The sequence below is a fragment of the Uloborus diversus genome, chromosome 7 (assembly GCF_026930045.1).
Source record: "Uloborus diversus isolate 005 chromosome 7, Udiv.v.3.1, whole genome shotgun sequence".
NCBI lineage: Eukaryota > Metazoa > Arthropoda > Arachnida > Araneae > Uloboridae > Uloborus > Uloborus diversus.
The window spans coordinates 151932832-152077010 of NC_072737.1; the positions used below are offsets into that span (position 1 = coordinate 151932832).

General features: G+C 33.6%; 4 protein-coding genes across 4 annotated transcripts; 2 read left to right on the forward strand and 2 right to left on the reverse strand.

Moving 5' to 3' along the window:
- Positions 1–9512: 9512 nt before the first annotated feature.
- Positions 9513–44090, reverse strand: LOC129226021 (ubiquitin-related modifier 1-like). The gene is made up of 6 exons (XM_054860594.1): positions 43904–44090; positions 31697–31766; position 30983; positions 20385–20466; positions 12177–12225; positions 9513–9689 (listed from the first exon to the last, which is right to left on the reverse strand). The coding sequence occupies exons 1-6, from the start codon at positions 43924–43926 to the stop codon at positions 9621–9623; spliced, it is 294 nt and encodes a 97-aa protein (XP_054716569.1). The 5' UTR covers positions 43927–44090; the 3' UTR covers positions 9513–9620.
- Positions 44091–45728: 1638 nt separating this feature from the next.
- LOC129226137 (metal-response element-binding transcription factor 2-like) lies at positions 45729–86042 on the forward strand. Its single transcript, XM_054860733.1, has 15 exons — positions 45729–45991; positions 46866–47125; positions 49205–49286; positions 58274–58369; positions 59291–59391; positions 60745–60775; positions 60867–60907; positions 62833–62909; positions 64283–64335; positions 65893–66004; positions 66688–66814; positions 68277–68347; positions 70916–71089; positions 71967–72126; positions 84980–86042. Exons 2-15 carry the CDS (start codon positions 46904–46906, stop codon positions 85538–85540), a joined length of 1908 nt encoding a protein of 635 aa, XP_054716708.1. The 5' UTR covers positions 45729–45991; positions 46866–46903; the 3' UTR covers positions 85541–86042.
- Positions 86043–88825: 2783 nt separating this feature from the next.
- On the reverse strand, positions 88826–114333 carry LOC129226378 (probable dual specificity protein phosphatase DDB_G0281963). The gene is made up of 7 exons (XM_054860981.1): positions 113976–114333; positions 112246–112359; positions 112016–112137; positions 109176–109263; positions 107062–107236; positions 94105–94153; positions 88826–89055 (listed from the first exon to the last, which is right to left on the reverse strand). Exons 1-7 carry the CDS (start codon positions 114269–114271, stop codon positions 88931–88933), a joined length of 969 nt encoding a protein of 322 aa, XP_054716956.1. The 5' UTR covers positions 114272–114333; the 3' UTR covers positions 88826–88930.
- A 15770-nt stretch (positions 114334–130103) lies between these two features.
- On the forward strand, positions 130104–141466 carry LOC129226946 (uncharacterized). The gene is made up of 4 exons (XM_054861575.1): positions 130104–130220; positions 132863–133058; positions 140188–140696; positions 141392–141466. The coding sequence occupies exons 1-4, from the start codon at positions 130209–130211 to the stop codon at positions 141464–141466; spliced, it is 792 nt and encodes a 263-aa protein (XP_054717550.1). The 5' UTR covers positions 130104–130208.
- Positions 141467–144179: the final 2713 nt, after the last annotated feature.

A 144179-nucleotide genomic window follows, 5' to 3' on the forward strand; every position in this document is an offset into this window, starting at 1 on the left:
ATTAGCAGGCATTCAGGAGCTACTCGATAGGAGGTCACTGTGAACTTTCGTAAACTTTTCTTTCCCAGAAAATTTTGTCTGATGAATCTTCAAATTTCAAGCAGTTTTTTTTCTGAAATATTGCATTAAAAAGATATTCTCATTAGATGTAGTGATGTGGGTAATTAGGAATTTCATTCGGAAAATCGAAAAGTAACCCCATCTGAATAGTATAAAGTCGGGGAGCCACTGCATGTATTAAACAGAATGGTACTTACCTATCACGGTCTTTTGACTTTTTGAAGATGGTTCCGTGATCCGTGGATGTTGATGATGATTCAGTAGTTAAAAATTTCTCAGGTTAATTTGATGTAGAAGGTTTGCTACATTTTCCCGTTTCAAGCCACCTCTCCATAGCCGTAATCGAATATGTAAAAAAAAGTATTTTTACCAAAATAGGAGCGTTCTTCAAGTCACCTACTCTCAAGGAGACCAAAAGACCACACGAAATTATCTTTATTTTTGTCGAAACGTTTCCCAATAGGGAAGCTCCTTTCATTTCTGTCTTTTTTTTTTTTTTTCTGGTCATCTTGCGCTTCTTTTTTCGTTGGTCTATCGGAAGTGACATCACAGTATCCATCGTTATGCTGGATTCCGATTTGCACGTTAATTTTTAGACTCCTCCTCTTCTTTTTCTGTAACGTAACGCTTTTTTGGTCAAATTTGAGATGCCGCAAACACATTTGAGAAAGCGCGCTTCGGTAAGGTACTTTGAAGCCACGTGTTGAATAATGTCAAACACATGACACGTCTCCTTTCCCTTTCTACCCCAAACTTAACCTTTGACCAGCTACGTGGTCTTCTAAATTTTTGTGCATCCTTTGGCCAGGGTGTTGCCAGCTGCAAAAAACCACCAAAGAGGTCTGGTATCTCATTTTGTTTGGGTAACATCGGGGTCGCTATAAATTGAATCGAATCGGAGAAACAAACACTGCAAAACTCGAAACAGAAACCTGGAAGCGCCGAGAAACGAGATAAGAAAGAAAGGGGTAGCCCCGTCTGACTTCTGTTGACTTTTAGCACGAGAGTCGTAAAAAAGGGGGGGGGGGGTGTCCATCTAGTTTCAGCACCTCAAAGTTGTCCCGTTGTTTCCCCCTAAATAGCAACAAATACACTGGAATGACTTTCAAGCTTTGGAGGCCGGCGACACGACTATGAATGGTTGACATTGCACTCTGGAGAAGGTGTCCCCTTTCTAGCATCCTCCACTGAAGCTAGTGTGTGCAGAGAGCAGAGCAAAGGCTTGTCATTGGAGTTCACTTTCCGACTTTCCGTTCACTATACACATCACCCATTTTTTTTTTTTTTTTATGTTCATTTCGTTTTATTTGATATGAATTAAACATGGTAAATTATGTATTATGCAACTGTTTAAAGTCTTCACAGCAAAAATAATTTCCAAAAATAATGAAGTTCATCTTGACAATTATCGAGGGGGTCCGATTTTCAAATATTGAGGGGGTCCGATCCTCAAATATTAGGGGGGCCGGACCCCTTGGACCCCCCCCCCCCCGGCCGCGACGCCCATGATTTTAATCACACGTTCATTACTTTTATCATTTTTGGAATTATATACATAGTTAGCTATAGAATCAAAATGAGGATACGTGGGATTAACGACATAAAAACCCTCTTTCAATTTAGCTGTAAGAACGATTCGACTATTACATTTAGATTTCGCAATAAAGTTACCACCTCTACAATAAAAAGAATTACCAGCAGGGTCAACTAATGAAGCTGAAATTAAATTTCTGCGCAATTTGGGAGAATACAGAGCATTATTTAAAGTCACTCTTTCGATGTTACCTTCGTTTTTCAGGATCATGACCACTGTTCCTTTTCCCTCGATTTTGCAGGTGGATCCTTGAAGAGCGGTAGCCATACTATATTATTTCACGGGCTGGAAATCTCGAAACAGTCTCTTGTTGTTGCAAAAGTGATTTGAGGCTGCCGAATCCAGGGCCCAACACAATTTTAGATCCTCTTCAGCTACTGATGCAGAACATATGAAGTTATTTTCTTTTGACCTCTTCTTTTTAAAACACTTGGACTTTGAGTGCCCAATTTTATGACAGTACTCGCACTGTTTGACTTTCGTACTATTTAAAGTCCTACGGGAGGCGGCTAATGCAGAACTTGAATATTCACTGCGGTCTCTTTGAACTTGTTGCAACCGGGATTCTTTGGCTAAAAGTTCCTTAAGAATTTTGTCGAATGTGAAATCAACGTCTTCCCACCGGTATATAGACTGAACTATTCCTTCGAATTCAGCAGGTAAGTATCGGATAAGTTGAAAAGCTTCATAGTAACTCGAAACTGGTTTACCGGCATCTTGAATTGTTTCATTATTTTTCTCAGTCTTGAAGCGTAGATATTGATTTCTTCACCTTCGTCAATTCGGCATGAAAAAAACTCGTCTGTGAGGCCCATTACTCTTGCTCTTGAATCAGGTCTAAAATGGATTTCTAATTTCTTCCAAGCTTCTTTCGGTATTTATACATCACTGATTAGTGGTTTGTACTCCGAACTTACATTTAAATAAATTAGGCTGTACGCCTTATCGCTTCTTTTAAGGAAATCTTGAAATAAGGCAGAATCTTTTGCTGGCTCTACTTCGCTTCCGGAAATTAGTCTCCAACAGTTCTTTTACATCAGGACTGCCTTCATATCTTCGGTCCACGTGGCGTAGTTGTCCCGATTTAGTTTTCTGATTTCCATTTTGAATTTTCAGGGCCCGCCGTCTGAGAAATTTCATAAATCACCAGGAAGTGCCAGTTTCATTCATCAACTCCAAATAGAAAACGCAAGGAGGGCGCTGGGCTCCCATAACCGTATTGTGCGATGAGATTTTGTCAATGAAGTTATGAAGCACCGATGACTAATTTAATTAGTGCCCTTTTGAATTGCAGAGTGCAATTGGAGTTCTTTGCAGAAAACAATACCTGTTGTTGAAATTGTTTCTTTTTTTCCCCCCATGGTGATATAATACAGTGATATCCTTGGCGAGCTATTTACATATGAAATATGAAATTGCAAAATAAGTTCTCACGAAGCATAGATAATTTAGTAAAACATGCAAAACCATTATTTGTAAATTTGTAATATGACAAATGAAGAGTCATTTATGTAATCGAGGTTTCAGTAATTTGAACTTAAGGTTTGCAGATCAAGTTTACAATTATGAAATGCCTAATCGAGAGCATGACGACAAACAGCCGACTTGGCTGACCATGAAACTAAAATACGGCGCCTTAAAAAAGAGAGAGAGAGACTGAGCTACAGAAGCAACATACGAGGTGTGGCTAGAAAAAAACCGAACTGATGCTATAAAAAATTTTTATTTTCGATTATTTACAATTTGATGTTATCTCCTTCAATGTACTCTCCTCCTCGGTCTATACACCGCTCCATACAAATTTTCCACTGTTCATAGCAATGCTGCAGATCATTTTCGGTAAGTCCATACATTACTTCCGTCGCTTTTTCTTTTACTGCTTCAACACTCTCAAATCTAGTTCCTTTCAAAGCTGACTTGACTTTAGGGAAAAGAAAAAAATCACAGGGGGCCAAATCAGGTGAGTAGAGTGGATGGTCTAAGATGGGAATGTTGTGATTGGCTAAAAACGTCTTCACTGACAACGCATTGTGAGCTGGGGCATTGTCTTGGTGCAGGATCCATGTCTTTTTTTTCCACAAATCATTCCGTTTTCTCCGTACTCGCTCACGTAGGGTAGTCAGGACGCTAATGTAGTAATGCTGATTCACTGTTTGTCCCTCTGGTACCCAATCAATGTGTGCAATCCCTTTGACATCAAAAAAAAAAAAAAAAAAAAACAATCATCATTGCCTTGAATTTTGATTTTGACATTCGTGCTTTTTTTTGTCGTGGAGAATCAGGAGATTTCCAATGCATCGACTGACGTTTGGTTTCGGGATCGTAAGTAAAAAACCACGATTCATCACAAGTAATAACATTTTGTAAAAAGGTGGGATCTCTTTCAATGTTTTCTAGGATGTCAGAACAAATCATTCTTCGGCGTTCCTTCTGTTCAATTGTGAGACACTTTGGAACCATTTTTTCACACGCTTTGTTCATGTTGAAACTTTCATGAAGAATCTGCCTAACACTTTCCTTGTCAATTCCTGTCAACTCAGACATTGCTCTGATTGTTAAACGGCGATCTTCTCGAACAAGTTTACCGATTTTTTCAATGTTTGCATCAGTTTTTGCTGACAATGGTCTGCCAGTGCGAGCGTCATCACTTGTGTCTTCGCGGCCATCTTTAAATCGTTTAAACCACTCAAACACTTGTGTTCGCGATAAACAATCATCCCCGTAAACTTGTTGCAACATTGCAAACGTTTCACTTGCAGATTTTCCAAGTTTGAAAAGAAATTTGATTTGATGTTAACACGCTGTTCTTTCTGTACTCTCAACATTTTTCCGACGCACAGACAAAACGTCAACTACTTAGAACAGACGCCACGGGCAGACTGAGTGCAGGAGGCAGATGAAACTCGAGCAGTAGGCGGAGCAAGAGTCACGTGACAGGCCAGGCGACTTTCAGCCTTATTGCATTCGTTTTATTGTTTCACCTGTGCTAGTTCGGTTTTTTTCTAGCCGCACCTCGTATATAGTCAGCCAGAGTCATTTGCATGTATTTCAAGACATGCATTTGAAATGCGCATTTCCGATGTTAGAACGGCGGCCAATGAAATGGAAAAAGGAACTTCGTCATTTTATGACGTTAGGCACACACGTGTCTAAGATCGGGAAATATATTACATACATTGAAATTAGCATTTGTGACTTTGCAAGATAAAAGAAAATAGGGATTTAATTAAAGACAAATATATCAAAATAAACGTGAATAATTGATATTATTTGGAATTCCCAACAATAACTTCAAAGCAGTAATTTTCGAAAGCGACTCTTTGAATGGTGAAAGAGCTGATGCCCTTTAACAAGTCTTCGTTTAAATTTTTATGGCTTTGTTTGTGTTGTAGAGAGCTTTACTCTATTAAAACATTTTCAATAAACCTAACTTTAATTTTCGGACTGTTTAAGCTTCAGTTCAATCTACAATTGAAACTATTAACAGGGCCGATCCTAGCAGGTGTGCAGAGTGTGCGCCGCACAAGGGCGGCCGAAGGCCGCATCATATAGTTCTTATAATCAAGCAAAATTCCTCAAGAATTTCTCACAAGATAACTTATAATAAGTAGAATAAATATGCTGATTTTTAAATGTTCAATTGTCAAAGTATGTGTCGATTTCCCGACAGCATAGCATATAAGAAAAATAGAATGTTAGGGAACATTGTGTTGGTTTCATTGTCCATTAATGTCTACTCTTAACAACATGTTTCATTTGGTTGCAAAGTTTGTGACAGAACCGGTAATCAGGCATGGATACAGGGAAGGGGAAAGGCCTCCTTCTGAAGCATGAAATGGTGCCGTCTAAAAGGAGTACCGAGGGCGGCCACTAATGTTTACCCCCAAGCTTTTATAGACCTAAACAATGAAGAACATATTTTATTTAAATTATTAAAAAAAAAGCTATTTTGATTAGATACTCTCGCAAGCATTTCAAACAACAAACTATGTAACAAACTCTGTGTTTAACCATCGAGGATGCGTGGAGAGAAAGTGGAAAATTGCGACTCCCTTGAGAGTAACATATATGAATGACGAACAAAAATGTTGTACTGTTCTCCCTTTACGACAATTTTTCTGATTAAAATCTTGAATGAACTGTTCGGTTTCAGATCAGGTAGGAGGACAGGGCCCTTGCAAGGGAAGCAAATTTAAATGTAGCTCCAAAACGAAGATCCAAAAAGATGCCATGACCTCCTTGACGAAACTAAAGAAGGCTTAAAATTGCGTTTCTAGGACTTTACTTTCAGAAAATTTCGCTGTTTGAACCATCGATCTTAAAAACCCAATTAAATCTCTGATTCACCTCTTCCACCTTAACTTAATCAAACAAAGCCTAAAAATGTTGGCTCCAAAATCCAAAACGAGTTTTCAGACGACAGCCCTTCCTATCATCAAAAGTCATAAAAAATTGCTTTGGCATTTTTCGAAATTTTTGCGATGGAGAACCCCGAAATTCATTCGCAAACATTACTACCAAAGACAGTCTCAATTAGTGTCTTTAGAGAAGCCCCTAATTCCACCCTCAAAAATCCCCTATTCCCTCCCCCCTTCTTCTAACTTAACTTATTGAAAAACAAGCTAAAATTTTTTTCAAACCTCAGTTTCAAGAACTTTTGGGGAAAGACCCCAGATTCCCCTTTTCTCCAACGCAATATCACTACACCTGAAAATTTCGTTTTTAGACGGTTCCGTGGAGCTAAGCTTTCTGTCTAAACTAGCCTGATATTGACTTCAGATTCAAAAACACAGTTCGTGAGGGCACAGTGAACCTCTGCCCACTCTTCGTCCCATCGTTATCAAACAATGCTTAAAATACGATTTTGGGACTTTTTTTCCTAAAGAATTCAGGAGGAGAACTGCCAGGCTTATGTAACTTTTTACGGTGCTAGGGCATAGCCATCAATCGTCGAGGTGAGGTGGACAAAAGTCTATAGTTATATTTTTCAGACATTAATGTTGAAAAATATCCGAACCGTAGAAGCTTCCCAGTTTTGTTAAAGTCACCAAAGATAATATAAAATTGTGATTTTAGAAATATCTGCTTAAGAGCTCCAAAACCCTTCCTTCCCCAAAAAAGCCTATAATGGATTTCAGTTCCGAAAAATATTTTGTTTCGGAATATTTTCGCGTTTCCCCTATTGTTTTCAAATCTAGCCAAAAACGGATTTTGAAAAAATAGTGCCGAGAAATTACCGGAGGATAGCCGCGAGATCCCCTACCGTCACCAAAGACGGCCTAAATTTGCGTTTTAAACATATTTCAAAATCTTTCGATGGGAGACGATTGAATCTCTCTCCCTCTTTCAACGTCAACAAAGGTAACCCAAAATTTTTGGTTTAAAATTTCAATTTCGGAGATTTTTCGGGAAGAACGCCGATCCTTCCTAAGCTACAGTCTTAAAAAATAGCTTCAAATTGATTTCCATTTTGAAAGAATTTTAGGAAAGAACTGCAACATTACTTTCACCTAAAATCTCGAAAAAGTTCCTAAAATTCAGATATTTGACGTTAATTTTCTAAAATTTCTCCATGCACCTTGAATATACTTGACTCTTTTGTCCTTGCAACCAAACACAACTAAAGATTAACTAAAAATATTTGTCATACGCCAATTTCGACAATTTTCTTGGAGCAATCCTCCTCCCCTGAACATCTGACACCTCCCCCTCACGCTTCCCCTTCCACCGTCCCTTCTCTGATGTTACCGAAGAAAGATCGTAAAATGCGTTTTTACGACTAGTATATTTTGGTATCTATTACTTTCTTCAAAGATATAAATTGTACCTAAGAAGCTTCTTATTATAAAAAATTTCTTCTTTTTTTATAAGATCATTCTTCTGTCCCCCCCCTCTCTTCTTTTTAAATTCGAATTTGGCATAGAAATTTAAAGAAAGATTTATATAGACGTTAAAGATTGGTCAAAATATGCAAATTAAACTTGAGGGGCCGCACATTAGGTCTTTGCACACGAGCGGCAGACACCCTAGGATCGTCCCTGACTATTAATGAGTTTTACATAGATGTATATTGCAACCAAGCGTGGGACTTTTCAATTAAATTTTTTTTAACTTCAAGCCAATTTTGAAAAGGTGCAAAGAATATTCAAACGAATTAAGAAGAGGTGACCAAATGCACATGATGATGTAGAATCAAACATTGGTTTAATATTTCGTGTAAAATAATCGATTCAATTTCTAATGAAATTAACACAAGATTTGATGATAAACATTTTTTCGTATTGTTGGTTCTATAATATCTGGATTGGATATTGAAAAAAAAAAAAAATCTTTAAATTATGAGTAAAATTTATAGCACGAGGCAAGAAGGATTGTCTTGCGGACAGACAGTAGAGAGATTCGACTAGATTATTCAATGATGAAAAATGAAGATCATCAAAATTTTTAAAGTTACCTGCAGTCTTGCATAATATAGACGAACGTGCGAACGAATTTTTGGCTCTGCAGAATTTTTTTTTCAAACTGCTAACGTTGATTAAAAAAAAAGAAAAAAATTTTTTTTTGAGCAATCACAATTGCTTATTGTTCTCATTTGACTGTTTTGAATTCCTATTTTATTTTCCCACCACCTCCCTCTGCCAGCACCACCGTCGCATTGACCAAGCACAGACACACACACACACATACTCATGCCTGCACACAGACACAAACACATATGCCTACATACAGACACACACACGCGCGTACGTACACAGCACTGCATACACAACACGCACACACATGCATACACAACACGCACTCACCCACACACATGCGCCTACACAAACACACACGCCCATTCATACACACACACACGCTCATGATTGCAAAAAACATAATTTGAATTGAAGATGCCAAAAATTTAAATTAATAGATTTTTTTTAAGGGAATTTTTAAGAAAATCCAGAGTTTTTTTTCCATTGAAAGTTTTTCTCCAAAAGCCTTTTAAAGCACATGTGTAAAAATAATAATGGTTTTGGCAGTTTTCTTCAGTTGGTGAAAAATAAGCAAACTGTATGTTATTGTAAAAAAAATTTAAATGATTTAAAGCACTTTTTTTGTCTCTTTCCTATTTGAATATAAATTTAATTTTTTATTCAAGGTTGAGTTAGGCAAAACAATTATTTGCCGAAAATTTTCCAGTTGGGATTTGTGTTCGCAGAAAGCTTTTCATTTTATCCAAGTCTGGTTTACCTGGGGGATTTTGTAAGGCAAGATCTGAAAGGTATGCTTTGATACGTAACTTTGCTACTTCAATTATTTTTTAACTATTCCAATTAGCTCAGCTAGTAGAGAAAGATCATATTCGGGTCTTAGCAGGTTAGAGAATTATTTTTGAAGCAGAATGGGCAAAAGAAACTTTTATCTGTAGTTGTACTGACAAAGGAGCATGACACTGGGCATTGATGGCTCACTAACAAGATTTCCTATTCTTCCGGATTTCAAAAATCATGCATTAAAACTTAATTAAAGGGTAAAACTGTGGTATCTTTGCATGATAACTTATTATAAAATGAATTACAATTATCGTCACAAAAATTTAAATTGTTTTTAAACACTAATTTTTAATAATATTAAACCCATTTTATGATTGCTTCCTGTTAGCCAATATGTGTTTGGTTCTATACCGAAGTAATTCACATTTAAGAAACTCAACTCCCCAAATGAAGTACTGAAATGCGCCCCTGGTTTAAAGCTTCACTCCGTTTTGCAAATTTAACATAGGGTCAACTTTTGGAATTTTATTTTAAATTGTATTTTTAAAATCACTTTAAAAGAAATATTTTAAAGGTATAATTAAAAAGTATAATTAGACATAGCAAAAAAAGTATTTATTTACACAAATTTAGCATGTGCAACACATTATTAGATCTTCATAATGGCACAAATCATGTGTAGAATTGCTTCAATCTCATAGTTTAATCTTCTATCCACCATGAAGTGTAGATATGAAGAGAATGTTGTCAGAAGGTTGAATTTCATACTCTAACTCCCCCTAAATTCAGGACAAGAAAAGGAAAAGAAAAAGAAAATGTGTGAACTGACCGGAAATTATTTTTTACATTCACAATTCATCATACTAAAATTAAATTTTATATTACATAGTATATAGGAGAATCTGAGGTAAAGTGAGATAGTAAATTTTTCAAAATAAAGAATTCATTTTGAAAATTACTGAACATATCTCGAGAAAATTGTATTTTATAGCTGAAGTTGTACTGAAATGTAATTTTACATTTTAGGCAGTAAATTTGTACCTTCAAATATCTGAGGAAAATTTTAACATTTTATAATAATAGAACTTATTTTTGATACATCACAAAACATTACAATATAAGCGTCAAATTTTGAAAATGTCCTGCATTATCGTACACTTTTATCCTTGGAGGTTAACATTTTATGACTAAATCAACAAGTATATATTTAATTACTTAGTTGAAATATTGTCAGAAAAGCAGCACTGCAAACTGAGTAAAATATTTTACCATTTCACTTTGCCCTACGTTCCCAAATGAGTGATGGACCTTCTCAGGAGAAAAATAGAAGCAAATATTAAGAATATATGTATAGTAACATAAAGAAAAACCAACAGGGGGGCAAAGCAGGGGTGCCCATCTCCCCCAAATTCAATGGCGCAAATTCCCTCCCAAAAAGTTTCTCAATCCTCTTTTTCTTTTTTATTTTTTAGTTTATTTTTTTTTAATTTATTTTTTTTAAATATTTTTTATGAATTTTTTTTAATTTGTTTTTTTTTTATATTATTTTAAAAGAAGAGTTGTGTACTTTGCCAAAAACATATACACATTGCACACACAAACTAAATAAATGAATGAATTAAAATATAAACAGAATAAAATAAAAATAAATAAAATAAACACTTTAAATAAAAAATAAATCAATACATAAATTTAATTTTTTTCCATTAATAAATTTAAATAAATAAGTAAATAGCTTTTAAAATCCCCCCCCCCCCGAAAATTTTGATGGCGCAACTTGCGCCATAATCCCCCATTGTGGGTACCACTGGCACAAAATAAATGTTAAAGTATTTACTTGTTAACTTATTGTATGTATGTATTTATTTATGTTATTATTATCATTGTTATTTTTTTTAATTTCAAATGCAGCAGGCTTAAAAAACCACAACTCTTAAGCTAAAACAGAAAAAATAATTATAAAAAAGCACAACTAAAAGGAATGACAGCAATAAGGAAGTAAATTAAACAGTTAAACAAAATAAAGGTCCTCTAGCTTCCCAATAAAAGGAGTAGATATATTTTTCTTCAAAGCAGGGCACAGAAGAAGGTGGTCTGCTCCCTCATCACTGCCACAGAGGGGGCAAGTAGGGCTATTGACAATTTGAAAATGATGAAGGTGAGCATAGAGACAGTTGAGCATGGTAGTCAATCGAAAAGCACTTACTGGCAGAGCATAGGCATAATGTGCTTATTCAGATGAGTAGCAAAGATTTAAATAATGCTTGTTAATTGAAACATAGACAATATCAGATAAACACCAACTTTACTTATATTTGTAATACTTACTAAGAACTAGCAGCAGAGCTTTTAATAGTAGCCAAGAAATAAAAATCTCAATATTTTAATTTCTACAATTACATCTACAGCAGAACCTCATTAATCTGATTTATAAGGGATTCAGGATAAATCAAAGTACAGATTAAACAAAATAACCTACAAATTGAGTCAAGGTACATAAACAAACAACTGCATACAGTAGATGTTGTATTTTGAATTCAAGAGAATCCTCATATAAATAATAGCCAATGAGGGAGTAACCCGCGTGTTTCAACAATGAAACTCACGCCACGATATGAAATTTGATAATATTTTTTGGTAATATTTAACATGCAGGGAAATGCTTTATTGTGACAAATCTGAATTCGATCAGGTGACTTAACTGTTTTACTGGTAAGAATATCATTTCAGGGGAATGAAGAAACGTAAAAATTGGTCAACAATGACCGCTATCTACTGGAGTTTATGTTTAATTCACTGGAATTAGGGTTAAACTACCAAATTTAACTTAAACTACCAAAATATCACCAAACAGGCAATCGCTGTGTTCAAATGTACATAAGTGAAATATAAAAGGCACAAGAGAAAATTACAAAAATATATTAAAAATTACAATACAGTCTACAAAAACATTGTTGCAAAAACTACCCTTTTGTTTATACAGTAGGTAGATCCCAATGGCTGTCCGGATTTGTCCAGAATAATGAGGATTTACTACTGTATTAGCAATCTGGACATGTGACTGTCCCTGCTAACTCAGCTTTTATTTATTAGTAAGTACATCTAAATGAGCAAAATCTAGTTTAATAGGGTGTGGATCAATGAGGATTTACTGCATTAACATTGCTATTCCATTCTGTGAGGGGTAAAATGCAAATAAAGAAAATTCTGAAATACATCATAGGATTACGTATAGAATATGAATAGGATTAAATATATCATATTACCAGAAGTTCCCAGTCGGAATCATTCACAAGAACTAAAATTCCAGGCCTCCTGTAATACAACATTAAGAGAAAGATTAATGCATCAAAATAGGATATTATTAAAAGCAACAGATATCTGAATAAAATAAATTTCAAAAGCTATATATGAATTGGCAACAATTATTAACTACAAAAAACGTCCTAAAATAGTATTATACTGATAAATCAAAACTATTTCATCCTCAATAAATCTAACAGACACTTTAAGTTTACAGTGAAATTGTGCTGCATCTATAAATCAAAGTTACAAAATGTGGGTACAGAATGAATCCATTTACTCTCCTCAGTCTTAAAAAATAGAAAATATTTCAACACATTTTAAGATCAATTAAATCATCAGGTAAAAATGATTCAAGGAATTCTTTTCTTTGAAATAAATTTATAAATAGACGGAACATTTTAACACTGGAAAGAAAGAAATTTAGCATTGACATGTGGTCTGCCTAAGCAAACCAAGCAGAGATTGGGCACGTCAAAAAATAAATTTTCATTTTTCATTTGTATGCTAATAATTGACAGGAAATATGAATTATAAGTTTTTTCTCATCTTGACTTTGAAGGGGTGTTGCCATGGTAACATTGTGACACCGTCGCTCCTATCCAATGAAAAAAGACCGCTATTGGCATTTCTTCGGATTCAAAACCAAGCAAGCAGTTCCCCGCATGGGGAAGCAGGGCTGCCAGATTGGCTTTGTTAAAGCCAAATTCAAGAAATTTGGCAGTTTTTGAAATCGGTTGGATTGAAAAAAATAGCCTGTCTTCTTGGCGTTTTTTGAACTTTGAATCATTTTAAACAACTTTTTCATAAAAGATGAAGTTTTTCAGCTGAAGACATGTTTTAAGTTCTTCATACCTTTTTAAAAATTTTATTTGGTATTTTTTAACTGTGCTTCAGCTTGCTGTTGTCAATTTGATGAGAAATAATTTTGTCTTCACAATGGTAGTAGGTGATAGTTTTCGGTCGCTGGAGTATTTATTATTCCAAGATGGTTGATAGCTGTTCTCTATCACAGAATGAAGATCTTTGATCTGGTTATGCAAATACTTTATAAGGGTTTCCCACCAACATAAGCGGTGGTGCAGGTGCATTTTCCGAATGAGAATAAAGGCCTTTAAAGCACTACACCGCTAAAAATTTTAATGTCCGAGTCAGCTCCACATTAAAGATGAGAGGGGCTCAGCCCGGGCCTGACTGCCTGAGCCTGAAGCGGGCTCGGGCTCAAGAACCGAAAATAAGTTTCGGGGCTCGGGTGGGCTCGGACTCAAACTAAGATATTCAATCGTCAATCTCCAAACAAATTCAAAGCAAATAAACATTTTCCTACTGTGAGAAACAGAAAGGAACATTTAAATCAGTGCAGTCAATGAAAATGTAAGCAAAAAAGAAATCGGAAAATAAATTAATATTTAAGATAAATAAATACCTTTGTGCTGAACAGTAAAGTAAGACAAAACAATGTTAGAAGAAGCACAAATTTGTAAATTACAGCAGACACGTGTTTCGGCGTAACAGGGAACGCCTTTTTCAATGCAAAAAAATAATGAGCTTATGGATGAAAAGACATCCGACAAAAGCGACAAAGCTTTTGTCGGATGTCTTTTCATCCATAAGCTCATTATTTTTTTGCATTGAAAAAGGCGTTCCCTGTAACGCCGAAACACATGTCTGCTGTAATTTACAAATTAATATTTATTTATAATATGTTTTTTCGCGATTGCTATTGCAATATGTCATACAGTAATGCATTTAAAAAGGAACATTTTGAGAAAATTTAGAAACTTTTGTTAATGAAGAACATTTTGACATAACATTTTTCATTAACAGACAGATCATGTCAGACTGTAGAAGGCTTGTTTTTTGATTCAAGAAAGTTTCCTTCGGGGCTCAGATTTTGGTCCAAGACAATATCACCCAGGCTCGGGCGGGCTCGATTACAAGTTTTCGGGCTCAGGTGGGCCCGGGCTCTCAAAACTGAGCCTGAACTCATCTCTACTCCACATAGACTCCTTCTCCCCCCGTTGTACTAATGCTTTAGCTGTTATTATTAGAAATACAGTCCTAGAATATACTCTTATAAAAACAACTCACCTAACACATTTTTACATTTTGTAATGGAATATTTTGCTGCTACAAACAAAGAATGGAATTCATTTATAAGTGAACAGTTAAATTAAATGCAGTATTTATTTCCAAAAACTCTAAACTTGGTAGTGTTATAGTAGTATTATATAGCACTGCATATTTTTGACCCCAGTTTCAGTCATTATTTGTTATCTTAACTTGTTGCAGGATTTGTATGCTTGGGGAAAATCTGGAACTGTCAGCGAAAATGACATAGTTAAAAATGTCAGGGAAATTTCCAATTTTGCCCCCAAAATTTGTTTTCCCAATTTTTTCCCTGGGAATTTTGCACCACCAGATCTAATCTTCGTTTTCATAGTTGTTTCCTGAAAAAAAGTGTAAATGTTTTGAGGCAAAATGATGCTGGCAAGTGGCAATATAAAAAAAACAAAAAAGGTAACCCAAAAAAACTTTCGCAGACGCCATTTTTGCCCCCAAGAGAAAATTTTCTAGGGTGAACAGGAATTATGCACAAACTCAAGAGCGGATAAGACAATTTACTGCTTCTGAAGCACAAGCCTTCGGATGGTAGGGTGGGGGGAAAATCGTTTTTTATAGAAAAGTCTTTTTAGCTATGTTTGAAACGTAGTCACCATTTTTGGTCACTTATAAGATGGAAGTAGACACGATGCTTAAATGCCTAAGTTTACAAAAACAAAGCAGAATTGGATGTTTTCTTTAACTGCAAACTAATGAAAATAATGCAAAATGTACTGCAAATTGTTTTTTTTTTTTGAGCAATCACGATTGCTTATTGCTTTTATTTGACTGTCCTTGATGTTGTGGTTCCTTTTTCAGCTTGGACCAGGCACACCAGCACCACCGCCCACCAGCCTCTGCAAGCGCAGCTCCGAGCACTGCCTCCTGGAATCCGTTTCTCCTGGTCGGTGGCGTCCATGTCCTACACATGCGCGCACACACACGCCTACGTGCATACACACAGATCTATGCACACACACAAGCCTATACATGCACGCACGCGTGCCTACACATACACACACGCCTGCACGCACACATAACTATACACACGTAACCGCCCAGGAGGAGGGGTAGGCTTGGGGGGACAGGAACTGTTTTAAGAAACAATAGCCTCCAATGAGTAGGGCCCTGTCGCAACTCGTGATTGCGAAAAACATAATTTGAACTCAAAATTTCAGAGTTTAAGTTTTTTTTTTTTTAAATTTTATTTTAATTATGTAATTGCCTTCAGAAATGAAAAATTTTGTTTTGTAAACTTAATCTTATCCTCATTGCCTTGGACGCAAATATGATAAAAACTTTCCAACTGAATTGTAGTTTTACGAAGATTTATTATTTTAAAATTGTTTTCATGCTACAAATTAAAAAAAATCTTATACATATAAAATCTGAGTATCTATCTATCTATGTCCAAGCTTCTTCTCCCGAACGACAGTGAACTGACCATCGAACCAGGTATCGATGGATTCGTCATCCTCCCGTCTTCATGTTTGGCTATTTAACATAATTCTCCGATAATAATTAGCGGAGATATCAATTAAAAACTTTTAATTATGACTCTTAGATTTCAAAATAAAATCCATATTTTTCGAAGGCTTTCCTCCATTCAAATTATTATTCAGTGCTTCATCTCAACTTTTCGCAAACAACGCTTTTATTTAAATGTATAGCGTGAAGAAAATTATTGAGATGAAAGATCTGTTGCCATTTTTTTTTCTCGAATACACACAGGTAAAATTCTTGTTTTGTTTTGAGGCTTTTCCTGTAATCACAGGAGATTTAAAATGTTTACTTTTTGGGGTTTTTTCCGCAATCTGCCGCAAAATTTCACTGATTTTTTTTTGTTTTGGTTCAAGCCTGAGTGTTGAACTCACGTCACTTGACATAACTTTTATTTTCGAGGTGGACCGTGCAAAGCCGGGCGACGCAGCTAGTTATTTCTTAATTTTTGTTGTAGCCGCCATATTTGGTCATTCCCAAGATGGCAGTACACCAGAGTTTTTAAGTGCCTAAGTTTCCGAAAATGGCATTGGATTTTTATTGCAATGCAAACTATTGATAACAAAGCAAAATGTGATCTTTTTTCCAGATAATTAGTAATTAATTTCTGGAAAAATGCGAAATTTTATCTCCAGAACATTTTTTTAATTCTAATTGATTTTCACTCAATAAGTTTTCTGTTACATACTAATAAGAAAATAAAAAGAAAAATTGTAAACCAAAAGCAGAGAAAGATTGCTGCACGATTGAAGCAAAAACCTAATATGCATGATATGTGGCATCAAAGAAACTCTAAAATAAGTTGAAAGTACTTTGTTTTCAACAAGTAGTAAACAAATAAAAACAATTTTGCAAAAAAAATGTTCAAAAAAAAAAAAAAAAAAAAAACTTAAATTGTGAAAGAAATTTTTTCAAAAGATCCAAGATTTTTTTTTTTAAATCTACAAGTGGAAAAATTTCAGTTCTTACGCATTGCTACTTTAAACAATTTTGATTACGGCGGACTTTCTATTCTGAACACTCATGGAGCCGAACAAAAGTGTACAGATTAAGGGGGTGTTCATTATAGAGGGAGACTGGACAAAGCATGTGTATGATGTGTATGTATTCTATTGCATTAGTTGACTATGTTCAGTACTTTGCCCAGTGAGCTATACCAGTAACTTAAGTGGTGGCTAACGCAATGTCTAATTCAAGACCTAACCTCTTGCATTTATTTATTTCTTTTTCAGTTTGAAAAGTTTAACATAACATTCAACAATAAAATATTACAATACAGCTATCGGTACAATACCTGAAAAAAAATATATTATTTTAAATCTGTTTTTGCATTGTGTATCCTCATACAAAGTATGTGCTATCATCCAAGTGAAAATGTTTCCGGGTAATTCTCAGCCGCATTTTGCCTAAAGGTAATCATACTTTTTAAGGTCTTGAAAACAACTTGATACAATGGTTGGAGGTTGGATTCTTGAAATATAGTTCAGGGGCAGAAACTTCAGGCTCTTATTGCTCAGCTGAATGATTTCATATGATGCAGTAATATACTAGAACATAATTTTTCTTCCTCTATCCATTTTCTCATTAATGCCACTCAATCAGTGATAAAATCGTGAATGTATTTTAGGCTTTCCAATTTGATTTCTAGGAATTCCCGAGACTGATTGTGAACATGTTCAGTGTAAAATGAAGTGATAATTGAAGGAGATTGAAAATAGCATTCATAATACTGGGGTATTCAGAGTACAGAGAGGTCAACGTATGTTAAGTTTATGTAGTTTCGCTGGGATCATCAAAATGTGTTCAGAATATAGGGATGTTCACATTAGAGAGTATTAAAATAGAGGGAGCCCACTGTATTTTGAAAATATTGTTACTTAAACTTAATTTTGAATGAAGCGAGTAATGTGGAATTTTCTAAAAAATATCCTGGAAAACCTGAAAAAGTCAGGGAATTTTTTTCAACCACAAGTGTATGAACCCTGTGTTGCTGTGATGCTTCATTTGCCAAATCGATTAACTCCATAAAACAAAAAATTGAGAAAAGTGATGATGAAGATAGTATTATCCATAGGAGTGAATGGGCCCTTGTGTTACATTTTCTGCCATCGCATGATCAGAAATGTACTGAACCAAAAGTTTAATTTAAATTCACATTCTAAGCACTGATTAAGCACTATTAAACAGAAATGAGGATTTTTTTAAAAAGTGGAGTTAATCGATTTGGAGACTGAGGCATCCATACATTTCTTAGGTATTTTTTAATTTAAGTTTTTTGTATTACATATTTGTTTTTGCTGTATAGAAAATGCTCTATCCAACATGACAGTTACTAGAACTAACCCGATTTACTCAGAAAACACAGATATGCTACCAAAAATATCGTAAAGCATAAGTAATAATATGAAGAATTGAACATTACAGCTGCTTGGGCACTCGCTTGGAGCACCACACGTAACTGAAATGCAGTTCTGCAATCAATTTATATTTTACTGCCAGAGTAATAACAATATAGGACTTGGAAGGGACTTTGATTTAACTTTTAAGATATATGCACACATGCAGGGCCGGATTTGAAAGTGTGGAGGCCCCGGGGCAATGAAGGAGTGGAGGCCCCTAATCAGGGTTCGAAAAAATCATATTTTCGAAAATATCGGATACTTTGATATATGTCCGAATATTTTGATATATATGTGTATATCCGACATTTTCAACCCTTGAAAGTTGGAATATATTGTAAAAAATTTTATTGTGGGGGCCCCCTTGTTGTGGAGGCCCCAGGGCAGTAGCCCTGCCTGCCCTCCCCTAAATCCGGCCCTGCACACATGCCCAGATTTCTAGTGCTCTTTCAGCACGTGGTTTCTTCTCAAGCCAACTACGGCAACACAATTTTAAAGTGAATTTCCAACCAGAACTCAACTTTAACAGGTCTGCCATATGAACTGAAGCATCTTACATGGAAGACAGTATACTGTTAATGTTCCAGTAAGAGTCTTTTTCATCATACTTAAAATTTATTTAGGATATGCAATCTACAGCTTTCTAAACATAATACTTAGAAATTATGCAGATTCCACAGGTAGTATTGCAACATTTTATAGAATTTCCAACTGACAAATGGTCTGTCCATTGACATTTAAAGCAATGTTGAAAGTTTTAATTTTTGTACAGCATTATAAACTGTAGTCATGATTTTATCAGATTCTGCATGCACAAGGAAGATGTAAAACTTTTACTACATGTAACAAAAATTTAATAGAAATTTCCCTCTAGAACTCAATTTCACCAGGTCTTAAATACAATTGGAGCATCTTACATAAAATAAAGTATGCTCTTAATATCTCTATAAGTGGCCCCAATCTTTTCTCCCTGCTCAAAAAAGTTATTTAGGATATACAATCCAGTTTCCAATGTATAACATTTGGAAAATAATGCAGATTCTTCGGATATTTTTTCAACATCTTATAGAATTTCCAATTCCTAAATGGTCTGTCATTGCCACTCGAAGCAATTTCAAAAGTTTACATTTTTGTACAACACAATAAAACACAGTCACGATTTTATTTAACTCAGCAAGCACAAGCAAAATAGATGCCGAATTTAGAGGTTTTACTTAATGATTCCAATCAGGCCAGTATCTCACATGAATATTCATCAGTACACTTCACATTGTTTAATGATTGATCAAAGACAATGCTAAACATCTCAACCTTATTTAACGAATTGAGTCAACACATTTAAATCGATTCTTTCAGAAAGGGGATAAGTCCTACAGAAATCCAATGCACTAACAGCCTTTCTGAAATAGTTGATTAATTTTAAAATGAAGTGCTAGGCCAAAACAACAAACATACACATTTATCAGGTCAAACATTAGTGCCATTGCACTATTGGGGAACATTGCAGCAAATAATTTGTTGGGTCCTTCACATGCATTGTTAGAACAATGGTTTGTGGCACATATTTATGCCAACTTGATCTCTGCATTAAGAACATCACTCTGAGATATGTGAGATGTTTTCGTAGATGCATTTAGACCACCGGGTGCTAAAGAAGTGTCTAAGAATTTGGAACAATAACAGCAGGAGCAGCCTATGCTGTTTGAGATTCAATTATATTTTTTTGAGTCTGCTTTGGGGGGGGGGGGGAACCCAAAAAGACTTGTTATTCCAAGAGATTTTTATTTGTTTAAAAACAACTATTCAAACTTCATTCCTAAATTGAGAACAATAAACAAGATTTTGCTTTAAAAGTAGAACTTTTTTTTTGAAGTTTATTTATGCAAAAGTAACTAGAAACCTAGAAATAAGAAGAACACCTAAAATAATTAAATAAATAGATAATATACAATTGTGGTGTAGCTATAGTGTAGCAACAGAACAAAATTTCCTCTAAAACTAATGTACAAAATCTCAAGTTTAATAATTAAGAGTTTATCAATTTACTAATAATCAAGCCTGCAAAATATATTAACAGGGAATAATACAGATTTTTATTGCATTCAGAAAATTACATTTGGAATCACTTAAGGCAACATTCAATCGAAACTTAAATGACAATAAACTCACACTGAATCTCCTTGAACAAAAAGCTCTGGTCTTTCCTGCAATAGATTCGACTTCAAATAAGCAATAAGTGCTTTTATCGTCCCTGAAATTAAAGTTTATAAATAATTTGAACAACATAATAAAAGAAAATAATGAAGAAACAAATCAAACTAAGTTTTTTTTTTAAAGGTATGCATTTATAAAATGTGTGCAATGATTAGTGATGTGGATCGGGTAAATACCCAGTGGGTAGGTAAATATTTTTTGGGTATTTACCCGGGTATTTACCCAAGGCCTGGGTAAATACCCAAAAACTGGGTATTTAATAAAAAATGCAAAAAAGCAAATGAGAATTTTTTTTTTAAATCTAAATATGAAATAATTGGTAAAACTGATATATACATATGTATTACACAGTTTATAATATTTTTTATTGGAAGACTTGATGAAATCATGAAAGAAACATATCGTGAACCAAAGAACCTTTCTTTTCAATGTCATAATTGGAGAAGTATAAGCAATTCATTATGAACTTCAGGATTTCAAAATCACAATCTAGGTTAGTCATATCCAAAATGAAAAAAAAAAGGAAGCATGAGGGATGTTTGGAAGAATAAACTGAGAAGTTTTTAAGAAACTATGGTGTTATTTATTTTACTGATATTTAAGTGATATCATGGAAAATATAGAAACAGTTTTCACATTAATAAACAAAAAAAAAAAGCAAAATTTTCTTTTCTGTTGCCTTGCTCATTTGCATTTGCTCCCCTGTAGGGTGGGAAGGTAAATATTTTTTTGGGTATTTATCCGAAGGCAGGGTAAATCCCCTAGTAATTGCGCATTTTGCAAAAAATTTTTAGGTAGTATTAAAAGGTGACTATTATCTTTTTTAAACATAAACCCTAAAATAAAAGATTAAAAATTTTAAATGAATTTTAAATGTTTATGTATACTATGTGTGTGTGTGTATATATATATGTGTGTGTGATACAGAATACACCTGAACAATTGAACTAAGTTTGGAGGAAATTTCTGCATAAGATATAGGTAAATAAATTGTAATAATAGATTGAGCGACATTTCGTTACATTTTGATGTCATGCAAGGACATATTACTGGGTTATAAAAGACTAGGACCTTAAAAAATTGATGTTTGCTTTTTTTTTTGTAACCAGTTAAGCTTTTTTTCTTTTTGTAGAATGGCTTTTTATATCTGAAATTTGGCTATCAACATTGATTAGGCATATCCAACACATTTAATGTGAATATCATATTAGATTGCTAAGCTGTTTTGCACAATAATTCTTTAAATATGTGATCAAAATACAATTTTTGGGCAAAAATTTATTGTTTTGTATATGGTTGGTTGTATATATACATAATGGAATACATACAGAAAAGTATTTTAGATGAATATAAATTTTTGAAATAAATACCCAGGTATTTACCCATTTTGGGTATTTACCCGGGTATATACCCTGGGTATTTACCCCTAAAAATAAATACCCGGGTATTTTACATCACTAGCAATGATAAAATGAATATTATGTTAATTGTCTTTACTAAATGAATGGGTAAAAAAAAATTTACATAATATTCCTTTGAAAAATGAATTTCTCTTGTATGATATTGAAAACATACAAAATCATACACAAAATGTTGTTTGAAAAATTGTCTACGAAATAAGTTTTCAAAACTTTTTTTTAAGTGATTGAACAACCAAGTATGCAATAAAGTCCTGCTAATCCAAGCTCTGTAAATCTGAGGTAGCTGAAAAACTTCTTGTTTTCCTTCTACACCAGAAAGTATTGAAAAAATAACAAAGGAAGAAGTGACACTAGTTGAGGAGTAGACGACGAAGAAAAAAAATAACTAGCGGAGTGCCCGAGATTTAACTCCTGATGATTCTATAAAAAAACAGAATAACAATGTGTGAAAGTGATTATAAAAAGTATGTTGGTGTCTCTTTATATGGTTTTCTGAAACTCTTCATTGCTTTTTTATATTTACAAACCTGTGGGTTTGTTTCTTTCTTTGTTGTTTTCTCTCTAATTTTGAGTTGAATAAGCTTTCCTTCAATTTAATTACATAGTTCACACACTAGCGCAACCAGAAAAACCTTCTGGAGGGTGTTTTTGATCAAAAATACCAACTGGAGTGTTTTTTCATACGATGTGTGAAAGTAATCATTATTAAGTTATACAAGAAAAAATTACCTCCGTGGAAAATGAAATAATGCTACATTTTACTTTCAAGAAGAACTAATTAAATTTTAAAAATGTGTGGTTAAAGCAAAATTTGCCGCCCCTGAAAATTTTGCCGCCCTAGGCAGCTGCCTTCTCTGCCCATTGGGAAATTAGACCCTGCTTCTGGAGGGGTTTTTGTTTTTTTTTGGACCAAAAATACCTTTTGAAGGGGATATTTTGATCAACAATTCTTTCTGAAAGTTTTTTTTTTTTTTGATAAAAACAGCCTTTTCATGTGCATAAACTACTGCATTAGAATTTGCATTTATGTTAAAACCAATGGCTCTGTTAGGGTGTTTTCACCTCCAAACCTCCCCCTCGCTGTGCCACTGAGTTCACATAACCCAAGTTTTATGCTAACCAAGTTGGTGTATGTTGGTGCCAATCAACTAGGGGGACTTGACTGTATTACTCAAACAAAATACGCTTTAGGGGGGGGGGCAACAATATTTATTGTCTGTTTATCATGGGTCAATCCAGGATTTTTTCTCACTACCTATTTTTGCAAAAGTATTGCATCAACATTATATTTTTGGGCAGTTTTTGTTCATCTACTATTATTTTTAACAGTTTCTTCTTTTTTTTTTTGGGGGGGGGGGATAAAAAGCTAAGAGGTACAAAAAATACCATCATACAGCTCAATAGGCTTTGTACTAGAGACGTACCGAGTACTCGGTACTCGGCCTACTCGGCCAATTTGCCGAGTACTCGGTACAAACCCAAATTCTGATCAGATACTCGGCCAATACCGAGTAGTTGCAAAAAATTGAATATTGTCCAACGCAGTACTAAAATTTATAAAAAAAAAAAAGAGCAAGCATTATATTCTGCAATCATTTACAATTAAAATTTATAAGTCAAATTTAAATTATGAGAATAATGAAGTTTGTAAAGCTTCAATGGAATAACTCTTTATTTTAATGTCCCCAAAGTTAATAAAATTATTTATTAAAAAATATGCAAAAAAGGTAAGTATAGAAAATATGGAATTTTTATATTAAAAATGGATTTTTGCTACAAACAAAAATTAAGTTATAAAAAATATAAAAATACCTTTGCTTAAAAAATAAAAGGAAATAAAACAACATTAAAAGTACAATGCAGGAACACTGCAGACACGTGTTTTGGCATTACAAGGAATTCCTTTTTCAATGCACAAAATGGAAGCTAGTGGATTTAAAGGCATCCGACAAAAGTCGGATTTTTTTGTGGAATGTCTTTACATTCTTTAGCTCACATGTTATGCACTGAAAAATATGTTCCTTGTAACGGGAGGGGGGGGGGGGAGAAATACGTGTCTGAAGTGATCCTGCACATTTGATGTATCAAAAAAATTATTTATGTTTGGCAGACTAAACTATAATTGATTGGTATACAGTGAAACCCCTCCTAACGGACACCCCTCTTATGCTGACAATTTTTAATTCCCCAGTTCCAATGCAAGTAACATTATTAAACCCCAATCCTGCAAACATCTCTCTATTGCGGACAAAAAAAATTGTTCTGTTAGTGTCCGCATTAGAGGGATTTTACTGTAATTTGTTTTAATTCCAACTTGATTTAACCTTACCTTTTATTTATTTATTTTTAATTTTAAAAATAATTTTTTTGTAAAATTTTTGACACAAACAAAACAATATTACGGCCTTTTCTCTTTTTGTTGATGTACGAACATATTGTTACATCATCAGTGATTCCAAATAAGGAAATTCATATCTCTCAATATGTAGACAATAATATTTCAGTTGGAATATATTATCTGTCTTTTTTGTTGAGTATACCAACGAATGTCAGACGGAATGACAGCAAAGGTTGAGCAAATGATAGTGAGGATAAAAATTACAGATAATATTTTTCGGTACAACAGGCCTATGTGTATATGGTATGAGCTTTGTGGGCCTCATGTGGTTCGCAGGTCGTAAGTTCAACATCACTGGTATAAATAAATAAAATACTACGAATTCACTATGAAATACCGAAGTGTAAAATATAATACATACAGTACAACGAAAAAACTGGAGAAACACATTTGTTTCTAACAGACAATTTAGCGTGAAACGTAAACATAAAATGTTGGACATGGCCATTAAAGCTATTATTTAATAAGCCATTTCGTTTTTTGGTAAAAACAGGATACACAAACTTCCCCAGATGAGGGTGGAAGAAAACGTTTCAATTAAATAGAAGAGGTGTCAGAAAAAAAAAATTCTGCTCTAAATCTTGGAAATTCAAAATGGGTACCAGGGTACCCGGTTATTGAAAGTAAGGGAAAAGTTTGGTCATTGACGCTAGGGTTAAATAAAAATAAAATAAAATAAAATATAGGGAAATTCCATTACAACAAACTCCATGTCAATGGGACCAATAAAATTTGTCCTTGTAGCGAATTTTAGAGCTGATGCGAATTCCTCATCCACAACACGAATTTTTTTGGAAGGAAGTATCGGCTTCATAATTGACAACTAAATGTTGATTTCGTGAATGTTATTATATCTCTTTAGCATCACTGACAGCGAAAGTTCCCACACCAAACTAATCTACGCATTGCGTTGTTAGTGCGGGTAGTTCTCAAAAGGTGGGAACAAAAACATTACTTCTAAGCCATTTTTGAAATTTGACATCAATTTTGCTTTTATTGCATAGTATGTACACCTAGAACATCCTACACAAACATAAAAAGACAGCAAGTATTTATAAAAATTAATAAATAGCAAATTTAATGATTGGTCTGTAGGCAATAGGTTTTGGACATCATCATAAGAACTTTTCCAATGAAAATGTTACCTATTTTTTAATTCTGAAATGAAAAATAGAGGATTTATGAAGTACATGAATGATTTTATATACTTTAAATAATAAAATTTTGTTATGGTTTCGTAGAATCCGAAAAAAAAAACCCATCCATTTTGCCAGCGCAGGTGATAAAGTCGTCAAAACCGACGCTGTTGGCGAAAACCAAAATTCCTCGCTGGTAATCCTTTGTTTATCGTACGCTGTGAGTTGTCACCAATCAAGGTTTGCTTGGCAATTTTTACCGCGTTTGCTTACTGTTCATTACGATCGAAACTTGTGCTTCTGCTGTTATTTATGTAATGTTTAGTGCATAACGTATTAATTGTGCAAAATACCAATGGATTAAAGAAATTAACATTATAATAGCCTTTTTTATTAAGGTTACAAGACAGAAGATCACTTCTAGCATTGAATAAATGGTCAGAATTATCGGCATCTAGATCATAACGCAATTTGGACATCTGACATATATGTTTAAGAAAAATGATTTTGCTTCAAAGTTACTGCATAAAAACACATGAAACCACTTAAAATAATCATATACCGTACAACCTCGATATCTCAAATCTCTCGGGACAGAAAAAAAATTCGAGATATCGAGTTTTTGAGTTACCAAGATTTTGAAAAAATTCCACTAGAAATTCTCACAATTACATATACATATGCTATATGCATTTATATATGTAATATGAGACCACTTTGAATTACGATCAATAAAGTAGTCTTCAATATTTTACTAGATTTGAAATTTTATAATTGTTGAAAGTGCACAGGAAGAGATTTTGAAATGAAGAACAACTTAAACTTGGTTTTTCACCTAAAAATTCAAAAATCCTTATCTTCAACTAGTAACTCCCCACATTCAAAAAAGTTTTCAGTAGCCATTTTGTACGAGTTAAAAAAGCAGAATAATAAAAATGAGGAACGCATTTTCCGTTTTCACTTGAAATCTGACTGGTGAAAAATCAACCCCCTTTCCTCAAAGTGGACAACATGTTCAAGAGAAATGCAAAGATTCTAAACTCTGGGGAAAATACAGCACCCCTTTCATACCAACACTTCCCTATTATCTTGCTTCAATCCCCTAATCAAAGTTTCCAAGAAGAGAGATGAAAACTGGTCCTTAGAACTGGTTTTACTACAAAAATTGCCTAAGGAAAACGACAACTGAAACTAGCTTTTGTGCAAAAATTTCGACATATTAAGGGTTTCGAAAAATAAATTTCGAGATAACTATGGAAAATACATTGGGGTTTTACATAAAATGCAGGGGAAAAATGTTTTTTTGTGACATCAAGGGTTTCGAGATATCAAGGTTCGACTGTATTTAGTTCTCAAATAATAGCATTGTCCAGATCGTAACTTTTGGACATTCATCAAACTTCCAACTTCCTTTTTTTCTAAAACCCTTTACAAAATAAATAATATGTCTTTACTTTTGTAATTTGTGGAAAATATTATCAAAAAATTATTTAGTTCGAGATTCATACCCTTAATTTTTTTTAAACCAATAGAAATAATTTAAAAATTTTTTTTCTTTTGATGGTTCATTTGCTCAGTTAACGTTTGCAATGTCCAAAAATGTGCCTTTTAGAAGAAAAAAGGTATTTGAAGAGCATTTTTTCCATAATTTATGTTGATTCCTTGTCTCCGTACAGTATTATATTTTAACTTAAAAACTAAATAAATTATTTATTAATATGAATGTTAATTAAAATGAAAGTTACTTGGTGTTAAAGCTTCAAAGTTGAGGTCATGGGTGCAAGTTTGGTGATGTGTTCAAGACGGAAAATATTTTCAGTCCCCCCCCCCCCCCCCCCCGCCCGCATGCGGACTTAAGGAAAAATTTGTATGTATAAATGTTGCAGATCTTAACAATGCCAGTTTTGGAATCTGTTTGATTTAAATTTTAAGCCATAAAATTGTAATATTTAAGTGTTTTGACATCATAATTCTAAAAAATCTAAAATCCGGAATAAAAATTTTTTTCGGAAATTTTTTCAAATTGAAGTCCAAAAAACGCTGTGGTAGGCCAATTTGGTAAAGGAGGGGTTCAGGGACTCTTACATCAATTATTTCAAACTGATAGTCCCAAAATCACAATATTGGGCAACCTTCAAAAAATATTAAACAAAGAGGGGGAGGGGGGAGAGGCTATGGGCTTTCCCTAAATCGAAGATTTAAAAACGAAATTGTAATTTAAATTTCATAACGTTTATACTCTTTTTGAATGCACTATTGAAAGGATGGAGTTCAGCAACCCTTCTTCGGCAATATTTCGAAATTGAAGTTTGAAAAACGCAATTTTAGACGATGTTGGATAATGTAAGGGATAAAAGCGTTTGCAGCACCCCACCATTAGTTTTTTGCCGATCCTAAACATTTTTGTTGTAACAGTAAAATCGCTTAGGACATAAGATTTTCACTTTTGCATCATAAATCAGTTCTGATTTGAAAGTCTACCCAAGGTAGCGCCAACAAACTAGAAAAGAAGGAAAGGTGGGGGAAGGGTAAGACCGACTAATGATAATAAACTGTCATCATTCCCCCACAGTCTTCATTTGAAAAAGAATTTTTTTTATAGGATAACAGGTGGTGAAATTAGCAATAAAAAATCGCTTCAGTGAAGTAGATGAATTTTTTAAACAAGGTACCCTTTCCAACATTCATTAATTAAAAAAAGAAATAGGGGAACTGAATCCTAACTCCAGGCAGGGTTCCCGAATCACATCCCTCTTAAGGCACTCAAATATAGCCTAAAGTGGCGCTTTAAATATTTCAGCATCAAAGAATTTTCGGAAGAAAACTCCCGAACCTCTTCCTCTGAGTTCACCACAAATGTCCTAAATTTCAGTTTTTAAGGCTTCAGTTTCTAAATTGTTTTGTAGGAATAGTACCCCTCTTACATATAAACATGATTTATGACCGCCTAAAAATTTTAATACTTTAATTTTGGAAACTTTTTGAAAAAATCTTCCTACACCCTTCCCCCTTAAGTCATCCAAAGATAGCCCAAACCAAAGCTCTTAAAATTTCAGAAAATAAAATATTTCGGGCTGGGGGTGCGGAATAACCCCCCCCCCTCTCATTGTGTTTACTAAACGCAGTGTAAGTTTTTGTTTAGGATTTATTTTTCTATTGAGAGAGCAACTCCCTTCCACACATCGCCAAAGACAACCCAAAGTTTTAAGACTTCAATTTCGAAAATGTTTCGAGAAAGACCCCTGAATTCCCTAAGTCTTAACTCACTCAAAAATAGCCAAAATAGCATTTCAATACTTCGGGGAGAGAGACCCCCCCCCCCCCCCGAACTCTTTCCTCTAAGTTCACTAAATTTTACTTAAATTTGCGGTTTCCCCTTTTCATCACCGAAGATTTTAGAATTTAAATTCTAAAACGTATTGAGAGAAAACCTTCGAATTCCCTCTTCTTAAGTCTTCCAAAGATTACCTAAAGCCGAGTTCTGAATACTTCAGCTTTGAATATTTTTTGGGAAAAGAGAACCCCGAACCCCAAGACGGTCCAAAGTTGCGCTTTTAAGACTCCAGTTTCGGAATTTCGCCTAAAGAGAGGCCTCCCTCTTGACATTGCCAAAGACAGCCTAAAAGATTTAAGACTTCAATTACAAACTTTTCGGGAGAGGGTCGCAAATGCCCTTTAACTTAAGTCATTTAAGTATAGCCTCAAATAGTTTTTAATACATCAGCTACAAAACATTTTCATGTTAAAACACCAAAACCATCTCTCATAAATTCACCAAAGATTGCCTAAATTAGTGTTTTTAAAACTCCAATCTTCGATTCTTTTTTAAAACCCACTTTTACATCATCAGAGACAGCCTAAAACTTTTTGACTTTTAAATTTTTAAGAGTTTGCAGTGGAGAAATATCGAACCACTCCTAGCTTCAAAAATATTTTCAATTCAGTTTTTCGATATTTTATACTGTAACGCGTGAGTACCCCCCCTAGATTGTCCAAGATATCAACGTTTTAAGACCTCAGTACCGTGGGTTAATTTGCGGACAGATTACCCTCTTTGCAAGAGCAGCGTTTTTTCGCAAACTCGTGCTGCCGTTATTTTTCTCCTTTCCTTTCTCTCCCCCCCCCCTTCCCCCACCTGTATTTCCATTCTAGCGAATGTTCGATTCAATGACATTAGAATTTAGTGATTCCTCAAGTCTGTCAAAAATGCAGGATCGGTTTGCCCATCGGTGTTTCCAACCAGCTTGAAATCCCCCCCCCCCCCGATTATTTCCAAAATTCCCATTTTTATTAAAATCTTCAAAATCCTTGATAGTTTCTGTTTTACCTGGTATGTGGATGACCTTTGCTGTGGCGAAAATATTTCATCTTGTCAGCAATCACTTTCAATCGGTGATGCAGATTCAACTTTTAAGACATTTTAAGAGCGTACATAATTTTCATTTATGCGTGTAAAGTTTGCAAAAAAAAAAAAAAAAAAAACCCACAAATGAAAAAAAAACGAAAGGATGATCGAAAATAGCATGAGAAAAGGCTAAATTTTCAATTACAGCCGATTGCTTCGAAAAATCAGGGAGAATAGCGAGCAACTCCTCGGTTTGCAATGCAGTGAGTTGGAAATAACAAAGCTATACCTAAAAAAAGTCAAACGGCGCGAGCCGAGAAGCCACTCCTCCAAAAGCACGTTGCAAACAAAACAAGCACATGGCGGAAAACCGAGAGAATGTCGATGTAAATTCGTGGTTATGGAACGGTCCAGTAATATTAAAGCATATTTTTTCAAACACTCAATTTTTTCTTTTTTCATTAAAAATTAAAAGAAAGTCAGTGAATTTCTTTCCGTCCCGACCTCCGTCTCGGAAATTTTGTCAAGACGGAAATCCGTCCTGAGACGGAAGGTCTTGTACCCATGGTTGAGGTCTGTGTTTGCTCCCACCTTTTGAGAACTGCCCATGCATGAAATAACCGCTCAGTGTCTTTCATTTATTTATTTTTTTTTCAATCTAAACATTCAAGTTGATGAAATATAATAGCACCTTAGTGCGCTGTTTCATCTAACGAGCAAGTTTCTGAAAAAAAAAAGTAGCTTAAGAGTCTGGATATGCTTGACAACTACAAAACGTCGACGGTAGCAACGCAATGAGTATGAGTGAGTCGTCCATACATACAATTAAAAGTGAAAAAAAAGATATCCGTAAAAGTTCAGAACTTAGTTTCAATATTGAAGCTTGCAGAGTTTAAGCAAAGAAGAATATGAAAATGGAAGCTGTTCTGAGATCCGGAAGAGGAGATGCTGCCGTAAATGAAAACATTATAAAAGAAAAGGCAAAGTTACCGTATTTTAAAATGTATTAGATAAGAATAATGATCTGATCATTGAGCATAAATTATCATCTTCATTTTTTAACTCCAAAATATTGTTACTGTATCTACTGCACAATACTATTATAGTGCAGCACTTTATTATTACTACATACTGTGCGTACCGTGTTGTTTTATTTTATGTGTTTCCCTCCCACCCATCGATCATTCATTTTGTACATGTTAAAGTATTTTATGTTGAATAACACAACTTTTTTATTTTTTAAATACAGTAACAGTTCTATTCTTTATGTCAGAAACTCTAATGTATTGCCGAGGAATGATTTAAAGCAGTTTGAGGGGTGGTTACAAATGTCTAAAAGAATTTGGTACGTTTCTAAAGAATTTGCATACATACATTTTTCCACAACGCGAAATTTCGACTTACGCGAGGAGCTTTGGAACACATCCCTCGCGCAAGTCCGGACTCAGCTGTAATTCAATTTTCAACATTTGCCATTACAAACGAGCTAAAATATAACTAACATTATTTATTCTGAAAAAACAAAGAGGAAAATATTGAACAAACGTTTTATTCATTGGTCATCTTCATAAAAAGTGTTATTTTCTTTTGTATGAGAGATTTATTCCCAGAGAGGACATTATAAAAGATTCTAATTTATTAAGGTCACTTTACTGACCACAAGAAAATCTAAAATCTTGCTCCCCCCTTGCGAATTCGCAGGGTGTCTCTTGTCCAAAATTATTTTAACTATAAGCCAGTTAAATCATGTGACAATCAGGCCCGTCATTTAGGGGGCATCAGGGGAGGAGGAGGTCTATTGTCCTTCCAGGTTTTGAAAAATTAATGTTTTTACACATAAGTGGGCATGGTTTCTGTTGTTTTCTGATAAAATTTAAATTGCCTCCCCTCTCTGGAAAAGCCGAAATGACAGGCCTGATTTTAGTTCAAAAAGAGAAATACAATCGGAAAATTAATAAAAATTACATTTTTTCTTCTTTAGCTGGTAGCACAAGATCAACTGTCTTCTGATTGTTAAATAGCAGCTCTAAACCACCACTGAAATAAAGATGTATATATAGCAAGTAATTATTCATACAGTACATAAAAATAATAAGAATTAACAACAAATCAGTTTTTACCACTCATTTTGTATGAAATTTTATCAATAGCTAAGGGATGTTAAGATTTGGTAATATTATTACCTCACAAATAACTCAATGATCATTAATTAATCTGTTACACTCTGAATCAGCGTTTCTCAAAGTTTTTTGACCCACAGACTGGCAAGAGCTTTTAAAACTAATTTGCGAACTAGTAACATATATATATATATATATATATATATATATATATATATATATATATATATATAATAAAAAAATTGAAAAATATTGAAAAGACCACACCAAAAGCCCATAGATGTGCAACGCAGCAAAACTAAAAAGTCAAGTAAATATAAAATAAGCAAGCCAAATTCCAAATATAAAGCAAATTATATAAAAATAATGATGATAAAAAGGAAAATTGCAAATAACTATTAAATAGGAAAAGATAAAGTATGAATCCAGAGCTCATCAGCCGTGGAGGATTCATTAAATATGGTCAAAAGACCAAAAATTTTTAACTATGAATTAAAAGAGAATGTTTAAGTTCCAGTACATGCAATATAGAGTAACATTGGGCAAATGCACCACATGCTAAACTATAAACAGTAAACAAGAGTTCAAACCTAAAACTAAAAGCAGGTGGTTTCACCTCGACTAATTAGGAAAACAAGTTCTGATAATCAGCCATCCACGGTACTTATCGGAACTTGTTTTCCTGCGGTTTTGCATTTAATGTCGCAGTTTCTTCAGCATATTTGGCAGTTTTTGCAGTTAATCATCAAGTTTATGAATTTGGAGCTTTTTTTACGATTTTTGACTTAGTCCTGATTTTTTTGCGCATTTCGAAATCTGATTGCATCTGCCTTTGAAGATCGTTTTCATTTACAGTAAACTCCCGATTATCCGCGGAATTGGTTGGCACAAGTGCCGCGGATAATAAAAAATCGCGGATAACCGCACAAAGACTAAAATGGGGGACAAATCAGGTAAAAATTGTCCTATCTCAAATTCTTAACTGTATTGATGCATAACACTTTCTGCAAACAGTGAAAGTATATATAGAATACAGTACAAATGTTTTGTATTTTTGCACAACCGAACTTAACATCAATAACAAACAAGTGTATGTACGATGAAGAACGCACAAAAAAAAAAAAAAATAATAATAAAATCAAATCAATCAATCAAGCAAAAACAACTGAGTGTAAATTTGCAATTTTTCAAAAAAAAAAAAAAAAACAGCCACTGGTATTCGCTTTTTACTGCGGAAATACATGTTCGTGATTGTTGATTGATTCGCGGATAATCCGCCCCGCGGATAAACCGCTCGCGGATAATCGAGAGTCTACTGTATTATGTGATTTTGTTCCTTTGACTTAAAAAGTTTTGTACTGACCATTAATTTCAACTATTCTTATCTTTTGTTTTAGGAAGAAGAGGACTTGTAAGTTTGTCTTCTTGCCACTCAAAAATGTCAATACAGTTGCATTCAAATTGCTTTAAACGAATGCCATCTGTAAAAATTAATATCATTCACCAGCTTTTTATCTTGGGTAGAAAGGGTATCCTTGGGTATCCTTGTGGTAGAAAGTTGCTGACACGGCGACATTGTCGCAGAATGAGCGAGAGTTTGTGCAGAAAGATTTTGCACTAGGGAGGGAAAAAAGGGATAGGTAGAAGAAAAAGGTCAGCAATAAAATCATTCTGCAGAACAATACCGAAGGATAGCTGTATCACAGCAAAAAATGTAACTCGACTATGAATTAAGGAAATGGCCTGAATTTCTGCGAAAAATAAAATAATCGCGACATTTTACAAAAAAAAAAAAAACTTTGTCGAGCGCCAAAGCGAGCGATCATTGATAATTGTGGTAGTCAGCAATATCGGAGATCGGCAGGTATGCCATGGATAGAAACCAGTTCTAACCAGAACTTCTCACCACATGGAGCGATTTCAAAGCAACCCTGTTTTGGTCAAAGAGGAGAGGCTCGCAACGCACATGTTTGTGTGAAAGACTTGTGCCAACTTGCCTTATTTCACCTCTGTTGAAAAATTAATTTAAGCCTTTAAAAAATTGCTTATTTGCAGTGGGTGGGTGGGTGGGTGTTGCAGGCTGCAGCAACAGAAAACAGATGGAATACTTGATAAATTTCGTGGTATTTTGGGCTGACCAATCGTTATTCAGATTAGAGATGAGTTTGGGCTCATTTTTGAGAGCCCAGGCCTGCCCGAGCCCGAAAATTTGTAACCGAGCCCGCCCGGGTCTGGGTGATACTATCTCGGATCAAAATCCGAGCCCGCCCGAGCCCGAAGGAAACTATTTTGTATCAAAAACCGAACCTTCTACAATTTGAGATAATCTCTATGTTAATGAAAAATGTTACGTCAAATGTTCTTTATTAACAGAAGTTTCTAAATTTTCTCAAAATGCTCCACTTCAAATGCATTACTGTATGACATATTGCAATAGTAATCGCAAAAAAAACACCATGAATAAGCGTTAATTTATTATTATTTTTCTTTTGGTTAAAGTTTCACATTGATCGAACTGATTTAAATATTCCTTTCATTTTCTCACAGTAAGAACATGTTTATTTGATTTGAATTTGTTTGGAGATTGACAGTTGAGTCCGAGCCCGCTTCAGGCCTGGGCTCGGGCTGAGCCCCTCTCATCTCTAATTCAGATAGGGGTGCTTGCAGTGGCGTAGCTAGACCCGACTTTCGGGGGGGGGGGGGGGGGTTACTTCTTTTATATATATATATATATATATATATATATATATATATAATAATGTATATACATACATATATATATATATATATATATATATATGTATATACATACATATATATATATATATATATATATATATATATATATATATATGTATATACATACATATATATATATATATATGTATATACATACATATATATATATATATATATATATATATATATGTATATACATACATATATATATATATATGTATATACATACATATATATATATATATATATATATATTGTAACGGATTCGGTGCGACTTCCACTTTCTTGAAATGAAGACACAGTTCTTGATAAAAGCACAGGAAATTTATTTACACTATGTACAGGAAAGATCGTCAACAACTGCAAAATTATTCATCAGCAATTAAGCAATTATCACGCAACACCGTAAACTCAACGTTTACACACGTATTTACTTCCAAATACGAAAACAACACAGCGAAATGCCTCGCTATAAACAGAGCTAATACACACACTCAGTTCGAAATCTGAATCGAAACTAACTGTTTATCCATCGCTAACGGCTTTTATACACCGAAAAGAATTTTCCACAACATTCTTACCTCTTCGCGAAATGCGTAGACCGTTATCGAACAAAAAGGAAATAGAGGGGTCGTATACTTTAGCCATATGAAAAAGGGGTTGTATATTCATTACGGGAAACTATTTACAGGTTACGTTCCTACAATAATTACTATTTACAGGATTTGTAACATTGCCCCCTTCCTAAGGACTGCACGTCCCGGGCAGTACAATCCCCAGAAAGGGTGCCAAACTTCTATCACAAGTTTACAAATATACACATTAATTAATAACTAACAGATACAGAAAACACAATAATAACAAGAAATATTACTAAACATTAAAAGCAAAAAAATTATCTACAACTTTTATGTTATCAACCATGGTTGTTTACGTAATACTCATGAACTATGGCCATAGTATGGGGCTAACCGATCATAATGTACAACCCTAGGTTTTGCATTAGGTGATTTTTGGATCCTCACTACGACGTCATTTAGTCGGTTAAGGACTTTGTAGGGTCCATCCCAATGCGACTGCAATTTGGGTGACAGACCTTTCCGTCGGATGGGATTCCATAACCAAACCTTGTCGACTTCGTTGAATTTATGTCCAGTAGACCTTGTGTCATATCGGGTCTTCATCTTCTCCGCCGCGATGTTGATTCGCTCTCGTGCGAAGTTATGAACGTCTTCCAACCGGGCCTGGAGATCCTGGATGTACTCCTCAGGCGATGAAGGCGCATCCGGAGGACGACCGAAGACGAGATCACAAGGTAGCCGAAGCTCTCGTCCGAAGAGCATCTGAGATGGGGCATATCCGGTAGTCTCGTGGACAGCACTGCGGTAGGCCAGCAGGAACAAAGGCAGCTTCTTGTCCCAATCCTGTTGATTTCTGGAGACCATAAGTGAGAGATTATTCAGGATTGTGCGGTTAAATCTCTCCACCATGCCGTCCGATTGTGGGTGTAGTGGTGTTGTCCTAGTTTTCTCAATTCCGAGAATTTGACATAGGCCCTTAAACACAGCAGAGATGAAATTCCTCCCTTGATCGGAATGAATCTGCAAAGGTGTTCCATATCTCGAGATCCAGTGTTGGACTAGAGTCTCTGCTACGGTGGTAGCCTCTTGATCTGGAATGGGATATGCTTCCGGCCATTTGGTGAAGTAGTCGATGGAAACAAGAATGTATTTGTTCCCATCAGCAGTTCTTGGTAGAGGACCCAGGATGTCGATCCCAATTCGTTCGAAAGGAGCTCCAACGTTGTACAGATGTAGCTTCCCTCTGCTTCTCTTCTTCGGTCCTTTACGAGCAGCACAGGCGTCACAAGAATGGCACCACTTCTCCACGTCATCCTTCGCCTTGCTCCAGAAGAAGCGCTCCCGAACTTTATTGAGGGTTTTCAAGACACCAAAATGTCCTCCAGTCGCACTACTATGTATTTCTTTCAGAACATCTGAAATCCTGGATCGAGGAAGTAGTAACTGCCACCTAGATGTCTTGCCGTCGTCATATTCCCATTTCCGGTGTAGCACGCCGTTCCGTAAATGGAGTGAGTTCCATAAAGCCCAGTATCTTTTTGTTGCAGGACTGAAGATGGAAACGTCCTGCCAGCTAGGGCGTCGACTGTCAGTTTCCATGAACTCTAAAATTGGTTTTATGTCGGGGTCTTCAAGTTGATCTTTTCGAACTTGGTCATCACTCCATGGATCAGGTTCTGATGATGTTGGAGTCACTGTCACCTGATAGGCGGTAGGGCTAGTCGTTCCAAACTGTTTCTCGATTCGGGAACAATAGTGGCAGTTCTCAGAACAGGGTCTCCTTGATAAAGCGTCAGCATTACCGTGAGATAACCCTTTTCGATGCTTGATCTCCATGTCATATTCCTGGAGCCGCTGTATCCATCTGGCTATCTGGCCTTCCGGATTTTTGAAGTTCAAAAGCCAAGTTAATGAGGCATGATCTGTCCGAAGCAGAAACTTTCGGCCGTAGAGGTAATGATGGAAGTGTTCTACAGCTTTCACTATGGCCAGTAACTCCTTTCTGGTGACGCAGTAATTTCGCTCCGACTTTGATAAGCATTTGCTCCAGTAAGCGATGACATGTTCATTTCCGTCAATTTCTTGGGATAAAACAGCTCCGATGCCCTCGTTGCTCGCATCAGTGTCCAGGATGAAGGATTTTTCAGGCTGAGGATAGGCGAGGATAGGCGTTGATGTTAAAGCCTCCTTCAGTCGTAGAAATGCATCTTCGCATTCTTTGGACCATTCGAACTTTTGCTTGCTCTCCGTCAGCTTATGCAAAGGTCGTGCAATGTTGGAAAAACCCTTTACAAACTTCCTGTAGTAGGTGCAGAGCCCCAGGAAACTTCGCAGCTGATGGATGTTTTCGGGACGACTCCAACTCTTGACAGCAGACACCTTTTCTGGATCGGTTTGTACACCCTCAGAAGAGATGATGTGACCAAGGTAGTTCACTTCCCGGCGGAACAAATTACATTTGGACGGGCTTAACTTCAGATTGGCTTCCTTAAGCTTCTGCAGCACCTTCCTAAGATTTGCCAGATGTTCTTCGAAACTGCGTCCCACGATGATGATATCGTCTAAATAGACCAGACAGGATTCGTAGGAAAGTCCTCTTAACACTGTCTCCATAAGACGCTCGAACGTAGCTGGTGCATTGCAGAGGCCGAAGGGCATAACTTTAAACTGCCACAAGCCTTGTCCAGTTGTAAACGCTGTCTTCTCTCGGTCGTCAGGGTGTATTTCAACCTGCCAGTAGCCGCTCTTCAAGTCCAGGGTCGAAAACCACTTGTGTCCGGAAAGAGTGTCCAAGGTGTCGTCTATCCGTGGAAGAGGGTAGCTGTCTTTCTTGGTGATTTCATTCAGCCGTCGGTAATCGACACAAAATCTGGTGGAGCCATCTTTCTTTCGGACTAAGACGATGGGAGAGGCCCAAGGACTGGAAGACGGTTCGATTACATCATTCTCCTTCATCTCTTTCAGGAGGGTCTCAACCTCTTCCTTCTTGGCGAACGGTAGTCGTCTTGGATGCTGTTTAATAGGGGGGTGTTCTCCAGTGTAGATCCTATGCTGCGTTAAATTCGTACGGCCAACATCCTCCGATGTAGATGAAAACAGATGCTTGAAGTCATCCACCAATTGTTCCGCATCAGTTCTTTGATCTTTCGATAAGGGTGCACTCCCAATTAACTTCGATGTCAAGGACTCAGAAGACACAGTCTCGTGGGAATTGATTCTTCTAATGATGCAGTTTACTGGAGTACAAGTTGCCAGCACTTCACCTTTCCGGATATTCCTTGGCCTTTCACTCACGTTGACGACTCGCACAGGAATTACATCTTTAGAAAGGTCCACCAGCGTAGATGCTACCAGCACTCCTTTTGGGCTATTGCTTAAGTTGGGGTATTCAATGAGTCCAAATCGAAAACTATTGCTTTCTTCAATGGAGCCAGGTATTAATGATTCTGACCTTGAGGGAATCGATAAATCTGTCTGGGCTATTATTTGATGAGCGGATTTTACATCACTTTCTGCAGGGAAAACGGCTATGTCTTCTCTCATCGAGTGCAGCTCGTTAGTCTTGAAGTCGAGAGTGAAGTCATATTTCTTCAAAAAGTCCAATCCGAGAATGAAGGGGTCCGTGATAGCAGCAACGAATGCCGTATGATGGTAAGTGGCATTTCCAAACACAATTTCTAAGTTTACTTTACCCTCAATCTCGATCTTGTCACCTGTCACAGTTTGGAGGGTAACGCAGGGCGGCGTCCATAGAATGTTGAGTCCAAATTGACGAGCCACATCTGTTCTAATGAGTGTAACATTGGCTCCAGTGTCAATAATCAGTTCGCAGGGAAACCCGTTTACGTATGCGTAAACAAACAGTCCATTACTGCCGCCACTCGTCGATGAAATCTGGAAAACTTTAAGATGGGGCTCATTCCAATTTGGCGACCTCCGCCCCGCGAGATTGCCATGGCTTAGTTTTCCTGGACCTGCGAGGGAGAGGTGCTCTTCCCTCTGGTTTCTTGGCGAGCTTCACAGTTTCTTCGTAAGTGACCCTCGCCGCCACATTTCCAGCACTTAAGTGATTGTCCATTTTGGTCCTTGGGAGCCGAAGTCCTTTTGAGGATTCCTGCAATTTCTTTTATTTGCTTTTCCAGTTCAGCAAAGCGTGACGAAACCGGATCAGGCTCATCAGTTTTCACGCCGCGGATTGAATGACGATCCTTGCGGGTTGCTTGCTGGGCGGCCTCCAACTTCATCGCATACACAACAGCAGAGTTCAGGTCTTTGACATCCGCCATCCGTAGAGCTTTCTGGATTTCCGGATCTCGAACCCCGTCGATGTAGTAGTTGAGTGCCAGGTTGTCTCGAACATCCGCAGGACAGTCGCAAAAAGCAAGATGAGACAGTCTCTCGACGTCCGCCGCTAGCTCTTGCAGGGTTTCCCCGGTTTTCTGGAAACGGGACTTCAACTGGAGTCGGCTGAAATCTTTCTGGCACTTCTCACCGAAGCGAAGCTCCAACGCAGATGTGAGGGCGGCGAAATCCAGGCACTGGCTGTCCGGAAGGGTCTGAAGAATGTCCGCTGCGTCACCTCTCAGGGATGCTGCAAGATGGCAGGCCTTGGTAGCAGAGTCCCATCCGTTCGCTTCCGCCACTATCATGAACTGAGTTTTGTAAACCTGCCACGAAGTTTTCCCATCAAATGCGGCAAGTTTAATGGACGGTCGAGCAACCGATGTGGGAGCGCCAAACTGTACAGAGCTGCTTTCCGCGGTCGCCAATCTCCTTTCCAGGTCTTTAAAGATGTCCTCTTTAAGTTGATGAAATTTTCTATCTTCTTCTTCCAGTTTATTTTCTACAGCATTGCATCGGCCTTCAACGGAACTTAATTTTTCTTCAAATTTCTCTTCGATTTTATTTTCCACTGCGATGAATCGGCCTTCAACTGCCTCAAACTTTCCTTCAATAGCATCAACTCGATGCTCTATCTCATTAAATTTATTTTCCATCACAGTCTTTACCGAAGTAAGATCGTTTTTAATTTCCTCTTGGTTAGAAACTAGGTCATTTTTCAGCACCGTTAAATCACTTTTCAATTGGTTTTGATTAGCCGCCATATCATTTTTTAATTGTTCTTGATTAGCCGCCAAACTTTCGGTCAAGTCACTTTTCACAGCATTAATTGCTTCCAGAAGTTGTTTTAATTGGTCATCCATTGCGCGAGTAATCACCATAAAAACAAAGTCTATAAATTCAAACAGTCTTTATGAAAAAAAATGTCCAAAGTCACACTTACTCCAAGAAAGTCCAGAAGAAGCCCCACGTTGGGCGCCAAATTGTAACGGATTCGGTGCGACTTCCACTTTCTTGAAATGAAGACACAGTTCTCGATAAAAGCACAGGAAATTTATTTACACTATGTACAGGAAAGATCGTCAACAACTGCAAAATTATTCATCAGCAATTAAGCAATTATCACGCAACACCGTAAACTCAACGTTTACACACGTATTTACTTCCAAATACGAAAACAACACAGCGAAATGCCTCGCTATAAACAGAGCTAATACACACACTCAGTTCGAAATCTGAATCGAAACTAACTGTTTATCCATCGCTAACGGCTTTTATACACCGAAAAGAATTTTCCACAACATTCTTACCTCTTCGCGAAATGCGTAGACCGTTATCGAACAAAAAGGAAATAGAGGGGTCGTATACTTTAGCCATATGAAAAAGGGGTTGTATATTCATTACGGGAAACTATTTACAGGTTACGTTCCTACAATAATTACTATTTACAGGATTTGTAACAATATATATATATATATGTATAATCGCTTGGAATTTTTTCCTTTTCTTCTTTTTTTTTTCTTTCTCTTCTCGCTTCCTTTTTTTTTTGAGACTAACTTTTCGGGGGGGGGGGGGGGGGTTTGTCCCCAAAACCCCCCCCTTAGCTACGCCCCTGGGTGCTTGCATGAATGAAAATCTTCTCTCTTTGGAGGAGTTATAGATTCTTTTTCTAAATCCATATTCTAATTAAATTATTTTTTCTTAGTATGGAAAGTGAACTTTTGCTTGCTCCAGTACTTGATTTAAATTCTTTTTCAAACAGGGCAGGGTGCCCAGCCTGGGGGGGGGGGGGGAGAGGGTCATGGCGCGGACTGAGACATTAAAATTTGTAAGTTTTTTTGGGGGGGAGTTGTTTTGAGGGGTATTTTTTTCACTGGGGGGGTGCCCTTGCCCTTGGGGGGGGGGGGCAATCCCGGGGTGGGAGTTCTTTTTTGCTTTGGTATTTTAATAAAATCCTATTTTCTTCTGGGGAATGGTTGAATTTTCAATTTGTTCTGACTAAAATGTGTTTTTTAATTAAATTTATTTTCCTTTTGGGGAGAGGGGATACTTTGTTTATAATCTTGTGTATTGCATATATTATTATTTATTTTTTTTATGGGAGGGTGCCCTTTATTTATTCATTTTTTTCTCCAATTCACATGCATGTTTTAGTTTTTTTTTCCCCAAACTGTAATGCATATTTTAATCAAATTCCTTTTCCTTTTGGGGGGAGGGGGATACTTCGTTTTAATTGTGTGAAATGTATGTTTTAATAATTTTTTTTTTGGGAGGAGGAGGGGTGATCCTTATTTATTTTTCCCAATCACGTGCATGTTTTAGTTTTTTTTTTTTTTTTTGGGGGGGGGGGGGGGAGCCTACCGAACTGTAATGAATATTTTAATTAAAAATTATTTTTTCTTCCGATCTTATTTCTTTGAGTATTGAATAGATAGTGCATCTGTATTTTTCTGGTATTAAGAACTACAGATAAGTAAGTGAGTGTGTGTAAAGTGAGTAACTTAAATATGAGAGTGGCATCTCTGTTTAAACAATTACCCCCTACTATAACATAATAATTTACACTAGCATTACATAAATTAGCATAATAATTTACATTGCTTTTGGTTTTTTCTGTACTTACTAATTGCTGTTACCATGGTGTTAATATTTACCTTATAGATTTAGCTCAAGGTCACTCACTCCCCCCCCCCCCTAGCAAAAACTGAAAATCTGGTGGAAGCCCTGATATTGAGCTTTAATGCTTTTTGTTTTGTATAAAGGAATTTACCTAAACAAGAAGTTATGTAAAATTCGTTAATAAGTAAACAAATTTTTCACTTTTGAAATGAACTGCACTTAAGTTTGTTCATTAGTTCATTTTTCACTTCACAGAGCACTCTTGCAGAAAGAAATTAGGTCCAGAAAATTTGTCGCAGAAAGTAAAATAAAATTCTGCGACAGGGCTTAAGATTTCAGGACAGAAAAATGATCTCTAATTTTGGTTGGGGGACACATAAGATAGCAAAACTCGGGGAATTCTAATGATCTGGCACTGAATATGCAGATATTTCAAGTTTCTTAGATTCAGGCATTTTTTTTCCATTCTTAGCTTGTCTTAATTTTTTTTCACGTGTATTTTAAAATTCTTTTTCTTATGGCATCATTTCTCAAAATTCTTTTTTTTTTTCATTGTAGTTTCATTATTAATTTTTGTGATTATATATCAAACAGTTAAAAATAAAAAGTTTTATTACAGAATTATTTCCCTAAATATAAGTTAGGGGACTTGAGGACCATATAAAAAGTTAATTTCTGTATTTTTTGACTTATTTTTATTTTTGCTTCAAACTTAACTCTGCATCTGATTTTGAACATTTTTGCAGTTGGAAGTATACATCTAGGACTAACGATTGCGAAAATACAGGTCTTGCAGGTTAAAACGGAACACCTTGTATATATAAGGTCAAATATAAGTAAATAACTTACAAATACCATTAAAAAAAAGATTAATTAATAGCTCAATAAAACTCACTTGTAACTTGCTGAGGTAAAGCTTTTAAATTTTATTTTTTTTAACCTTTTTGAATATGTTTCTGAGTTTTATGTATATGATATATCTTATGCCGTTTACATATATAGACTACATAACAGCAAACAAATTTTAAAAATAGGTATCAAAGCACTATAATTTAAATGTGCACTAAAGCAGAGATGTATTAAGCAAAGTAAATGTGTGAACTAAATTAACTAATTAAATCAGATGTGTGAGAAAAAAATAGAGCAGGACAGACAGGACTTGTCTTTTGTGAAAAATATTAGACAAAAAAAAAAGGAATAATAATAAAAATGTAACGAAGAAAGCTTCAATTAGTAGTTGGAGTGTTTTTGCATCCTCAATCTCTTTTTATTATTTTATCATGTCACACATGTTTTTGTGCGTGATACCTTTCTCCAAATTAATGCAAAATTTAAATTTTTGCTGCTACAAGATGCTCCAAATATGCAATTTTACTGCTCCAGGCTGCTCCAAATTTGCAATTTTACTGCTCCAAATTCAGTTTTACTGCTACAAGCTGCTCTAAACTCACCATTTTCAAGATTGCTCCAAAAGCGAGTTTTGGTCGGCACATCCCTGAGCTTGCATGTTGTCTGAATTGATATAATAAGGTATATTTCGGTCAAGATTTGCTTTATGCTGAACAACGAAGCCAGTTTCATGATGACGCATTTCAAGTCCATGAAAGACAAAATATTGCAAGAATTTTGTTCAATTCAAAAAAGAAAAGAAAAATCCCGCATCGTTCATGAAAAATGGAACAGTAAAAAGAGAAAAACCTTCCGGATCGAGATAAAAACATGTTCACAATGTTCCGAACTGTAAAATATTCAAGATTTTGTTACTGTAAATTACCTAAATTGAATTTTTACTTCCATTTTGAAGGAAAGGCTGCATTTGCTGTTAGATAATTTTTTTTATGGAAGGAAGATAATTTTAAGACAATCAGAAAAAGTGTCAAGAACGAAATAAATTCATCGTGACGACATTTACAAATCTATGACAGCGCCTCCATTGTTTACATCACGCCCAAACATGTGCACATTAGTTACAGGAACAGTTAATTATTTCTTGTCTGTGGGAGTGTTCAGACCTTGGTTGCGTTCGACGAGCTTAACCGGTCTACCGGTGACTAACCGGTACTAACCGCAGCGTTCTTTAAAGCTACCGGTTAACTGGTTGCTTCTAGAGTCCCTACTTGAAAACGTAGTTTTCATACAAACTACGTTTTCATGTAGGGACGTTTCTTGTCTATGTTTTCATGTAGTTTTCATACAAACTACGTTTTCATATAGGGACTGTAGTTGCTTCCGATGTTTTTCTATTATGATCCTCACCGGCTCATCTACCGGTTATCCTCGCAATGTTTGCAATTTTTTTCTATTTTGTTTCTGATTTTATACAAATAAGAATATCATTTTATAAACATTTTTACTAATGCTAAATTTATTCCGAACACCGAAATAAAGAGTACAAATGACTTTAAATCAATTCATGCAGAAAAACATCGAGGTACGTATTTCTTTCTTCAATTATTTCGATATATGGAGATTCAGAGTACTTCTTTTTAACCATCTGTTTATGAAGTTAATTTATTTTCTCCACTTGATTTGAAACAGCTTAAATATGAAATTTTAAATAATGTCGAAACAAAAACATATTTTGACATAGTTCTATGTGTAGAAACCATTTTAAAATTTATTGCATAGATTGACGTCAAAGTACGTCAGTGTTACAATATTCTTCTTTCGATATTAAAAAACTCGTTTCTCGATACTTGCAATAGTATTCTATTTATCCTCTGAATTGCGTATTCATAAGAAAATTACTAAAGTAAACCTTTTAATATGGTTAACTTTTAAAAACGCCAAAACAAGAAGTAAAAACGATTTTTTAAATAAAACCGACGAAAAAATATACTTCGACATAATTCTATATCCTCAAAACCGTCTCCGTTATCAATCGGGATTCAAACGTCGGTCTATGTCGGCCTACATCGAGCAATATTTTTGTGCTACTTGGTTTTTTTACATGGGCCAGAATAACCAAAAGACTTTAAAAAAAGAAAAAAAAAACTTTTTAAAAGAATGAAGAACAAAAAAATCATGCATGGGAACTAACATTTCTGTCATTTACTAAGTTTCGAAGCAATTTATACGTTACGACGTGCGTTTGTTGTTTTACCTTTTTCATCGGCCATTATACAGTGGCTGCAGCGTTACGAATTACGCAGCGAGCACAGGTTTTTGAAAACTGCAAACTTTTAGATTTACACTTCTCTAACTGACCCAAACAACATATTAAAAAAATCAAAATTACATCTTGTTTTGCAATTTTAGCCTTTTTTTTGTATAATATGACTGGTTTATATATGTATTTTTTAAAGATTATTTTGCAATGTTAAAATTAAGTTTTTCAACAAATTAACTCCGATAATATATTACATCGAGATCTTTCTTTTCGGTTTTAAAACATTTGATTGCCATTCGTTATTTAGGGACTTTAAAAATTGATAATTGCTGCAGGAAGCAAGAAATTTTTTTTTTTTTTTTCACTTTCATTTAATAGATGGCGCTAAACTAAACCCATTTCCCATTAGCAAAAAATTGAGTAATCGGTCGGTAGCGCAAAGAATGTATTTGACTTAATTTATGTATTATTAAAACATGTAATATTGATGTGTGTTAAAGTTGTTTCCTCTTTTACAGAAAGACTTCAATTTCAAGTGAATTTATACGTTTTGTGTTCAGGATCGAGCAGAACTTTCGTGTCATAATCTGAGACCTCGCCGCCAAAAGCCAACCTGTTTACTAACGAAAAAAAATAGCATTCAAAATCTGGACAGTATTTTGGCGGGATAGGGAAAGGGATTTTTTTCCTTCATAGTTGTGATTTTATAATGTTGATGTTGCATTGAATTTTGAACTTAAGGTGTGTTTTTCGGTAAGATATGCAATATTTCTTGAAGTATTTTTATGAAGCTCTAATTTAACAATTTTCATTTTTCCGATTATTTTTTTCTTAATTTTCTCATTGTTTATTAAAACTTTTCCTCCAAGCGGGATTTAGTGTTATTTTTTCCCATTTTTTTGTTTTTATGACTATCTTACTCATCAATCATACTTTTCATAGGGGCGGGAACCAAAAGAGACATCAAGAATATTCTTTGGTACGAAAATTTAATGAACTGTTTTTTGGTCCTTGAAAAGTTACGGATCAGCTTAAAATAGTGTGCTTGACAATGTAATTTACCCTATTAGTTCAACTTTTAACAAAACTTAGTACAAAAGCATTTTTTTTCTTCCAAATGATCAAGATTTATATAAGTCTTGCCTTAAAACGTAATTCCCCTATTTCCCTTAGAATTTGATTCAAATCTTAATTTGAATTTTCCAAGATTTTAGCATAATCTTAAACTAATTCAAAATCTTTTCATAATCACAGCAGTTGTTATTAAAAATTATGATTTCCATTGAAAAATGCTTGAGTTTTGTTTACTTATAGTATACAAAAAAGAAAAAATAGCACATTGTATTCTACAAAATTCTATGTAAAAGTGCCATAAATGAAATTTAAGTACTGTTTGTTTTTTTTTTGTCTGGAAGCACACTGTCCGCTTTTTAAGAGAGCTGCAGTTGGGACAGAATAGCCAATGAGAGTTTGATTAATATTTATTGATTCCTACATTTGTAACAGCTTTAATTTTTCTATGATTAGGTTATGTTTGATTTGTGCAAAATGATTTCTATTTTCAGTAGATTCATCGCCTCTGAACAAAGTGTATGACTGCAATGTATGTCTATTTCATTCTTTTCAGGATGCAATGCCTTGGTTTTTGTTTCTCATAAAGCTGAAATGAATAATCCTCTGAAAGACTTTAGACCAGAAAGTTTGTGCCTTCTGAAAGAAAGCCAGGAAGATTACTGGCGTTATGCTAGGAAAGGTCCTCACGATTTTTCTGTTTACACGGAAAAATCCTCCATTTATGAACCTCCGTCTAAGGAAAAATTCAGAGAATCATCTGATGTTTTAGTGAGGTGGACAGATGGCTTACTTTACTTAGCGAATATAATTAAGGTAATCAAGGTTTTAAAGATTTAATATAATTTTTTACATGCGTGACAGTTTTTTTGAAAAAGTTTGAAAGGTGCCATACCATATGTAAAAAAAATATTTTTTGGCAAATTGTTATGGGAGAAGTAGTTCAAAGATCTCCCATCAGTGCAAATTTTTAGTACTAACTTGATTTGTATTTCAGAGCTCGGAGTTCATAAAACTATTTTACATGTTTTTTTTAATTTAATTTTCTTATTTAATTATTAATTGAGCTTCATTGATTGGAATTTCTTATGGCTTTCCTATATAGTTTATTTTTGCCCATTTTTGCTGCCAAAGAGCCTAAAACTTCTGAAATTTTGCTTAACCTTTCATCTAGAATTTGCAAAATTGAAAGAAAATGTAATTATTAGTACCCCTATACAGTGCATCCTAATTGAGAAGTTAAAAATTTTAAGCTGTTAAAAGTTTTTACCCAACGCCAAAATATTTTCCAGTTAATCTGGGAGCATAGCTATATAATGTAGATGCATAGTGCACATGCTGTGCGTGGAACATTTGTTACTGTGCACAGATATGTTTGCTGCAGATACGTACATCGCCCAATAATTTTTCATTAATAACAATAATAAACAATGGTTATTTTCAAAATCTGTTGATAAACTGATGAAAAAACTAATTTTTTGAATATTACATTACTAAACATTTTACCTACCCTCTGTACAGTTTTACATATCCGGGGTCACAGAGAGGGCATGTCCTCCTAGTCGGAAACTCGGGGTCCAACTCGGAATCAGAGTAGTACAAATTTTAATTATTTCATGGAGGGAGGGGGTTTGTACGATCAAACTGACAAGGGCCCACCTTGGCTTTCAGCAGCCCTGTGCATATCTGCAAATAGCTTTGAGATGTGTGCGCAGATACTTTATTTATCTTACTATGTCTGGGAGTTCCACTGACATATTGACAACGAACTTAGTTAACAGTTGTGAATTGGAAACTTTTTAATTAAAGAAAAAGTTTTGCGTAGTAAGTTTGTATTTTCTGTGAAGTCAAGTAATTTTTATCTATTTAAAGTTGTTACTAAATCTTACTTTGATTAAAGATAACTAGTACCACTTTTTGGTGAGGAGATCTAACCATCTTATACAGATTTATAGCATTTAAAACCATTTTAGTTCTTTGTAAAATTAATGCATGATAGCAATAGTATCTAATAAGTAGCAATCATTTTTTTTAGCTTAAATATATAAATGAACTCTAGATTTGCTAAAATATTGTTTTTTAAAAAACAAAATATAAAAGAGGTAAGTTTTTGTTTATTACAAACATTTCACCTTGCAAAAATCAAGCTTTCATGAAAGAAAATAATTAATTAAAATTTACCATTGTGGAATCTTTGCATCTGAACTGCAAAAAACTTGAACATGTAATGCATGGAGAGAAAGAAAAAATAGATTAAAAAATCCAAACCACCAACTCCTCTTTTTTTAAGAGCTATATCGTTGGTACCATGCTAAACCAATGAATGCGAAAAATCGGGTTAGCGCGTATTTAGCAATTATGTTTAACTAACGTATTGCCCCGCATTAGCTGGCATGCTGCAAATTTCTGGGGTCATCAGATTTTCAACAACACTTGCCTGGTCCTTTTTGGTATGCCGGAAAAATAGAGGTTAGGAAAAAAAATTAATGCTTTAAAAAATATATTTTCAGCATAAAGAATAATAAAAGTTCCATACATATCTTATTAGTAAAAATGAACAGTTTAATTTTGTTAAAATATTAACTAACTGTGTCACAAAGCTGCACCAAAGGGTGTGCCACAAAGTTTTTTCTTTTTTTGAAAGAATGTTACTTTTGGAATTTATATTTTTTCCTTGCGGTGGTTTGCTTTCTGATTGGAACTGAATGGAGAAATTTACATTTGTTTTGTTGCAAAATAAACCTTGAATTGTTCAGCATGCCGGAAGATTCGAATTTTCCAGCATACTGGTCAACCTCGTTTTTTTTTTGGCCATGCCGGCTAATGCGGGATAATACGGTATATATTTTTGCCCATAAGTCTTTTTTTTTTCTTCATGTTCTTTTGTTTCTCTAGGTTGAAGATGAGTATAGCCGTTGTGCTGTGAAATTTGAAGATGGTTCTCAGTTTTGGGCTCTGTATAAAGATATATACAAAGGTAACTGTACAAACTTTTGTTTGTTCGAACTAGGATGTGTATACATGAAATACCACCGCCGGATCAGTAAATTTCAGCCGAGGACTGCAGTTTCTTTCTTATTAGCACTCATCAGCCCGGCATAGGAAAGTGATTGAGCTGCAGGTGGAAAACCTATTAAGGAAGCCAAGAGTGCCAAACAAACTAATATACCTGCCTTGCCTTCAATCTTCGAGTTGAACCGAACCATGCTTTGGTCACTCGTCTGGTCAGTGCTAATTCTGTATTGCTACCAGTTTATTTGGCACTCTTGGCTTCCTTAATTAGTTTTCCACTTCCAGCTCAGTCGCTTTCCTATGCCGGACTGATGAGTGCTAATAAGCACGAAATTGCAGTCCTTGTCTGGAATTGACTGAGCTGGTGGTGTATTTCATGTATTTATGCCTCAGCCCTGGCTATAGGGCACTACTAACTTACTGAATAGGATATATATGGGCAGTTCTCACAAAAGGTGGGAACAAAAAAGTTAACTTCGAGCAATTTCAAAAATTTTGAAATTTGACATCAATTTTGCTTTTATTCTGTAGTATGCATACCTAGAACACAATATATGAACATGAAAAGACAGCAGGTATTTGTAAAAATTGTTAATTAGCAAATGAAATCAGCAGTCTGTAGGTAACAGATTTTGGACATTGTTGTCCTGTGAAAGAACTCAGCAGTTCCAATTTTGGAGGTTTTAAATATTGTTCGTAAATCTGTTCATTTGGTCAAAATGTTACACAAGTAACCACATTACAACCATCAACTAAAACAAAACTAACTTTTATTAACATAAACAAAATAAAATTAAAACCATAGGAATGGTTAATGCTGGTATTTCAAGGGCCAGCGGCTCCCTTCAAAATCCACATTAATCGAAATCACAAAACCTAAAGCAATCTTTCAATTTAAACTTAAACTTAGGTTTGCGTAAAACTGGCGAGATATTTTCTCGCCAAAAGAAACAAAAAGGGAGATTCAACACACTCCCCCAGGATGAACAATTGAAATGTTCTGCAAAATTCAAATATTTAACTTTTTTTAACATAATAGCAATCAAACAAATTAACATACTTACAAACTTGGTGTAAACTTCAAATGAATAACAGCTAACTAAAATATATAACAGTCTGAATTAGACATGAAATAACATAAAGTTCAATTTAAAAGTAAACAGAAATGACATTTTTATGCGGAAGATTTTTTTTACTGAGTCACTGACTCAATGTCAAGTTCTAAATTATACAGTAATTGTATAGGTCTCCTCACAACGCCTGAAGGCGTTCGAACAGCACAAGATCTAACTTTAGAGTCTCTGCCGAAAAAAAGGTCTTTAACAACTCCTATTTTCCACATGTGTTTTGGAACCTTGTCTTCATAAACTATAACTACGTCTCCAATTTTGAATTTTGTAGGAGTATCCATTGGGACGATGCAATTTGCAGATCGAAGTTCCAGTAAGTACTCCGTTCTCCAACGCTTCCAGAAATGGTTTAAAATTTGATCTCTGTATCTCAGTAATTTCGTGAGGGTCTTTTTGTTGGATTTTGGTTCTGCCACAGAAGGAATATCAGGAAAGAAATTTGGGCGCTTGCCTATCAGAAAATGAGAAGGAGTTAGGGGAAATGGCTCGTTAATTTCATCATACACGTAAGTTAAAGGTCTTCCATTTATAACAGCTTCGATCTCAGTGAGAGTGGTTTGAATCTCTTCATAGCTGAAGCAAGATCGTCCTAAAACTTTCTTCAAGGGCGTTTTGACAGAACGCACCATGCGCTCCCAAAACCCACCCCACCAGCTGGCTCTAGGTACAATAAATTTCCACACAATTCGGTTTTTAGTAAAATACTGTTGAACCTCAGCTTTGGAAATCTTACTCCAAATCTCCTTCAGTAAACTATCAGTTTTGATAAAAATCTTGGCATTATCACTGTATACAATTTTACAGAGTCCTCTACGTGAAACAAATCTTTTGAAAGCTAAGATGAAGGTTTCAGTGCTGAGGTCAGATGCTACTTCCAGATGAACAGCTCTAGTAACTCCACAGGTGAAGAGCACAATGTAAGCTTTTTCCGGGCCCGATTTAGTTTTGATAAAAATAGGACCGGCGAAATCAACAGCACAGGTCTCAAATGGGGGTGATTCAATTATCCTATCCTTTGGTAAAGGAGCAATTTCTTCTTTGCCAGGTCTAACTTTAAATCTTTTGCAAATAATGCAAGATTTCAGCACAGATTTAACATATTTCCTTCCTTTGATGATGTAATATGTTTCTCGAAGATGCGCCAAGGTTGTGGCTACTCCATAATGATAAACTTTTTCATGGGCCTGAAGAATTAGCAGTTTGGTGAATTGTTCCCCGCCTGGGAGTATCCAAGGATTTTTTTCCCTTAGAGGCAGATCAGATAAGCGAAGTCTTCCCGATAAATATAATAAACCATCTTCATCCAATTTAGGGTTTAAATTGTATAAAGGAGAATTTTTATTGATAGGTTCTTCCCGTTTCATTTCTTCAATCTCAAGAGTGAACACAGTTTGTTGAGTTAACTTTAACCAATATTTTTCCGATTTTGTAATTTCTGCAGTAGTAAGCTCACCTGACAGCTTAGTCTTTTTCTTATTAATGTTATTAAGGAATCTGAAAATCCAAGCGGTGATGTTGTATACACGATTAAGTTTACTAAATTTTCCTAAATCCAGCAATGGTTCTGTAAGTAATTTAACATTGCAGGAAAGCTGAATAGAATTTAATTTGGACCTCTTTTCAATCAAATAATCATTATTGCTGGGAAGAATGTCATGCTTCGGCCACCTTTCTTTAGGCATTGATAACCAATCTGGACCTTCAAACCATAATGTATTTTCTACAAGACTAGTTAAACTTTCCCCTCTGGTCAACAAATCTCCAGGATTGGCTTTCCCTGGAGTAAAATTCCAAATTCTGGGGTTAGTCAAAGACTGTATTTCTTCTACCCTATTTGCCACAAATGGCTTCCAGTTTATCGGTGAACCCTTTATCCAATGTAGCGCGACAATGGAATCTGACCAAATATGGACATCTAAAACATGAGAACTAAAAACAGTTTTTAAATATTTGCACATCCTAGCAGCTATTATCGCACCCATAAGTTCGAGGCGAGGGATTGTCAAACGTTTTATAGGGGAAACCCTACATTTTGCCCAAACAAGACTGGTCCGAATTTCATTATCAATTTTGGCACATCGAAAATATGCAACAGCACCATAAGCCTTAGGACTTGCATCAGAAAAAATGTGAAGTTCTAAGGTATCAAAATTTTCTAAACCCCCCCGGAAAATATTTACGGGGTATCTCAAACTTGGGTAAATGATCAATTTCTGAACACCAACTTTCCCACTCGTATTTTAGATCATTAGGTAAGTTTTCGTCCCAAACTATACCTTGCTGCCAAGTTTCTTGCAACAAACTTTTCATCCTAACAGTAAATGGTAAAAGAATTCCAAGAGGATCAAATATCTTTAGAACAGTTTTCAAAACAACGCGTTTTGAAGGATTGATTTTGCAATCCTCGCGAAAGTCTGGAACGTCAAAATGCAAACTGTCAGAATTGGTATTCCATAGTAAACCCAAGATCTTTAAGGTATCATTACGAAGTTCAGCTGTTTCACACATTCTCTTTTCTTCCCACATTTTTCGAAGTTTTACGGAATTAGTATTAAATTTCCGCAAATTCATTCCAGCTTCTTTAAAAATATCTGAAGCTGTCGATGATATGTAATATACCTCTTCATAAGATTTCGCACCAGATATCAAATCATCTACATAAATGGATGAATTCAAAATATTAACTACTTGGGGATGATTTTCATATTTTTTAATATGATGCTTGATCGTAGAAGCCAAAATAAAGGGGGAACAGCTTACCCCAAAAGCCGCCCTCGAAAATCTCATAAATTTTAATTCACCCCTTTCGTTACTAAACCATATAAATTTCAGGTAATTCCTGTCCTCTTCCGCAATTCCAATTTGCAAAAAAGCTTTTTCTAAATCGGCGCAAAATGCAACATTATGTTTCCTAAAACTAAGTATTATATCAAGAACGTTTGGATTAAGATTTGGTCCGGGGAATAAACAATCATTCAAAGAATTTAAATGTTTCTCCTTTGAAGAAGCATCCAACACCATTCTAACTTTAGAGGTTACCTTATCCTCTCTCACTACTGATCTATGAGGCATGAAATAACTATTTTCGATTTTTGAATCAGAACATGGTTCTATAACCCCATTACGTTCCTGTTCCAAAACAATAGCTTTATAACTTTCAAATAAATTAATGTCCCTTTCAAGTTTTCTACTTAAATCGTCAAAGCGATTTCTTGCAATTCTGAAATTATTCGCAACTTTAGACTTATCTTCCTTCCATAATAAAGAAGTTTCGTATCTGTTATTTACAAACTTTAAGTTAGATTCAAATTTATCAATTATTGCCTTTTCTACTTCTGAAACATTTTCCCTAGATTGCATAATCCCGAGTGATTCCAATTCCCACAAAAATCTTAAGCTTTCGATCTCATTATCAGGGCTTAGCTTGCTACTTACGACTGAGAAACTACAAACAGATTTTCTTTCCCCTTTCATTGACCCATCCTCTACAAAACCGCAAAGCGAGTACCCCAACAAACTATCACACAGAAAGAGTGATTTTGTTAACTTTTCAACCGGTCCATAACAGATTTGGTAAAAATAATCCGCACCAATTAATAACTCGATTTGAGAACCACCTATGTTATCACAACTCGAAAACTTGTATGACACTAGCTTAGTCATAACTTCTTTGCTAAGTGGTGGGGAGTGAATACTAACACTCGAAATCACATCTGTTACTAACGCTTCAATATCAATACAAAGCGATTTATCATCTACATGAGATAACTTCAACTCAACGCCATCAAAATTTTTAATTTGAGGTTTAAAAGCTCCAAATGAAAATATCTGAAGTCTTTCTTGCCTTAAAACTGGAGGGTTTAATTCTGAAATTAAATTTTCTGTGACGTAAGTTTTTTGACTTCCCGTGTCATCAAGAATTAAAGACAATTTAGAATTTGAATCAGATTCCACCTTAACGCATGAAGTTTGCAAAATTACCTCTTTAGTATTTACATTAGTAATATTTTTCCGAAAATGAGAAACTGAAGTAATAATTGATTCTCCCCCAGTATCTCTGTTTACATTTGCGGGTTTGAAAGTTTTATTGGTACAAATTGATGTGTGATGAAAGTTACCATTGCATATTTTGCAGCTCTCAGTTTTAAATTTGCAATTTGAGGATAGGTGATATTTACGAAAACAAACATAACATCGCCCAGTCTTCCGCAATTTTTCACGTTTGTCAGAAATAGGCTTCGACTTGCATGATTTCGAATCATGTTCTGTTAAATCGCAAAATATACAAACACTTTTTGAATTTGTAGTTAATGTAGAAGTCGTGGGAATATCCCATTTGTACTTACTAGTCTGATGTTTATTTTTTTCTTTTTTACTACTTGAAGAATATTTTTCAGAATTCTGCAGATGAATTGTTGCTTCACGAGATTGAACTTCATTTTTTATAAATGTTAGAAGTTCATCGATGTCCATATCTGTCATACTTGACCGTTTACGATTGAAATCCAGGACCATTTCAGTTGGAATTAATTTCAATAAAATAGGTGCAAGCAAGTGTCCGTAACTACTGGCTGTAACACCGAGGGAGTTCAAATTTCGAATTTGAACTTCAACATTATCATAAAGTTCCCTTAAGTCCCTTATGTGATAGGAATTTTTCACTGGTTTTAAATTTAACAGCTTACTCATACGCTTATTAATGACTAAATCATTTCTACCATATCTGTTTTTCAACAAATCTACAGCTGATTTGTAATTTTCTGCCGTAAGTGAAAATCCTGCAACAGCATTATAAGCGCTGCCACCAAGTAGAGATTTCAAATATGAAAATTTGTCGATAGGAGATAAACTTTTGTTTTTATCAATGGCATTAGAAAATTGGCCCCAAAATTCCAACCAGCAACTGCTGTCCCCATAAAACTTATGTATGGTAAGTTTAGGAAGTTTCATACAACGCTCAATTTTGAAGGATTGAGAATTACTTTCATCTTTCGAGATTGATGACTCAAACAATTCCTTTTGACTTTCAGCAGCACGTTCTTTTAAAAACTTAGTAATCTTGTACCGAAATTCTATTATTCTTTCGCTATAATGTTCAGAAGTTTCTATTTCATTTTCAAATTCCGACTCGGCAGTCAGATCTTGGATATCCGAATTTAATTTTTTCAAGCAGTCATACTTATCATTTAACTGGTCTTTATAAATACTTAAAAGATCAATTTTCTGCTCTGCTGCGATTTCCTCACTTTCTAGTGCTGTATCTATTTTGTTACACAGTTTTGAAGTCTGTGTTCTTAAACCTCCGCATTTCTTCTTTAGGATTTCTAATGTACTTGTCATTTTCATTCAATGCAATATTTACAACAGGTATAATAATAAACTGAGCTTACCTGTGTAAATTTCAAGACTTTTCAGATTCAGATGATCACAATATCAAATCCTGTCGCGGACGCCAGATGAAAGAACTCAGCAGTTCCAATTTTGGAGGTTTTAAATATTGTTCGTAAATCTGTTCATTTGGTCAAAATGTTACACAAGTATCCACATTACAACCATCAACTAAAACAAAACTAACTTTTATTAATATAAACAAAATAAAATTAAAACCATAGGAATGGTTCATGCTGGTATTTTAAGGGCCAGCGGCTCCCTTCAAAATCCACATTAATCGAAGTCACAAAACCTAAAGCAATCTTTCAATTTAAACTTAAACTTAGGTTTGCTGTAAAACTGGCGAGATATTTTCTCGCCAAAAGAAACAAAAAGGGAGATTCAACATCCTGTAGGTAACGGATTTTGGACATCATCATAATGTAAGTTTCATTATTTTTGGCAATTGTTAATCTGATTTTTAACTTTCCCAATGAAAATTTTATTTACTACTTTTTGAATTTTGCAATTTAATAATAAAGAGGATATTAATGAAGTACTTGAATGGCTATACATACTGCTCTTTACATATAATAAAGTTTTGGAATGATTTTGAAGTTGATGAAAGGTTAAAAAAAAGCTTCATGGAAATTACTATACAAACTCATAGTTTAATTTATTGGGACAAATAAGGAATAAAAATGGAGACAAATAAATACGACGTATACATTTTTAGAGGAAAAATAAACAATATGCTTTAAGAAAAAATTTAAAAAGTGACATCAGTTTTAATAATGAATATTTTTTCTAATGTCATAAGAATTAAAACAATGTCTAAAAAAAAACATTGAAAAAAGAAATTCGTATTTCTATTTGGAGATCGTTAAATTATGTTTCCAGAAGAAAGAAGAGAAAAAAAAAAAATCCTAAAATAATAAAAGCGGGGGGAAAAAAATTCTAGCGCAGGTGATAAAGTCGCCAAAATTGGTGCAGCTAACGATAAGCTACATTTGTCAAACTGGAATTCCCCTCTGGTAACCTTTAGCTTATTGTATATTATGTTGTCGCCAACGGAGGTTTGCTTGGCGATTTTAGCACAAAATGGCTTTTGTTACAATCATAACCAGCCATGTTTCTACTGTAATTTATGTATAGTTCAATGTGTAACGCATTAATTATTCAAAATACCAATGGGTTAAAGAAGATAACATTATAATAACCTTTTTATTGAGGTTAGAAGACAGTGGATCGTCAAAAATTATGAATAAACGGACAGAATTATCGGCGTCAAGATCGTAACGCCATTTAGACATCTCACATGTATGTTTAAGAAACATTATTTTTCTTCTAAGATACTGCATAAAAGCTTATGAAAACACTTTTAAACAATTAAAAATTGATTCTGAGGATCGATAAATACCTTTAAAACGAAAACATCATATACTTAGTTCTCAAATAATAGTATTGTAAGGATCGTAACTTTTGGACATGCATAAAATTTCAAACTTTTTTCTAAAATCGTTTACAAAGTAAATAATCTGTCTTTACTTTTGTTATTTGTGTAAAATATTAACAAAAAATTATTCAGTGTAAGATTTATACCTTTAATTTTTTTTGAAACGTATGGAAATAATTAAAAATTTTTTTTATTAAATGGTACATTTGCTCAGTTAACGTTTTGGTATGTCCAAAATTGTGCCTTTTAGCAAAGAAAATGTTTTTTTTTTTTAAGGGCATTTGAAGAGCATTTTTTCTATAATTTATGTCAATTCTTGTCTCTATACAGTATTATAATTTAACTCAAAAATTTTTTGAGTTAATTAAAATGAAAGTTATTTGGTGTTGAAGCTTCAAAGTTGAGGTCTATTTGCTCCCACCTTTTGAGAACTGCCCATATTATGTAAATCAGGTGATTAAAATCAATAATTTCAATCGTAATTTATTGTTGTATATAATTTTTTTTGGTTGCAGTTACTTAATAGAGAAATCTGTTATTAACTTAGCTGTAATTTGTTTCATCATCAAGAGATAAAAAAAGACTTGCTGTTGAAATTGCAACATAAATTAAATTGTTCATCTTCAATTAGTATTATCTGTAACAGTAAAATCTTATTGATCCAGACTAATAAGGGATCCAAGTTGTCTGAGTTAATGAAAAGCAAAATAATCTTTTAATTGAGCCAAGGTACATAAACTACTGTACACAGTACATATTGTATTTTGAATTTAAGAGGCTAAAATAAAACTGTAAGAGAAATTTGCAAAAATACAAAATATGTTCTGCCTACAAAAATTAGTTATTGCACTAACTTGCCATATATTTAGATATTCAGTATGTTCATCTCAATGACTGACCAGATTAATGACAGTTTACTCTATTTGTACATTGTTTTTTCATTTTTTTTTTCATTAGTAATGGCTTGGTTAAAACAAGTTTTAATTTTATATTCAGGTCCTCATCCAGAAGGTGAAATTCAGTGCACTGTTTGTGATAGTGGTTCTTCACTTCCTCCTGATGAAATTGTTATTTGTGACAAATGTTCAGTTGGTAATTTATTTTATTTTATTATTATTATTTTTGAATCTTCCTCTCTAAACTTGCATATGTATTTTCAACAAATTGAACTTCTAAATGCAATACTTGATATTTCGGTTTTAACTGAAGAATAAACCATCTTATACTCTAATATTCGGCTAAATAACAAGTTGAGAGCAAACCTTCAGAAGGTTAGAAAACGGACTTTCAGATTTAGAATATATATTCATACCTAAAGCACTCTGAAGCAAAGGAATTGGAGGGGGCATGATCCAGTAATAATCCTTACCTACTTTTATATTAAGTTAAAAAGTTTTAACTGGCTTACCATGATAAATGTAATCAAACTGTAATAAATTTTATTGAATGTTTAATGGACAAATGTTGTTCACATAAATGTTTTACTGATGCGTGTTTGCGAAAATTGACAAGTATTTGTTATTTAACACTAAATATACAAATACTTAATACATACCTATTTCTGTAATAGCCGGTCAAAAGACCAGCTGTAGTAGATAACGGTATATGACGAGTATTACTCAAAATACTTATATCAATTCAAACAAAATATTAACTATATAATTAACGGAAAAAGTCATGAAGTCCAATGTGCAAAAGTAATAAAATAATATGCTCATTTTCAATTCAAAAATTCATAAGCAGTTTTCTGACCAGTTAGTGGCGTATATAGTGTTGAAGAATCAATGTGTTAAATTTCTGCAAAACTAGAGTCCCAAGCCAATATTGAAATTAGGAAAAAGTACTACTTCAAAAAGGTTTTAAGCATTTGGAGTAATTTTCCAGAAGCAGCTGTAAGTATTGAATTTGAAGTGGAAAATCTCTGCAGTTCATTTCACTGCAAACATTTCACTATTATTAGCAATTTATTCATATTTAAAATCAAATGCAAATTAAAATGTATTTTTTCAATAGGCTACCACCAGCTCTGTCACATTCCAAAAATTGATCGCTCCGTTTTGAAGCTTGATGTTTCGTGGAATTGTCGAAAATGCATTTTTGCATCAACTGCCAAAGTAAGAAATTTAGATTATATTAAATATTTTGAAATTAAAGGATTTATCTCGAAATTTGTTCCTTTTTGATATTTAATTTTAACAAGGAACCTGCTGTAAAGTGAAAATATAATCATGAGATAAAAATCAGTACAGTGATAGACAAAAAAAAAAACTGCACATTTAAAAAAAAATTAACACTAACAATTATTCTGTTATTTTGTCATATAAAAGGCAGACATGTTTCAATAAAAAGATCACCTGTGCATTTAGGGATACGGATACAAATTGATGAAACCTGAAATTTTTTGTGAACATCCTTCATTGTACATCGTTGGGAATAAGCTGTACATTTCAGCAATTAGTTTACTTATTATGTACAGTAATTTTATACATTTTTGGAAAAGTATTATATATTCATAAATGTGAACATTTCTTTAAAAAATATCAATTTTTCATATGTTTTTGGTTCATGACAAGCAGAGTTTTCCGCCCTGTCTTATCAAACTGTCAGAAAACTTGACAGCATACAAGAGAATCATTATACTGGAATTTGAAATAAAAATTCTGAAAATTTGATGAAATATAAACATTGAAAGTAATTAATCTGTACTGCGCATGCACGAAAGATGCAATATATAACTTTCAAAAATTCTTAGGCAATAGATTTGGTAACTTATAGAAAGAAATTCCAGTTGAATATTGTAAAAAGTTAAATATATATCAGCGACTGAATGAGCCACATTTCAGTTATTCTCGGATAGGTGATGAATCGTAAGGGATAATTCACATATTTACAGCACTTGCCTGCATTTGTTCAGGGTGATTCATGATAAAAGCAGGTTATTTGTCAAAGATCCCTTACAATTTGTTGCCTTTCCGAGAATGATTGAATTTGTCCCCCACTGTATAGTCTGCTTTTGGTTTATAATCCTACTCCATTTGACAAAGAAAAGGTTTCTTGTATGTCTGAAGCTTTGGTAAGCAATTGCCGCAGGTAGTGAAAAGTACTTGTCATCGTGTCAAGAAATATTTTAAACAAAAATCTATTTAATGATTTATGGAATAGAATGAATCTTTAAGCTGTGAATATCTTATGTGAGTTAAATAAAGGGTGAAATTTTATTTAATGAATTATGACATCAAAATGTTTTTAATTCATTTGCTTCTAAATTAGCATGTTATGCAGTTTAGTTTAATAGATGATACTGAAAGTGTTGGGTTGTTTCAAATATCCAGATTTCCAGTTGCAAATAACTTGACTGGAAATCTACAGGCTTTGAATTTGTCAACAATTTTCTTTTATACATTTTTAAATTGCATTTGTGAGTTCCAAGTATGTAGTAATTCAGTATAATATTTTACTTTTTTTAGACTGGTGGTGCTCTAAAAAAAGGGTCAAATGGTAAGTTAAAAAGTACTGTAAAAAATTATTCAACTGCACATTATTGTAGGAATTAATTTTATTAAACTAATGGTATTTTTTAAATTTTTAGCTCAAGTTATGATGGTGATGAAGCAAACACTACCCTATAGTGTAAGAGATATATTTTGCAATTTTAAGCATGTGATACAGTTGAGCATTTTAAATCCAGAAACCACTTAAATTGGAATTTTCCTGATTTTAGTTTCATTAAATTTCGAAGTTACACTTTACTGCATCTAATTTCCATCTTTCTCATGAAATGCATTTAAGCCCCTTTTAACTGAACACCAATGACACCAAATAAACAAAGCTATTGCATTAGAATAAGAATTAACAACATCCATTAAGTCAATATCAAATAGATTACCGGGTCGAAAATAAATCTGCAAAATCTGAAAGTAAGACTATAATAGATAAAATTAACTCAAAAGAATAAATCATAGGCATTTGCCTTCTTATTTACCAGTAATAAATGAAGCATCCTAATGTCCGCAAACTTCTCAATCAGCTGCTTTAATAGATAGATAAATGTGAAAGGGTGCTCCTGCATTTAAGAAGTCTTATTTATTCAAAATTTAGTAGCAAAACATGTCCTTATTGAATAAATGTACTTGTAATTTCTGTCCGAATGCAAAGCTTTTGCATATCATACAAACACATGCTGCCCTGACATTGCTCCTGCCATGTAATTCAACTACAGTGGACTCATTTTACACGTTTTTTTTAAACGCGGTTTAAGATTCGTCACTTTTGTTTTACGCGGATGAGCTTTGATTTTTCGCAGATGCAACTTTGCAAACGGATAAAATTTTCCCTTCATTCAAAATCCAAATTTTTGAGGTGGCAGATAACTCCAAATATACTGTGTTTTGGCATGTTAATAAGATAGTTGGGTCATTGAAGATATTTTTTGTGATTGGTTCCATAAGTAAAATAATTATTCACAAAAATCAGAGCACACAGGAAGAAGATCTTTTGAAAATGTCAAAAGAGAATGAAACCCGCGACGATACTGACACCAATGGCACACAACCAAAAGCTTTCACATTGACAATTTTGAGCCTTTTTTTTTTTTTTTGGCAATGGCTAATGATCTTTCTGAGTTGTTAGTGAAGGAATATCTTGTCAATAGAGAAGTGATGCAAGTGAGGGAAAAATAAGTAATGACTTCCAAAAGACTCATAACCAGCCTTTTTTTTGAATTTATAAACATTAATTTAATTCATTTTTCATTATGTATAGTGTGCATATGCATCAGATTAAGTACACATTAAACTTATTATAGAATTATTTGTCTCTGGAATGAAATTTATATCTATTTTGACATTACTGTGAAGTCTTGATTTACGCAGCATTTTTGAAGAACATAATCCCTGCCTTAAACAAGGGTCTACTGAACCATGCTACCTATTGAAGAAATTTGGTATCCAAATTGACGCATGACACTTCCAATGTAGTTAGCTCAAATTGACCTGAAGAACTTGAGATTGAAACTACCCTAAGTCACATATGTATTTCTGTTCATAAATGTCACATTTTTTTTCAACAAATTTGATTCACTCTTTCCCTTGGTCAAAAAGTGTCACACTTCATCATACTTACTATGTCACATTTTTCATGTTACATCCTATCTATTGTCACAGTTTCAGGAACAGGAACCTCTCTCTCCCTCAAAGTGTGACATTTGCGGATGACCCCCCCCCCTCCCCCAATAAAAGAAAATTTATATAATAAATAGTGAAGTAAGTAGTGAGAAACTTCAGTTAAATAAAGAACACTTAACTTCTAGATATTAAAGCAAATATGCTTCTATTACCCTTATTTTGTTCTTTTCTTTTTTCTTTCTTTTTTATTTTTAATGTTCTGAGTTAAAATTAATTCATTTTCATAAAAAGAACTTTGAGTTTTTTTTCCCCATTAGATTTAGATTTTTAAAAATCATTCTTTTAGATGGTGTTTAAATTGCTCTTCAAAACTTTTGTAAGACTTTATTTTTTCTATTTATTTTGCTATGTTGATATAATTATCTTCTTTAGCCGGATGCTCTTACGTGGGACAGCTCTCATCGATCAAATCTTCAACAAACATATTGTTACTGTGGTGGTCCTGGAGAGTAAGTTTTCATACTTTGCTATTTTAAAACATGCAGGAATTGAAAATCTCGATTCATGAAGAAAATGCTCCACTTTTTAAAAACTCAGTTTCAGAAATCACAAAGAAGTTTAAAAAATTAATTTTTAAAGCTTTTGTTTTTATATTTGATATTATGTTCAAGTTACGAAACCAATTGATGCAGTGAGAAGCAAAGGAATGTAAGTGGCAAAATTAAAAATTTTGAGTTAACCAGTACGGATGGTAGGTGAACGTCTCCTCTGTCTTGGGGCGAGAGACAGTACTAGTAGTCATGGTGGGTTGTGTTATACAGCATAATTTAGAAAATTTTTTTACAATGCATGCCCTACCTAGGACCTTATCTTTAAGTGCACTTTACTGAAAACTTGAAACTGTCCACTTACATCCCTTTTGTTGACCAAGTGCTATTAGTAGGTAACTACAAATTAAAAAAAATAAATAGAATGTTTCACTTTTGTTATATTTTTGTTCAAAAGAAGACAAATATTTCTAAATACAATGTAGAAATGAAAGTTTATTAACATTAAAGTCAAATCTTCACATTCCCAAAAAAATTAGAAAAAAAGCATTAATTTGTTGATTTTCCTTTGAAACAGAACATTTTTGCAAGGTTATTTTAAAATAGTACTTTGGCTATGGGGCTATGAGTAGCCTAGTGGATAGAGCATCGAATTCGGAAACAGACTGCCACTAAATACCCATCAAGTACTTGCAGAGTATGGGCTTGTTAAAAGTGTAAGGTCAAAAAATCCTGTGGTCCGTTGTTAGCAGTTAAACACAGGTGCAGAGTTGCTGGAGAGTTTCCCTGCCATTTTGAACTAGGTTTATTTTGTGGAGGCGATGCAGTTTATTGAGGCTAAGTAAAACTCCTCTTGCTTGGGTGCTTCCCTTTTTCAGAAGTCTTTCCCTTTCGCATCAATTCCTATTTGCTGAGTGTAAGGGCTTGGGTCTTAGAAGTAGCATCATTAACAACAACTACAAAATGTTCTGAATTTATACAATGGCTGATTTACACATTTGGGAATCTGCCATAATGTATTTTCGCAGTCCCTTTTCTCTTTGCCTATCGTTTTTAAAATAAGCTTTTAGAACAAGGGGTATTTTTATCAAAAATTGTTAACAAAACTAATTTTCACTTTTTAAGATACAGTGTAGCACTCATGTGGGAGGAAAAAAATAAATAAAATTTAGAGCTAGCTTATCTTTGTAAAAGTTACTTTACATTGATACATCTGTAAACAATTATTTTAACTGTCTTTGTCAGATAGGTTTTTGTTATTAAGAGTAATTAATATGAAACAAAATATTTAAATTTTCATTTACATATTTTCAATTTCTTTTTTTCTTTTGCAGGTGGTATTCTAAGATGCTTCAGTGTAGTAGGTGTAGACAGTGGTTTCATGAAGGTTTGTAAAAATTGTATGAAGGTTCAAATGTTCAACACCTCATAATGCAATTGAATCAAGTTGACTTTATTAGGCCATTGATTCTGAAATTAGCGAACATTGCTAAATGCATTTTCATTGATAATCAGTTGCTTATTCAACCCAAATTAACCTGTATTATTAAATTCATCTGAAAAAACAAGCAGAATCCTGTTTTAGATATTTATTTATTAAATTAATATTCAGGATCTTCATAAAGTTTTGCACTAATAAAGATAATTCATTAAATGGAAAATAAATAATTTCAGGAGTATAAGCAATTATTATTATTATTTCAATCATTGTCTCATCAAGTCCCCCTAATATTGTTCCCTAATGGTGTAATATTAGCTGAAGGCATGTAGGTGGGTCTAACATTGAAAACTGAAAATGGCGAATGTGAAAGGAAAAAGTCCCAGGAAAGTCCCAAGGGAGGTTTTGAGTGTCCCAGAATCCCCCAGAACCTTTGGCTTTAATGCATACTACAAATTTTAATACGACTGTTTATACCCATATAAGGAGTGTTATGACCAAAGCTTTGCCCCCTGAAAGTAAATTTTGGCTGCACCGGTGCCTAACAAAGTTGAAAATCATCAAAATCTTCTCAGAACTACATAAGTTTCACTTGTAGAAATGCATCCAAAACGCCCCCCCCCCCCCCCCCCCCAAAAAAAAAAAAAAAAGATTTTCAACGAAAGATTTATAGAGATTTTTTTTTCTGCCATTCTTAAATTAAGTCTCAAGAGCACGAAAGAAAAATATTTACTGCATTGCAATGGTTGTTAAACACTTTTGAACATTGGTCTATTTGATCACTTATTGTATTTTTACTGCTGAAGAAATAATGCATAAAATTGGAAAATCAATAGCAGATGTTGAGAGATTGCTACTCTAATTACAGCAAAGCTAAAATCATATGTGTCCATTTTCCACATGCATTGCAAATTAAGGCATTTATTCATTTGTTTACAATCTTTCCACAGCCTTTATTGGAATCCAATTTTTAATTTTCAGCTATTTATTATCTTCCGTTATGATAAATAAGTAAAATTTTTCTTTCTTTTCTTTAATTTGTTCAAATCAACAAACCCTTTAGCTGTTAAAAATGTAAACTTGATTCAGAAATTGATAAGTGATTCTTTCAAACGCAGAGAAAATAACCAGGAAGTAATAATCCTTCAAATATTATAAGATTTAACATTGAATTGTAGTTTATTTCTGTTTCAATCATATTCAGTATCCAGGAATTAGTCAATCAAAACTTATTTAAAAAAAAAGGCATTAAACATAAACATAAGAAAATAAATGGGTAAAAATTATGGTTGATTTCCAAAAAGTCCAAAAGTAGTAATTTGGTAACAATAAAATGTAAAGTTTTAAAATATATTAAGGTTCCAAAAATTATTCTTCACCAGGTGTTCTTGTTTGCATGCGTTTTTAAGTGTAAAAAATTCGCTATCAAAACATATATTCTATTTATATCTGTCCATGTGGCAAGTTCCTTAGGCATCTATAATTTTTATGTGTATTAATTTTCAGCCTGTCTTCAGTGTTTGGAGGAACCTTTGCTGTATGGAGACAGGTTTTATATTTTTGTTTGCTCTGTGTGCAATAGTGGACCGGAATTTCTCAGACGTTTGCCTTTAAGATGGTATGCAAACTTAATATTTCAAGAATAATTGCTGTTTAAATTGTCTGGTTGATATTGATAAGATTTTAATTCCTTGTCTTTTCTATTAATTTCTGTGCCCGTCTGTGACTTTAAAAAAGTAAAAACAGAAATCTCAATTTCTGGATTTTGGATCCTATACAGGCTCAAATTAAAAAATCTCTATTTATGTATCATAAAAATCCTTTTTACCCTTAAACTTTTGTTACTAAATTCATTCATGCTTAAATTTCCCTAATTTTATATATAAGTTCTCCTAATTTTTATCTTTCATTGTTGGGCAGTTATGTACTTGTATGTGTAGTGTGCATGGATTCGAACAATTTTGCCCCATTTCGGCTCTGCTTAGGTGATTTTGCCAGATATTACACGGCCAAATATTTGTACTAAATTGTTCCTAGACGATTTTTTTATTGTTAAATATACTAACAAAATATTCAATTGTGGTGAAAAAAAATAGTTTTTTTTTTAAATCTCAGAAATAGCAAAACTTTTCGGAAATTTTTTGAATCCATCGGAGGAGGAGGAAAATTCATCACCTTGTTCTTTATAAACTAGTATTTCACAATATATGAATAACTTATTCTATAATTTGCTTATTGAGCTTGCTTTATGCTATGTTTCCGTTTGATTTATTGTATTTTACCATTTGTTTTTTCTTGTAGGCCTGATATTGCTCATCTAGTCCTTTTTAACTTAACTGTAATACATGGGAAAAAGTTTTTTGAATTTGATTCTACTATCCTCTCATTTTTAAAAGACAAATGGTCACATTTCCAAATCAAAGGCGAGGTAAGTATTGGTAACTTTTCATTTTATAATTTCATTTGCAGTAAATTTAAGGATTCCTTGAAAATTAAAGTAGTATGTAGAAGAAAAGCTTACAATTTATCTATAATTTAGTTCATTTGAAATCTCTTTAAGGCATGCATAACTTGAATAAGTGGTCCTGTTTACAATGACAATAGAAAATGTGTGTCTTGTCCTTATGGAATTAGTTTTTGCTTGCAATTTATCCTTCGATACATAGCTAAAAAGTAAGAGAGTAATTTGATTAGGGGTGTATGCAACCCGGTTTTTGGTCAATGTAAATAAGAGCAGTGTGTGTAGGTCATGAAAGCCTTGAAAACGTAACAATGCATTGAGAATCGAATATTTTAAAGATTAGAAAATTTTGTGCCTGATATCTGCTTGAAGTATCAGGGTTGGCACACCACACAGAAACCTGAAAAAACAGAAAAAATACAGGAGAAATTCAGAAATTGACTAAAAAACAGGGAAAATTCAGGGAATTTTGAAAATTTCCTTAACTTGAAAAACACAGGGAATTTCATTTTGTTTTTTAAATAAAGTTTCAAACACAAATGCCAAAACATATTAACTGCCAAAAGATAAATTTAAAAAATAATAAAATGAAAAATGTGAATAGAATAATTAAATTCTAATTTTGCTTCAACGTTTTTTTCTCTCCCGCTTTTGTGTAAGGTAAATATTAAAATGTCTATACTAAAAGCATAAATTATTGAATTTTTTTTGCCATGCACCCTGAATTTCATGCTGATTTCATTTAGGAGGGAACATGAGATTTAATTTAGGGTCATCAGTATTTATTGTTCTGCTAATTTTATGCATTTTATTTCCTTTTAAGGTACAAGTAATGAATGGTTGAGAAAAGTTTTTTTTTCTTCACATAAAGTTAAATATAAATATTCAGTCACCATGCTGTTATTTCTGTTTTGATGAATACTTCTTTGTTCCCCTTATTCAATTTATGTATTTATTATATTTTTCCTGTGATGAAACTATCAGGATTTTAATTTTCTTATACAAATATAAATGTTCACTCATTTTCAATACTGTTTACTCATACAGGGAAAATGCAGGGAATTTCTCCCGCAGGATTGAGTGGCAACCCTGAGTATCTTCAAGTGTTATTAACGATTGAAATGAATAAAAGTTGGTTTTTAAATAAAGAAATTGGAACATCTAAAAACGCTGATATTATCCATCTTTTTTTCTTTTATTCTCCTCTTCGATCTTCATTTTTTTTTAAAACGTATTTATTTCAATACTAGATTTAAGAGGAAAGTTCTACTACGTTCTGTTTTTGAACCTGAATCCCTTTTTTTTTTGCCATTACATATTGAGCATGAAAATGTTAAAGAAATGCTCTAAAAGTTATTATTTGCCCTACATTTTATCTTTTATGCTTAAACATAAGTTTTATGAATCATTTTTTGAAACTTTGTTGCAGGCTATGTCACGAATGCCTGGTGATGAAAGGAAGAAAAGGTTATTGGAAATTTTACAAAAGTGTAAAAGCAGGTAAGTACACCTGACAACTTTTGCTTTTACATCATTTCACACTATTTTGGACAATTATGTAGAGTCCGTAACAGGACTTTTTTTGCCATAACTTTTTAATTTACTGTTTGATAAATTAAATAATGTCAGACATGTGATTTTTCAGTATTTTTTGAGAAAGCAAAACCAGGGTGGCGATAGATCAGGGAAAAGTCAGGGAACTTTATTAATCAGGGAATTTTGAAAAAATAACGAAAATTCAGGGAAAATTGATTAAATGAATTTTTTTTTTACTATGCAAAATTAAGTACCCTTTTTCCTATACATTTTCCGCCAATTATTTGTTTTAAAAAAGTAAAGTGAATGAGGTGCGATTATACACTGCCGCATATTTGTGTATCTTTTTTTTTCTCAAGGTCATAGTATTGAATCTTAATTACAAGATGAACTTCCTAAGATTGCCTCTGTATCTGTAAAGTTGTTTATTATATGTAGCTTGAATTTTTCTTCCTTGCGTTCCATGTTAAGTAAAATAAACCACCCTACAGGCAAAGAGGAAGCCGTCAGCTCCTTTGCCTTCACTCATTGTCTTGAAGTAATTAGTGTACTGTAATCACGATCTCTAGAAAAAATGTTCGTATTTTGAATACTGATAAAAACTTAAATTTAAAATGCCAAGTCATAACTTTTAATTGCTAAAATTGAATGTTAAATAAAAATCAACTTCGTTTTTTGCCATCGTATTATTTGTTGTCGCCTCAGATTATAAAGGGTGTCCCAAAATTAACGCAAGATTTGAATTTGCCACCATTTTTTCCATAAATTGTTGGCAGCCATGAAAAAAGAACAATTTGACAGTTGAGAGTTTAGGGTTAGTAAAAATGGGGTGTTTTTGTACCATACAGCTAGAGAGAGTGAAACATTTCAATTACTGCATAAGGCATTTCCTGGTCGCGTACTCTCTCATTTCGGTGATCAGAATTGGCCCCCTAGATCGTGTGATTTAACATTTTTAAATTTCTTCTTATGGGGTTATTTGAATTCAAAGGTCTATGTCAACAAGCCCACAACCACCCGTGCATTACCCTGTTGCAATACCGAGCGCCAATAACAGTAACTGCTTGACCAGCCTCAACTTTCATTATTTTTTGAAAAAATTGTTCAATAATGAAAGCGCGTTATTGTATCGTATAACGCTCCATTTTTGATTACCCTAAACTCTCAGCTGTCAAATTGTTCTTTTTTCAGGGTTGCCAACCATTTATTGTAAAAATGGCCGCAAATTCAAATCTTGCATTAATTTTGGGACACCCTTTACGAAGGGTTCTTTTTTTCAGACTTTAAAATTCTTTTATCTTAAAACTAAGTTATACATTTTGAAATTAATAATTTTTTTTTTTGCATTTCAATGTTGTTTGTTACAAAAGAAAACAGATTTTTTTTTTTTGCCAAATAATGAAATCATTTGAAATTGAGTTGTGTTCATAAGTAAATATTTTAAACTATTTTCAATAGTTACAATGCTGTATTCATTCATTAAAAGCCAAGTTCCCTGATTAGAGAATAGCTCAATATGATTGGTTGTCAAACGGTTTCAATTTGTTTTACATAAATATGGTCTATTATTTACTTAAGTAAAACTACGTTAAGGGAGAATGTTGTACCTTGGGACATCTGTACCATGAGACACTGCCAATTTCTAAGAATCTATTTTTAGCAGCCATGTTTTTGTAATCTCTAATAGTAGCCTTCATTGCCAAATGGTGTCACAGTAAAAATCAGCATCAAATGAGTAAAATTGACGATTTTGTTGAGAGAAAGAAAATTTCATGACTCCAAAGTAAATATTTTCTTTATTTTTATTTCATTTTTCGTCTTTGTATTTGTAAATCTAATCAACTGAATTTGATTTTGTTATAAAAGGGAAGTACTTTAAATATTTTGCTTATGAATAAACAATGATATTGCATCTGGATTGACCATCATTTTGGTTTTTCTTAAACCACTTGGTGATTGTACCTTGGGACAGAATTTTTAATTAACAGTTTAAAACGTTTAAAACACTGCATTTTATTTAATATGCAATGGTTTTCAGATAGGATAAATAAAGGAAACCATTTTCATTATTGGTAGCGTAAATCAGGGAAAAGTCAGGGAACTTTTTTTGGCAGTTCCTGTCGCCACTCTGAAAATACTGTATGCAGAAAAAAAAAAGAAGGGGCATTGGAAGCTAAATTCATCTAGTTCCATCTATTTTCATGCATCCAATTAAAATACTTTGCTATATAGGTACAAAAATACATGGGAGAGCTTTCAGCTGTAGTACAATGTAGTAACAGTGTTGTGTTAGTTCACACAGCTATGCAATTTCAGTATTTTTCACCCTGTTTGGGTCACATGTCTGTAATGTGCAAAATAAAAGAATGTGCTAACATTATTTTGTTTTGAGTTTGCCCTACCAAATAGTTACAGAAAAAAAGTATGTTACAGACCCTGTATTTGTTTGAAATACTGTGCAATTGCCCTTGTGCTGTTGGATCTGTAGTTATCTTTTTTGCCATAATTGTATAAAATTCGAACAATTTTCAGATTTACATTTGGCAAAGAAATCAAAAAGAAGACCTTGCTTTGGGGTTTGAAATCTCGTGTCCCTCCTCCTACGCCAGTAATAACTCTTCCAGACTCTGGAGCCATAACAAATGATGTTCTCGATTCATTTAGTGCTGCTTCTCGGAAGTTGAAATCTGTCATCAAGACAAACAAGTAATTTAGAATTTTGTAAAAGTGCATAACCTTTTCGAAAAGTCTTTAATTTAATGTATAAAACTTTGTTTATACGGTATAACCCTGGTTCAACGATTGTCAAAGGACTAGAAAAAATTATCACACAACAAAAGTTATCACCACAGTAAGGAAAACAAACAATGTGAGTTGTTTAATCATTTTATTTAACAGAAAGCAATACCTTTCATTACCAGAGTTCCATGTATGCACTGCTTGTGGACATGAGATGAACTTGAGTACCATTTAGATGCGGTTCGAGAAACATACAGTGGGCACATTGAACTCTGATAATGAAAGGTATTGCTTTCTGTTTAATACAATGATTAAACACCTCACATGATGATGATACAGCTGTCAGTGTCAATTACTTATAATTGCACTTTTTCTTTTTTTATGATGTCATAAAAAATCCTTGAACATGTGAAGTATTATAATGCAATCTGCATATTTTTGTGACAATTTGTTGCTTTTTTACGAGTTTTAAAAGGTGTCAAGGACTTTTCGGACACCCTGTATATTTAAGGAACTTAAAAAGTTGTAAATTTTTATTTGCCCTCCCTTACTTTTTTAAAATTTATGTTGTAGGTTAGTTACCCTTCAATTATGCTTTTTAAATTTCTTGTTATAGGCTCTTTTATAGTAGTATACAGTTTGAGTGTAAATTTTAAATATATAGGGTTTGAGAAAGTGCTTTCAAACATTTTTAAAAGGTGCATGATTTTTATTTTAAAAATTTAGTTTAAAATTGAGTAGATCAGTGCTGTAGTTAGTCAGCAAGAAAAATCCAGCTAAATTGTTTAATGCTATAATTGTGTGTGTAAATATATATATATATATATATATAATTTCTTCTTAGCTCTGATATTCCTATTAAAAAATTACGTAAACCATCTGTTCCTGATAATGAAAGCTTAATAAATGAAAGAACGGAAACCCAGTCATTACAGAAAAAAGAGAAATTGCATTCAAGTCGGGAAGAAGACAAACCTAGAAGAGCTTCACATAAACCAAAAAAAGTATGTTTTTTTGTTTTAATAATGTTTGTATAGATCAATAATCAGCTGTAAATCCTTCCGTCTGCTTGATATAAAGAGACTGAAATATTTAAAGGCATGAAAATCTACCCCTCACCCCAATACCAAATATTTTAAGATTTTCTTTTCAGATTTGTTATTTCGAACACAAATCTCTTCCTCTGTAAAAAGGCTATGCACTTTTCATCAGGGTTTTAAAGTTTCTTCCAAAGCAGCAAAAAACAGCCAGAAGGAAAAAGGTAGAAAAGTGGTGGAAAAAATGAAAACTAGTGGAAGAACTGTAAAACTTACTTGCTAAGAATTCACCATATAAATTGCAATTTTGTAAGATACAGTAAATGCGTTTTTAAAAGGAACCTTGTACATTAATACATATGGTTAGACATATAAATAATAACCATATTGAGTCAATATTTATACCAATTAATACAACTATCAACTTTAATTCAAACAGCACAATGTTTTGGACTTCTTTATTAATTGTATTTAACCAGGGGTCTGGCCAGAGGATATTTGGGTCCGTTAACGGACCCTTCACAAAAATCCGATCAACCAAAACGGACCCTTCACAAAAATCCGATCAACCAAAACGGACCCTTCACAAAAATCCGATCAACCAAAACGGACCTTTCACAAAATCCCGATCAAACAAAACGGACCCTTCACAAAATTCTGATAAACAAGATCGGATCTTTCACAAATTGTTTATTGAAAGAGCAATCTGAAAGTAAAATAACGCATATTTCTGTGTATAAACCAATATTTTTTTGAACCTTTTTTTAAGTCTAACTAGAGGGATCAGATTATACAAAATCGGCTAATTTTGAAGAAAAAAAAAAAAAAAAAAGGCACTCTTGCGATGCTCTTTCAAGCGATAAATAATTGCTACTGCCAAATAAATATAATGGTTGTTTGTTTTATCACAGCTAATCAGCAGCGGTGTTGTAAACTTTTCTGAAAAGGCATTGGTAAACACTTTTCTCCCTGCTCATGATTTAATAAACAATAATAATATATATCTGCGAAATGAACTTATAACTGCAAAGGGATAGTAAGGGTGGGGGAAAAAATATGATCGCTTCAGATAGGGTTACCAACTTCAAAATTATCACCACTTAGCGTCTGGCGTTGAACCTTTATAATGACTTGATTAGAAAATATTCTCATCATTTTACCAGCTTGTCAATATTTGCGTTTTTACGGTGGGTGCAGTGCGATGTTTAATTGTTATTTTGGGAGAAAATTATATGGGTTTTGATTTTTCGATGCTAACAAGGATGATTAACTTTAAATAAACTCTTTTAATTACCGTTTTTTTTTTCTTTAGATGTCTACATTTTGAAAAATGCAATCTTTTAACATCCGATATGAGAATCATATTTTGTTCTTTTTTCAAGCTAACTTCGCTTTATTAGGATGCAAATAAATGAAAAGTCTTTTTATTTCTGTTAAAACTCTCATTTCAAGTTTTTAAAGCAAAATTCCATTTTCTGTTATTAAGTCAAAAATTAAAATGCTGAATAGATGGTTTATTTTATTTTATTTTTTTTTTGCTTCAACTGTGTCCACAGATATTAATGAAATGTTTATCATAGGACTCTAAAATGCAATTTTAAAATAATTTTATCAAAAATATTTCTTTCACGAGCCGTTTTCATACTTTTGATGCCTTCACTTTGAGAATTGCGATCTCTTTGCATCCGCTATGGGAATCCGATTTTTAGAATTTTTGATGATTATTACGCTTTGTTAAGAGGTAAACAATTAAAATATCTTTTTATTTTTGTTAAAATCACGGAATTTATAAGTTTTAAACGAAATTCTGTGCTTTTTAAGAGTCTTGTGTCAAAAAGTTAAATGCTGAACCCTATTCTGAATTTTATTTTATTAATTTATTTTTCTGTTACAATTATTTTAAATACTGTACAGAAATATTTCTAGTATAATTTAACATAATGCAGAACAGTAGATAAATATTGATACTTGAGAGAGCGATGTCCCCCCCCCCCCCCCGCCAAAAATCAGACCACTCCAGAATGATTTTCTTGACATAGAAGAGGAAAACACTCAACTTTAAGTTTAATTGGTGCAGTTTGTGCCATCTCTAAATTCTAAAATTTCGTTTTAACAATTTCAATCAAATAATTTCGCAAAAAAATTTTTTTTTTTGGGGGGGGGGGGGGAATTATTTGATTTTTCACAAAATTAATTCATTTTTCACAAAATTATTTGATTTTTCACAAAAAACGGACCCTGTGAAAAATCCTGGACAGACCCCTGTTAACAATTTGGTCCCCTCAAATATTTTGATATGCAAATCTGAAGAATCATAGATAAATAGATAAGTAATATTAAATAGTTTAATGCCTAAGGATTAGTTAAGGATCATTTGCAAAAAAGAAATTTTTGGTTATATATTACAGCTAATGATTATTTGTTTAATCCAATTGGGATTTTTCTTAGAAGAAGCTGAAAAATACTTCCCTTACAGAATTGGGACAATGCTCCTTTCTTAAGTTGTAACAGCATTGTCTGTGAATATATATGTCAAGTTCAAAACTTATAACCAAAAGTAGTTGTTTATTTTCTCAAAAATAAAATTTCTAATATTTAAGATGTCATCTGCTTTGCAGTAGATGTAACTGTTCTTAGCATTTATTTATACTAATTTAATATTGTTTTTTCATGTGTTCTGTTTCCTCTTGTTTTTTTTTTTTTTTCCATTTCGTTCTCTGTCTTGGGAGAAACCCAACCCTGCGTTTCCTACTTGTAGCTATATTAAGTTTGCAGGGGTCTGTCCAGGATTTTTCACAGGGTCCGTTTTTTGTGAAAAATCAAATAATTTTGTGAAAAATTTATTAATTTTGTGAAAAATGAATTAATTTTGTGAAAAATCAAATAATTTCGCAAAAAAAAAAAAATTTTTTTTTTGTTAAAATGAAATTTTAGAATGTAGAGATGGCACAAACTGCATCAATTAAACTTAAAGTTGAGTGTTTGCCTCTTCTATGTCGAGAAAATCATTCTGGAGTGGTCTGATATTTGGCGGGGGGGGGGGGGGGGGTGGACATCGCTCTCTCAAGTATCAATATTTATATACCATTCTACATTATGTTAAATTATACTAGAAATATTTCGGTACAGTATTTAAAATAATTGTAACAAAAAATAAATTAATAAAATAAAATTCAGAATAGGGTTCAGCGTTTAACTTTTTGAACCAAGACACTCTTAAAAAGCACAGAATTTCTTTTAAAACTTATAAATTCCGTGATTTTAACAAAAATAAAAATATATTTTAATTGTTTACCTCTTAACAAAACGTAACAATCATCAAAAATTCTAAAAAATCGGATTCCCGTAGCGGATGCAAAGAGATCGCAATTCTCAAAGTGAAGGCATCAAAAGTATAAAAACGGCTTGTAAAAGAAATATTTTTGATAAAATTATTTTAAAATTGCATTTTAGAGTCCTATGATAAACATTCCATTAATATCTGTGGACACAGTTGAAGCAAAAAAAAATAATAAATAAATAAATAAATAAAATAAACCATCTATTCAGCATTTTAATTTTTGACTTAATAACAGAAAATGGAATTTTGCTTTAAAAACTTGAAATGAGAGTTCTAACAGAAATAAAAAGACTTTTCATTTATTTGCATCCTAATAAAGCGAAGTTAGCTTGAAAAAAGAACAAAATATGATTCTCATATCGGATGTTAAAAGGTTGCATTTTAAAATGTAGACATCTAAAGAAAAAAGAAACGGTAATTAAAAGAGTTTATTTAAAGTTAATCATCCTTGTTAGCATCGAAAAATCAAAACCCATATAATTTTCTCCCAAAATAACAATTAAACATCGCACCGCACCGTAAAAACGCAAATATTGACAAGCTGGCAAAATGATGAGAATATTTTCTAATCAAGTCATTATGATAAAACAAACAACCATTATATTTATTTGGTAGTAGCAATTATTTATCGCTTGAAAGAGCATCGCAAGAGTGCCGATTTTTTTTTTTTTTTTCAAAATTAGCCGATTTTGTATAATCTGATCCCTCTAATTTGACTTAAAAAAAGGTTCAAAAAATTAGCGGTTTATACACAGAAATATGCGTTATTTTACTTTCAGATTTGCTCTTTCAATAAACAATTTGTGAAAGATCCGATCTTGTTTATCAGAATTTTGTGAAGGGTCCGTTTTGTTTGATCGGGATTTTGTGAAAGGTCCGTTTTGGTTGATCGGATTTTTGTGAAGGGTCCGTTTTGGTTGATCGGATTTTTGTGAAGGGTCCGTTAACGGACCCAAATATCCTCTGGCCAGACCCCTGGTTTGTATCATGAAATTCCAGTAAATTAAAGGAATTAACATACTATAACCTTCAGCATAAAAAATCTTGCATCTTAAGTGCTATAAAGACATCTGAGTCCTCCCCCTCCTCCCTTCCAAATATTTCAAAAGATCATGTTTCCTGAAAATAAGTAAGCGTTTAATCACTTTGTTTCTAGGAGTGTAATATTTCATACTTTTAATGATAAATAAAAAATTAACACATTGAGTATTTTTCTTAAAAAAAATTTAAGGGCCATTTTTCAAAGCTTGATTTTTCATAATTTTTTTTCTTCTGACTTTTTCTTGAGCATTCTGTGTTTCAAGCATTTTAAATAATATCCAGTTTCATACTTCAACATGAGTTTTATCAGTTCATAGTGCTTTTTTTATTAATCTATGGCTTATTTTTTCTATTTATCTGTGTGGCTTACGTGATCATCATTACATGGGAGATTGTCCAGGTCGGGATTTGAACCACGGACCTTTGTGATGTTAACCCAATGCTCTAACCACTAAACCAAAAGGACCTCCGGGTTTAGGGGTAAAGTTAGGTTATGAGCTCTCTTACGTACACCGCATTACTCCCCCACTAAGTGAGCAGGGAAACGAGAGAGCTATTCAATTTATTAACAGATGAAGGATGCCAAGACGGCAGGCATTCTGGCTGTAGTTGTGCGGTTACACTGCAGCTGTCGTTGCGAGAGAGTCGCTGCTTGCAGGGCATGGGTGCAAGACCTTCCGTCTCAGGACGGATTTCCGTCTTGACAAAATTTCCGAGACGGAGGTCGGGACGGAAAGAAATTCAATGACTTTCTTTCAGTTTTTAATGAAAAAAGAAAAATTGAGTGTTTGAAAAATATGCTTTAATATTACAAGGCCGCTCCATAACCACGAATTTACACTGACATTGTCTGTGTTCCGCCATGCGCTTGTTTTGTTTGCAACGTGCTTTTGGAGGAGTGGCTTTTCGACTCGCTCCGTTTGACTTTTTTTAGGTATAGCTTTGTTATTTCCAACTAACTGCATTGCAGACCGAGGAGTTGCTCACTATTCTCCCTGATTTTTCGAAGCAATCGGCTCTAATTGAAAATTTAGCCTTTTCTCGTGCTATTTTCGATCATCCATTCGTTTTTTTCATTTGCGGTTTTTTTTTTTTTGCAAACTTTACATGCATAAGTGAAAATTATGTACGCTCTTAAAATGTCTTAAGCGTTGAATCTACATCACCGATTGAGAGTAATTGCTGACAAGATGAAATATTTTCGCCACAGCAAAGGGCGTCCACATACCAGGTAAAACAGAAACTATCAAGGATTTTGAAGATTTTAATGAAAATGGGAATTTTGAAAATAATTGGGGGGGGGGGGGGGATTTCAAGCTGGTTGGAAACAACAATGAGCAACTGTTCCTGCATTTTCGGCAAAGAGTTGAGGGATCACTAAATACTAATGTCATTGAATCTAACACTCGCTAGAATGGAAATATGGGTGGGGGGGGGGAGAGAGAGAGAAAGGAAAGGAGAAAAATAGCACGAGTTTGCGAAAAAACGCTGCTCTTGCAAAGAGGGTAATCTGTCCGCAAATTCTTCAAACGTTGATATCTTGGACAATCTAAAGGAGGGGGAAGAGTGTTACTCACGGGTTACAGTATAAAATATCGAAAAACTTAATTGAAAATATTTTTGAAGCTAGGAGTGGTTCGATATTTCTCCTCTTCAAACTCTTAAAAATTTAAAAGTCAAAAAGTTTTAGGCTGTCTTTGATGATGTAAAAGTGGGGAGGGGGAGGTTTTAAAAAAAAATCAAAGATTGGAGTCTTAAAAACACTAATTTAGGCAATCTTTGGTGAATTTATAAGAGATGGTTTTGTTGTTCTAATATGAAAATGTTTTGTAGCTGATGTATTAAAAACTATTTGGGGCTATACTTAAATGACTTAAGTTAAAGGGCATTTGCGACTCTCTCCCGAAAAGTGTTTGTAATTGAAGTCTTAAAACTTTTAGGCTGTCTTTGGCAATGTCCAGAGAGAGGGAGGGGGCTCTCTTTAGGGGAAATTCTGAAACTGGAGTCTTAAAAGCGCAACTTTAGACCGTCTTGGGGTTCAGAGTTCTCCTTTCCCAAAAAATATTCAAAGCTGAAGTATTCAGAACTCAGCTTTAGGTAATCTTTGGAAGTTTTAAGAAGAGGGAATTTGAAGGCTTTCTCTCAATACGTTTTAGAATTTAAATTCTTAGATCTTTGGTGATGAAATGAGAAAACTGCAAATTTAAGTAAAATTTAGTGAACTTAGAGGAAAGAGTTCGGGGGGGGGGGGGGGTCTCTCTCCCAGAAGTATTGAAATGATATTTTGACTTTTTTTGAGTGAGTTAAGAATGTTTGAGTGAGTTTGGGAATTCAGGGGTCTTTCTCGAAACATTTTCGAAATTGAAATCTTAAAATTTTGGGTTGTCTTTGGTGATGTGTGGAAGGGAGTTGCTCTCTCAAAAGAAAAATAAATCTTAAACAAAAACTCTCTCTGTGTTTAGTAAACACAATGAGAGAGGGGGTATTCCGCACCCCCAGCCCGAAATATTTTAGTTTCTGAAATTTTAAGAGCTTTGTTTTGGGCTATCTTTGGATGACTTAAGGGGGAAGGGTGCAGGAAAATTCTTTCAAAAAGTTTCCAAAATTAAAATATTAAAATTTTTAGGCGGTCATAAGTCATGTTAATAGGTAAGAGGGGTACTATTCCTACAAAACAATTTGGAAACTGAAGCCTTAAAAATTGAAATTTAGGACATTTGGTGAACTCAGAGGAAGGGGTTCGGGAGTTCTCTTCCGAAAATTCTTTGATGCTGAAATATTTAAAGCGCCACTTTAGGCTATATTTGAGTGCCTTAAGAGGGATGTGGTTCGGGAACCCTGCCTGGGGTTAGGATTCAGTTCCCCTATTTCTTTTTTTAATTAATGAATGTTGCAAAGGGTACCTTGTTTAAAAAATATATCTACTTCACTGAAGCGATTTTTTATTGCTGATTTCACCACCTGCTATCTTATAAAAGAATTCTTCTTCAAATGAAGACTGTGGGGGGGAATGGTGGCAGTTCATTATCATTAGTCGGCCTTACTCTTCCCCCACCTTCCCTTCTTTTCTAGTTTGTGGGCACTACCTTGGGTAGACTTTCCGACCAGAACCGATTTATGTTGCAAAAGCAAAAATCTTATATCCTAAGCGATTTTATTGCTACAATAAAAATGTTTACGATCGGCAAAAAACTAATGGTGGGGTGCTGCAAATGCTTTTATCCCATACATTATCCAACATCGTCTAAAATTGCGTTTTTGAAACTTCAGTTCGAAATATTGCCGAAGGAGGGTTCCTGAACTCCATCCTTTCAATAGTGCATTCAAAAAGCGTATAAATGTTATGAAATTTAAATTATAATTTTGTTTTTAAATCTTCAATTTTGGGGAAAGCCCATAGCGTCCCCCCCTTACTCTTTCTCTAATATTTTTTGAAGGTTTCCCAATATTGTGATTTTGGGACTATCAGTTTGAAATAATTGATGTAAGAATCCCTGAACTTTACCAAAATGGTCTACCATAGCGTTTTTTGGACTTCAATTTGAAAAAATTTCTGGGGGAGAGCGCCCAGACCCCTCCCACCCCCTTATTGCCGGATTTTATATTTTTTGGAATTATGATGTCAATACACTTAAATATTACAATTTTAAGGCTTAAAATTGAAATCAAACGGATTCCAAAACTGGCATTGTTAAAATCTACAACATTTATATATACAAAATTTTCCTTAAGCACGCATGTGGGGGGGGGGGGGCTGAAAATATTTTCCGTCTTGAACACATCACCAAACTTGCACCCAGGTTGTAGGGTGAGAGGTGTGCAATTACAGTTGCTCCCAAAAGTACTTGTACGCTTAGGATTTTCACTGAAATACACCCCTATCCATTTGTTCAAATTAATATTTCTGAATAGGTATTTAATTATAAGATCAATGATCAATTTCAGGGTTGTCTCATTTTGTCCAAGCCGAAAAAAAACCGTCCCGGACGAAATGTCATTTTGGCTGTAGGTGTGTAGATGGGGTAAACACTCCAGAGGGAAAGGGGGAAGTTAGCAAAAAGGAGGTTGGCATTAGCTGTGTGTTAGATAGTGGGAATATTCCAGAATTAAAGGAGGAAGTTAGTAAAAAAGATGTGGGAATTAGCTGTGTGTTAGATAGTGGGAAAATTCCAGAGGTAAAGGGGAAAGTTATTGCTGAGGCAACTGACTGGGAAACAAAGGGTATAATTTTGGGAGATTCAATGGTGCGTGAGGTGGGAAACTCAATAGGCAGAGTTAGACGTAAGGTGGCTAGATGTTGTTTGCCAGGGGCTCGGGTGAGAGATGTAAATAGGGTTGCTGAAAAGAAGGGGGTATTTAATAAAGAGGATGTAGTTACTTTGTGGGTGGGAACTAACGATGTAGGCCATAGTAACAATGATGAGTTTACAAAGGAATGGGATTCCCTGTTGGACAAAGCAACCAACTGTTCGGCAAATGTCCAAGTGGTTGGTTTGCTTCCCAGGTATGGAGTGCATAGGAGTTGGTTAAACCAACGGGCTAGGTATATGAACCTGGTACTCAAGGAAATTTGCGTTAAGCGTAGTATCAGGTTTATTGATGTGTGGAGTAAATGTAAACGAGATTTGATTGCTAGGGATGGGCTACATCTGAGCTCTACATGGGTCAAAATGGTTAGTGGTTTGGTTTTAGAGGCTTCAGAATCAAAAAACTAAGTTGGAATGGGGGGCATGGTTTAAGGAGCAGAATTCGAAAGGGTACTAACTATCGGGATTTTAGTAGAAACGGAAATAGGGTGGCTAATAAGAGAAAAGATTTTAACACTTGGGATTCAAACAATCGTGCAGCATTAAATAAAAGTAAGATGGGCTTACTTAAGGTTTTTTATACAAATGCTCGTAGTATTAGGAACAAGATGGAAGAATTGAAAAGCATAATTATAGACGAGAGGTTGGATATTATTGGAGTTACCGAGACATGGGCTACCGAAAGTGATGATGATTTATTATCTATTGCTGGGTATAATTTGTTTAGACAAGATAGAGTAGGTAAAAGAGGTGGTGGGGTTTTATTTTATGTCAGAGACACTTTAATTTGCAATGAATTGGTAATTAATGATAAACCTAATGAGATTGATATGATTTGGCTGGAGTTGATTAGTAATAAGGGCAAAAAACTACGTTTGGGGAAAATTTATAGGCCACCCAACTTAAGCCAGGGTCAAGACGAACAGATGTTTAGTATTATTAGTGACATTTCTAGCAAGGGGTCAGTCATCATAATGGGAGATTTTAATTTTCCAGGAATTGATTGGAATAATTTTTACCATAGTAATAGCAGAGAAGAGGATTTTTTGAAAGTAATTGGTGACTGTTTCTTAGATCAAATTATAACTCAGGGTACTCGACAGAACGCGATTTTAGATCTAGTTTTCTGCGACATGGAAGGCTCTGTTCAGGGGTTATGTGTAGGGGAACACATTGGAGATAGTGACCACAACAGTATTAGGTTTGGGATTAAATTTGATATGCACAAAGTAGAGAATTTTAGGTTTGTGCCCAATTTCAGAAATACTGACTTTGTGGCACTTCGGCAGAGTTTGAAAGCAGTTTTTTCTTCTGGATTGGACAATAGCGATGTGAATCTTCAGTGGGCAGAGTTTAAGGAAAATCTAGCGAATACGGTTAGGGATCATGTTCCTTTTAGGAGAAAGAGTGTCAACACTAAAATTTGGCCAATGTGGTTCTCCAGGGAAACTAAAGACGCTCTAAATTACAAGAAAGCTGCTTTTCATAGGTTTAGAGAAACAGGTCACAGTGCAGATAGGCTCCAATATTGTAAGGCAAGGCGTAAATTTAAGTACAGTGAAACCCCTCCTAACGGACACCCCTCAAAGGCGGACACCCCTCTTATGCGGACAATTTTTAATTCCCCAGTTCTAATGCAAATAACATTATTAAACCCCTGTTCTGCGGACACCTCTCTACTGCGGACAAAAAAATTTGTCCCGATAGTGTCCGTATTAGAGGGATTTTACTGTATTTGGTACGGATTCAGAAAAGAGAGTTGGAGCAAAGACTGGCAGATAACATAAACAGGAATCCCAAGAGGTTTTTTGCATACGCTAATTCGGGGAAAGTTCGAAATAGTCATATTGGGCCACTGGTTGATGAGCACGGAATTTTAATTAAGGACGATAGTGATATTGCTAATGTTCTTAATAACTTTTTTCGAGTGTTTTTAACGATAACTGTATCTCAACAGTTGACACCAACAAGACACAAGCTATAGTACAGCTTGAGGACTTTGTATTTTCCAGGGATGACGTTTTACTTCATTTGAAAAAATTAAAGAGACTAAGGCTCCGGGGCCAGATAATATTTATCCGAAAATTTTAGTTGAATGTGCAGAGGAATTAGCAGATGTAATCGCAAACATTTTCAATGCTTCTTATAATTCGGGGACAGTGCCAGAGGACTGGAAGCTGGCTAACATTACACCGCTCTTCAAGAAAAGGTCTAAAGGGGAGTGCGGGAAATTATAGACCTGTGAGTCTAACTTCGGTGGTTTGCAAAATTTTTGAAACATTGATGAAAATTAAGATAGTAAATTTTCTAGAGACTAATAATCTATTGACTAGTTTTCAGTACGGTTTTAGGAAAAATAAATCTTGTGCAACTAATTTATTACATTTCTATGACAAAGTTACCATGGCTTTGGACATTAAGAAGCCTGTAGATGTTGTTTACATTGATTTTCAAAAAGCTTTTGATAAGGTACCGCATGTTGCTCTACTTAGCAAATTAGCTGATATAGGAATAGGAGGGAGAACTTTCATTTGGGTAAAAAATTGGCTGACTGGAAGGAAACAAAGAGTAGTTGTAAGGGGAAATTATTCTAATTGGAGTGAGGTCTTAAGCGGGGTTCCTCAAGGATCAGTGTTAGGGCCTGTTTTGTTCATTGTCTTTATGAACGATATTCACAAAAATATTTCTGGGAACATGAATTGTTTTGCTGATGATGTCAAAGTTATGGGGACTGTAGAAAATGAAGAACAAGCAAATCAGCTGCAAGAGGATCTAGATCATATTACGGAGTGGGCTGATAAATGGGGTATGGCTGTTAATGTTGGGAAATGTCAAGTGCTACATTTAGGGCATGGAAATAAGTGTACAAGTTATTATTTGCAAGGTTCAGTCATTAGTCAGGCAGACAAAGTTACTGATCTGGGGGTCCTAATAAGTCAGGATTTAAAGTTTAGCCAACAGTGCAGCATTGCTAGCAACAAAGCCAATAAGATGCTTGGGTTTATCAATAGATCTATTTCAAATAAATCTAAAGAAGTTCTTCTGCCCTTATATAGAAGTTTGGTAAGACCCCATTTGGAGTATGCTGTTCAGTTTTGGTCTCCTTATCTTAAGAAAGACATTAATGTATTGGAAAGGGTTCAAAGGCGGGCTACAAGGCTAATAAGTGGACTTTCCCACTTAGATTATGATTCCAGGCTTAGAAGGCTAAAAATGTACAGTCTTGAGCAAAAAAGAGACCGAGGGGACATGATTCAGCTGTTTAAATTTATTAAAACGAAAGATGTTACGGGCTAAAGTTTAGCACTGAAAACAGGACAAGGGGTCATTGTTTTAAGCTATTTAAATCTCAGGCTAACATGGATATTAGGAAAAATTATTATTTTAGCAGGGTAGTGGAACCTTGGAACAGCTTACTGGAAGATGTGGTAATGAGCAAAGGAGTAGACAGTTTTAAGAGGGCCATTGATCTTCACTGGGGATTGTAAATTGACTAGGACCAGTCTAGCTGGGCCCAGAGCCTGTCGCTGGTCGTCGTATTTGTATTTGTCTATTTCGTCCACTTCATCAGTAAAGTCAAGTTTTGAGTTAAAAATTTGAAGTTTGAAAATAATAAATAATTGTATAGATTTTTCCTATTCAAGTAATATTTTAATGTAAAAATAGCTGTATATAAACAATTGATTGTAAAATATTTTAAAGTGAAAATAAAAAACCCCTTAAATTCTGATGATTTTGCCGAATCTGTAATCAACCCCTCATAATTACAAAATGTTTTTCACACGAGTCACTTTTGTTTGCTGTTCATTCACCTACAAGCTTGCTTCTTTCCCACTGTAAAAACTGTTCCTTAAAACCTTAAAAACATGTATGAAATTCTTTGTTAATGATATGCTTTATCGACATAGGTTTTACCCTTTATTACTTCATTCTTTCTTTTATAACAATCTGTATTTTACTGTGAAACTTCATCTTTCAGGATAAAACTGTTTTTACGCTATTAGCAGTAGTTATGTTGTTTTTTTGTATTCCATTATGTTTCGGCTGATAAAGAAGAGTAAAAATACTTTAGCATAATACTCAAGAGAATTATTGCCATTTGTATGTTTAATTAATGTAAAATATTTTACAGGAAAAAAGGAAGTTGCCCCACAGGCAAGCCCGGTGCAGACAATCTAATGGAACTAGGAAACTCTTAGATTCTTCTGTCAGTACCATTGAGATATCGGACAGTGAAGATACATCATCATCATCTCAGGGTACTTTAAATGCTATCATCCCCCACCCCACCAACTTTGAAGGGGTCAACAATCCTTTCTTGAGTAACTACAAACGGAATAGCAAGAAATCGGTATCTGTGAATTCCACACTCCAAATTGAATCTAATAATGTGATAAAAAACGTGCAACGCATTCAGCTCCGAGTGAGGCCCCAACGTAAATGCATCAGTAACAAAACTTCGGTTATTGAAGGACTTCTGAATGGCACCAGCTCTAAAATTGTGAATAATAAGTGCAAGGTTACAGAAACAAAATCTCCTACGAGCAGCAGTGTAAACTCGTCTGTGAATACATTCTTTGGTGCAGTGAATCAAATAGGTGATAGTGAAAAATACTCTGTACTTGCTAAACGAATTGCTCCTGATGGTTCAGTACAGTATTTAGTTGAGTGGGATTCTTTGAATCCTTCCTGAGTATTACCAATTTTACTAATTATAATGCATTTATTCCGTCAAAGTGTTCATGAACTATAGAGAATTGTCTAGAAGTATTTTTAGACAAGTTTTTTTTCTTCCACTTTTCTCCAATGTTTTTAAACATATGCAATTCATTATGCTTTAAGTTAATAATTGGACAGAAGATATTTTCTTTATTTCCTTATCATAACATTTTTAAAGATACAAGCCACCTTTATTATTTCAAACACTGAATTCAGTAATGAATGAATTAAAAAGTTCAGAAATGGGGTTAATTTAGTTAGTTCTTAACTATGTTTTTCTTTTATTTTAATATTGAGTTTACCTTTGCCATACTGAAATGCAGACCACATAGAAATTTTAGAGGCAAAAGACTTTAAAAAGTTAAAATTATTCCTTTATAGGGATAAACTTATGTTACATTTAAGAAAAAATATTTTTGTGCAATTTTGATTCAAGACTATTACAAATTTAAATTGAAAAGGTCGCAAAAGATGCATCTGAATATTTCAATATTTCCTCATTCCATTTGAACAAGTGGTTGAAAATATGTTCCTTTGATATAGCAATTAACTACAAAACATTGAAATGCATATAAAGGTAATTTGAGGCCTTAAAACACTTGCATGCAATTGTTTCATAATTATGTTTTTCCAACACATTTTAAAACAACATTTAGATATTTTTTTTCCAAGTTATGAAATATTTCTGCTATAAAAAAATTAATGTTACATTTACAGACACCAACATGTCTTCAAAAAAAAAAAGGGGGGGGGGCACAGTTTGAGAAATTAATTTTGGAATCAAGAAAGAAGGAGTAAGTTCATGTATTAGAACTTTCAATAACTAGAAAAGACATACAACAAAACAAGTTAAAAAAAAAAAAAAAAAAAAAAAACTTGATTCTATGTTCAACATCTTTTGATTTAGCATATTATAGTGAAAATTACAGTGATCATTTACTAAATATGTTATTAATATGTACACACTTCCTAATTTTGTTAAGATCAGTTTATTTGTGGGGTTAAAAATGTGTAAGTGTAAGTGCAAACTTTTGTTTAAAGATGAAACTCTCCTTTTATTATATTAACAGAGTTAGGCTAACATATTTTAATAATTTCAAATAAAGCATCAACTAATTTTAAGGAACATTATTATAAGTTTTAAACATTTATTGCACTCTTGTAAATTTCATACAAATCCTTTCTCTGAACAAAAAAAATCAAATTGAAAAATTGTATTAATTGTTCTTATATTTCTACATTTTCTATTAGTAATAAACGAAGAATTACAAAGGAATTGAACTGAAAGTGTCCATTTTAAATTTACTAATTTAATTTAAATGATTTTAATTGTATATATTTTTCACATGCTTTTACAAGCTAAATTTTGTATATTCCATCATTTAAAACTTCAAAACTTCATCACCATTCCTTTTTCTATGATCATAATTCACTTTTACATTTTCGAAACATTTACAATCTACTGTAAATGCCAAGTTTTAGCCAAAAGATATTTCGATCAGCATGGAATATTAGTTGTTTTGGTCTGAAAGGTACTGAGAAGTATGTAAAAGGTATCATCGTTGCATTTTCTAGTTTATTTTGTTTTTCTTAAATTTATATTATCTTCTGGATAGCTATCTAGTTGAGATCTATAATGCAGAATTGCCACCCAAAACCACTCTTCCTGGGACCTTTTAGGAAAAAAATATTTTTAAAAAATTTAAATTATATTTTTCTTCAAATCTATTAAATAACTGTCAGGTTTTTAATTTATTACCTTTGTATTATTTTACTGCACTCATCATTGAAACTTCATCTGTGTAGGACAAAATACATGCAATATTAATAATTTTGTCTATGCCATACTTATATCAAGAAATGAACTACACATTCACAGAACTGAAAACAAGTTGTAAAGAAGTGAAGAAACTTCAACCAACAAAAACAGCTGGACAGAATAGGAGCATTATTGTTTATTTTGCTTCACTTTTTCAATATGCTTTTTAATGTTAGTGTTGCCACTTCCACTTTTTTTTCTTTATCTGCAATTCATATCATTCTAACGGTTTTACCCTAATGAACCCTGCATTGATTGTACTTGTGCATCTTATTTTCACTTTTACTTATGTTTAATTTACACTGTAAACTTTTGTGACTTTAATTATTTAAAAAAAAAATTGCTTTAAAAATATTGCATGTGCCTTATTATAGAAATCCATTTAAAGGGCAAAATTCCAATATTTCATATATTTATCCTTATTAATCTTTTTTCTTTGACTTAGTCTAGCTTGCGGCTAGATCGTGAGGAGAAAGGTAACAACTTGTTTGATTTTAGTGAAAAATTATACTAATCTTCCTTTTAATAGAATTACATTTGAATGTATTTAAAAATACATACATACGTAACTAAATTTTCCGCACGTTAGGCTGTGTCCAGGTTTGCACAAACTTGCGGAGCTAACTACTCAACCTATGTGTTGTCACACAAATCATGTGTTACAACACATAAACACACGTTATCCCTTCCACAGAGTGATTTAAAGCATTCATCGCACATACGTTTGCATTCGCACTCATGCTTTTAGCTGGTTTCCTGCGCATGTTTATTCTTATCTGGACTCTCCTGTGGTTCTATTGTTAGGTTTGGAAGTGGTACTAATGATTCTGAAGTAGTACATTATTTCAAATTGTTTTGTCATTTTTAATACTTTGAATTGGATTGTGTATCTGAATGTTAATTTTATTATGTATAAAGACCTATTACTGACTTGTTTGAAAAAGTTTTTTTTTTTTTAAATATTGTTGCAACTATAATTGTTTAATACCTTGTAAGTTTAAGCAATGATGTAAGTGTGATATAAGTTTTACCAATGATAAATTATTGAGTATTTACTTAATATGTATGGGAAAGTGCAAAATAATTGTATTCCAGAAGGTACAAAATATGCTGTGTACTTCAAGACTGATTTTGAATACTTAATTTTTTAGTATAAAAATGGTAAATCAAAATTTTGATAACGTTGCTGTATACCTAATTATCAGCATGTCCGTATTCAATCCAACTAATGAGCCCGACACTATTTTAATACATGCACTTGAAGGATTTTCTAAAAACAAACGCCATGTGGTTAAAAAGTGTCAGTAGATATTGGATAACCATATTAAAAAGATATAAATGCCTTTTTGTAAGCTGGTCTGTTTTCAGATCTTTTACAATTTTATACAAAAATCTATAAAATAAACATTGTGAATTTTTTATTGTGAGTCTTGTTTTATTTCATATAGATTTTACACACCAGTTTAAAATCATGTTAAAAACTTTATTTTAAGCACAAACACATAAATAATAATAATAATAATAATAAAGGTGAAACATGATACATCAAGTAATTTTTACAACATTAAGCTCATTAATGACCGCAGGAAGATTTTCCAGTTCTCTGTCTATCTTGCTTTCAACAAATTTAAAACATGGTGAAATTGTAGCACCACAAGGACAAATCTGACCTAAAAATATATACATTTGAGGAATTATAAAAAACTTTGTACATATCAACAGGCTCGGACTGGCCCGCCTGCCAACCTGCCCGAGGGCAGGTGCGCCCTTCCTACTTTTTAAGATGAAATGCAATGCAAACGCCTTCGCTGGGGAAAAAAAAAACGTCTTCCAAATTCAGAACGAAAGTTTTCTAATTGGTTCGAAAATTTTCCTCCGAGCCCGCTTTCCCTAATGTTATCGTCTAAAAATTTCCGTCTTTTGAGTTTCAATTTCTAAAAATTGCCGGTAAAAGTTCCTTCCATCCCATCTATTCATTTCCCGTAATGTTTCCAAAGATGACTAGCAAGAGCGTTTTTAAGACTCTTCAAAAAAAAAGGGGAGAGACCTTCGAATCTTCAATCAAAAAGACTGCCTATTCTGGAACTTCGATTTCGAAAACGTTCTGGAAGAAAGTTTCGAATCGCATTTTTTTCCCTAATGTCATTAAAGATGGACGGCAATAGCGTTTCAGGATTAAAATTAATAAAAAAAATTATGGAGATGAGGCCACTAGACTTTCTCGCTTTATCTTCTAACATCATCGAAGTTAGTCTAAAACTGCATTTTTGAATTATATGAACAAGTTTATTATTGTTGGTAGAGTCGGTAGTGGTTGCCGTTTGAATACACTTGTCTAGGCGTTTGTCAGTGAGTTTTTCTACACTTATTTTAATGAATTTCATAGTGGAAAAGTTGAATTTCGTATAGATATGTAGCAGTGTATTTTATAACATAATGACCAGTTGACATCAATGTCGCCAAGAGAAAAAAATATCACTTAGAAGATGCGAAATCAAACCACTGGGCGACTTCAGAAATTTTAAATTTATTTATTCACTATTTTTTGTAAATTGCCGTTTTTGGCACTTGATTGAAAAATCTAGTGAAAAATCTTCCCCTAAAAGTTAACAAAGGTGGCCTACAGTCAAGTTTTTACAATTTCAGTGGGAAGTCCACAAAATCTCTCCTCTCCCAAATAAACAAAAATCGTCTAAAATTGCGTTAAAAAAATTCCGGGAAAAGATTACCAAACTCTCTCCCCCCTCCCCCAACGCATCACAAAAAATCGTCTACAACTGTATTTTTACGACTTTAATTCCAAAAATTTTGCAGGGGAGAGTTCCTCAATGCCCTCTCTTCAATGCCATCGAAGATTGTCAAAACTTTTGAATTTTTGGAGCTTCAATTTCGGAAATATCGCCGGAATCGAAAACTTTTTCGAAAATGTCGTTAATGAGGGCTTTCAATTACGTTTTTAGAACTTCAATTCCGAAAAAATTCCGGGGGAGAGCTTTCAATCTCAAGTCCTTCTCTTAACGTCAATAAAGACCCACTATCATTATGTTTTTGAAGTTTCAATATTGAAAATTTAAGGGTTTACTCCTGACTCCATCCCTTCCCTTTACGCTACCAAAGATGGCTAACCATCGTATTTCAAAGTTCCAATTTCCAACAATTACCGATGGAAAGTTCCAAACCCCGTTCCTTTCCCCTACGTCATAAAAGATGGCTTACAACTGCGTTTTTGAAACTTCAATTTCGAAAAATTTCCGGAGAGGAGCCCCAATGTCTTTCTTTCCTCATCTTTCAACATCATTCAAAGATCGTCTAAAACAGCGTTTTTGGAACTCCTACATCGAAAAGTTTCTGTTGAAAAGTTTAACACCCATGTCTTCTGCTACGTCATCAAAGATGGCCTACAACTGCGTTTTTAGGACTTCAATTCCAAATTTTTTTTCCGGAAGAAAGACCCCGAAGCCCCTGGTTTTTAGCAGTACTAAAATTGCATTTTTGAAGCTATCATAAAATGACTGGGGAGAACTCATGTCTCTCATCTTTCCTTTCAAGAACACAAACATAGCAAATAATTGTGTTTTCGAAAATATACCCTTAAATTTCAAAAAAATTCCGGAACAGGACCCCCAAACCTCCCTTCCACTTCTTAATCTCCAGAAAGTCTAAAAATGCGTTCCAAAAAATTTTTTCGAGAGAAAGCCTGCAAACACTCCTTCCTTTGCGCGAATATTAAACGAAACTCAATCAACAAACAAATCCGAAACTATCTTCAAATTTTATTTACAAATGCAATTTTAGTATTTCAGTATGTTCGGTACGTAAACTGGTAAAAAGAGATGCCATTTTTGTGCCGCAACCTTTCTTTTATAAGGAAAAAAGTACAATTGAGGACCTGAATAACAACAGAAAAAACTTCACGAGTTTTCAAACGAATCAAAAAGTTAAAGGGTTTAATTTAGATAATAGATCCAGAATATTAGTAGACTCTTTTTTCCAATTGTGTGTGTGATACTCGAAACACTTATAACTTTCATTCAAACTCTTTGAACGAAGCACATTATTCGAAAAAAAAAAAAAAAACATGCTTCAGTTCTTAAACTTTTTTAAAAATTTTATTTTCATTAGTCCCCCCTCTCCCCCCTTAATGAGTTACTAAATCGCCCCTCTCAACAGGATCGTCTGGATCCGCCACTGATCGCTGTCCTAAAATGATCGGTTATATTGTTTCCGCAATCCCCCCCCCCCCCATTGGCATGCGCCTTCAGAAAAATTGGGGATGCGCCTTTTTGAGGATCCAGTCCGACCCTGCATATCAAGGGTGATTGTGTTTTGGTTTTACAGTCAGGGTTTGAAAATATATTATAATAAATATCCGATATTTACATTGGGCACAAACTAGTCTTCAAAATAGTAAATGCATCCTCAAATCACTCTTTATTTTCTTATGTTGTTGTTACAATATGTTAACTTAAAAAAAATTAAGATTTCTTTCATTCTAATATTTCATTTTACATTTCATCAATTTTAATGGTGTTAATTTAGCATTAGCTGTTTTACTCATTTTTCTTCTGTTAGCTTCTTTTGCAGTTTCAGTTATATATGAATCATAAAAAAAAAAATAATATACCTTAGTTGGTACACGGTCATAAGTTATTTTCTTTTTCTTTTCAGACCAACATTTAATATTTAATTACAAACTTTTAATATGAAATAGAATTCTTACATTACTAAAATTTTATGCATATAAATTAAAAAAAGGAGTATTATATTACTTAGTTATATTAATGATGTTTTGATACATCATAAAAATGCAGCATATAAATTTTTTTAAAATAAATAAACAATATTACTATCTATACATATATGTTTGTTTGTTTGTGTGTGTGTGGCGCGCATCCCGGGAAAAGCGGTAATGCCTAGAAAAATGAAATTTAATATACAGGTGCAATTTCTGCCGGAGATGTGCACCTCGGGCTTCGATTTTTGATATTTTAACTACAAAAAAAAAAAAAAGTTATTAAATGTTTTATGTTTTTTTTTTTTTTTTTTTTTGCACTTTTTACCTCACAGACTGCGAACCAATCGCACCACACAAATATTTTTCGTACTATAGTGTAGGAAATTTAATTTTAAATATGAATGAGGATAGAGCAATTTTTGTATTTTTATGAATTTTGAAAAACCTTTAATTTGCATTTTTCCCTGGGTTTTATTTTTGTATCAAAGCCTCATTTCTGAAATTTAAGTTGTTAATAGTAAAAACATTCTACCCTCTTCAGAAGAAAAAAGTTCTTAAAAATATACAAGAATTTTTTTAAACAATTTTTTTAATGCTGAACACGTCTTTCCACGGATCAGCCAAAAAAAAAAAAAAAAAAAAAAAAAGGGTTCTTCAATCTTTTATGCCTCTGGCGTCACTACTTGAATTTCGATTCGATATTTACAATGGAATCTTAATCACAAACAATGCTAATCTTTTTTTTACTACACAGCTTACTTCTACATTTTATGAGGTGATCACCACGTGTTTTTCCCACAGCACTTGCTTTTTTTCTTTCCTTTTTTAGTTTTATTTAAGGATTACATTTATTTCTTTTACCGTTCCCCCCCCCCCACCAAGCTGGACGTTTTGCTGCATCTATATTACGCTACATTTCATAGTTCTGCGCATTTAATTCAATAAAAACAGCGATATTTTTTTTACTTTGTCAAAACGTTACTTTTTGCGCACTACGGGGAATTTTTGAGATAACCTTTTTTTGGTCTACTGAAATAAAAGCGTTTTTTTGAGTGATCTTTGTTTTTATTAGGAAATGAACGGGGAGGTTAACATAAATAAATACGGATAAGAAAATTTAGAGATAGATCGTAAAGGTAGATAGCCGCCGAAGGAGGCAATCTTGGCCAATAAAATGTGAATGGCACAAAAAAAAATAGAGATGGATTGATTAATACTGCTGCCAAATTTATTTAAACAGCCGCCGAAGGCAATAAACTTGAAATAAAAACGTATATCACAAGTTAGCCAAACAGTCGCCGTAGGTGGCTGCTTCCATAGAAGGCGAACCAGCTGGTCGCTGCAGGCGGCTAGTGATTAATATAATTTTTGCATTTAAATTACCATAGTTGAAAAAAAGAGAATTTAAAATATCATGATGTTTTCAAAATAAATATTGGATATATATCATGGTGTATATCAAATGATATATATTGGTAAACCCTGTTTATACTAGTATTCCTGTCTTTTAAGGAATTCTGATTTTTTTCTCTGGTTTGAGTTTACTTTATCAACTATAAAGTATACAACGTGGGCAGCTGATGGATACTTTAGGAATTTCGCTAAACTTACAAATGTCAAGAAAGTGGATCATAATTCTAGAAGTTTTAATTTTCAAATGTTAGGAGATAATGTTCATTAAGCTAGAATTAATAGTTTTACATACTGACCTTTCCATTAACAATGGATAGTGTGTCTGCACTCAAATATTAAACACTTCTGTTTGTAGTGTAGAAATTTGTTTTGTGCATTTTTTTTTTTTTTTTTTTTTCTGTCCTTGCAAGCCCCTTATTGAAATTAGTTAGCTTTTGGGAAGAAATTTGATTGCTTTCTATTGTTCACCTTAAAATTCTTAAATAAATGTTTTGTTATAAATGCAGAATGCAATCACACATATATTGTTTTCTTTTTGAGATGTGTGAATCTACTTAAAAGTCAAACTTACCTTTCCAACAGAATGTTCCAAGTTTTGCAGAGCATTCAGGGCAGAGAATCTAGTAAAATATTATTGTACGGTTTGTATTAATTTTTATGTAACTCATATTAGAACAAGAGAAACTAATAATAATTTGAAAGCAGTTTTAGCAGCAGTTATGTAAACTTTTCTAGGGGCTATCTTGGGACAATATATTTTTTTACACAGCATGTTAGCATGCAAAATAATAATTTGAAGCGGTAATATACATTTCATGAATGGGTACTCTTTAGCAGATGTGCTACCTTTCTACCTACTGGTTATAATTGAAATGTTTTACGTGATTGCTTAACTTTGTTTTATTAAATACTAGGGAGCTCTATCCCCTGCTCGCAGGCACTCATCAATCCCTGAAGATTGCATCCCAGATTTAAATCATTTGTTAGGAAGAATTGGATTAAAATATGCGTTATAACAAAATAAAAATCTCATTTTCTCTAATAAAGATTATACTAAGACCACTGCAACTGACATAACATGAAGCTAATTCATATTAATGAAGCTGCTTAAAATGATACTTTTTGAAGTATATAACTTATTTAATAGTATTATTAATAATAACAACACACAAAAATAGCAACAATGTAGGCACCAGACAGATTATTTTTCAAATCTTATAGGAAAATCAAGGTAACATGACTTCTGACTGACATATTTGTTCGAGAGAAATAGTTACAAGGTAATTTCTTTAGTCGCATAAGGTACTGGCGTCCCCCCAAAGCAGAATACTTTATGATGTTCTGCAATGTAAAATCATTTGACCAAAACTGTTCTGCCAGTACTTCAAGCATTGTACACGAAAAAACGTGACATTTCCCACAAATTGGGTGTCAAAAATCAAAATCGTTTCACGTGGGAGGTTTTTTTTTTTTTTTTTAAACTGGACTGTTGTTATTTATTTCTGTGGAAATTGGATATTTCCGGAAACATCACAGCTTTCAACCAAATGACTAAAGAGCACTGAACTTGGAAAATTAGTTGATCATGAAAACTATAAAATCAAAAAAAAAAAAAAAAAAACCTTTAAAAAGGTGTCAAACCTAAATCGATTGAGATTCTCCGAAAATAGTTAATATGCTTTCTAAAATGCCAGAAAGAGCAAAGATACAAAATTTTATAAAAATCCGAACCTAGGTGGTAAACCACATTTTTTTTGGTTAATTTTACATGGCATGAAGGAGCAATTAAAATAATGTTACTAAATAAACAAATTACTGAAATAATAAAATGAGTCGAGTTTGGGTTGCATATAATAAAACACTTCAAAACTTTCTAAATAATTGAAATATTTTCTGGATGCAAAGGGATTGAAATCTCAAGCAAGACACGCAATTTCCGGCGATGGACGTGTTTCAATGTTGGCATGTTTCCGAAACATCCGTGCATGGTGGAAATTGCAGTGGATGAAGATCGATTGAGAAAGTCCTACAAAGTACTTATTGAATTCAACATGGCGAGCTTTCCGCCAAATTACTGTAATTTGCGAGAATTTTAGATTTTCTTCTAGTTTTAAGAAATCTGCACAATTTCTGCAAAATTCGATCTTGAGTTGGAAGATATTTGTAGAAAATCTGTTGTTTCTACAGATTTTCTGCGCCGTAGTTTCTGCAGATTTTCGGCACTGCAGTTTCTGCAGATTTTCTGAACCATGGTTTCTGCAGATTTTCTGTAGAAATTTCACTGAAATTTGCAGAATTTCTGCAGAAAATTTGTCAGTTTTCCTCTCACACTTGAACAGAATTGTTCTGCAGCTCAGGCATCTGTTCTGCGACGTACGTCGCAAATTTAGCAGTATTCTGCTTTGGGGCTGGCGCCAAGGATTTGTCTAATCTTGAATTGCAGGAAATTCACATTACATATAAATTTTCCCTTTCTTTCATGTTTTCTCCCAACATCAGGGAGGTTCCATCGTTATATGTTGGACAGTTTGGATTTCATTTTTCCTTATATTTTTATATAGAGGGTGTTTTTGAACTCTTGGGCAAAATTTTCAGGGGTGATAGAGGGGACGATACAAAGCAAAACTCATATAGGAACATGGGTCACAAATGTTATGCTATTGTACTACATGCACACAAAGCTAGAAATTGATGGATGCAAAAGAGGTAAAAAATTTATTTCACAAAGATGATTTCATACAACATTTTAGTTCTTAAGATTTAAAACAGTTGTTGAATTTTGTGGTCTGCAGCTGTAATACATGCATTGCAATGACAAAAAACTCACTGTTACAATAACGAGCTATTTTGAAAAACACTCATCGATCAATCGTTTGTTGCGACACATGTATTACAGCTGCAAACCTCAAAATTCAACAACTGTTTTAAATCTTAAGAACTAAAATGTTGTATGAAATCATCTTTGTGAAATAAATTTTTTACCTGTTTTGCATTCATCAACTTCTGGGTTTGTGTGCATGTAGTATGTCAGTATTGCATTTGCAACCACTGTTCCTATATGATTTTTGCTTCTTATAGTCCCCTCTATCACCCCTTAAAGTATTACCCCAGAGTTTAGAAACACACTGTATACAGTGAAACCTGTGCAAGTTGACCACTTGCGGTGCAGTAGTTTTAGGCTCAAGTTAGACAGGTGCTCAAGTTATAGAGGTTGATATATATGATAAAGGAATAATTATGTAACTGAAAAAAGCAGTTTACTTAGGTTTTACTGCATATAGAAATTAATAAGGGTTGACAGTTGAAATTATGTTGTTCTAGTGAAAGTACACTTGCATTCTTGAGTCATTTATTGTGCAAAACAATGTTGCTAATATTTGTTTAAAAGTCGTTTTTTAATTGAAGCCTACCCATCACATGCAGGACACACTTTTGGACATCAGCTTTAGAGTCCTCAATTCTAGCAATATATCTTCTAAACTTGTGCTGATTCTAATAATCATTTTTTATTGTTAGTTTCAAAAAGAAACAAATCGTATATTTAGTTCAATACTGCCATAAGTGCAAAGTTTAGATTCTACAATGGTATTGCTGTGCTTGTACATGTAGAATTTTGAAATGAAATACAGCCACGAGTGCTTAATATATATGCATAATTATTAAATTTAATTTTATTTCTTGTAAGTTAGCACTGCAATACCACCATAAAATCTAAAATTAAAATTTTGTACCTATGCAGGGTTTGTACGCTCCGGGAAAACCTGGAATTGTCAGGGAAAATGACATAGTTAAAAATGTCAGGAAAATTTCCAATTTTGTCCCAAATTTTTTTTTCCGATTTTTTCCCAGGGATTTTTGTACTATGAGATCTAATCTTCATCTGTATCGTTGTTTCTTGAAAAAAATTGTAAAAGTTTTGAGGCATTAAAATTCCATTTAAATCGAAAATAATCAGCCAAATCTATTTATTATTAGCCAATCTTGTGGGAAAACGTTACTTTAAGATTTGACTTGAGAAAAGCCTCGAACAGTCAGACAAAACGCAAAATTATTCAACAATACAACAATTCTAGCTATCAACTGGGAGTTGAGATGATACACTAAATAATGAATTAGGTTGATGAAAGCCTTTGAACATGGAACTAAAAAGCTTATAACTCGTTTTTTACACAACTTAGATTTTTCTAACAGATGCCACCCTTAGCAGAAAAATTAGCGCTTTCGATGGACACATAATGTGCCGGGCAAGTATTTTTTCACCCCCATATTGGGTCATTTATTCGAAAATTGGGATTTAATTTGGAATAAAAAAGGAACTATCAATCAGATTTTTTTCGAACTGGTCTATGAACATTCCCAGTACCAAAAAGAACAAGTGGTAAAAGTTTCAACCAAATCTGCCGGGTAGTTTCTGAGATCTTAGGGAACACACGCACCCGAACATTCACCAACATCCATTTTTAGCCTACTTTCCCAGTAAAAGTCAGAAAAAGAAGAAAAAAGTATGAAAGAAGGCTTAATGCATCTTTAAAATGTCACAAAAAACAAAAAAAAAAGTCAAAAATAAATAAAATAATTAAATAAATATTGAAAAATTAAAAATTGGAAAGTAGGGTATTGAGATGGGGAAAAATGTCTGTCGGTCTGTCTGTCCTCCCCTAATAACTTTTGAATGAATAGTCCGATTCGAACAAACTTTTTTTTGTTCAAAAAATCTCGGCGAGGACACCTCATTCCCATATTTCACTTTTTGATTTGAACTATTTTTTGTTCAATTTTGAACAGTTCAAAAAAACTTAACATTAGCGCCTACGGGGAAATTCAAGGCAATTCCGAACTGTGAGGCGAATTTGCTTCAAACAAACTTTGTAGGAAAAAGCTTTTGATGAAAAACTTGTCTACAAAGTATCTTTTTGATTTGAACATTTTTCCGTTCAATTTTGAGCAGTTCAGATCCCTTAACATTAGCGCCTACAGGGAAACTGAAAGTCAATGTAGATTCCGTACTTGAAGGCGGATTTACTCCAAACAAATTTTGTTGGAAATAGCTCTTGACACCAAACACCAGACTTTTGACTCCGAGAATTTAGGGGCACTTGACTCCGACTCCCGACAATTGATCCGACTCCGATTTCGACTCTGACTTCGGAACTTTGGCAAAAATTTATACACGGAAGGACAAATGACTAACTCCGATTATTAGATATTCGACTCCGACTCTTTTACCCCAAAATGAGATTGACTCCGACTCCGCAGCTATGGTTTTGACTGTGAATAATTATTGTTGATCTGACTTGTTTTTATTTTACTCTAAAGTTTTAATTTAGGCATTCAGTTTTCGGCGATAAACTCGAAGTCATTTATGTTTCTACATAAAGATATGAGCAGACTTTTTTTTTTGACAATAAAAATTATTTCTTTAAGTTGACATTTTATTGTTTTTGTTTATTTTGGTAAGCGCATTAATTCATTTAAAAAATTGTTTTTGGCAACAGGGGAAAAAGAAACGATTTTTTTTTCGATATGATGTATTTATTTTAATGAGCTCATTAATTTTAATTATCATTTTTTCGTTTTGAAAGCTGTTAAAGATTTTTTAATGGAAAAAAGTGTATTAGCTGCTTTGTTTAAAAGTTGCTGCTATTTTTTTTTATTTTACGCATCTAATTTTTTTAGATGAGTGAGGAATATTTTATTCCTAGAAATCAGCTTAAAGTATTTTAAAAATATGTTTGAAAAAATTTGCGATTTTAGCTATTTTTGAGAATATTGATCAGGTACTAGAACGTAGTATGGGTATACGGGAAAGTAGGCTCGTCTAGTTCTAGACAGAACTTCTTGTTATATATATGGATTGCCATCTTTTTCTGTGCATTATTGTTGACGATGCCTTAACGTCTGTATCAAGTGTCACAGAATTCCACCGCCAGAGTGGGACATGACAGCCAGCAAACGACTACTCTGTTCTTGATTGCAGTTTGGAGCTCGAGTCTAGTGATTACCACTTGTTTCCGAAGTCTAAGCATGGCTACCTGCGATCCGCTTGCTCTGTGCTTTAACACTTTGATGGCCAACGTTTCCAGAGAGATGAAGAAATCAAAAAAGGGGTGAAATGCTTGCTCAATGGGTTGGTGGTGGAATTCTGTGACACTCTATACGGGTCATTCCATGTCAAGTGATCCAAAGTTTTTTCCCTCACCTTTTTGTATTTCTTTGAAATTTGGCTCATCGATTGTACCCTTTGAGGTAATCAAAAGTCCAAATTTTTAGATTTTTATCTCTATTATTTTTTTATTTATGACACTTTGATTTTTCGAAAAACCCGCTTTTTTCATGGATGCTTGAACATAAAATGGACGATAACTCAGCACCAAATATAGATAGAATGCTTTGGTAAAAAGCATTTTAAGAGTACATTAGTTGCTGTTTAATGGGATATGCAACATGATTAATTTCAAAAAAAATTTAATTTTTAAAAAATAAAATTTAAATTTATATTTCTTAGAAAAGGTATAATGAATTTTTTTTTAAAAATTGTCAAAAATTTGTGTGTATTTTATCTTTATTTGTGCAAAGTTTCAAGTTGGGATCTCAATGGGATCATATTTTTATGAATTTTTAAATAAAATTTGACTTATGAAATAATGACATTTTTCAGATTCTAACCAGTTAAATATGGGGTTCTTTTACTGGGGATGGTCTAGTAAGTAGTAATTGATCATGACTATACTTGAAATGAACTGACATGACGTTGTAGATTAGTACCCCACATTCCTCCGCCACACAACCACTTTTTATCTTTTTTTTCTTTCAAAACTGTATTTAAAAAAAAAGCCGGCACGTAAGAGTTATAACCATAATAAACTGGGACGCACGCTGCTAAACATCAGTAGTGACTAAAGCTTATAAATGGGGTAAGGTGGGGGGGGGGGGGTTATAAAAACTAAATGTCAGAAAAACTGAAGAGAACCACTCATTTGCAGCTTTTTTTTCTTTCGCAAAGTGGGACGGTAGGGGGAGGGGGGGGGCAATCAGGAATGAAACATAACAATATGGAAGGTTATGCTCAAATTAGCAAAATTTGTTTGATCTATAACTGCTTTTAATATATGTATAAATAGATCTCGCTGCATTGCTCTCGTTTACAAGTGAAATTAAAAGAAAACTAGCATTAAAGAAAAGAAAAAACAGCTGCACTCCAAATGTTGTAGAAAGACAGTTAGTTTTATGCGGACAAGACATATGACCTGATACTTAGATTTATTTTTAGTTTAGTGTAAAAAGAATGAAACAACACGGGGGAAACACTAATATTTTGCTATGATATTTTGCAAACTATTTCTTTCCTCCCCCCAAAATTGAAAGTTGGTGTAGGGGTAAGGGACGAAATGAATCATAACTTTCCTTATCAGATAGTGAAATAATCAAGTACACTTTGTGAAGTTCGCAGGGGTGCCCATCCCCCCCAAGCTCAATGGCGCAAATTCCCCCCCCCCAAAATTTTTCTCGCTTTCGAATCGGGTTAAACAAAAATTTTGAAAATATCTAATTTCCAGTCGAATTCCCGGGGGGGGGGGGAGCGCTAACAAATACCATTTGAACTTAAATATTGTTGGATTGTTCCGCCTCGCTTTCGCAAAATTTGCAACGTGGACCTTGAGTAAACAAGTTTTGGAGACCCCTGAGTTTTACTGCACCTTTTTTTTTTCAAAGGTATGAATAATTACAGGGAGAATGGATTCAACTTTCTGTTTAGGGATGGAGTGATTACTAGATGTATGCAATATGAACCTTGAAACAGAAATATAATAGTCAGTTAGCTAGAAAGTACGGGGGGGGGGGGTCTCCCCCGAAATATTTTAGAAAATGTATTTTTAAAACCAGTTTTAGATGATCTCTGGTGATGTTTGGGGGATAAAAGGTTTGATGGCCTCTTTCCGGTAATTTTTCAATATTGAAACTTCAAAAACGCAATTGTAAATAGTCTACCGTTGTGTTAGGGAGAAAGGCAGGTTCGGGGGCTCTCCTCCGATAAGTTTTCAAAATTGTAGTTCTAAAGACGCAGTTTTTGACTATCTGTGGTAATGTTAGGGAAAAAAGAGATTCGGGGGCTCGCCCCCGGAAAATTTTCGTGATAAAAGTCTTTAAAACCATATTTTAGACTATCTATGGTTAGGGGACAGGCAGTTTTCTGAAATTGATCCTCTAATATTACAATTGTAGCCGACCTTTGTGACGTTAAGAAAAAGAGTTTTTGGAAGCTCTCCCGGAATTTTCTCGAAATTGAAGCCCTAAATTGAAATTTAAGACGATCTTTAATAATGTTGACGAAAGTGGCGCTCCACTTAAATTTTCGAACCTGTAGCTTTACGTAAAAACGCAGTTTTGATAGATCTTGATCAGGGCCGTCACTAGGTCAAAAAACTGGGAGGGGGGGTACTACACATTTGGCTGCCCCTTAATTGTTTAAAACGCATGTTCCAATATGCAGAGAGAGAGAGAGAGATTTAGCTTCTGGTTTAGCAGGGATAGTCATTTTACTGGACCTTAATACAAGCAATATAAATTTAATTGTAAGGAGAATATTCAATCAGAAATAGGGGGTGTCGAAGTGCTACCTCCTGGAATTTTTTCGAAATTGAAGATATAAAAACGCATCTTTAGAATATATTTTAAGTTGGGGAGGAAGTAAATAGAGAGGAGGTCCAATATATCCAATAATTTTTACAGAAATTTTGGTTCCCAAAACACAATCGCACGTTATATTTGATTATGAGAGGCGGTCCGGGGGTTCTCCCCCGGCAATTTTTCAAGGTTTTTAGTTGAAAAACTCGGATTTAGACGATCTATGGTGATGTTACAGGAGGAAGAGACTCGAAGTCATCCCCTGATAAATTTTCAAACTTCTTCAAACTGCAAGCACGTAATTGTGAATTATTTCTGATTGCGACAGGTAAAGGGGGTCTCCGGCTCTCCCCGGGAAAAATTTGAAAATTGCAGTTCGAAAAATGCAGTTTTAGACGATTTATAGTGATATTAAGGAGAATAGAGATTCGAACGCCATCCCTCCAAAAGTTTTTGAAAATGAAAGCTTTAAAATGTGGTTGTTGACTTTTTTGTTAAAATGAAGTGCACCGCCAGTTTCTTGAAACTAAAGCTCCAAAAACGTAATTTAATCTTTACCGAACTTACTTCACTGAAGGAGGATATGGGGGGAGGGGGGGAGTATTGAAGGGGCTCACGCACAGAAATGTTTCGAAATTGAAGCACTGAAAACGAGATTTAAGACGTTTTTCGGTGATGTTGGCGAAAGAGAGAGAGGGGGGGGGGGCATTCTCTCGAAAAATTTCCAATCTGTAGAAAACGCTGGTTTAGAAGATTTTTGATAAGCTAATGTTAATGGGTGGAGAGATTCGAAGTCCTCCCCTGAAAAATTTTCAAAATTGAAATTCAATTAACGCAATCGTAGGCGATTTTAAATACTGTTAGAGGAGTGGGGAGTTTGGGAGATCTCCCTCGAAAAATTTTCTGAAGCCTTGACAATAAAATTTTTGAGGATCTTTAGCAATATTAGGAGGAGTTCAGGTTCGAAAGACCTCAGGGAGTTTTTTTTTAAATTAAAGTCCAAAACACGAAATTTTTTCGGCCGTGAATGATGATGATTGATTAATTGAGAAGGCAATGGGTTTTAGAACGTTTTCCCGAAATTTTTTCAAGGCCTATGTTTTAAAAACTCAATTCCTGACCAGCTTTTGGGACGTAAAAAGAAGGAATTGGAGTTGTCCACCTCAGTTTGGCTACTTCCCTGTCTTCATTTTAAGTTTTAATTATTGGTAAACATAGTGTGGTAATACTTTCTTCCTATTTTAGTTTGCCAAACACGATTATTTGCTTGGATTTTCCATCGTAAAATTGTCAATTTCCAGCCTAATATTTTTGTTTTCTTGAAACAAAAGCGTCTGCGCCCCCAGAAAAAGACCTTTTAACATTTTGAACGGATGTGGTAATTTTGTGCGATACCTTAGGTCTTATTTATTCCACTTCATTTTATTTTAAATGTTCCTCCTGCATCTCTTGATTAAGCTTTGAATTACCCACGATTTTTACGTTCAAACATTTAGAACTCCTGGTGTGATCATTCATCACAATATTTTTAATCTCTCTTAGCATTAAACTGTTTTTTTTCCCCTCTCTCTCTGTTTCAAATATATTTCTGCGACCCAGGCATTTTTCTCCACTAAGCAACGATTTTCAGAACAATATTTTTCATCAAAAAAAAATACATATGGGGAATGTTTCGGCGGCCCCTATGAAGCCATCCTATTTATTTATCTATTTTTTTTTAAAACTGAAGAACCATGAAGCATGGTTTTGTATAACCAGGGCAGCCGAGAGAAAAGCCGTGCACCATGTTAGTTTTTTCGCCGGTTCTCCCTCCTATTATGCTAATTTTACTCATGCACAATACTTGAATTTGAGCCAGGTCCATAGTTTCCGCTTAAGCAGACATACCCACTCTGTAGCCTAGTGAATAGTGCACTGAATACTATTTTTTGGGTTAAAAATATTTGAAACTCACATTTCCGCGGCCCTTACTTTGACAATCTGATTAAAAGAGAATCATGGATGTTCCTAAATGGTATTTTAACATTACTTTTTCCATTTAAATTTTACTACAAAAATGCTTTTTGTCACTATTATTTCAGTTGTTCATTTGTATTTACTATTTTATTTTTTAAAACAACGAAGAGTTTTTCCTTTTTCTTCGTTTGTTACATCTCTAAAAGGAAATTGGCGGCTCCCCTTATTAAAAACTGGGGGGGGGGGTAGCACCCCCCCCCCTTGGCTTCGGCCCTGATTTTGATAATGTTAGTGGAAGGTGTTTCAGTGCCATTCAACCGGCAGTTTTTCGAAATATATACTCCAAAATGCAATTTTAGGATTCTCTTAGATTATGTTAAGAAGAGAGGGGGGAATTAGGGGCTCTTTCTTATAAATTTTTCAAAATTGCAGTTCTAGAAACGCAGATTTAGATGACTCTTGATGATAAAGATGGTGTTATTCGGGCGTTACAGTGAAGGGCGTTCTCCTGAAAGTTTTCCAAAATTGAAGTTACATAGTCAAAAAGGATGGATAGCACACAGATGTGGCAGATATCCTTCGTAAATCCTTAAAAATGGATTCAGCTATTCAGCACACATGGAAAATCAGAACTCGAGAATTTTAACGATTCAAATATTCTTCTATGCATATCAGATACCTTCTATGCTTCCATCGGCGAAAACCAACATCACTGAAAGTTTTAATAAAAATCATCAATTGAAGAATTGAACCAGTCCGTTTAAAAATGGTAGAGAAGATGATAGTAAAGTGAAATGAAAAAGTCTACAAACTTAAGCTAGTTTATGAAAAAACTCTAGTAATTGTCGATTAGAGGGATTAAAAATATGTTTTTCGCAAACTTCAAAACTAGTTCTTAACGATTGTCAAGGTGCAAATGAATCAATGAAAGACAAGTGCATAGTGGTCAGAATTATTACAAACAATAAACTAAGGAGAGGAGAAAACTTTTTATTTTAGTCATTTTTGATCTCTCTCTCCCTCTCATCACTGTCACACATATTCATCATGCATAATTATTCTACTTCAGAAGATTTATAATAAATTAAATAGGAAGCAAATCGTCTGATCAAGCTTTGAAACGGGCACAAACTCCATCCTGTCTCTGATGTTCCCTTTATTGAAAAGAGACAAGGGTATTAAATTTTGGTAAAAGTACGTGAAAAAAGTATTACTTATGCATCTATTTCTTGTAGAATAAGATTAAATATTTTTTCCTTCCAAAAATCAAAAATTTCATGTTCTAAAGAAAATCAAAACTTCTGGAAAAAAATCCCCCCCAAAAATTTTGATGGCGCAACTTGCGCCATAATCCCCCCCCCCCCCCCTGTGGGCACCCCTGGAAGTTCGGATTGAAAAAAAAAACACTTGGTCTAAAAAAAAAACATCAGGTAAAGCGTGATACTAGTATAGTGTTAATCGTATGTGTGAGTGAGTGTAGGGGGGGGGGGGGGAATGTACTTTGTCTTGCTATAAAGAAGAACATTTACCAGCCTTTAATATGTTTTCTATTCATTTTGTTTTATTTTATTCATTTATTATTTTTACATTTTGAAAATAGTTTTGGAAAAAAATAATAAAAGTGGTGGCCCGGGGGAAGGGTTTTTTTTCTTACTTTAAAGAAGAACATTTACCAATTTTTAATAACTTTACTATTCATTTTGTTTTTTTATTCGTTTATTTATTTTTTACATTTTGAAAATAGTTAAAAAATAATAATAAAAGTGGTGGTGCGGGGCGGGGGTGGGGGGGGGGCTTGCCAATTTACAAATTCACGTCGGCTCATTTCAAGCATAGTTATGATCAATTACTACTTACTAGACCATCCCCAGTGAGAGAACCCCTCTTTTAACTAGTTAGAATCTGAAAAATGTCATTATTTCATAAGTCAAATTTTATTTAAAAATTCATAAAAATATGATCCCATTGAGATCCCAACTTGAAACTTTGCACAAATGAAGATAAGATACACAAAAATTTTTGAGAATTTTTATAAAAAATTCATTATGCCTTTTTTGAGAAATTTAAATTTAAAATTTAAATTTCATTTTTTAAAAATTAAAATTTTTTTGAATTTAGTCATGTTGCATATCCCATTAAACAGCAACTAATGTACTTTAAAATGCTTTTTACCAAATTTTTCTATCTATATTTGGTGCTGAGTTATCGTCCATTTTATGTTCAAGCATCCATGAAAAAAAGCGGGTTTTTCGAAAAATCAAAGTGTCATAAATAAAAAAATAATAGAGATAAAAATCTAAAAATTTGGACTTTTGATTACTTCAAAGGGTACAATCGATGAGCCAAATTTCAAAGAAATACAAAAGGGTGAAGGAAAAAATCTCCCAAATTTTGGATCACTTGACATGAAATGACCCATACAGAAGTTAGGGCAACCTCGACAATAATGCCCAGAAAAAGATGGCGATTACATATAAAAATAGAGAAACATTTTTTTCTTTCCAACGATGTAAATTTCAATGAGAATAGACAGCGTTGTATATTTGTAAAATTGATGGGAACCTCACTTTTGGATCAACCCTTGTAGATGTCAAAATGACAATCTTATCCCACAAGTGTAATTTCTCATGAAACACTAGACTGCTCTGAGCAGGTAAACAGCAGTATCTGCAGAAATGAGTTGTCAAGATATTTGAAGAAACGCATTTTGGATTCAATAATAACAATAGGGAAAGGTTGAAATTAGACGTCTTCCTCCTGCTTCCCTTTCAGAGGAAACGAAATAAGCAAACTTGCACAAAGCTAAGCTAATGTAAAATAGAAAGCAAAAATGGAAAATTTGTATATAATGCCCTTTACCAGCCCACAGTAATACAGGTTTCGAGAAACAAGCATATAAAGAGTAAATAGTTAGTTTCTTTAACTGTTAACAGAAAGAAATACAAACCTTTCCTGAATGAGATGAACATGCTTCAGTCATCCAAGGTAAAAATTCAATGAATAATGAACATTTACAAATGTTTGGTGATTGTTCAGAAATAAGTTGCTGGGCGTAATTATTCCAATACAGGTCTTGCCCTTTGATGTGTGAAATGATATTGTTATGTGAGAACAGGTATTTTCTGAAAGAAAAAATGTTGATATTAAACACAATAAACTATTTGTCATTGAAGCATTTCAAAAAATAGAAACTGCAAGACAAGGTTACACAAAACCTTTTCTTTTTGGCTCAAAAAAAAAAAAAAAAAAAAATTGAATTTAAATTATGTGTTTTGCAATCACAAGTTGCAACAGGACCCTACTCATTTGGGTTATTGTTTCTAGAAAAGGATCCTATCCAACCCCCCTTAGCCTGCCCTCCTCCTAGGAGGTTACGTGTGTATGGTTGTGTGTGTGCTTAGGCTTGTGTGTGTATGTAGACCTGTGTGTATGCACATAGGCGGAGGTGTATGTGTGTAAAGGTGTGAGTGTTGAGTGTGCACACGTGTAGGATATGGATGCCACCGCACCAGGAGAAGCGGATTCTGGGGGACAAGTGAGAACAATAAGCAATCTTGATTGCTCAAAAAAAAATCCCGAAAAAACGTGAGTGCAATTTAAATTGCTATTTTGAGCTTTTTAACATGTGTTCTATATTTATATTTCACGCAGGATGCAAACTTTTAACTCTTCAACACTTTGATATTTAATGAATGAAAAGTTTTAAAATTTACTTATTTTTTAAAAATACACCCCCCTCCCCCGGACCAACAAGCCATTTCTTCTCGCTATTTAGTACAGATGGGAAAAAACTATAAGAGGTATTTTCAGCATCAATATTGTTCAATCCTAACCAAATAAGATGTCAGTAAAAGTATGACAACGTGTATATATGCACGAATAAAAGCAATTAAAAAGATTTACTAATCCTCATCTAACTTTTTCTCGTTCACTTATCTGTCCTCGGACTTATCCCTCGGTTTTATCCTCCTTTTATGCACTTATGAAGGGGTTTGGTTTTATAACCCCGAAACAGCTGTTTGCAGAGTTTTTTTTAAACTCTTTTTAATTGATTTTATTTGTACATGCATACACGTTGTCATACTTTTACTCATTTCATTGTACAAAGATTTTGACTGCTTCTTTTACATAAATAAGATGTTAGTTCATGAAACCATTCTCACATAAAAAACATAAAGCAGAATTTGCTGTGCCAATTGTATGGAGGTGCTGCTGTAGGTATTCATCTCCTGTCAACTAAAGAGCTAAGTTGGGGAAAACCCTTTTGCCGCCAGTGACCGGTAGTAGCATGTATCTAGTGGACACTTTTTCCAATTCTAAAAATGTTCCAATATTTTTTTCTGGTGAAACAAAAATTGAAACTCATTAAAAAAAAAAAAGATAAAAGTCACTGGCAGAGTAACTCGCTGCTAAGAGCAGAAAGCTCAGTGCTAAATACTTTTAAATACTTTTTCAATTGTACGGGATATGCATTTTTCTGACATTTTTAAGACTTTAGATGGCATTTTTAAAAATTGACATTGACATTTTATTTATTTAGTCACCCTGTGGTTGGTGGCCACTGCTAATTTTGTCCTTTACAATTAACATTCAAAAACAGGTAATGCCTGTCCTCCTGGGTAAATTGGGACTTTTCCCAGACACAATATCACAAAACTAAAGTTTCCTCATAGCGGAGAGGACAATGGTATGGTGGCAAAGACTTTGCAACAGCTACTTATGCTTTTGCAAGCAAAAGTACTTCATGCTTTCACAAAAAACTATGCTTTTGCAAGTGTATTTGGCTCCTCATTGCCAAGAAACCCAACATGACTTAGGATCACAATGGAGAACAATTTTCTATTTTCAAGAAAATGACCCAATATTTTCTTTAAAAAGAGCTCCTTCAAGAGTATTGTTTGACATTTTAGGACAACTTGTAGAAAAATGAAATTCTTTCTATTTACTTCGAATTTGATAGTCTTATAAACAAGTGCGTTTGTATAATAAATATGAAAGATCAAGATAAAACAATTTTAATTAAAAATCAAATAGTTAATGACAGATTATTAAAAAATTTACCTGCATTGTCTGCACTTATATTTATCCCCATTGTTTATTTTGTCTTTAAATCTTGCTAAATAATTTTGAACTGCATCAAAATTGTCACCTTGAGAAAACAAAAAATAAAGTATAAAAATTATTTACAGCAAATGCAAATGACAAAACTTTAAAACAGCAATATTACAAAACTAAACAATTAACATAATTGTACATCACAGCTGCCAACATTGAAAAATGAAAATTAGGAAGACTTTGCAGTGATAAAATTTGTTGACAAAACTTTATGTGTAAAAGAGGTTTTTCAAACAAAGTGACTTAAACTAAGCCTGTTTCCAGAAAACGCCCCTTGCGTCACACTCAGACCATTGAAAAGACTGAAACTGCTTAGTGAATCGACAGAATGGTATTTGGAGAAGTGACAAGAGATAGATTTATAAGAAAACCTTTATAGTCGTGACCATCAAAGCCACAACTAAGTCATTAGTTCAACTTCAAACCTTGATCTAAGAGTAGAAGCTTATTTAAAATCATTTAGTAATATTTAAAAATCATATATTAATTTCTTTTACCATTATTAAGTTTTGAAGCATCAAACTATTAAGAGTTGATTGATGAGTCAACAGATTTCTACCTCTTCAACAATAGAAAAATGTGACATAAAGATATTTTATCGCTTTTAAAAACTAAATATGGTTAAACCCCTCCTAATGGACACCCCTCTAATGCGGACAATTTTTAATTCCCCGATTCCAAGGCGAATAACATAATTAAATTGCTTTCCTGCAGACACTCCTCTATTAAGGACAAAAAAAATTGTCCCGATAGTGTCTGCATTCAAGAAGATTTACTGTAATAGCAGAAATTCTTAAAAACCCCACGTGATTCAGGCTGTTGATAGGATTCAAACTGGCTAGAGAAACTGCAGATAAGGCAAAACACAAGAGATGGATTTATAAGAAAAACTTCATGTTCGTGATAAATGCCAAAACTGAGAAGACTAAATCTTAACACAAAAGTGGAAACTTAAGATTAATGTCAAACAGTAATCACCATTGAAAATGAACTGAGAAGACTAAATCTTAACACAAAAGTGGAAACTTAAGATTAATGTCAAACAGTAATCACAAATGTAAATATATTGACATTGAAAATATGTAACTACTGTAAATAACTATCTTTCTTGATTCCGTGGATAGGAACAGCAGAATGGAACATAAAGTGCAGCCACCTTTTTGGGGTGGATTGGGTTGTTGATGCAATAAAATATACCTACATTACTTGCAAAGAGCTACATAATGTATATTTAATGCAAAAAATGTAAAACTAGACTAAAAAAGTAGAAATAGTGCAATCTGCAAAAAAAGCTTGAAAAGGTATTTTGATCAATTTCACGAAACTTTAAGTCTAACGGGAGAATTGAAAGGAAGCATTTGAATGGTAACAGTTGCAGTTAAAAATATATATATATATATATATATATATATATATATATATATATATATGTTTTTTTATGAAATTTGACCTTTTTTTTCAAACTTTAAAGCTGATGTGCAATCTGAAGACATAAATATTACATTTATAAAATTATTTTTCCAATATTTAGGATGCCAATGCACAACTTGAAATGCTACTAGCCCTTTTCAAAAATATCAATTTTTCAACCAACCCTGTCGCCGTTCAAAAATCCAGCAGGAACTGAAATTCGGAAATTGAGATTAATTTTTACTTTTTTAAATTAAAATTAAAAAAAAAAAAAAACTAGTATGTTTGGTTTAAAAAAAAAAAAAATACAACAGTAATATCTCTCTTTCTCAAAAGTTCTAACGAACATTATTTGAAGCAGGAAAACATATGGGGAGTGTGGCGAAAATTGGGAAAGTTTTACCACATTATTTGTGAAATGAACATTTTAAAAAGAAAGAAAATAGCATAAATATGTTCAAAAAACGATTGGATGTACACAACTTTTATATGCCAGTATGAAAAGATTTAGTTTTTGCAACCATGATCCGTTTACTGTGAGTATTTTCCGTACAATTCATATCACTCATCATCATTGAGTACATTGTTTGTTTCATCTGATTTAGCTTGAACTTCAGCTAGCAAATTTTTGGATGAACGAGTACGGGACACAGCTTCCAAATATTCCTCTAGTCCAGCGTTTCTTAAATTGTGTTCCGTAGAACCCAAGGGTTCCATGGAGATCCATCAAAGGTTAAACAAAATTCTCACTCTTTATTTTCCTAACTTTCGTTTTAGACACTTTAAAAAACCTATTAAAATAATGATTTTTGCAAACTGAGTTTGTGTCAAAAAATTTTGTTTTCACAATTGTTTTTCAACTTTTTTTTTTTTTTTGAAATTTTTGAAATTACAGTTCAAACTAATGAACTTTACTTATATAACTTTTACTTTGACTGCAAATAAAACATTTCAAAAAATGTTTTTTCAAACTATACTACATATGAAAAAACATGGGTTACCGGAAGAAATGGTCGTTTAAAAAGGTTCCAATCATTGAAAAAATTAAGAAACACTGCTCTATTCCATGAATTAAAGAAATGGCATTGTTGTATGTCCTTAGAATTTGTGAAGTTTCATTTGAAATCAGAATACTTAAGGTATTTTTTCAAGAAAAGATTAGCTGAGATATAAGATTGAAATCAATAAATATTTTATGAATTATCAAAAATATTGCACCTGGGCTTTGCTCCACATTGAACTAACCAAGTATTTTTGTTTCCTCGTTAAAGCCAAGTTTTTGTTATATCAGGGTTCATTATAAGTGAATTTGACAATTGTTTTATATTTGTACAGCAAATTGGAAAGTAAGAATAACAATAAGTTCTGAAACATACTTGAAGAAATTCTTCGTCCCAAATGGTACAGTGAAAATATCTTATAGTCCATGTGTTCTTCATCTAATTTACAGTTCATGGCCTCATATAATCTCAACTGCGATAAAAATCCAGCATTTGGACTGAAATGAGAAAGCATAATAAAATGTATGAAATGCATCTTATATATAAGACAAATTTCACAATAGATAATATAAACAGACAATGAATAGATATATTACAAAACATACCAAGCACAATAACGCTTTTCTTTAACTTTCTGAAGAGCTTCCTCAACACCAATCGAATATTTTTTCATCAAATAAGCAACAACAAGGGTGGCACTACGAGATACACCACCATAGCTATAAATAAAAAAATTCAAGTATTTTTATAGCAAATAAAAACTTTTTTCTTAAAACTAAGGTTTTACAAAATGCCTAAAAAAAGACTCAAATACCTGATCTCAAAAATTTGAGGAATAACTCCTGCAAAATATTTATTGCATGTATGTTTTTGAAAATTAGAAATTTTTTCAGAGAACCCGAAATTTAGAATTTCTTAAAAGTTTTTTTTTTTTTTTTCTGAAATTTAGAATTTTGAAAATATCTATTTTTGGGAGGTTAAAGCTGAATTTAAAAAAATCAATGTTGCTTTTTAAATTAAAATAAAATTTAAAATTTGATTTTTAAAAATATTATTTTTTTAAAAAAAGTTTTTTATGCAGCACTAAATGGTACACCTAGTTAAAAAAAAAAAACATTTTCTTAGTTTCATGTATAAAAGTATGGTCCTTAGAACTAAGCCGTAGACAGAAATTACTTTCAAGGGTTCCTTTGTTTCTTTTAAACTTTGTATAACAGCAAATTCATCCTGATTTCATAGAATATCATGGTTTCCATTTTCATTACAGATGTGATTGCAGTGCAGTAAAAGAAGGGAGAAACAAAGTATAGAAGACAACTAATTTTGGAATCCTGAAATTCGAAAGAGCTGAAATCTGGAACTTTTTTCATGAAATTTATTCATGCATTTTTTTCTTATTTAATAGGTTTGAAAAGGACTTTAATTTCTTCTTTTCCAGAGAAAGAGTTAAGGGTCATTTCACAGTATTTTGGGCAACTAAGTAGAATACGTAACATGATTTTTTTTGCCATAGTTATTTAATTTACTGTTTGATTAGCACATTACTTTGTTTTGAGTATGTCCTTCCAACACACAAATTCAAATTGAAAAAATCTGCTAATCAAACAACAAATTAAATAGTCATGGTAGAAAAAGTGTCATGTTACAGACTTTACATTTGTTCAAAATAATGGCCCTTGAGCTAATATTTTTCCTTATTTGTTATAAATTTATTTCTATGATATATTTCATAAAAAAAAAATATTTAAAATGCAAAGGATTGAAAACATTTTTGATGAATTCAACTCATTGCGGATTCTTTACGAAAAAAAAATAAACTTTTCAAATAAGGGGCATTCCAAGGTATTTTTGACATTTATGTAAAGTCCGTAACGTGACCTTTTTTGCCATAACTTTTTAATTTACTGTTTGATTAGCAAAATTTTTTATTTTGATCTTTTCCTACCAACACACCAGCTGATATTAAAATAATTTGCAAATCAAACGGTAAATTAAAAAGTTATGGCAAAAAAAGGTCACGTTACGGACTCTACATAATGTCAAAAATACCGTGGAATGCCCCATAAACTTTTAGTTAGTCACCTGAACCTCACATTTTCAACTCTTCTGGCGTCATTTGACACTACTTTTTGCGGCAGAGCTTTATAAATTTTACTGATTGAAATGATCTGTTATTAAAAATATATTCACTGTTTATACTAGAAAGATTTTAATTCAGCTTTTAAAGCGAGAAACATCATACAGGTGGAACGCGACTAGTTATGTCATAAAAGAGTGCGCGACAAACGGAAGATTAAAAAATTATAAAGTTAAACATAGAAAAAAAATACCATACCAATGTACCAGACAAGCTCCCTTTTCTTGACCATCTTTGATGAATGCATTTGATGTTTCAAAGCAAGATAAAATATCGCAGTCAGCGCAATCTTCTAAATCAATAAACAGAGTTTCGATTTCTATCGTCTCGGGTTTTGTGATGGGAAACATATATATAGTTAGCACATGAGTTATGCCGAAACGTTTTAACGTTTCCTCACTTTCGGCTGCATCAAGGTTACCTAGGAATAACTTAGGTTCGATTTCATCACACTCTACCATAGAAGACCTCTCGAAAATTTCGAAAGAACACATATATAAATCTACTGTTTACAAACTTTAGCGCAATAGCAACCAAAACGGGAGCTACCAAGAAAAGTTGCCATTAAGCCTGTAATAAACTTCAAAACAAAAATATAGAATTTCCATTAGATAAATTTTAATATGAAGTATTTCAATTTGGCTTACTTTAGAAAAGTGTTGTGCTGTAATTTGATCTTGAAATGCTAAAATACCTTCTGATCTGAAAGATGTCATCATATTTTGCAAGGACATTCTCTGGGTGCGTTCGACGAACCTCACCGGTTAACCAGTAAGTAACTGGTTACTTACCGCAGCGTTCTATGATCAACCGGTTACCTCACTGGTTACCATTCTAAGCAGTTGATTGGTTGATTGGAGCACGTGATCATTAGTTGTCACGTGATTAACTAACCGGTCGCTCTCGGTCGTGCTCATCGAACGCAACCTCTACGTCACTTTTCAAACAACTACTACAACTTTCAAGGAACTACTTGTATTTATTTGTTTGGATTTTGGTGTTGGGCTTTCCAGTTTTCTTTTTAGAATACGAAACTTGTGTAGAAATAAGATGAAATTTGAATTTAGAAATTTTTTTTCTGATTTCAATGCTTCATTCATGTTTTCTCTATCACTTTCTCGCAAATTATATACATATTTTTATTCCAAATAGCTGTTTTAGTTTGATCTTTAATTTCGCATGAGGTTTATTTCTTTTAAATGATCCACTAAAATTAATTTTAAACAATGGGTTCTGTACCTGATTTCAAATATGTTTTCTCGTCTCTAAAAAAGTTATGTTCTAACGCACTATACTTGAAGAAGAATGACGAAGGAGGAATTATCATTCGTTCTGATATGAAAGAACTGTCTGATGTGGAGAGATTTGTTGATTTATATCAAACTTTAACTCATACAGAGTTCAACGTGCTGCAATCGAAACATATGACTAGGTATGCTTTATAGCTTTAAAATTACGTTTACATCAGCTAATATTTTTTTCATGGTAGTTAAATGTCAAGTTTGTACAATTGGGACTGGGGGACATTATATATGTTTGTGGTCACAAAGTCCTCCAAGTGAAACGATACCTCTAGGGGTGCTCGACCAATGATTGCTCAGTTTCTGATCTGGATCAAAATATCAGAGCTTTGTCTGCAGGCTTCCATCCAACTGGTTAAACCACAAATAGTGGTAAGTTAGGAGGACCGCTGGAGGCGAAAGTGTATCAAGTGAAACGTTTCAATGTAATAGTGATTTACAGGAGAAATTTAAAAACTTTGGAGCATTGAATTCGTATTCATTGTATTAAAAAAAAGATTGATTCAAAGAATTCGGAACTAATGCTCTGTTCACAACACTTTGGCAGGACTTTGATCTGTGAACAGTAATTCTCCAAAATCAAAATTGTGAAGTCAAAACTGAGAATCTTATTTCTAACACTCAACTTAAGAATTCTCTTTGAATTGCTTCATCAGACATAAAAGTCGATGTTGACATTAAAAGAGAAAGTATCAGATTTCTCATTGAATTTAAAAAATTCACATTTTTGGTACTGTGTTTTTTAACAAGTTTCAGTATGTATACAGGATGTTTCAAAGCTCATGGGCAAAATTTTAAGAATTAATAGAAAACTTCTAAACAAGGAAGAGTCATATCTTGGAACATACGGAGTGTTTTAGTATGCACATATGCAAATGCAATGCCAATGCACTACATACACACAAAGCCAGATAATGAATGTGAAGCAGGTCACAAATTTATTGCTATGTCGATTTTACGAAGAAAAACCATTTTAGTTCTTAAAAAAGGTTTAAAGCAGTTGCTTAAAATTGCGGGGTTGTAGTGCTTATACACGCTTAACAAATATAACACTTCGATTGGTGAAAGATAAAGCTTGTCAGAATGGCTCATTGCAACCCATCATGTTTCACTATTTTAATTACGCTTATTGTTGAATATTGATTTTCACTGTGGAGCAAAGAATAGGATGCAATGATATTTGCTGCAAATTGTTTTTAATATAAGCTTTTAAGACGTAATTTTGCTGATGCTTTGGATTTGATGTCTCGGCTTCCGGTTGTTGTTTGACTTTGAAGTTTTAGAAATGCAGCAAGGACGTAGCCAAGGGGTGGGTCCATGGGGTCCGGACCCCCCCCCTTCCCGAAAGACTCCTCCCCTTTTTTCTCAGTTGTTGCATCTCGCATCAACAAAAATTTTCCGAAAGACAATAATTTTATAAAAGGCAGCATTCTCCCCTTAAATATTCCCAGTAATTGGCAATTTTCTCAGCGCTTGAGTCAATTCAGAACACGAGAACCTCGTGCAACAACTTTTTTTTTTTTTATTAAATACGTCGTCCTTTTGTACACATTCAACAATGTTAAATTTCACAAATTATGGGATGACGTACGAGAAGCCCCTCTCCTTGGTCCATCAAATTGCCATTGGCAAAGTAAAAACAAGCATTTATTGCCACTTCCGCCGTATCCCACATTCTCATTGGCGTGGTTTTCTCTATTTCTTTCTCTTTTCTTTTTGGATTTTCGTGGATTTCGTAGACGCATGTTGTACGAAAGACAGTCAGAGTGAGGTGCGTTCCTGGTGAATCAGTAATTGAATTCCGATTCTTTTCTGTTTTAACACACAGTTTTTATCTACGTCATACTTATAGGAAACATATCTTGAACAAAAAATTGTATGCAAAAGAAAATTAAGTTTACCCAAACTAGGTAAGTCGTAGTACTCCCTTTTAAAGTTTTCTTGATAATACGAGCAATTTTACGTGTTAATGTGTTTTTCCATTTAAAAACTAATTTTAGATTCTAAGCCAGCAGCGAAAAAAGAAATTCTACACATTTCGTGTGTTTGAGGATGAGAAAAATAATTATTGATTTTTTTTTTTCATTTTAACTCTTATATTTTTGGCATGGTTCATTTCAGATTCATTTTATTTTTTGATAAAAATTTTATTTGAACTTTTAGATTACTTTTAACATCTCTCTCCTTTCTGAGTAACAAATTACGTAGATTTTTTACTGATGTTTTCCCCCCAATATTTAAGCATGATCATGGAACATATTAAATGCCCCCCCCCCCCCCAAAAAAAAATCGTGTTTGAAGGTAAAATAAATAAAATAAATGAATAAATAAAACTTGAAGTTGATGTAGCAAACTTTTTACGGTATAAAAATTGTATTAGAAAAATTAAATTGAAAATTACTTGAATATTTTACTGTGATCAGTTTATGAAATTACAAGTTCGGCCATATTAAGGCATATAATAAGTAATTTATTAGAAATTATTACTTTTAAATCTTACTGAATTGTGATTCTATGATCCCAAAAGAAAAAGTTAGTTTTTAATTGACGAAAAAAAATCTTATTCGATGTTGTTCCATAAAACATATTTGTATTTGCATCATTGGAACACATTTTCTGATTGTTATTCACTGGCTTTGTACTAAGGAGTTATTTAATTATTAGCATCTATGCATCCATCTTTAGCAAATTGTGAAGGTTGCATTAAACGTAACAAAAAACAGGCATGTGCATTTAACTATAAATTACTAGGTGAAAATTACCGCTATTTACTGCGTTACAAGCAAAGAAACAAAAAAGGTGAATACGAGGGAAATGTTTTTGAGCTTTTCTTTTATATATTGCCTTTTTTTTAAACACTTATTTTCTTCAAGCTAAAGATATTTACTATTTCTTGCAATAGAGTGTTTTGCTAACATCGTATTGAAGAAAAAAAAATCATTACCTGCGTCGTAAAATATGATATGTACTGTTGTTAAAATTAACAACATGTTGTTAAAATAAAATTTCACAGATGCTTAATTTAATTCATTAGGTATACATTCCATTAATCGTCATGTAAAAGATCCCTTAGGTCGTTTGACTGTGAATACTCTTGACAAAATTAAATTCCTTTTGTAGTTTCGCATCGAAGAGAGCTCAGGTGTTTCCATCTGGTGGAAACTGGGCATCAAATTTTCCTGTGACATTCACATCCGCGCCTTAAGGGTGGCATATGAATGACTGGATGCCATATCGTTGGTTCACACTTGTTCCGCAAAAGGCTAAAGCCTCTAACACAGCCCCGTTAGAAAGAAAAAAATAATGATAAAATACGCCTTTTCCGATATTTAAATTTTTTTCGAACAGCTTTAACCCTTTTTAGGAATAGCGACTTCACTTGAGAACACCATTTATTTCTTGCTTCTCTTTTTTTTTTTTCCAGCTAACTGAAATCACTGTGTCAGTTGGCTGAAGAAAGAAAAAATATATATATATATAAAATGGTTGCAACAAAGGAAGCCTCCGTCCCTCAAAGAGTTAATAGTTTGTTCAAGCTTTTAATTGATGATTAGGAGTGATAATTAGAAAACGGATAAGATTGGAAATATCATTCTATTTCGTGTTATCAAAAGAATATTATAAATGTAAATAAATAAAAACCAATTCAAGCTTTTTAAATGAAACCTTGTTAATATTTTCGTTGAGAGAGTTGTGGGATTTTGCCTGAAATGTTGTTCAAATCGGACAGGGTTACGTTATGTAACATTCATATAGTTATACATTCGACTCCATAGATATAGATTTATTTATCCTCATACAAATAATGCCGATGATCGAGTAACCCGCGTGTTTCAACAATGAATTCGCACCACGGCATGATATGTAATTCGATAATATGTTTTGGTAATGTTTAACATGCAAGGAAAGGCTTTATTGTGACAAGGCTGAACTCGATCCGGTAACTTGAACAGTTTTACTGGTAAGACTGTGTCATATCAGAGGAATGAAGAAACGAAAACAATGAACGCTATCTACTGGAGTTTAGGGTTAATGCACTGGTGTTAGAGTTAAAATTTCAACTATCAAAATATCACCTAACAGGTAATTGCTTCGTTTAAATGAAGAAGAGTTGAAGCAATTTTCACATGTCATGCCTTGACGGGTGACTTTCTAGTTTTCAAATAAAATGGCATAAGTTCAAATGTACATATTTTGTTGAAATATATTACAAAGCTTTAATATTTTATTAAATTATCGTATGCATTTTCCAAGTAATTTCTAGAACAGTTTTCGTTTTCCGTTTTTCCTTTATTGTGCCCTTTTTATTAATAGAAAATATATCACTTATTTTCAGGAGGACAAAGGTTCACCCATATTTGGAAGCTTTGTATGTGATAACCTTCAGTTTAATGTTAATTTACAAACTGACAATAATTAATTTACCACTTAACATAAACTTTTTGTTAACTAATTTTAACTAATGACTCTATTAATTTCAATTATTTAATTAATTTTAATTAATTATCATATTTTAATGATCAGTTTTAATTGGATTTATCTTAGTCTTGTGTAATTATCAGCTACTAATTCTGCTTTAGCATGCCTCCTCTTTTGAAGTTCGTGCAACCTTGGACCCCCCCCTTAACAAAGTTCTAGCTACGTGCCTGAATGCAGCATGAGGGTTTGTTTGGTTTGATTGAAGGGGGCGGGGGGCGCAGGCAGGGGATTCGAGATTCTCTCCCAAAACCTTTTCAAAACTTAGTCAAAGTTAGACTATCTTTAGAAAGGGAGAATTCGAGGGTTCACCCCTTCTTCTTTTCTCTTACTCTTTTAAAAATTTTCAGTTTTCTGTGTTGACCTTAGGAAAAAGAATAGGAAAGGGGGGGGGGATCACAGTTTTTTCAAAATTGAAGTTTAGAAAATTCAATTTTAGGCTAATTTTAGAAATGTAAGGAGGAGGAGGATTTGGAGATCTCCCTTGGAAAGTTTTCCAAATTGAATATTAATGACGCAATTTCAGGCTATCTTTGCCACGCAATCCTTTCTAAAAAATTTCAGTTTTAAAAATTCAATTTCTGGCTACATGTTGAGATGTTAGGTTAGGAAATGGGTGCTCTCTTTCGGACACTTTTCAAAATCAGAGGTATGAAAATGCATTTTTTTAGGCAAAGTTTGGTGAAGTCACAAGGGAAGGCCATTCAGCTTTTGTACCTTTTTGTGCCTAACTGATCTAGAGCCTCACCTATACAGGCATCGCAGCGTTCCTATATTCCTATATTTTCCTATATTTCTGAAAAAGTTCCTATAATTCCTATATTTTCCTATATTTTCAGTTTCCGATTCCTTTTTTTTTTTTTTTTTTACTTTTCCCCTTGACTTTTGGCTACCGCCTTTTCCGCGATCCACGTGCAGCCGCCATTTTATCTTTCCTACTGTGCAGGGATCCCAAATGGTTCGCTTTTCCCGCCAAAGTCCGTGTTTTATGGTAAAGTCCGCTTTAGACTTTTAACATTATGGTCTGATTAGTTCGCTTTTATATTGTTTTTACTTAAATATCAGATTTTAAAAGTTTTTCATTTCGTTAGAAGTTACTGTTCTCCCAAGCATGCCGCCGCAGCGCGTGTTAAACAAAGTTCGTACGCCCATGAAAAACCTTGAAAAGTTCTTGGGGGGGGGGGGGGGGGGAGGTCACACACACACATTTTCTAGTGTTTGAAAACCTTGAAAAAGTATAAAAAGTTTCTTTATTGCTTGAATTTATTTATTGTTTGGATTGTGCTTGTAATTCTTTTAAAAATATTTCATTAGCGCAATTTTCTGAACATATATATTCGATATGATTTATCGCGAAAAATTGCTTTCGTGTTTGAGGTTTCAATCCTTTTGCATCTTGTTAATATTTTGATTCTTTTTACAATCCAAAGTGATTTTGACATGTGCTTACCTTAGCTTAGCTTATTTTTCGTTTCATTTCAATAATTAATGAAGGAATTATTTTGGAAACCATGGCAACATTGAACTTACTCGGCTCGGACGCGGAAAAATGCTTCTCGCTTTTGAAATTTCAATCCTTTTGCATCTTGTAAATATGTTGATGTTTTCCACAATTAGAAGTTATTTTAGTATATGCTACTTTAGTTTAGCTTATTTTTCGTTTGATTTTAATAATTAACGAAGGAAATATTTTGGAAACCATAACAATAACATTGAGCTTATTCGGACTTCGCAGAAAATCGCATCTCGCGTTTGAAATTTCAATCCTTTTGCATCTTGTGAACATTTTGATGTTTTTGGCAATTTGAAGTTATTTTGACGTATGTTTCTATAGATTGGCTTATTTTTCGTTTAATTTCAATAGTTAACCAAGGAAATATTTTGGAAACCATAACAATAACATTGAGCTTATTCGGACTTCGCGGAAAATTGCATCTCGCGTTTGAAATTTCAATCCTTTTGCATCTTGTGAACATTTTGATGCTTTGACAATTGGAAGTTATTTTGACATATGTTTTTATAGATTAGCTTATTTTTCGTTTAATTTCAATAATTAATGAAGGAATTATTTTGGAAGCCATGGCAACATTGAACTTACTCGGATTTCGCGGAAAAATTCTTCTCGCGTTGGAAATTTCAATCCTTTTGCATCTTGTAAATATTTTGATGTTTTCCACAATTGGAAGTTATTTTGACATATGCTGCCTTAGTTTAGCTTATTTTTCGTTTAATTTCAATAATTAACGAAGGAAATATTTTGAAAACCATAACAACATTGAGCTTATTCGGAATTCGCGGATAGAGACGTACCGAGTACTCGGTAACTACTTGGTACTCGGCCAATTTGCCGAGTACTCGGTACTCGGCCAAATTCTGATCAGATACTCGGCCAATACCGAGTAGTTGTAAAAAATTGAATATTGTCCAAGACAGATACTAAAATTTATAAAAAAAAGAGCAAACATTATATTCTGCAATCATTTACAATTAAAATTTATAAGTCAAATTGAAATTTTGAGAATAATGAAGTTTTTAATGCTTCAATGGAATAAATCTTTATTTTAATGTCCCCAAAGTTAATAAAACTTATTTATTAAAAATTATGCAAAAAAAGGTAAATATAGAAAATATGGAATTTTTATATTAAAAATGGATTTTTGCTACAATGTAAAAATACCTTTGCTTAAAAATAAAAGGAAATAAAACAACGTTAAAAACACAGTGCAGGAACACTGCAGACTCGTGTTTTGGCGTTACAAGGAATTCCTTTTTCAATGCATAAAATGGGAGCTGATAGATTTAAAGGCATCCGACAAAATTCGTATTTTTTTGTCGAATGTCTTTACGTTCTTTAGCTCACATGTTATGCACTGAAAAAGACGTTCCTGGTAACGGGGAGGGGGGGGGGGGGGGCAGAAACACGTGTCTGCAGTGTTCCTGCACATGTGTTTTATCTGCTTTTAAAAATTATTTATGTTTGGCGGACTAGAACTATAATTGATTGGTATGCAGTGAAACTCCTCCTAACGGACCCCCCTTAAATTCGGACACCCCTCTTATGCAGACAATTTTTAATTCCCCAGTTCCAATGCAAATAACATTATTAAACCTCTGTCTTGCGGACACCTCTATATTGCGGCCAAAAAAATGTGTCCCGTTAGTGTCCGCATTAGAGAGATTTTACTGTAATTTGTTTTAATTCCAACTTGATTAATCATACCTTTTATTTATTCATTTTTAATTTTAAAAACAATTTTTTTGTAAAATTTTTGACACAAACAAAATTGTTTATATAATGCGTAATTAAATTTCAGCAATAATTTAGTTTTAAAAACTATTATATGGACAAGGAGGTCTATACTACTATTCCAATAAGTTGAAAATTCATCACATGTGTGTTGGTGGTTCTTCTTAAAACATAATTGGTACTTGGTAACTCGGCCGAGTAGTGAAAGGCCGAGTACTCGGTAACTCGGTACTCGGCCGAGTAGTGAAAGGCCGAGTACTCGGTACTCGGCCAAAGTGCTACTCGGTACGTCTCTATTCGCGGAAAATAGTTTCAATCCTTTTGCACCTTGTAAACATTTTGATGTTTTTGACAATTGGAAGTTATTTTGACATATGCTACTATAGATTAGCTTATTTTTCGTTTAATTTCAATAATTAACGAAGGAATTATTTTGGAAGCCATGGCAACATTGAACTTAATCGGATATCGCGGAAAAATGCTTCTCGCGTTGGAAATTTCAATCCTTTTGCATCTTGTAAGTATTTTAATGTTTTCCAAAATTGGAAGTTATTTTGACATATGCTACCTTAGTTTAGCTTATTTTTCGTTTAATTTCAATAATTAACGAAGGAAATATTTTGAAAACAATAACAACATTGAGCTTATTCGGACTTCGCGGAAAATAATTTCAATCCTTTTGCATCTTGTAAACATTTAGATGTTTTTGACAATTGGAAGTTATTTTGACATATACTACTTTAGATTAGCTTATTTTTCATTTAATTTCAATAATTAACGTAGGAATTATTTTGGAAGCCATGGCAACATTGAACTTACTCGGATTTCGCGGAAAAATGCTTCTCGCGTTGGAAATTTCAATCCTTTTGCATCTTGTAAATATTTTGATGTTTTCCACAATTGGAAGTTATTTTGACATATGCTGCCTTAGTTTAGCTTATTTTTCGTTTAATTTCAATAATTAACGAAGGAAATATTTTGAAAACCATAACAACATTGAGCTTATTCGGAATTCGCGGAAAATAGTTTCAATCCTTTTGCACCTTGTAAACATTTTGATGTTTTTGACAATTGGAAGTTATTTTGACATATGCTACTATAGATTAGCTTATTTTTCGTTTAATTTCAATAATTAACGAAGGAATTATTTTGGAAGCCATGGCAACATTGAACTTACTCGGACTTCGCGGAAAATTGCTTTTAATGTTTGAAATTTCAATCTTTTTGAATCATGTAAATATTAAAATATTTTGCCCAATCGAATGTTATTTTCCCATATTCCAACTTAGATTAGCATGTTTTAGGTTTAATTTAGTAGAAAATAAATAAATTTATTTTATGGGAAGCATGCCAACATTGAACTTGGTTCGTGAAAATTTGCTTCTCTGAGCTTTCAATCGTTTTGCATCTTATAAATATTTTTATATTTATGGCAATTAGAAGTTATTTTGACATGCTACGTCAGATTAACTCCATTAAATTTTTACTTAAATAACTAAAAAATTAATATTTTTTGTGTTGTTTAATTCAAGCTTATTTAGTTTACCAAACATAATTTTGATTATCATTAGCTTATTTTCGGTTATTACTGTTTTTTTGTGTGGGAGGGGGAGGGGTATTAAATTTAAACAATTGAGCACATAACATTTTAAAGTAGCGTCTGTATATGAAACAAAGTTGAATTATGTAATTATATGAAGTTGAATTTGTACATCATTTCATTGTCATGATGCCTGCTGCTGTTGTTGTCGTGTGCCAAGTAGGCTGGCAATTTGAGGCGCATTGCTTCACTTTTCCAACTGTAGAGTAATTTGGTGTGAAGTCCGACTTCTACAGTACACACGTGCCATAAGGACCCGTTTATAGGGGACAAGGACAGGAGAGAGAAAGTACGTCCATGCCCGAGCCGGGATTCGAACCCGGACCTTCCTATCGCAGTCAGACTTCTCTGACCACTAGACAAGGCAGGCGGCACGATGCCTGCTAAAGGGGGGAATTTGTTTCCCCCCCCATAAAAGTTCAAAGCACTCATAGCCCTGCAATCATGGATTATTTTTTTTAATGTAAGCTTTATGATTCTTGAAAATATACTTTGAATATGAAAATTGCAAAACTATGCCTCCTGTGATCTGCTTCTCTTTGTGATTGAGAATTTCAGACATTTTTAGGGAAACTTTCAATACAGTAGATCTGTTTGGTGTGTGATGGATTCATATCGGTGGAGAAGGGATATAAATGCTATTAAAGAAGCATTACAATACAGAAAAACACAAAAATAATTTTAAACTAAGGAAAGATGAAGCACAGCTTCATCTATCCTTCAGTGAGACTACCAGCATCCCTGATTCAATTCAAAATGTATCATTACGCCCATTTAGTTCTATGGAGGCTGCCTTAAGTGCTGCGCTAAGTGCCTCTCCCCCCCTCCCATCCAAATGTTTGTGTAAATAATATTATTCAATGGATAAAAAGATCAGTTGTGCATAAGGTGATAAAGGAATTGTATCATTAAAAATCAGTATTATGGTTAATTAACAAATTATTTTCAGGGATTTAGCAGCAGGCAGCTAATTTGCCTTTTGATGCTTCCTTGTGTTTAAATGAATGGTCCTCTCAAGATCCTCTTTTTAATCCTAACTGGTCCTCTTTAGTCCTCTTTTTGATTGAAATTGGTCCTCTTTTACCCGTTTCTAAAACTGAAATGTGTTGGGAGCCCTGCATTAGTTTCTAGAAAAGTGAAATTTTATCTGCACAATTGCATTCGATCCTCATTGATTTGGAGGCTTTGGTATGAACTTAAAGAAACTGTTTTGATTACTAAAATGCAGTTTCCTAACGACTTCTCATTTATTTATTTTGAAGTAATTTAAAAACCTATTTTAACTTAAATTTTCCAAAATGCATGTTTTTGTAAACAAGTGCAAGGTTCTATTTATTAATTTTTTTTATGAAAGTAGTAAAAACTAACCCCCCCCCCTCACTTTTTGTACTTTAAAACTTTGGGACAGTGGTGGCCACCAAGATTTTTAGGTCTGGATTATTTTGCTTTAATGACCAAATATTTCTAAATCAAATATATATTTTACTGGGTGTCCTTCAAAGTCATGGGAAATCGTGGATTTCAACTATGATCGAATTTAGTACTGAAAAGTCAGGATTTTCAGGGGGGAAAAATGGTCAAAAAGTATCATATCAGAGATTTTTCTGAAAAAAAACACAGTATACATTTAAATTTTTAATTTGCATACATTTAAATTTTTACCTGAGCACTTTTTTCTAGAAAAGAAAAGGAAATTCACAATAATTTCTTTTTCACAAAAATAAAGAAAATTCACAAAAAATATTTTGCTTTTTCGCATAATGGGGACTTAAAAAATGAAACCTGGATTGACCCCTGATATTACTGTGACATGTGACTTTGATTTCAGCATAGCACATGTTTCAACAACTTATAAAACTTTAAGTTTGGCTTTTACTGCATTGTCAAGTGATAACATAAATTAGAACAGAACTTCACGAATTTCATTCTACTGCACAGCTTGCCCATCGCAGTATCGGATCATGCAAAATCTTTCATTAAAAATTAGATTAGTGACACAACTATTTTAAGAAAGATTTGTGTTCATCTACAAAAAGTTTCGTCTATTTTTTTTTATTTTTAAAGAAGTATGCCTTAATATGTTTAGTACAAATTACAGTTTTACGCTCTTTTACTGTTTGTAAAATTGATTTTGTGTGTATTTTTAGACTTAATTATGCGTATGTATTGCACTTATGTCAGGTAGTGTAATTACATGTTTTTAATCGAATAGTAGTATTGCATTTTGAAAAAAAATGTCATACTGGCAAGCTTTGTTATCGAAATTCCTGTATATCCTTTTTTTTTTCAAAATATTCCTATATTATTTCGAAAAATTCCTATATTGTTTGCAGAAAATTCCTATATTTTCCATCGAATTCCTATATTTTTTTCAGAAAATTCCTATATTTTCCTATATTTTTGTTGGCAAATGTCACTTCTATCCCTGCCTATATATCCACCTTTCTTCAAGTCTTTATATCAAGTTTCAGTGAAAACACATAAAAGGTTCAGCTAAACACACAAATAGGATGAATTTGCCGCCTTCAGAAGTTCTGCCGGGTGCTGGGGTAGGCCTAGCTTTGGGATAGGTGACCTGTGCCACCGCCTAGGGCGGCAGATTTTAGGGGTAGCAAATTTCAGGATGGCAAAATGTAAGGAAACAAAGAAAAAAGAAGGAAAAAAACTGAAGTTTGTTCCTAAGGTTTTTTTTTTTTTTTTGCAGCTCAAAATGTAGCGGTGAGCGTATGCTCATGGGGTGGCACTTGTCAACATCACCTGGGGTGACAAAACTACTAGAAAAGGCCCTGTGGAGACAATACCTCCGTCTTGCTCTCCCTAGATCCAGCTCTGAATTTTTCGCTTCCGTATTCAGTTCTTGTTTGACGCATTTATGCTTTTATTTAATTGAATTATTTCATTCATTGTGGTTTCACAAAATATAGTTGCGGCAATTTCTGAAAAAAATACACTTGCAGTCAAAATGAAGAAGGGGCGCCATAAGAGAAGGGCGCACCGGGATTCGTCCCAGCATCCCTGTGCCCCAGCACGGGCCTGTTTTGATCTTGTGTCGTGGTATTATGTTGTAATTGCAACTTTCATCAAATGTATGAAAAAATATGTTTGTATACCAGTTATTGATCATTTAAATTTGTTTACCTGCTATTTGGCTGGGCCAAATATTCGGTTTGTCTACCAAATATAAGGGGAGGTGGGGCACGTTGGTCCGTTTTTTTACTCATTTTTTATCTCCTCAAAAAATTTAATGATTAGTTCGATTTTCTACTGTAAGTTTCACAAAACACTTCTCAACACCACAGATTTTTTTGGAAGTGTTGAATTGATAAACTTTTTTTATATTAATTTTTTAACGGAACCTCGTAAAGTGGACCAAGGTGCCCCACAAGTGGGGCATGTTCGACCGCATTACTCAAACAACATTTGTTATACTTTTAATGATAAATACATTAAACTTTGTAACTACCTTATTCTCTGTTGTGTGTAGAGTGAAAAATATTAAGTTTAAAGATCAATATAACATATTAAATTGATTTTTTGATAAATCACCTTTATTTAAAAACAGCAATAAGCATTCATCATTAGTACGCAATTATTTTTTAAAATCAAAAGAAAAATCATAGAACATTGTTACAATTATTGTGATTTAAGAGCAAAAAAAAGTTTTCAAATTATGTGGGGTAGATTGGTTGGGTCCAACGTGCTACACAAAGAGTGGACCAACCTACCCCACCTTCTTAGTCTGAAAAAGTGATGACATAATTTTTTTCTTTTTGACAAAAAATGAAAAAATTGCCAATTATATCGAACTTAAGGAACTTACTATAAGAAAGGAGTTCTTTTTTTTTTCTCCACAATCTTGATGAAAACCATTAAAAAAAATAAAGTTACAGTTTTCTGGAAATTACTCAGGACTACTGAAATAACAGTTTCTGGAATAAAATTTGTTCAGTATAACTGTACCATGTGATATCATTATAGGTTTTGTAGGACTATAGGTGCTATTTGTTCGTCATAAAATAAAATAAAAAATATTAATAGTATTAAAATAATTGAGACCGGTCCAATGTGCCCCGCGGTCCAACATACCCCCCCCTACCGAATACCAACTGGATATTCGATGCATCTCTAATTAGAGACGTACCGAGTACTCGGTAACTACTCGGTACTCGGCCAATTTGCCGAGTACTCGGTACTTGGCCAAATTCTGATCAGATACTCGGCCAATACCGAGTAGTTGCAAAAAATTGAATATTGTCCAAGGCAGATACTAAAATTTATAGAAAAAAGAGCAAACATTATATTCTGCAAACATTTACAATTAAAATTTATAAGTCAAATTTTAAATTTTGAGAATAATGAAGTTTGTAATGCTTCAATGGAATAAATCTTTATTTTAATGTCCCCAAAGTTGATAAAAATTATTTATGTAAAATTATGCAAAAAAAAAGTATAGAAAATATGGAATTTTTATGTTAAAAATGGATTTTTGTTACAAACAAAAATTAATTATAAAAAATTATTAAAATACCTTTGCTTAAAAAAATAAAAGGAAATAAAACAACGTTAAAAGCACAGTGCAGGAACACTGCAGACATGTGTTTTGGCATTGCAAGGAATTCCTTTTTCAATGCACAACATGGGAGCTCGTGGATTTAAAGGCATCCGACAAAATTTCAGATTTTTTTGTCGAATGTCTTAACATTCTTTAGCTCACATGTTATGCACTGAAAAAGACGTTCCTTGTAACAAGCGGGGGGGGGGGGGGCAGAAACACATGTCTGCAGTGTTCCTGCACATTTGTTGTATTAAAATTATTTATGTTTTGCAGACTAAAACTATAATTGATTGGTATAAATTTGTTTTAATTCCAACTTGATTAATCATACCTTTTATTTATTTATTTTTAATTTTAAAAATAATTTTTTTGTAAAATTTTTGACACAAACAAAATTTTTATGTAATGTGTAAATTGAATTTCAGCAGGAATTTAGTTTTAAAAACTATTATATGGACAAGGAGGTGTATACTACTATTCCAATAAGTTCAAAATTCATCACATGTGTGTCGGTGGTTCTTCATAAAACATAATTGGTACTTGGTAACTCGGCCGAGTAGTGAAAGGGCGAGTACTCGGTAACTCGGTACTCGGCCGAGTAGTAAAAGGCCGAGTACTCGGTACTCGGCTACTCGGCGAAAGTGCTACTCGGTACGTCTCTATCTCTAATAATTGGGAACCATAGACTTTTCAAGGATCTTGATCTTAAATGCCATTCATATTTTTATTCTTTAAAATTGGTTTCATATTCTTGCATGTTGTCTTTTTTCCACATTGATTGCTTTCTTTCTATCATGTTTTTTGGATCACTCTGTTTTTTAAGGGGAATATTTTGCATAATTGAAAGAAACCCTTGGCAGTATTTCAATGTAACTAACCTCCTTCAGTGCCCAGCTCATGCAAACCGCCTGCGGTGGTATTAGATATATAAGATTTCTTTTTTAGAGTGATTAAATAAGTAAAACTAATGTTTATTCCGCAGCAATTTCTAATTAGCGTTTTGTTATTCTATGTGCTTCATTTTAGGTGTGTTTTCCGTAAGCGGTGGTTTTGTCATTTTCATGGAAGAACTAAACCAGTACTTGATTATGGATGCCGAGCTTCAGTCGATATTCTCATTAAAAAAGTAACTAGAAGTACTGCTAGAAATGATCCTTTCTTGAAGTTAAAACCTCCCCTTCCTGCAGTCATAAAAATTCACTACCCTCACACTCATCCTGTGTTGGAAAAGAAATTTTTGAGAAAAAATAAAATGACAAATGAGGTAAGTATTGGGGGTTCTTGTGTTTTCATTTCTGTATTTTATTTCTTTATATGCTCCTATTTTTAGCTTACCTTTATTGCTTACTGTTTTAATTGACTGATTTTAATTTACTTTTATGCTTTGTTACTCTGAGGAGAAGTGGTGACCTGGTTGGCAAGACATTAAATTCGTGACGGGGGGGGGGGGTCTTGGGTTTGACGTTCCCATTCCAAATCAATAACTGTGGGAGTGCTGGATCAGGTGTTGCTCAGTTCGTGGTTTAGATAAAAACATAGAGTCTTCATAACAATATAAGAGTCAAAAACATATAACTTCTTCAGAGCCCCAACGAATCAACAGGATGTCCGCGCATATAGAAAGTCATGGATTTTTATTGTAATTTAAAATGGTCATGGAAAGTCATGCTCAAAAGGCACAGAAACTGACATCTGGTCATAGATTTTGGGTTCAAGAACAAGCATATAAATTGAATTCTACGAATTAGGTGCAAAAATTACGCATTTTAGCTGTTTCTTACGCTTTTATCCATCAGTCCCGATTTTTCGCACATTTCAAAGTCTGATTGCTCCCTCTCCTATAAAACTCGCTCGTTTTTCTCCAATGTTATTCTACTGTTTGGACGTTTATAATTTTGTGTTTAGCATTTTTTTGAACCTCCTTATGTGTTTAGTTGTGTAGTTGCAGACTTGTATATTTCTACATGGCTGTGGAGTCGGAGTCGGACTGATTTTTGGTCAAAAGGGTCGAAGTCATTAGGAAATAGGCTGACTCCGACTGTGACTTCAGGCTTCTTTTTTTCTTTAATTTTCATTCTCCTTGCATTTTTTAAAAAACTGACAACAATTGGTATGATCACATATGTTTAAAAGTCTACTAATAAGAAAAATAACTGTTATTGGCAACAAGCTGTCTTGAATGTTTATCGAACTTTCTATAATAGCTACCTACACCATCCCCTAGTTAAACCCATCAGATGGGTGTCACCCGGAGCAAACCGCCCCCTCTCAAGAAAGATTTTTTGACTTTGCCAAAAAGCTTTTGTTCTCTCAAGATACAGCTTTCAAAAATTGAAAGCACACGATTTGATCAACAAGTATTTGTTGAACATTTAAAGAAGAGGAAATTAACCCTTTTCAATTACAGAAAAAAGATTTTTGAATATTATCTCAGTTTTAAAATTGCAACTAATGGAAAATTTGATTTTCAAATTGAATTTTTAACATTGCTTTGTATCTTAGGTTCACAATAAAATACAGCGGGAAAATTTCATAAAAAGGAATTAATATTTTATCTCTGATTAGAGGTTCCCCCCCCCCTTCCCATGAAAGGGGAAAATTGAAAAAAAATAAATAAATAAGTAAAAAAGTCGGAGTCAACCATTTTCCTTCAGACTCCACAGCCCTATATTTCTAATTTTGCAGCTCTTATTCGACTCAAAAATGTTAAGCCATTTGCACTCAAGTTGATTCAAGAGACTTATAAAATCATCTTTAATTTTCAACTGTGCTTTTATTACTACATTTTAGGTGCATTTTACTGATGAACATTTTTCAATTTAGTCTGTTTGTTTCAAAAAATTGACCTTTTTTTTTGCAAAAGCTGTAACCTACCCTAATCATGCCTTCTGGCTGCATTTTATTTAAGCATCAAATTATTGTAATTTTCTGGATTTGTAAAACTTATTTTGGACAAAAAAGTCCAACCATATATATATGTACAATGTTTTTACTTGAAGATACATTGGAGCTAAACATATTTTCAATCTTACTAACTTCATCTAACTTGCTTTCATTACAATCTATATCAATAAAAACAATGAATATATGTGTATGTTCCCTATACAGATCTAGTTTATGTCAGATCTCTACCAATTTGGGCAGGGAGGTACTTGGGCACCCAAGAAGGAATGTAAGGGGTTTTCAAATGCCAAAAAAAAGACCAAACTGTTCGATTTTTAATTTTAGGACCCTTAAATGGCTGTTTTTAACTGAAATAATTATTCAACCAGTTCAATTTTAGTACCATTCAACAGCGTGCAAAAAATGCCCCTAAAATTGTTTTAATTCCTGCAAAATTCAAAAAAAAAAAAAAAAAAACAAGGCTATAAAATCAGCGGGAAAAAATTTAAACTCATTCTTAAGCCTAATGGAACAGAATTTCATATCCGAAAATTATCGTTTGCGAGATCTCATTTTAAATCAACTTAAATAAAACCATTCAGATGGCTGCCACTTTTTTTTCTTGACTGTGACTAAACAATTTTTTTTTTGTTTCAAAGTAAAAATTTACCCTTTTTATTATTTTTTGCCAATTTATTTTCTTTTTTAAGGATTTTAGTTGTATTTATAGACGGTTGTGTTTAATTTATTCGGGAATTTTTGATTTGCCGTTTTCTTTCAGAATGATTATTTTGACGGGAAATTTTACAGTATTTTTTTTCTCTATTTGAAGCCTGATTGTTGAATATGCCTCACTTAACATAATTTAGAAGTAGACCGTGCAAAGCCAGGCAGTACAGCTAGTGCCATAACATTATATTATATCAGTGTTTTAATATTTTCAAATATTTTATCATCAAACCATACTAATCTTCTGTAAATTCAAAACAAGTTTTAAACTCTCCTTTTTTTTTCAATTTTTAGATGAGGAAAATATTTTATGAATATTTCAAGCATGATATTGTGGGAATGAATGCCAAGAAACTTCACCTCAAGTTATTGCGAGAAGCAAATTTCCCATACATGGATGATCGATGCATAAATCCTCGCTTAGACACAATATATAGACTTCACAGATTTTGGTTGAAGGAGGTTGCACCTAAAGACAGTATTGAAGCAGGTAATATTTTTGGTTGGCTCTTAAATTGCATTAAAAATTTCACGTATAATACATACATTGAACTGAAAGTCTCAGCTAAGACGAACAAAAATTTCTTTATTCAAAATGTTCATGGTTGAGTACTGTATTTTTCTTTTTTGGAAATTATTCATCATTTTGTTCGGTAGTAGAAGTCCCATTGAGTATCGAGAAGAAAATATTAAATATTTTCAGGAAAAATAAAGCCTGTACATTTGTTTTTCTGTGGACATTTCAATTTATTTGGAGATAAAACTTTACCTTCCATTGTGTATTAAAACCAATTCCGCGATTTTCGATCATTACCTTTCATTTCTGTTTCCAAAAACATTCATTTATTAAGAAAAAGATGATTTTTTTCTTAATGTACTAATAGATTATAATGCACGTATTAGTAGTAATATTTTTTAAATATAGGCAAGTTTTTCTTCGTTTTTTCACAGTATCACCCATTTATGGTTGTTACTAATAAAGGCTAATACAAAAAAAGTCCTGGATTTTTGACATTTCGTATTAACCAAGTTCAATTGTATATTAGAGCATTATCAACAATTTATAATTTATGGTTAAAATTGCATGCTAAACTTTTATTATCTGCTATACTAACCAGGTATTCATACGACAGTGATATAAAAGAATTTAAATAAGTAGCTTTTAAAAGAACCTAGTAACAGATGTTTCTAGATGCATAAATTATTTGCCCTCATGTCCCTGTTATCTGAATGTATGTTCTTAAAATCTGACAAAATTTTAAGATAAGCTGCCAAATTTAGCGACTTTCGGTTAGTAATGGGAGACATCTTTCACATGCTTTGCAGATGGGTGATGTTCCACATGCAGAGGGCAAAATTGTCAGTGAGAACTTGGCATCTTCAAATGTTTGCCAAGTTTTTAAATTTGGCACTTTTTTTTAAATCCAAGGGATAAGTCACACTTTGAAAGCATACTGCAGTTGGACCTCGATTTAACGAATTAATCATGACCAAAAATTTTTATTCATTAAATCGAGGCTATTCGAAATATCAGGATGAGAAAAAAATGCACTTACCTTATAAGCCTTAATAAGCATCTGTGCAAAAATATCCATGATTAGAAAATGTAAATTTTTTATACAGCATTCCACGACTTATTACACACTAGTTAATATCAAATTTTAAAGTACTGAGCAGTAGATGTTTGACATTTTCCTTGATACTGAACTCGAAATAGCTATTTTTCGACTTATAGAGAGAAGGAAATATTGCTGCATGAGATATGCTTTTACAGTTTTCAGGCCATGTAAAGCATTCATAAAAGTAGCAGTTTTAATGGGAGTTTCATTTTCGCCTTCTCTATCAGAATCGATATTCATTGGTTGCTCCCAAAATCTTTTTCTACTTCGGACAAGATAAATGTATCATTTGAAAAACAATCCAATAATTCCTAACTTAAGCTAACAAAAAAAAATTTTTTTTTTGGCTGTTAAAATACTTAATTAATTCGGGGTTTATTATTCAGTAAATAGGGGTTTTTGGCTTCATTTTATCATGGGAAAATTAAAGTTAAATAGAGGTTAATAAAACCGAGGTCGGGCTGTACCATGCTAAAATGCCCATGAGAGTTTTGGAACAAAAACGAAATATGGATCCTCAGAATGCTAACAATCTAGCAAAAAAAAAACAAATCTCCTCCACGCATTCCATCTTTTAGCAATGGCTTTGAAGAGAGTGACTGAAGCAAAAATTTAATGGTTTTTTTTACATGAAGGGTTCAATACCATGGAACTGGATGAAGTAGCACTGCCAGAATTGGGCAATGAATCACTCATACCATCCGATATGAGTGAAAGAAAAAAAAACTATGTTGAATGGATGTCCATGGATGAAAACATCCAATGTCTGATGAAGATGTATGCCAAGTTGCATTTTCTTCTTCAGTAAAAGAAAATGATGAAACTACATCAGATGAAGATGAAAGCGATGCTGATAATGTTGTGAAAGATAATCCAACTGCTGCATAAATGAGAGAGGCTCTACATGTCTTGGGCTTAGGGTACAACACAAGGGCACTGTTGATGATTTTCTTAAATACAAATATGAAGGTTTCATAAACTACGCTAGTCAACACCAAAAATGCTTCTGGCTCGAAAATAGCAATTTCCAGCCTCGCTAAATGCAAAAATCACCGTCAAAAGTGAAGATTAGCTCTAATTTTCAAGATACAGACCCAACTAGGATAGTGAATTCTTACTAATGCTCTTTTTTCCAATCAGATAGAACCCCCCCCCCCTCCATGGGACTGACTGTCTTCTAAACTTCAACCCCTGGTTGGGATAGAAAATCTGACTGCATAAAACCATAACGGGCTTCAAGAAATTTTAATTCTGGGAAGAGAAATGCCCAAAATCAGAATTTAGTAGATCCACCCATTTTTGCTTTCACCCATGCTCATTCTGCTGGGGATAATAAAGAACTTCATGAAAGCTGTGAACAAAAACAGTTTTCCAATACCTTACAAGGAAATTTCCAAGATATATTGAAGCTAAGGTTAAGGAGAGAATTTTTAACAAGCCTTCAAATAGGAAATGAAAAAACACCCAGGAAGCCTTCAAGGGTTCTATTACAAGTATTTCTTAGGAGTAGAAAAGACGAGAACTAAAAACAGTTGGTCAAACAATCCTTACAGAAGTTCTGTGACCGTTGATGAATGATGTGTATCTGAAACTCTATTTTGTTCACTTCTACAAGGATATTTTGCTTGAAAACTAAAGTTATGATTAGTGAGTATGAGGAAAGGTTTCACCAAGATATCTTTACAATGGAACGAAGATTTCAGGGTCATTGGGCTGAGTTTGTGCTCATTAAATGCTGCTGAGCTGTTACAAGAGATGGTCCGTACGTACAAAACTTCTTTGACGTACAAAAGGCAATAAAAAAATGCGTTTACGGCAATAAGCCAAAAGTCACCACTGCTTCCTGAAAAATAAGCATTGTTTAATAAAACAGGACCTATTTAATAACATTTATTGCTCAAGATTCTTTTTTACTTTTTAATATTACCTTTAAATCAGTTTGTTGTTGCTGTGTATCTTTCTCCAGTGGGCTCTTATGTATCTTGAAAGCAAGAGCTAATAAAAAAAAAAATTAATTTGAATTTTGACATTTGGAATTCAAATTATGTTTTTCACAATCACGAGTGTGTGTGTATGTGCATGTATGTATGCGTAGGACAGTGGCGTAACTACGTACCGCAGGACCCCGCAACGCTGGGGGCCCCAGAGCCAGAAAAGGGCCAGAAAATTTTTGAGCTTTGTTTTCGTTCAATTTTATTAAATTATTTCATAAAAAAAACCTTTGTTTAAAAAGATTACATTGGTTCAGTAGCCCCCTAGAACTCCAGAACCTATTGACTTAGGGTCCTGATTAAGATATCAGGGGTCCTAGGCCAAACACTTTTTCAAGGCCCTCATGTAGTCAAACATTACAATTTTTGATATTTGCTAAATCAGTTTTAGCAATTTGGGGCCCGGTAATAGCAGGGGCTCTAGTCATACCCTAGTTGGCCTATTCAGTAAGCAAGCACCTGAGTAGAGAGGAGGGGGCCCACGGCCCAACTTCCCTGCGCAGAAACCAAACCTTAGATCGGTGTAAAAAGTAACATATTGCCCTCCCTAGGCCACCTGCCACGGAAAGAAGAAAAATTCCTGAAAGAAAAAGTCATGACCGTTCCGTGGACCGGAAAAAGACAGCCAAGAGAAGTTTTTGGGTAGGATCTGGATTGGAGGGAGGGGGGGGGATCGGAAGATGTCTAAAAACTTTTGAGCATTGTTTTCATTTAATTTTCTGTAAATTAAACTTTTTTTTATATGTTTGTATTCGTTCTGGGCTCTCTAGGACCCTAGAACCTATAGGTCTAGGGTTTCCGATTACGATATCAGAGGTCACAGACCAAACACTTTTTGAAGCCCTCTTGCAACCTATCACTACAATTTTTGCTATTTGTTGGAACGGGTTTCGCCATTTGGGGGCCTCCAAATAGCAGGAACTCTAGATCACGGCCTTGTTGGCCTATTCAGTAAACAAGCCCTGACATTAGGTGTCGGAAAAGCGCCCAACTCCTGACCTCCCAATTTAAAGAAAAGAAATGCAATAGCTACTTTGTTTAAAGAAAAATTTTTTTGGTGGGCAATTGCTAATCTATTACTTACAAAGTTTTCTTACTTTTTTTTTTCAAAATAAGTAAAAGGTAGGGACTTAGCCAAGAAGGTGGGAAAGAAGGGATCCTAAAACTAAATAATTTCCTTTTACTTCACCTAAGAGAAGACAGCCTATTGTGTTTTTGAACTTCAATTTCAGAAACATTCTGGGAGAGAGTCCGGAAACCCTCCTTCTCCCTAATATGTCCAAAAATCGCTTAAAATTGCTTTTTGGAACTTCGATTTCGAAAAATTCCTTGGCAAAGTTTTGCACCCCATCACTTCCCAAATTTACGATTTTAAAACTTTGATTTTCAAAAAATGCCGGGAGAACCTCGGAACCCCATTCCTTCTCGTTAGCAGGTTCAAAGGTGGCCTGCAATTGCGTTTCACGAGTTCAATTTGAAAATTTTCTTGGGAAGAGCCTCCGAACCCTTGTTCCTGCTAAAATTACCGAAGCTCTTCTAAAATTGCATTTTAGGAACTTCAAAATCAAAACATTTTCCGGAAGTCTCATCTTTGTACGCTTCTTCCCCTTACAAACATCCTAAAAACGCATTTGTGGACCACTTTCAATGAAGTTAGGGGAGAGAATGAGAGGGTTTGAAACTTTGCCCCTTAATTTTTTGAAATCGAAGTTCCAAAAAAAGCTATTTAAGGATGGCTTACAAGTGCATTTTTAAAACTTCAATTTCTAAAAATTTACAAAGATGGCCTCCAAACTTGGCCTCTTCTAAATATCACTTGACTTCACCTAAAATTGCGTTTTTCGAAAATTCGGGGGCAGAATCCCCCATTCACTCTCATTGCAATGTCATCAAATGTGGCCTACAATTGCGTTTCTAGGAGTTACATTTCAAAAAATTTCCTCCAGGAGAGCCTGTACCCCCCTCCCTTTTTATTAACATTAACAAAGATAGTTTAGGATTACGTTTTTGGGAATTTTAATATTGACAGATTATCGGAGGAATCTCTGACTCCTTCCCCCAAAGGTGATTCACAATCATGTGTGTAAAAACTTTTAAAACTGTCTGAAATTTCATTTTTTAAACTGGAATTTCAGAATAATTTTATAAGCTCACCCCAAAAACCTATTTCTCGACGAAATCGAAAAATTGCACTACAAATATAGATTAACACGATTTTTAGTAGGGGCCCAAAATCAAATTTTGCGGCGGGACTGAAAATTTGAAGTTATGCTACTGGTGTAGGTGTCTGTATGTATGTGTTTGTGTGTGTATGTAGGTGTATGTATGAATATATGTGTGTGTGTATGTATATGTGTGTGTAGGTGTGTGTATGTATGCGTGTGTGTAGTATATGGACGCAACCTGGAGACGGCTTTCGCTAGAGGAGCAGCATCGTGAGGTGGCCGGTCGACGGTGATGCTGCAGAGGGTGCTGGCGGAAAAATAAAATCATATGACATCAAAACAGTCAAATAAAAGCAATAAGCAATCATGATTGCTCAAAAAAAAAAAAAAAAATCCACTGCCATATTCGTGTTTTCGGCCCAAAATTAGTAGAAATTGACTATTTAAAACCAGTATACAGACAAAAAGTTCTTTTTGTTGACTAGTGTTATTTGCTGAGACAAAAGACAACTCAAACAACATTGATTTTTTTTTTTATTGAGTCATATTTTGTTTTGCCTTAGTACATGTTTAAAAAATACACATTTTAATTTTCCCTTTTATGTTTCAAATATTTTCATTCATTTAATTTACTAATTCATAATTTAAAACTGCATTTAGTTGAGTCATTGTAATTTTAATTTGCAGTTTTAAAAATAAATGCTTTTTAATTGAACAAAATCATCGTTTTGTGTCTCCTGGATTCTTTTCGGTTATTGATAGCAATCAGTTATTGTTTTCACTTTGCATTTGTCACAAATATGATCACATTAAGTGGTGCCTATTGTACATTGAAATGATTGCGCATAAAATTTTATTTATCTGTCACTAGAATGATGTTTTTTTTTAAATCTATGGAACCATACCCCGATTTTAACAAAACACTACTATCAAGTCTTTTTGTGCCGTTTTGATTAATGCAATGCTTTCATTGAATGTAACCCCCATGTAAAACAAAGGTCGACTGCATGTACAGGGTGTTTGAAAAATAACTCCCCTACTTTAAAATGACATAAGAGCAAAACCGTGTGAGATAGTAAGATGAAACAAGTTGTATGTTGCACCAGGCTCTGGAACTTTTTAAATACCTGTTTTCAAAAATAGTTTAAAAATTCAGAGAGCGCTAAAATGATTTTTAATTATTGTATGAAAGTGCTTATTCAAAAGAGGTCAAATCTGATTGCTATGTGTTCAATATGGATACTTTTCACAGCAGTAATATAACCATTTGATTGCATAATGTTACTGTGATACTTTTCACAGCAGTAATATGACCATTTGATTGCATAGGCTATGAAAGATAGCTATATCGAACCAATGTGTTCAATGTGGGCAATGACATTTGACCCCTATCCAATTAGCACACTTTCATACACTAATTGAAAAATGTTTGACTACAGCGCTCTCTGATGTATAATTTTTGAACTATTTTTGAAAACCAGTGTATAAAAAATTCTAGACCTGCTGGTGCAACATACCTCTTGTTTCACCTTTCTATCTCAAACAGTTTTGCTGTTAAGCTATTTTAAAGTAGGGGAGTCCTTTCTCATACATCAATGAAAAAACATTTGACTACAGCGCTCTCTGAATTAAAATTTTTTTTGAAAACCAGTGTATAAAAAATTCCAAAGCACTGGTGCACCATACAATTTATTTCACATTTCTGTCTCACAGGGTTTCGCTGTTACATCATTTCAAACACCCCTGTGTATGAAGAATGTAGAAACCTTCTTAATGAAAAATGATTCACTACAACAATAAGTTTTTATGAATTTTCTTTTCAATATCTTGCATTGTTTTTGTAGATCCGGCATCGGAAAAGGAAGATGGTAGTTCGCAACTTGAAAACATAAAAAAAGAAGACTCTTGCCATGAGGATTTTGTAAATCATATGAAAGAAACTATTATTGGGCTTACCAGCTTTGATGCAGAACCAAGTGCTGATATTTTTGACATTGAATCAATTAAAAGTGAACCAGTTATGGATTCAGCTCCCAAAGATAACCTCTCAATCAAAAAAGAGCGTACTGAAAGTGAAGATACTGTTCAAGATTTTATTTGCATTGCCAATGTTTCCGGCAATGCCATAGAATTGGCAAATTACAGAGACCAACAAAGAATAAGTTGTTTAAATTACATGATGAATCAATACCGACCAATCATGCCGAAACCAGTTCCAGGAGAAACTAATTCAAAAATTGAAATTCCAGCAAATAACAGAATTGTTTCCACTCCAATTAATCCAAATATTCTTCAGAGTACAAAAATTCTTCATCAAAAGCCTATTTTGTTCTCAAAGCATGGAGTTGTGAAAGTAAATGCTATAATGATTCAAAATATAAAAAGCTAGTAATTCATAATTTTTATTGATATACTATTTATTTTAAATTAAAAAAAAAATTCACTTATTCATAGTTTTTACTTTGAAAATTACTGCAATATTAACAATCTGTTGATAAATTTATAATCAAGCTTGAAAAGAACTTGTTTCGGCTCTTGAAAAGATGAAGATACTGTATGCGAGAGAAAAGAGTTAATATTATCTTTACTAATAATAAAGCTGAAAGTCTTTGGATCTCTGTCTCTATGGATCTCTGTCTGGATGTCTGTTACGCACACAGCACCCAGACCTTTCAGCCGATTTTCATGAAATTCGGCACAAAATTAGTTCGTAGCATAGGGGGAGCACCTCAAAGCGATTTTTCGAAAATTCAATTTTGTTCTTTTTCTATTCCAATTTTAAGAAAATTTTACGGATCAAATTATCATAACCTGGACATATGCGACCATGGGCGAGCAAATTAACATAGCAAATTGGCAAGATCATCTATTATTTGTAAATATACAGGCAATCCAAATGACCTTTTAATTATCTATAACGGGCAAAGCTGTGTAGGTACCACTAGTGTTTTATAAAACAGTAATCCCCAAGAAATTTCTATTTCAAACTAAATTCTGCAAGAAGCAAAGGGTTGTAGGTACCAAAATTAAAGATTTGGAATTGACCAGCACAAATGGAGGGAAGAACTCTCATCTGTTTTGTGGCTAGAGATTGTACTAGTAATACTGGCAGGTGCAGCATGATTTAGGAAAAACTTTTCAAGGAAATCATACCTGTGTTTGAACTTTAATTGTGTTTAACTCAAAACTTTAAACAAAGCACTTACATCCTTTTGCTTCTCACTGCCTCAATTTATGTAGTGTTTACCCATCTGATATTTTCCTGAATTTTTGTCAAATTCTCATTTGGAGCCATTATTTCATTTCATAGGTGCCCATATGTGTAATTTTAAAAGGGGGCTGGGAAATTCTAGCTTGAAGAAACAAAGTATTTGTTCATTGCACTTCTCAACCATGTCTTCACTCACCTGAGGGTACTGAATGACTGTTCCTTAGTGCTTTTTGTCAGAAAAATTGTCATGTAATAAAATAGAGGGTAGGAAGAGGGGAAAATGCCGTTTCTGAGCAGGGCAGTCAAAAGCCAAAGCGTCCGGGCCAATTGTTCATTTGCTGTCCGGGCTGCCCTCTCCCCATAAAACTCACAACACCTATATTACAGTAAAACCTGTCTACAACAATACTGTTAGGACCTAAAAAATATTGTTATAGATAGGCTATTGTTACAGACAATTTGATTATCTATGCTGCTATTTTGCTGGGACCAAGGAAAATATCGTTGTAGACAGGTTTATTGTTATAGACAGGTTTCACTGTACTCAGATTTCAAGCTGGACCCTTAGTTTCTGACTAGACTGATGTGACCTCTCGTCGGCCCTGTTTGTGAGTAGAGATAGATTAGTTTAGATATGTTTTACTCTTTCACTACAGTGCTTGTTTTTTCATGCATCATGTCATGCACTGGTTTCTGCTTCAAGGTAAATTCATGCTTAAAAGTTATATTAAGAAAAATGCTAACATCTGAAGGGGGAGGTTGCTCGAATCCCCCCTCTGCCCCCTCCTCCCAAAGGGCGCCCACGCTTCATTTTATGGATATTTCTCTTCTATTTCTTCTCTTGGTGCTTGATAAAACAAAAAATTGTCTGAAATTATTTCTCTATCAATCACGTATTATTACTCCCAGCTGTTCCTTTAAAATATTTAATTATTTTTCCTTTGATACTTTTAAGGCTCAGCAAACGTATTTTACTCTCAACTTTGTGTGAGATAGTCTGTGTAAATATTTTATTTTTTTATTTTTAACTATAAAATATATTTATTCAAGTGATTGTGTCAAGCTTAATGCTCCTCATCAGTATAAAACATTGAATGGCATAAGGTTCAAGTTTATTGATTAAGAGGTTTGAATCTGCATTTACAAAATAAGGGCAAAAATTTACGGTATATGGCTGGAGTCCCATCCAAATTAATCCTATCTCCTCCCAGAAAAGTCAGGAGGCAAAAGATATAAAATCTTTCCTTTTTTTAAAACTTAACGGTAGATTTACTGATTTTTTAAAAATTGTTATTTTTTAATTGATTCTAAAATACATGGTAAGTTGTGCCAAAGCTAAGTTATATTATTTGTTGTCTTATAAGGTGTTAATAAAAATACTTTAATAAATTTTATTTCAAATTAATAAATTTTCTTGGAAAAAAAATTATATCTCCTCCTGGAAGACTGGGCACAGGTGATACAAAATCTTTCTGTGAAAATGCAGAAATCTGCTTTTTTTTTTTTTTTTTTTTTTTTGACTTTACTGTAGATTTACTGGTTGTTTAAAAACAATTCTGAAGTAGGGGGATGTGGAGCAAAGTGAAATAGTCAAGATGACTGAGCTTTTTCAAAATAGACAAATTAGAAAATTGTTTTGAAAATTACAGTACATGAAGAAAGAACATTGTTCTTGCATTAAAACACTATTTTTACTTTCTTCTATATCTAATATATAGAAGAAAGTATTGGATTCGTGCAAATTTTCGGATTTCGAATTTTGACGGATTCGAACGTTTTGAGGTGTGCTGAGTCCATTTCGACCATTTTTGGAAAATGTCTGTCTGTCTGTGTGTGTGTGTATGTGTGTATGTATGTGTGTCACGTCTGTGTGTGACCAGTTTTTTGTGGCCGCTCTACAACAAAAACTACCGCATGAAATCGAACGAAATTTAGTACACATATGTGCCCCTATGTGAACTTGTGCCCATTAGTTTTTGGCGCGAATTCCTCCAAGGGGGGTGGAGCAATGGGACGTTTTTCAAGTTACGCGTGCTTGCTATTCCTCAGGAAGTTACTGGCGGAATCAAACAAAATTTGGTCCATATGTTGGTATTAACAGGAACAGGTGCTGATTCAATTTTGGTGTCAATAACTCAAACGGGGGTTGAGCTGTAGAACGTTTTTTGTCGTCAATTGTGACTGCTGTATCTCAAGAAATAATGAACGGAATGAAAGAAAAATTTATCGGCAAGTAGCCCTTAGTGGGTATAAGAACTGATTTTATTTTTGTGTCAACAGCTAAAAGGGGGGTAGCGCAATTACCCGTTCTTTTTTTCCATTTTGAGTGCCCTATCTCAAGAAGTAATGCTACGTTCTGGTTGAAATTTGGAATATATGTGAATCTATATGTAAACAGGCTTTGGTTCTATTTTGATGCCGATCGCTCCAAGAGGTGTGGTTTTTTTTTTTTTTTTTTTTTTTTTTTTGCGAATAAAAATATTTTTATTAATGCAACAATAAGAAAGATAAATCGTAATAGATTGTCGTCTGCGTATTTCTCGTGATTTTAATTGTATGGAAATGATAGGAAATATTATCTCAATGATTTAAAATTTTGAACTGTTGCCATCTTATGTTTGTTAA

Bases quoted from the DNA above. Each gene is read 5' to 3' on its own strand.
- LOC129226021 (XM_054860594.1), bottom strand. From the start codon at position 43,926: ATGGAAGTAAAAATTCAATTTAG. The intron at 31,767-43,903 runs GTAATTTACAGT...TCTTTATTTCAG, and splicing joins GAAGTAAAAATTCAATTTAG to TGGTGGTTTAGAGCTGCTAT. The intron at 9,690-12,176 runs GTAATATGATAT...TCCTGAATTTAG, and splicing joins ATTCCGACTGGGAACTTCTG to GGGGAGTTAGAGTATGAAAT.
- LOC129226137 (XM_054860733.1), top strand. From the start codon at position 46,904: ATGAATAATCCTCTGAAAGACTTTAGACCAGAAAGTTTGTGCCTTCTG. The intron at 47,126-49,204 runs GTAATCAAGGTT...TTGTTTCTCTAG, and splicing joins ACTTAGCGAATATAATTAAG to GTTGAAGATGAGTATAGCCG. The intron at 59,392-60,744 runs GTAAGAAATTTA...TACTTTTTTTAG, and splicing joins TTTTTGCATCAACTGCCAAA to ACTGGTGGTGCTCTAAAAAA.
- LOC129226378 (XM_054860981.1), bottom strand. From the start codon at position 114,271: ATGTGTTCTTTCGAAATTTTCGAGAGGTCTTCTATGGTAGAGTGTGAT. The intron at 109,264-112,015 runs GTATGTTTCAGA...TGTTTTCTCAAG, and splicing joins GGGACGAAGAATTTCTTCAA to GTGACAATTTTGATGCAGTT. The intron at 107,237-109,175 runs GTAAATTTTTTA...TTTTTCTTTCAG, and splicing joins TATAAGTGCAGACAATGCAG to AAAATACCTGTTCTCACATA.
- LOC129226946 (XM_054861575.1), top strand. The intron at 133,059-140,187 runs GTAATATTTTTG...TTGTTTTTGTAG, and splicing joins TAAAGACAGTATTGAAGCAG to ATCCGGCATCGGAAAAGGAA. The intron at 140,697-141,391 runs GTAAATGCTATA...GGAATTGACCAG, and splicing joins CAAAGCATGGAGTTGTGAAA to CACAAATGGAGGGAAGAACT.